Below are 144,179 nucleotides of genomic sequence, written 5' to 3'. Positions count from 1 at the left end.
GAGAATTCTCATTTCAGACAAACTCAGACCTACTGACTTGTGAGATTTGAGGAAAACAAAGATAATGTAGCGGAGATTTGCAGAGGTACCTAAAGCAAGTTCAGCAAGTGTCTTATTACTTTAGAAAAAGAAATGCCACGTTCTTGGGAAATCCAATTTGTTCAATAACAAATCATCCCAGAAAAATGACAACTCATGCTTAAAATGTCACAAGACTTGTACAATATTCCGGTGTTGAATCATTTATTCAGTAATATTGACTGTCACCTAGAGGTTATAGCCCAAAGGAAAATATCAAATTATGCGAGATTTTATCTGTAGTGCATATGTCAAGCTCAAAAGGAAATCATATTAAAGTAAAACCAAAAGCCTTTGAATGTCTTTCTGGACACTTGGAAATGGCAAACTGCTTCTTATATTCAGATTATCATTCCCAGGTGATGTCTTTTAGGTTGATTTCCAGGTTAATGTCAGAGATGATACCACAATCCCTCCATTCAAAGACTTGCCCAGTCTTGGATTGGAAGAAGGATTTATAGTTTCCAATGCCAGGTGTGAATGAAAAATGTTATGTCATGTTAAAGTCTCTAGTCAAGTAGAAACTACAATTAAGTTTGACCCCTGCCGTCCACCAAAGGAGTAAGAACTCTACTGATAGATAAAGAATCTGGCACAGGGAGTGAAAATAATTTAGTGGAGCCCAAACCCATATCAGAAATACTATTAAATAGTCATTTGTATGTAGCCCAAGGGTGAGATTAGAAAGGCCCAGAGGTGCATTTTTATACCTCTGTCCTCATTTCTTCCAATGGCATAAAAGTCAAACATGAAATGAAGTGATAAGAGTTAACATTAACATTAATGTAATTAACATTAAATGTTAACATTTTCATGTTAAGAGTTTTTTCAATCATACACTCTCTTTAGGACATAGCAGGGCAGGAGGCATGGAGGTGGGAGTGGGGTGGAAGGGTGAACTAACCTATTGAATAGAATTCCTAAAAAAATTACAGGCAAATTGGCTTCATCTCTACACACTGACAACTAACAATGTGACCACCTAGAGGGGTGGGATAGGGAGGGTGGGAGGGAGGGAGATGCAAGAGGGAAGAGATATGGGAACATATGTATATGTATAACTGATTCACTTTGTTATAAAGCAGAAAGTAACACACCATTGTAAAGCAATTATACTCCAATAAAGATGTTAAAAAAAAACAGTTCTATTTACAATAGCATTAAAAAAATACTTAGGAATGAACTTAACCAAGAAGGCAGAAGGCTTGTACACTGAAAAATATAAAACATTGGCAAAAGAAATTAAAGAAGACACAAATAAATGGAAAGACATCCTGCATTCATGGACTGGAAAACTTAATATTTTTAAGATGTTAATACTACCCAAAGTGATCTACAGATTCAATGCAATCCCTATCAAAATCTCCCAATGATTTTTTTTGCAGAAATAGAAAAGTTCATCCTAAAATTTATATGAAACCTCAGGGGACTCTGAATAGGCCAATCTTGAACAAAGTTGGAATTCTCATACTTCCTAATTTCAAAACTTACTACAAAGCTACCATAATAAAAACAGTGTGGTCCTGGCATAAAGACAGACATATAGACCATTGAAATAGATTAGAGAGCCAAGAACTAAATCCCCACATATATGGTCAAATGATTTTCAACACAGGTGTCAAGAACATTCAATGGGGAAAAGAATCTTTTCAACAAATGTTGACAAAACTGGATATCCATATGTAAAGGAACAAAGTTGGACTCTTACCTTATACCACATGCAAAAATTAACTCAGAATGGATTAAAGACCTAAAAGTAAGAGCTGAAACTATAACACTCTTAGAATAAGACATAGGGGAAAGACACATGTCATTGGATTTGGCAATTAATTCTTGGATATGACATCAAAGCACTGGCAGCGAAAGGAAAACTAGATAAATGGGATTTCATCAAAATTAAAAACTTTTGTGCATCAAAGGATACTATCAACAGAGGTAAAAAGCAACTCACAGAATGGGAGAAAATGTTTGCAAATCACATTTCTGATGAGGGTTTAATATCCACAATCTGTAAAGAACTCCAACTCGACAACAAATAAAACAAACGACCTGATAACGGGGTAAGGACTTGAAAAGAAATTTCTCTAAAGGCATGCAAATAGCCAATAAGCACATGAGAAGATGTTTAATATCATTTATATTTAGGGAAATGCAAATCAAAACTACAAGATACCACTTCACACCTATTAGGATGACTGTTATTAAAACAACAACAACAACCCCTGAGCCAGAAAATAACAAGTATGGGTGAGGAATTGGTGAAACTGGAACTCTTGTGCACTGTTGGTGGGAATGTAAAATGGTATAGCCACTATGGAAAACAGCATCTGATCCAGCACTTCTACTTCTGGGTATATACTCAAAAGAACTGAAAGCAGGCTCCCAAAGATATATTTGGATAACCATGTTCATAACAGCATTATTCACAATAGCCAAAAGGTGGAAATAACCCAAGTGTACAACAGATGAATGGATAAACAAAATGTGGTGTAATGGAATATTATTCAGTCTTTAAAAAGAAGCAAATTTTAACACCTGCTACAACATGGATAAACTTTAAAGTCATTATGGTAAGTGAAATAAACCAGTCACAAAAGGACAAATACTGTGTGATTCCAGTTATATGAAGTACCTAGAATAGTCAAATTCATAGAGACAGAAAGTAGAATGTTGTTTGCCGGGGGCTGGCGGGAGGGAGGCTGGGGAATTATTGTTTCATGGGTACAGAGTTTCTGTTTGGGATGATAAAAAAGTTCCAGAGACGGATGGTGGTGATGGTTGCATACTATGTAAATGTATTTAATGCCACTGAATTTCACACTTAAAAATGGTTAAAATGGGGCTTCCCTGATGGCGCAGTGGTTGAGAGTCCGCCTGCCGATGCAGGGGACGCAGGTTCGTGTCCCTATCCGGGAAGATCCCACATGCCGCAGAGCGGCTGGGCCCGTAAGCCATGACCGCTGAGCCTGCGCGTCTGGAGCCTGTACTCCGCAACGGGAGAGGCCACAGCAGTGAGAGGCCCGCGTACCGCAAAAAAAAAAAAAAAAAAAAAGGTTAAAATGGTAAATTTTATGTTACATATATTTACCACACATACAAAAAAACTGCAGGCAACCCTATAAGGAGGGTTTAGGGTATAATCATTTAAAGATGATAACTTGTGCATTCTCTCTGATAAGGTAACACAAAATGTCCTCTGTAAGTCATGAATCATATTTCCCTTGGAGGTAAAAGTATTTTATTATCTAAACATGTTCTGATTTCTAAATTTTAACCAAAGGAATAATAGCAGAAAGTTAAAAATTATTGGCTTATTGTTGATTCCCATAATTATGTTGTGAAAGCATTAGAAGCATGAATGCAAAACGTCAAGAATTAAACATATTTCCAGAATAATCGGTAGCTAAAAGAAAATGTAGCAACAGGAAGAAGTAGATTTGTTTCTGGAGAGAAGACTCAGATTTCTGAGCCTCAGGTTGTATTGAAATATCTCTGGGAATGTTGCCTTTAAATATTTATTCAGAAATGCTTCTGGGCCATTGAGGAAATGTGTTCAGGGACAGGAAAGACAGAAAAATAATTGATCAATAAAACGTTTAATTTTTTAATGTAACACAGTTTCTTCATAGCAATATTTACAATTTTTATGTTTTGTTTAGTCTCTCCTGTACCAGAATACAAGCTCCATGAAGATAGAGTTCTTATCTGCCTAAATCACAGGTGCCACTCTGTATACAACAAAATCTAGCATGTAGAGAACATTTATTATATACTTGCTGTATGAAGGAATAAATGACTCTTTATTTCTAACACTACCTAACACAGTGCCTTATGCGTGAAAGATAATAGATAATAAATAGTCGTTGACCTGGTTATATACACAAAAAGAAGACTGATGTTAGTTGAGTTACAAGTTGACGATGGCACACTAAGGCTTTTACTAGGATCTCAAGGAATAGGTATTGTATTTTACTTAAGGCTCCATTGATTGAAAGATGAACAATTACTTTAGGAAAGTTTAAGAAAGAAAAAAAAATTGCTGATTAAGCCATGACCAAACATCAATTGTAATTGTAAAATCTCTCCCATCTTGATTGCAGAGATTTTAAGAATACAAAGAATGCGCATCTTAGGATCTAAGAGATATAGCATATAACATAGAATTTCCCCTAAGACCTATTGCAATATGTCTCTCTTTTCATGGAAACCTTGGACTGAAAAGAACCCTGCAAAGGGCGTTAGTCTAAATTTTCGTACGGTCCTAAGGCAAACATTTGTTCATAGAATGATGGGAATGAAATTTAGGTCCATATAAAGCTCAGTTATGTTTAAGCAGCATTTGAGATGTGGAAAAAGATGGAACTGAAATGCTTTCCCTCTTCAATCCTTACTACTTTATCAGATTCCAAGCACACATTCTTATGAGAAGAAAGAAGGAAGCAGCAGCAGAAACAAGTATGAAGGGAGTCTGGCGGGAATCTTCTAAAGACCACCTTGTACCAATGACAGGTGAGAACCCAAAGAAGATGCAGGGAGACCAGCTAGGAGGCTCCCCAGTAAGTGATGCTGGTAGCTTGCACTAGGGTGGTGGAAGTGGGGATGCAGATTCAAGAGACAGTGTAGAGGTAACATGGACAAGATTTGGTGGTGCATTACATTGTTTTTGCTTCCCCACCCCAATCATGTTTTTTAATTGTTTGGCAAGGACTTGTAGTGATAAATGCCTTTATTTCTAAGTTTAATTTTATTTATTTATTTATTTATTTTTGGCTGTGTTTGGTCTTCGTTTCTGTGCGAGGGCTTTCTCTAGTTGTGGCAAGCGGGGGCCACTCTTCATCGCGGTGCGCGGGCCTCTCACTATCGTGGCCTCTCTTGTTGCGGAGCACAGGCTCCAGACGCACAGGCTCAGTAGTTGTGGCTCACGGGCCTAGGTGCTCCGCGGCATGTGGGATCTTCCCAGACCAGGGCTCGAACCCTTGTCCCCTGCATTAGCAGGCAGATTCTCAATCACTGCGTCACCAGGGAAGCCCCCCGATTCTAAGTTTAAACAGCAGCACACACTAGGAAACATTCCATTATTTTAAAAAATGTATATTTGACTTAAAGTTTCTTTTAGTAGCAGAAATAACAAGATTCCCATATTTCTGAGGATATTTTTCATTTAATTAGTTTATTTTTATTTATTTATACTTTTAAATAAAATTTTTAAATTAATTATTTTTGGCTGCATTGGGTCTTTGTTGCTGTGCGTGGGCTTTCTTTAGCTGCGACAATCAGGGGCTACTCTTCGCTGTGGTGCGCGGGCTTCTCATTGCGGTGGCTTCTCTTGTTGCGGAGCACAGGCTCTAGGCATGCGGGCTTCAGTAGTTGTGGCATGCAGGCTTAGTAGCTGTGGCTCGCGGGCTCTAGAGCGCAGGCTCAGTAGTTGTGGCGCACAGGCTTAGTTGCTCCGCGGCATGTGGGATCTTCCCAGACCAGGGCTCGAACCCGTGTCCCCTGCATTGGCAGGTGGACTCTCAACTACTGCGCCACCAGGGAAGCCCCCAGTTTATTTTTAAATACTAAAATTTTAAAGACAGAAAGAGTTCCCAGGGTCCGACTGGCATAGAATGATAAAGGTGTGCTGTTTCTTAAAGGGCCTGGCTTCAGGGAGTATTTAGAAATTAGGGGCTTGTACCCCTAAAAACTGTCGTTTGTGCTCACCACACTGCTGTGGTCACGACCAAGTTGAAGTACCTTCTGTATGGATCCATGCAGTAAATTCTCATTGTGCTCACTGTGAATTATCTATCCACCTACTGATAATCTCTAAAGTGCTAACAAAGAAGAAATAACATAAAATTCCAAGTCTAGGGGTTCTTTGCACAATTACTATAAAAGGTAGAGGTAACTGTAAGGTCGGGACCTCCATCACCACCTGTGTCCACCTTTGTTCCTTTCCACACACTCTATTGTATTCTGACCTAGATTATGAACAGATTGAAAGATCAATTGTAAACTACAGTAAACAAAATTACATTTGTGTGTGTGTGAGATTTAAGAGTAAGACTTTCAAGAAGGAGAAGATTGAGTAGCATAGCTCCTACTAAATTAAAATGATATAGCAAGTTAAAAACAAGGGCAAATTTATATTTTTTAATAATCCTGTGTATATAATACAGCACTTACATAGGAAGTAGAAAATGCTGGAAGCCATTCATTCCACTCTATTTCCACTGCCTCTAACTTCAGTGACATCTGACAGAGTGGGGTGGACTTTTAAAGACACAGTAGAACCAAGATCTGTAACTGGACAGAGAAAAAGCTAGCATTGAATCCTCAGCTCTAGCTAGAGGCTTATGCGTGAAGAGGCTTTATAGAGATCCATATCATTGGGACCGTCAACAATTGGATTTTTTACTTTCTCCCTAATTATACTCTAGCTTTAAGATTTAGGATTCTGGCTTCTACCTCATTCCACTTTATTTTCCCTCCCTTAATTTTTAATCTTGACTTAAAAAGAAAGACTTTAAATATATTCAAACACTGAATTCTACTTGGGCCACAGCAGGTGTGTTATTTTGAAGAAGATGAAGCTCTTTGCTCTATAAACATCTGTTATGGAGTGAATTGTGTCCTAGGACGCTGAAGTCCTAACCACCAGTACCTGGGTAGGGGAAGTAAGGTCCTGCCAACACCTTAATTTCAGGCTTCTATTCTCCATAACTGTGAGATAATATTGATACATTTCTGTTGTTTGAAGTAACCCAGTTTGTGGTCCTTGTTAAGGCAGCCCTGGGAAACAGATAAACCCCTCATCTATCCATCTATTTATCCTTATGCCCATCTCCTCATTCATTCATCCGTTCATTCAAATAATATTTATTTAGCACTTGCTGTGTACCAGGCAAAGTGCTAAATATTTCCAAGGAGGCAAAGAAGAGAAAGAAATTATCTCTGGCCCTAAGACCTTTTGATCTCAGGAGACAAGAGACTTTGGGACACAAGGAAGAGGGACTGACTCTTCCTGGCATGTGGAGATGGGGATGGGTGTTGATCGTGGAATATGTAACAGAAAAGAAACTTAAAGAGTGGCCTTAAGACGGTGATGGTGGAGAAAACTTGCATTTCAGATATAAGAATTTAAGATGCAGTGAAGGGAATTTACAGTTTAATTTTTTTAGCTCTAAATAAAGGAGACAGATGCCCTTACAGCCTGTGATTGGCCCAGCATCACACAGCTAGTGGTGGAGCCAGGATGAAAATTACTGAGAAGAAAAGCTTCTATGTGCTACCCACAGTACAGGGGCTGTACCTGCACCATCTTCCTTAGCCCTCACCTCAGTCCTCCTTTTCAAAGAAGGAATCTTAAGGTCCAGAGAAGTGATGTGATTTGTCCAAGTAAACTGAATTGTCTATTAAATGGCAGAGTCCAGGTCAGAGCTGCCTTCAAACTCTTAGGGCCCTGCATTATACAACATACCCCAGGTTTTAGAAATTCCAGATCTACTTTTCTGTCCACTCTCCCACACCTCCTTACAACAATTTATAAAAGATCACATTAAAATGAGACAGTTCCTTGTAAAGTCAATTAAAACTCCTGGAAAGAAACTAGAATTAAACATGTAATTGTGCCTTTAGCCCTCACATTCTTTTAGCCTCAACGGAATGTACTATTCATAAATCATGTGAGTGGTACAAGCATATTCATGTATTCATATAAATATTGAAATTAAATTACCATTCCTATTGTCATTGCAATCGTCACAGACAATAGATAAGATTTATTTCTCTTTCAAATTTCAGAGGGAGAAAAATATAATGAAAACTATTGTTCTACATTGATGTCCAGAGTGGTTCTGATACTAAGATGATTTAGTCCCAAGAATATTTCCAAACTGATTACAGATGCATACCGATGGTCTTAGAGTTCGTATATATGTACAATTTATATGGATAGAGAATAACTCTGAATTATTCAACAAATATTGTCATACTAGGGTAAGGGGGTATCCCTTGAAACTTGAAGCTAACTGAGGACTAATAAAAGTAATTCAAACTTTACAGAGCAATAATCAATTTACAGGTGCATTGTCCTAGGAGGTAAAGACAGTATAAACAAATTATAATGGTGTCATCATGTCCTGGGACTTTTCACGTTCTGGTCCATGGGGTCCAGGGGTAGGGCTGCCATGTTTACCAAAGGCTTGGGAAAATACATGGGAAGGAGCCACACAGAACTTTTGATCCTTAAGTATCTGTCTCAGTGAATCTCTGTAAATCTTCCTTCTGCATCTTCAGTTGGTGGCTTAGTACTCAGACCCTCTCAGTTCTGTTAAATGAGGCCATCTTAGCATCTACCAAACATGGGTCACTTCAAGGACACCTACATTATTGGAATCTGTAGCCAAAGGAAGAAAACCTCAAAAAAAGAAAACGAGTTCCTTTTCTGACCTCCTTGGAGCCTCCCATTCTAGACTTCATTTCCTGAAGATTAACTTCTTTCAGGGAACCTCATCCCTGATCTAGGAAATGACCACACCTTCTAGGGCAAATGAAGACTTCCGCACAGGGCTATGGGATTTTTCTAAGAGGCATCCACGGGCATTCATTATATTCTACAGGGATACAAGGCAACGCCCCCACATTAACATAGAAGAGCCACACAGCCAGGACTGCCTACGGCGGGGGTGTGGCTTTCACTGCTACGAGGGTCGGATTTTTTCACAGCTGTCATTTGTTCAAGTGAATCAGAAACTAGAGAAAAATCAATGTGGCTCTCCTTAAGCATCATTTAAGAGTCTCAGGTCATAGAATTGATCCTACCTATGTATTTCTTCACTGAACTGTCACAGAAAGTGTAAGTATGTTATTTGGCTACAAAACACATAACTGATTTTCATTCCTGGCTTATAGAAATCAACCTTTTTACTTTACAGTGTACCCTATAATGAGCCAGTTCTCCTACCTGAGTTAAAAATGATTTTCCTGCTCTCTCCCTGGTCTAGTGACTTTGTTTATGGTATCTTCTCAACAAAGGTTTTACATATTCTACAGTCTTTTTTCAAAAATAGCTTCTGGGTTTCCAGCCGTGAATAATAAGGTCTTCCTTGCTGTTTGGTTAGATAAAGTTTCATAGCATTTCTTATAAGTATTTTAATTATTTTATTAACACCAGTTACATCCATTGTGCATCTGGCATGAATTTTTGTCTATGCCTAAGTTGGAGGCCGTCTTTTATTTTCTTCTAGAAAGATAGCTCTTTTTACACCAGCACGTTTATTAGACAAACCGTTTCTCCCACTGGGTTAAATGTTTTTCGTGTAGTAATTCTCACTTACCGCCGTTGTTTGTTTCTCCTTATTCTGTCCCATTGACCTGTCTCCGTTCTGACACCAGCACCATGTTGTTCTGATGGCGGGGGCTTTACTCTGGGTGTTACTCCATGGCCTGGCGCAGCCCCACGTGAACGCTCAGATCTCCTGCAGGGGGAACTCAGCAGCTTAGCTGAGAGGAGTTAAGCGAGCAGCTGGGGTGCAGTGTTGGGGCCTGGCAGCCCCCAGCGAATGACTGAGCTGATGTGGCAGAAGCACAAAGCACGCCTGGGTAGGGCAAAAGAAAAAAGAAAAAACAGAGACAAAAGAATAGGGAAGGGACCTGCACCAGTGGGAGGGAGCTGTGAAGGAGGAAAGGTTTCCACACACTAGGAAGCCCCTTCGCGGGCAGAGACCGCGGGTGGCGGAGGGGGAAGCTTCGGTGCCACGTTGGAGAGCGCAGCAACAGGGGTGCGGAGGGCAAAGCGGGGAGATTCCCGCACAGAGGATCGGTGCCGACCGGCACTCAGCAGCCCCAGAGGCTTGTCTGCTCACTCACCGGGGCGGGCGGGGCTGGGAGCTGACAATCGGGCTTCGGAGGTCAGATCCAAGGGAGAGGACTGGGGTTGGCGGCGTGAACAGAGCCTGCAGGGCTTAGTGTACCACGGCTACCCGGGAGGGAGTCCGGGAAAAAGTCTGGACCTGCCGAAGAGGCAAGAGACTTTTTCTTGCCTCTTTGTTTCCTGGTGCGCGAGGAGAGGGTTTAAGAGTGCTGCTTAAAGGAGCTCCAGAGACGGGCGCGAGCCGCGGCTAACAGCGCAGACCCCAGAGACAGGCATGAGACGCTAAGGCTGCTGCTTCCGCCACCAAGAAGCCTGTGTGCGAGCACAGGTCACTATCCACACCCCCCTTCCAGGGAGCCTGTGCAGCCCGCCACTGCCAGGGTCCCGGGATCCAGGGACAACTCCCCCGGGAGAACGCACGGCGCGCCTCAGGCTTGTGCAGTGTCACGCCGGCCTCTGCCGCCGCAGGCCCGCCCCGCACTCCGTGCCCCTCCCTCCCCCAGGCCTGAGTGAGCCAAAGCCCCCGAATCAGCGGCTCCTTTAACCCCGTCCTGTCTGAGCGAAGAACAGACGCCCTCCAGCGACCTACACTCAAAGGCGGGGCCAAATTCAAAGCTGAAACCCTGGCAGCTGTGAGAACAAAGAAGAGAAAGGGAAATCTCTCCCAGCAGCCTCGGAAGCAGCGGATTAAAGCTCCACAATCAACTTGATGTACCTGCATCTGTGGAATACATGAACAGACAACAAATCATACCAAATTGAGGAGGTGGGCTTTGAGAGCAAGATTTATGATTTTTCCCCCTTTTCCTCTTTTTGTTAGTGTGTATGTGTATGCTTCTGTGTCAGATTTTGTCTGTATAGCTTTGCTTCCACCACTTGTCCTAGGGTTCTATCCGTCCATTTTTTTGTTTCTTTGTTTTTGTTTTTCTTTAAAAATTTTTTTCTTTCTTAATATTTTTTATTTTAATAACTTTATTTTATTTTATCTTCTTTCTTTCTTTCCTTCCTTCCCTCCTTCCTCCCTCGCTCCCTCCCTCCTTTCTTTCTTTCATTCTTTCTTCTTTTTCTCCCGTTTATTCTGAGCCGTGTGGATGAAAGCCTCTTGGTGCTGCAGCCAGGAGTCAGTGCTGTGCCTCTGAGGTGGGAGAACCAACGTCAGGACACTGGTCCACAAGAGACCTCCCAGCTCCACATAACGTCAAAGGGCGAAAATCTCCCAGAGATCTCCATCTCAACACCAGCACCCAGCTTCACTCAACGACCAGTAAGCTACAATGCTGGACACCCTATGCCAAACAACTAGCAAGACAGGAACACAAGCCCACCCATTAGCAGACAGGCTGCCTAAAGTCATAATAAGTCCACAGACACCCCAAAACACACCACCAGATGTGGACCTGCCCACCAGAAAAACAAGATCCAGCCTCATCCACCAGAACACAGGCACTAGTCCCCTCCACCAGGAAGCCTACACAACCCACTGACCCAACCTTAGCCACTGGGGACAGACACCAAAAACAACGGGAACTACGAACCTGCAGCCTGCAAAAAGGAGACCCCAAACACAGTAAGATAAGCAAAATGAGAAGACAGAAAAACACACAGCAGATGAAGGAGCAAGATAAAAACCCACCAGACCTAACAAATGAAGAGGAAATAGGCAGTCTACCTGAAAAATAATTCAGAATAGTGAGAGTAAAGATGATCCAAAATCCTGGAAATAGAATAGACAAGATGCAAGAAACATTTAACAAGGACCTAGAAGAACTAAAGATGAAACAAGCAATGATGAACAACACAATAAATAAAATTAAAAATACTCTGGATGGGGGCTTCCCTGGTAGCGCAGTGGTTGCGAGTCCACCTGCCGATGCAGGGGACACGGGTTCGTGACCCGGTCTGGAAAGATCCCACATGCTGCAGAGCGGCTAGGCTTGTGAGCCATGGCCGCTTAGCCTGCGCATCCAGAGCCTGTGCTCCACAATGGGAGAGGCCACAACAGTGAGAGGCCCGTGTACCACAAAAAAACCCCAAAAAACCAAAAAACTTTAGATGGGATCAATAGCAGAATAACTGAGGCAGAAGAATGGATAAATGACCTGGAAGATAAAATAGTGGAAGTAACTACTGCAGAGCAGAATAAAGAATGAAAAGAACTGAGGACAGTCTCAGAGACCTCTGGGACAACATTAAACGCACCAACATTCGAATTATAGGGGCTCCAGAAGAAGAAGAGAAAAAGAAAGGGACTGAGAAAATATTTGAAGAGATTATAGTAGAAAACTTCCCTAATATGGGAAAGGAAATAGTTAATCAAGTCCAGGAAGAATAGAGAGTCCCATACAGGATAAATCCCAGGAGAAATATGCCAAGACACATATTAATCAAACTGTCAAAAATTAAATACAAAGAAAACATATTAAAAGCAGCAAGGGAAAAACAACAAATAACACACAAGGGAATCCCCATAAGGTTAACAGCTGATCTTTCAGCAGAAAGTCTGAAAGCCAGGAGGGACTGGCAGGACATATTTAAAGTGAAGAAGGAGAAAAACCTGCAACCAAGATTATTCTACCCAGCAAGGATCTCATTCAGATTTGATGGAGAAATTAAAACCTTTACAGACAAGCAAAAGCTGAGAGAGTTCAGCACCACCAAACCAGCTTTACAACAAATGCTAAAGGCACTTCTCTAGCCAAGAAACACAAGAGAAGGAAAAGAGCTACAATAACGAACCCAAAACAAGTAAGAAAATGGGAATAGGAACATACATATCGATAATTACCTTAAATGTAAATGGACTAAATGCTCCCACCAAAAGACACAGATTGGCTGAATGGATACAAAAACAACACCCATATATTTGCTGTCTACAAGAGACCCACTTCAGACCTAGAGACACATACAGACTGAAAGTAAGGGGATGGAAAAAGATATTCCATGCAAATGGAAACCCAAAGAAAGCTGGAGTAGCAATTCTCATATCAGACAAAATAGACTTTAAAATAAAGACTATTACAAGAGACAAAGAAGGTCACTACATAATGCTCAAGGGGTCGATCCAAGAAGAAGATATAACAATTCTAAATATTTATGCACCCAACATAGGAGCACCTCAATACATAAGGCAAATACTAACAGCCATAAAAGGGGAAATCGACAGTAACACATTCATAGTAGGGGACTTTAACACCCCACTTTCACCAATGGACAGATCATCCAAAATGAAAATCAATAAGGAAACACAAGCTTTAAATGATACATTAAACAAGATGGACTTCATTGATATTTATAGGACATTCCATCCAAAAACAACAGAATACACAATTTTCTCAAGTGCTCATGGAACATTCTCCAGGATAGATCATATCTTGGGTCACAAATCAAGCCTTGGTAAATTTAAGAAAATTGAAATTGTATCAAGTATCTTTTCTGACCACAATGCTATGAGACTAGATATCAATTACAGGAAAAGATGTGTAAAAAATACAAACACATGGAGGCTAAACAATACACTACTAAATAACGAAGTGATCACTGAAGAAATCAAGGAGGAAATAAAAAAATACCTAGAAACAAATGACAATGGAGACACGACGACCCAAAACCTATGGGATGCAGCAAAAGCAGTTCTAAGAGGGAATTTTATAGCAATACAATCCTACCTCAAGAAACAGGAAACATGTTGAATAAACAACCTAACCTTACACCTAAAGCAATTAGAGAAAGAAGAACAAAAAAACCCCAAAGTTAGCAGAAGGAAATAAATCATAAAAATCAGAGCAGAAATAAATGAAAAAGAAATGAAGGAAATGATAGCAACGATCAATAAAACTAAAAGCTGATTCTTTGAGAAGATAAACAAAATTGATAAAACATTAGCCAGACTCATCAAGAAAATAAGGGAGAAGACTCAAATCAATAGAATTAGAAATGAAAAAGGAGAAGTAACAACTGACACGAAATATCATGAGAGACTACTACAAGCAACTCTATGCCAGTAAAATGGACAACGTGGAAGAAATTGACAAATTCTTAGAAATGCACAACCTGCCGAGGCTGAATCAGGAAGAAATAGAAAATATGAAACAATCACAAGCCCTGAAATTGAAACTGTGATGACAAATCTTCCAACAAACAAAAGCCCAGGACCAGATGCCTTCACAGGTGAATTCTATCAAACATTTAGAGAAGAGCTAACACCAATCCTTCTCAGACTCTTCCAAAATACAGCAGAGGGAGGAACACTCCCAAACTCATTCTACGAGGCCACCATCACCTTGATACCCAAACCAGACAAGGATGTCACAAAGAAAGAAAACTACAGGCCAATATCACTGATGAACATGGATGCAAAAATCCTCAACAAAATACTAGCAAACAGAATCCAACAGCACATTTAAAGGATCATACACCATGATCAAGTGGGGTTTATTCCAGGAATGCAAGGATTCTTCAATATATGCAAATCAATCAACGTGATACACCATATTAACAAATTGAAGGAGAAAAACCATATGATCATCTCAATAGATGCAGAGAAAGCTTTCGACAAAATTCAACACCCATGTATGATAAAAACCCTGCAGAAAGTAGGCATAGAGGGAACTTCCCTCAACATAATAAAGGCCATATATGACAAACCCACAGCTAACATTGTCCTCAATGGTGAAAAACTGAAAGCAATTCCACTAAGATCAGGAACAAGACAAGGTTGCCCACTCTCACCACTCTTATTCAACATAGTTTTGGAAGTTTTAGCCACAGCAATCAGAGAAGAAAAGGAAATAAAAGGAATCCAAATCGGAAAAGAAGTAAAGCTGTCACTGTTTGCAGATGACATGATACTATACATAGAGAATCCTAAAGATGCTACCAGAAAACTACTAGAGTTAATCAATGAATTTGGTAAAGTAGCAGGATACAAAATTAATGCACAGAAATCTCTGGCATTCCTATACACTAATGATGAAAAATCTGAAAGTGAAATCAGGAAAACACTCCCATTTACCATTGCAACAAAAAGAATAAAGTATCTAGGAATAAACCTACCTAAGGAGACAAAAGACCTGTATGCAGAAAATTATAAGACACTGATGAAGAAAATTAAAGATGATACAAACAGATGAAGAGATATACCATGTTCTTGGGTTGGAAGAATCAACATTGTGAAAATGACTCTACTACCCAAAGCAATCTACAGATTCAATGCAATCCCTATCAAACTACCACCGGCATTTTTCACAGAACTAGAACAAAATTTTTCACAATTTGTATGGAAACACAAAAGACCCCAAATATCCAAAGCAATCTTGAGAACGAAAAACGGAGGTGGAGGAATCAGGCTCCCTGACTTCAGACTATACTACAAAGCTACAGTAATCAGGACAGTATGGTACTGGCACAAAAACAGAAAGATAGATCAATGGAACAGGATAGAAAGCCCAGAGATAAACCCACGCACATATGGTCACCTTATCTTTGATAAAGGTAGCAGAAATGTACAGTGGAGAAAGGACAGCCACTTCAATAAGTGGTGCTGGGAAACCTGGACAGGTACATGTAAAAGTATGAGATTAGATCACTCCCTAACACCATACACGAAAATAAGCTCAAAATGGATTAAAGACCTAAATGTAAGGCCAGAAACTGTCAAAGTCTTAGAGGAAAACATAGGCAGAACACTCTATGACATAAATCACAGCAAGATCCTTTTTGACCCACCTCCTAGAGAAATGGAAATGAAAACAAAAATAAACAAATGGGACCTAATGAAACTTCAAAGCTTTTGCACAGCAAAGGAAACCATAAACAAGACCAAAAGACAACCCTCAGAATGGGAGAAAATATTTGCAAATGAAGCAACTGACAAAGGATTAATCTCCAAAATTTATAAGCAGCTCATGCAGCTCAATAAGAAAAAAACAAACAACCCAATCCAAAAATGGGCAGAAGACCTAAATAGACATTTCTCCAAAGAAGATATACAGACTGCCAACAAACACATGAAAGAATGCTCAACGTCATTAATCATTAGAGAAATGCAAATCAAAACTACAATGAGATATCATCTCACACCAGTCAGAATGGCCATCATCAAAAAATCTAGAAACAATAAATGCTGGAGACGGTGTGGAGAAAAGGGAACACTCTTGCACTGCTGGTGGGAATGTGAATTGGTACAGCCACTATGGAGAACAGTATGGAGGTTCCTTAAAAAACTACAAATAGAACTCCCATATGACCCAGCAATCCCACTACTGGGCATATACCCTGAGAAAACCATAATTCAAAAAGAGTCATGTACCAAAATGTTCATTGCAGCTCTATTTACAATAGCCCAGAGATGGAAACAACCTAAGTGCCCATCATCGGATGAATGGATAAAGAAGATGTGGCACATATATATAATGGAATATTACTCAGTCATAAAAAGAAACGATATTGAGATATTTGTAATGAGGTGGATGGACCTAGAGTCTGTCATACAGAGTGAAGTAAGTCAGAAAGAGAAAGACAAATACTGTATGCTAACACATATATATGGAATTTAAGAAAAAAAATGTCATGAAGAACCTAGGGGTAAGACAGGAATAAAGATACAGACCTACTAGAGAATGGACTTGAGGATATGGGGAGGGGGAAGGGTAAGCTGTGACCAAGCGAGAGAGTGGCAAGGACATATATACACTACCAAATGTAAAATAGATAGCTAGTGGGAAGCAGCTGCATAGCACAGGGAGATCAGCTTGGTGTTTTGTGACCACGTAGAGGGGTGGGAGGGAGGGAGATGCAAGAGGGAAGAGATATGGGAACTTATGTATATGTATAACTGATTCACTCTGTTATAAAGCAGAAACTAACACACCATTGTAAAGCAATTATACTCCAATAAAGATGTTAAAAAAAAAGAGGTTCCCACTTCAATGAAAAATACTTCAACTGAAATTATTTTTGCTAATAATGCAAGTCAAGCTTTCAAGTGAAAATGAGAATGGAAAACTTGTCTTTGCCATTGTAAGCTTTTCAGCTCTCTAACCCTTGAAGATTTTAAGTATTGTGACATTAGTGGTTATACAAATGAAGGAGATTTTTTGGTATTGTATAATGAAATATGTCAGTGCTTAAAAGATCTGCGTAACCCAGTGAACGGTATTTTCCGAATGACCAATGCATAATGTTACAATCATCACTTAAATCATAAGTGCAAGATACAAGTCAATGTACAATAATGTGATAGAGTGTGAGAGGTATGTTGATACGGCTTCAGAGTCCCCACATATCACATGTGCAGTTTTGGTGTCATATTAAAGAATGCACAAAATTTTGTGAAAAATATTCTTTCCTTTTCCAAGTATTTCTGTGTGAGACTTGATTTTCTTCATATACTTCAACCAAATTAATGTATTGTAACAGATTGAATGCAAAAGCAGATATTAAAACTCATCTACCTTTCTATTATTCCAGACATTAAAGAGCTTTTTGAAAATGTAAAACAATGCCAGTGTTTTCATCTTTCGGCTTTGGAAAATAGACCTATTTTTAATAAAAATATGCTGTGTATGCTAACGTAAAGTGGATTTATTATTTAAAAATAGATGCATATTTTTAACATTTCTCCCTTTAAATTTCTAACAACATAAATATTAGTAGATATAACTGACATAAAACACCTCTCCTTGGGTCCTCAATTATTTTTAAGAGTGTGAAGAGGTCCTGAAACCAAAACATTCGAGAACCACTGGCTTGGGACTTACTCTGCACTTTATAAAACAGAACACCATGGACAGCTCCTACAGCTACTTCAACAGCACAGGAAATACCTAAGGTCTAGCACATAATAAAAAATGATAGAATTCCACGTGTTCACTCTATCAATCTTAAACATTGCAGGCCAGGACAAACTTTTCAGGGAGTTTTAGAAAAATATTTCAGAACTGAACTTAGGGAATATTTATTGCTACTGATCTGTTCCTTAAGTGGACATTAAATTTATTTTTATTTAAAATATCTCACTAAATGATCTAAAACTGCCAGAATGACACGTTAGGTGATAGCATGCTATATTGTTCATAAATATGAATAAAACGTAAATCGTGTTTAAAAGGCATAGTCATCTGGAGAAACAGTCTTATTTTTTAAAATGTACTGGAATTATATAAACAGATGCACTAATTGCTCTTTAGTTACTATGCAAATGTTTCTAGGGTAAATTTTCTTGTTATATAAACTTTTCTACTACTTGTAGCAGGTGCTTATTTTTTAAAAATTTAAAGCCCTCATCAGTGTGTAAGAATGTGGAATGAAACAACATGCACCGTGATTCGATAGGACAGTTGTTAGTTGTAAAGTCAGGCACACTAATAAAAGCATCTAAAAATAACTACACCAGTGCGCTTCCTTCCAAACTCTTCAAGCTGCTAAGAGTTTGCTGTTATCTCTAGATTAGAAATGGCTGTGATCATTCTGGTTTTTAAAAAAGGCAACAATATCCCATTTCAGAAAATTCACTGTATAATATTTTATCTTAAGCATTTCCCCCAAATCATTAGATAAGACGTATATGAGAAATTTCCAAATGTTGTTAGATAATTACCTCCAAAAAATTGCATCTAGTTCACTTTTTTGAATTACTAAGCTGATCTTCTGTGACCAAAACAAGTGAAATAAAAAAAATAAAATATGGATAATATTAAGCAATTTTATTATACATGACCTTTCCAAATGTTGATCTCTTTGTTGACTTCTGGGGGTTGTAATAACCATCAAATTATATTTACATGTGAGTGAATAGAATGACATGGAGTGTATAAATATCTAAATATTGGCTTTTATGACAATTCTAACATTGAAGCTTCAAAGATACACAGGCTTTGGAAAAGAGGAACCAAATATACTGAGGTCATTTCCTTTTGGAATTACTCTGTTATCGTTGTGGGTTTCCCTTTAGTCACTGGAAAGACATGCATGTAATACTGAATAAAGGTTTTCATAATGAGATCTCATTTTTTAAACCAAATTTCATCCAAAGAATCAAATCTAATCTTGAATGTTTACTAAACAATGTTCAAAATCGCTCCCTGAAGCAGAGAAACTTAACTCTTCCTACTTAATAGAAAGAAAACTAGAGATCATGAGACAATTGACAAGTACTTGCATTACGGTGTGTGCTCATTGCCATGCTAGGTAGGTATTGCTAGGTTAACCCCTATATCGAATATATTCAATATTCATACATTGAATACATGATCCCAACCTGCATGAAACTTACATCTAGTTGAGCAGTAGATGAAAGACATAGAATAGAGACAACTTCCATCCTAAGTCTGATTAAGAACACAGACAAGGAGGCAATCAATTTGGATTACTTTACACAGCTGAATCCGAGTTCTGCAAGCATGTATTAAGTGGGGCACGACATGGGAATTTAAAAGTAGACGGGATATCCACTCTGACCACTGAAACCTTAGAGTCTGGTGGGAAAGACAAAGCAATGCCTTCAATAGAATATTCTACAACTAACAGCAGACGAATGCAAAGGGGCCAGTTTGGGGTGTTGCCCATGATGCCTGGGTCGAGCCCTGAAGAATGAGTAAAAGTTAACCCATTAGAGAAAATGGGACAGAGGCTCCAGGCAGAGGGAGCAGTGTGGATAAAGTCGCAGAGGGGTGAGATGGGACTTAGTATGTAGAGAACAAGAAATTATTTACTTTAGAATAAACGCAAGCAAAGGCTGATGCCACATCTACATCTGGCTGTGCAGGTAGTGGGCAGCGGGTCAATGAGGAATGGGGGTCAAGCTGGAGATGAATTTGGGTCAGGGCTGGGAGGACCAAGCCTTTGGAGGGTGACAGGGGACTCCTGGTGTCCTGAGCTCTCTTTGACCCAGTCACACCCTGCACTCACATCTACATAATATTCTCATTATTTCAGGATCTCGGTTGAGAAAACCTGAGACTAGATGTTCTTGCTGGTAGGAATGGGGGGACCACACAAAGGAGGACCCAGGAGCCACTTCTCCGGGTGGGACAAGTGCAAAGGCGGGGGTGCAGAGGCAGCTGCCTCAGTCTGAGCTTCCCTAGGGATGAGGATACAGCCTGATGCTGTCCCTTGTACGTGAGAATAAGCAGAGCGAGCTTATTCGTGGGATGCTGGGATGCAAGAAAAATCATCTCATTTCAATAATGTCGAAGCTCAAGAATCCTGGTGTGAGGGTTCAAACTTGGGTGCTTTGATTCGGGGTCTCTGGACTCCCGGGAAATTAAAACCTGAAACAGTTAAGGTCCCTCTGGGCCTGCTTCGGCTTAGTCTCTGGATGCTTCAGAGCAGAACTTCCTGACTGGTACACGGGAGCAGGTGTGTTGTGAAATGCTGATTCTCCAATAGTCTCTCGTCTTCGGCCTGGACTATTGTGAAGGCCTCCTAATGTTCTTTCTGCTGCAATCCATGCCCCTTTGTAATCTGTGATGGTTCATTTTATGTGTCAGCTTCACGGGCCGAAGGGAGGCCCAGGTAGCTGGTAAAACATTTCTGGGTGAGGATGTTTCTGGAAGAGATTAGCATTTGATTCAGTAGGCTGGGTAAAGAGATGTGCCCTCACCAATGTGGTGGGCATCACCTAAGCCACGTGGGGCCTAAAGAGAAATCAAGGTGAAGGGAGAGCGAATTTTCTCTCTCTGGAGCTGGAACGTCCATCTTCTTTTGCCCTCGGACACCAGAGCTCCTGCTTCTAAGGCCTTTGGTTTCTGGGGCTTAATACCAGCAGCCCTCTGGTTCTCTGGCCTTGGAACTTAGAGAATTACACACTGGCTCTCCTGGTTCTCCAGTTTGCAGACGGCAGGATGTGGGGCTTCCTGGCCTCCATAACTGCATGAGCCGGTTCCTGTAGTAATAAATGTCCTCTTCTACATACCCCTGTATGTCCATCGGTTCTGTTTTTCTGGAGAGCCTTGAGTAATACATGCTCTATCTTCAACCAGCAGAGAAAGTCATCCTTTAAATATATATATGTTTTATCCCCCCTTCGCTAATGCCCTGCATCAGCTTCTCACCCAGTTTAGAGGAAGTCCTCACAGTGGCCTACAGAGCTCTCTGTGGTCCGACCTCCGTTATGTCTCAGGTTTCATGTCATACTATTGCCTGCCATGGTTATTCGGCTCAATCTATGACTGTCATCAGTGTGTTTCTGGACCAAGCTGGACACACTCTTGTCTCACACTTTGCATGTGCTCCTTATGTTGGCCTGGAACGCTCCTCCCACACAGCCTCATCTTTCCTGAGTCTTTGTCCAAATATCACCTTCTTGGTGAGGTCTTCCTTGACCATCCTATTCAAAATTGGCCAGCACCACCATTGCTAAATATCCCCCATTTTTATTTTTCTCTGTATCATTTACTACCATATAAACATACTAAATATTTATTTTGTTTATTGTTTGTCTCCCCTGACTAGGATGTAAACTCCATGAGGGCAGGAATTTTTCATTATTGTTGTTCAGCACTGACTCACTGGTATCTAGAACCTGACAAAGAATAAAAGATCAATAACTTTTTTTATATGAATAAGTAAATCTAACCTAATTGATATAAAAAGTTTAACTGGATTAAAAAATCCATTAACCTTATCACAAGAACTTAAAAATTACACTTGTCAGGCTTCCCTGGTGGTGCAGTGGTTGAGAGTCCGCCTGCCGATGCAGGGGACACGGGTTCGTGCCCCAGTCCGGGAGGATCCCACATGCCGCGGAGCGGTTGGGCCCGTGAGCCATGGCCGCTGAGCCTGCGCGTCCGGAGCCTGTGCTCCGCAACGGGAGAGGCCGTGGCAGTGAGAGGCCCGCGTACCGCAAAAAAAAAAAAAAAAAATTACACTTGTCAATAGGAGAGCTGTTGCGATATTTAAATATAATATCCTTATAATATAAATTACATAAATTTAAATATAATAGCTTTATAAATTAAAAAAGAAATTTCACTGTGGCTTTATTTATTTTCAAAGTTTATTTATTTTTTTGGGCCACATGGCTTGTGGGATCTTAGTTCCCCAACCAGGGATTGAAACCGCACCCTCGGCAGTAAAAGCACTGAGTCCCAACCACCGGACTGCCAGGGAATTCCTGCCTTATAAATTTTGAATGATTGTAAAACCAATGGCTGATACATTTTTCTTACCTATTGATTTAAAAAAAGGTTCTCATCAAGGGAGACTATCGGAATTTGAAGAAATCATCAATAAAATTTCTTGTTCAGGAATAACACGGAAACATTTCAAGCATACAGATATTAAAAAATACATTCATAGAAATATGAAACCATGTAGTTTATCACTAACACTGAAAATATTTAAAAATATTATTTAAAAATCAGAATTATTTCCCCTAATATACTGTCTTTACATTTTATCATGATTCTGTAAATAAAAAATATTTTTTTCACAACGCTCCACAGACATCCTCAAATCCTTCCATCTTACCCCATTTGCCATGCAAAATTATGATATGTGATGATGTGTGCTATTACGTAAATAAGGTAGGGACGCACTAACATAAAGGGCTCACCATCAATCAATGTCCTGATGTGTGAATATAGGCTTGAGAGATGGGGACCCAATGTGTCTACACTCTAGGTCATGGGGTAGGCTGGGAAGTCTGTGGTGTTGAAGCTGAGAAGGTGGGTAGGTTCTGACTGTGTGTGGCCTTGAAGGCCACGATGAACAGTTCGGACTTTATTTTATGGGGGTAGAGCAAGTGGTGGCAAATGATGTTCATAAAATATTAGACCATGTCTACAGCATTCCAAAGGCCAAATGATCTATCGACATCCTCACAGTGGTCATTATTTGCATAGAACATGATTTTCATTTCATTGAGACCATTTCATTGGTCTCACCCTTTCGGATTCAAGCCCAAATCCACTCCCTGCCCCTAGTCTATACCGTACCACTGCCTGCACGAAAATCAACCCAATAGAGACAGCTGTCTTCTACATTTGTCAATTAGCCTTGACCACAGCCTGTTTAAACTTGGAGGGCCATGTACACAGAAAGCCAAAGCTGCTTGTTCTTCTTGATAAAAGTATGAGAAGGTTCTCTTTGGGGAGGAAGGTGCTCCCATAAATTCTGCTGTGATTATCCAAGTATGGGAGATTTTGCTTCAGGAAAGAAGTGGCCCTTTCAAGTGGAGTCCAGGCCTCCACGACCAGGACATTAGCAGCTATTCCAAGAAAGGAGGCTAAAAGAGGTAGCTGCCAACCTCAGAAGCCCGGACGGCATCCTGCAGTTCCCTACACTGTAGCCGACCTGAGTTACCACCCCTGAAGGCAAGGAGTCTGTAAGCGTGGCCCTGTTAGGAATTAGAGGAAAGCGTTAGATTTCAGGTACTATAGAGGATGGCTAGGAATGCTGTCCCTTCCAAAAGACTGGAAAAGTTTCTAGGAAAAAGTAAGAGCTGGTGATGTCCAGGCTGAGCAGTCCTGATGAAAGACAACGCACCTGGTGGAGGAGATGGGCCATCACGGGATTGAGCTGATTGATGGCAAGCTGGCCAGCTGCAACTCTGAATCATCTAGGGTGGTCTCAGCGCATATATGAAATCAGAGTCAAAATGCCAATCTAGACAAATAGCAATGTGATGATCTTGACATTGGGCCTCAAGATTCAGGGGCTGGATCATGTTGAAAGACTTGGGAGAACGGTGACGGCCCCATGGGTCCTCCCAGGTGTAAAGCTGCTTGGATTCTCTCCAGAATGCCTCCGTGCCCTTGATTCAACTCAGGTGGGCCGTCCTTCCTGTCTGGGAATCAGGATCAGATCTCATCAACTTCAGTGATCACTTCAATGGTTCAATAAACATACGTATGTCAGGCATTGCCTTTGCTGCTGTGAATGCAAAACATAACGTAGTGTGTGTCCTCTCAAAAATGGACTGCCTGGTGGGATTTTAGACCGCTGACTGAAGACCAGTGACTGATCCTGCTAGGGACATTTGAGCGGGAGGGGGGGTGGTGAGCCCCGGGAGGGAATTTGCTCCATGTTCACTTTAAAGAGAGGTATTTTGAGCAGGATCTTGGCCACCTCCATGTGGGTGAACTTGCCAACTTGTGGATTTGAGGCTTTCCTACACCTGGGGAGCCGTGGTGACTGTACATAATCCAGACTTAGGGTCTAAAGGTGAACCCTGGTGATTAGAATCTTGAGATTCGTTGATAAATAGCTTCTTTCCATTTATGCTTTTCAAAAAACCCTCAGAGTTGAGCCACACTTCTTGAGTAGCAGTTCAGAGCTAACTTTTAACACCTTATCAACCAGAAATGTACCCAAACGTTGGCCAGAGACATTTCAATATTCACTTACATAACAAATCGTCAGCCACAGGCGTTAGTTTCTGCAAAAATCCCCCAGTCAATGGTTAAGAATTTGCCTTCCAATGCAGGGGACGCAGGTTCGATCCCTGGTTGGGGAACTGAGATCCCACATGCCACAGAGCAACTAAGCCCACATGCTGCAAACTACAGAGCCCATGCGCTCTGGAGCCCGCGCGCTGCAACTAGAGAGACTCCCTCGCGCCGCAACGAAGAGGCTGAGCACGGCAACTAAGACCTGATGCAGCCAAAAAAAAACAGCCCAATACCTGAGGCTAATGAAAGAAACACCTTGAAGTCATCACGCGGTACTAAGTCTGAGCTTTATGAAAGGCCAGACTCAGGATAGCAGTTAGGCAGGATCCCCACACTGAGTCAGGAGGCAGCCAGCTAAGGGTCCTTCTGGTCCCAAAATACCTTGTTATCATTTGGCTGCTCAATACTGGATGACAGCTTTTCTGAAACCAAACTAGGTAGCATTCCCCAAATAAATTCAAGCCTCCTGACAAAACTGTTGAAAGCAGAGCAAAACGATCCCTGAAATATAGCAATGTCTTGCAACATTGCTGCAAATACACTGGAAAGTGAAATGTTATATGAATCTGACAACATTTAAATTTAGAATGCATGTGACATGTGCGTGGGCTAAACCTCCATCAGGCAGAAGATGCCTAGGGAGACTCTAAAATCTGGTACTGGTATTTTCTCTTCTTTGAGTTAGGAAAAGGAATTACACCACTGTTTGAATTACCTTGCATATGCAAAATTATATACTCTTAAAATACATGAGTACGCTAAGTTTGCATTTAAGATATCGTTTGGAAATGCACACAAACTTTCTCTGTGTAAAAAGGAATCAAATTTATAAATATACAATGACCTAACTGAATGCAAAATGAAAACGTTGATGGGGGGACGAATTTTCATAGGCAAAAAAGAAGAAAAGGTAATTGGGTGAGTTGATTTATCAGGCCCTATCTCATTCCCAGAACCAGTTGGATAAGTCCATGAGTTATGTTTGTTGAATTCAGTCTGAATTATGTTTGCTGTTAACCTCTTCCTTCCACTCACCCTATACCCATAGTATAGGTGGGGTGGGTGGGTTTTCCATCTCTTAGCAACAGTGCAGAAAAAGTGTTTCCACTTTAAACTAATTAAGATGCTCCATCAATCCTGGGCTTCTCTTGTTAGGAGTTCATCCCTAATGTATCAATATTTTGCTGATGTGAGAAGGAAGCCATTGATCCTTCCAACAGCGGGACCCCTGAAGGATGCCCAGCCTGCAGAGTGTACGTGGCTGGAAACTGTTTCTTTGACAACAGACTTAACAAAAGTAAGGGAAGGTTTGGCCTCATTAGTACCATTCTTTTGTTTTTTTTTTAAAGGCAAATAAAAAAGGCACCATCTCCTTTGCCTCCTTTGTCCTTCAGCATTTTATTTCAGAAGTTCAAAAGGGTATGGAGGTGTTTTACCTTTAACTTGTCTTAATTCTTCAAAGTTACAGGTCTGCTTCAGTTCTTTAATATTTCATTTTCATAAACATGTTCTCAATTTAATTCAAAGGTGAAGGGAACTAGAACCTGGCTGGGACCTAGTATTGAGGTGCAGGATTCAGAAAGTTTATGACAAGCCTAGACAGTAAAGAGGGGCCTCAGAGAGGTTCTGATGGTATTTAGAAGTGACAGCTTACATAGGAAGCACAGAGTAGGAAGAACTAAGCTGCAAAGAACTAGGACAGTCGGTGGAGGTACAGGTACACATGTATGATTTAACTTATTTGGAGTATTCCTATCCATGGAAAATTATCCCCCCAACACACCCCTGGACAACTTAAGCTATGCGCTAATTTTGTGTGGGTCACATTCAGCTCATCAGATAGCTCAACATCCCCACCCCTTAAGCCCTGCAGGTTACATTTAATTTGTAAGAAGTATGAAATCCAGAACACGAGTTCCAAAAAACCAAAATGACGCAAAGGTTCTTGAACTTACAGGCCAGCGCACAGAACTCCACTTACGGGGGTAACTGCAGTGGAGTCAAGTATTAATGTTACTAAACCAGGTTCGTTTTGCCCAAAGCCCAGCGAGCCAAACACTGAGATGCTGAGCTTCGCAGCAGTGAGAGGGTTTATACACAAGGCAGCTGAGCACAGACACGATAAAACAAAGTCTCATACCTGCCTCCCGGAAGTAACGGCCTGGGGTGTTTATGGGATGAGCTGGCGTCTCAAGCTCGGGGAGCGTGGGGAGCGTGGGGAGAGCGGGGAAAGGTGATGGGAAACAGGTGCGTCATCCTCGTTCTACGCAGGCAGGCGCAGCTCAGCCACAGCCTCTGCGTGTTCAAAAACCGAGGCGCTTGGCTCCATCGGAGGGTGGTTTTGAGCCCTCTGACGCCAAAAGGTCATCGAGCGGACATTCGCGCATGCCCAGATGGAGGGTCAGGGGTCCTATCCAGTTTTAACCAACTCAGCTCCAACTAGACACAGCTGATCCAAGTCCCTGGAAGACAACTTGGGCAAACGTCTCGTTGTTTAAGCTCCGTGCATATCGAGGACAAGCAGGTCTTTTCCAGCAACCATTAAAAGGACCTTGATTAGTGAAGGCAGGTTACAGGTAAAATGGATTGAACTGGTGATTACCCACGATTTCATCACCGTGATGTAACCGTCAGGCAGAACACTTCTATGAAAACATTCTGTTGCGAGATGCCAGGAGCACACTGCCCGCCACAATGGGAGTGGGGGGGCCCCTTGCACTAGACCAGTGGGTGGTGGGCATGGAAATCCCTGGAGGGCCAGGCCAGAAGAACAGGGCCATGGGGTTGAAAAGCAGTGCCTCCTCCCTTCCTAGGGTTTGAATTTGCCTCTGGGCTCGGTTGGAAAGCCCTGCAGTACCTGAGCGGTGTCTGCCTGGGATGGGGCAGGAGGCAGCAGCACAGACTTGCTGCCGTTGGGCGGAGACATCGTTGATAGCAGCCGAGCATCATAACTAGAAAGGCACTGCTTACAGCGTGGAGGGCACTATTTGAATCGTTTTACATTGAAGCCATTCTCACAGCATATGACATTGCCATTTCTATAGGTCAGAGTGGGTCACACACTGTCATTTGACATTGTTCAGACGAGCACTTTACTGACTCCACCTGAAGATGTGAAGGGAAGATCTTAAATAACTGCCCAGCATCACAGAGCTACTAGGTGGCTGCACAGATCAAGTGTTCTTGCAGGGACAAATGGCACCCTCAGAAGAATATGACGGAGACATTAAGGAAAGACTGCTTACAGATGGGGTTAAGTGAACTCAACAAGAATGGGGAAGCTTCTGGAAAAGCCATCCTAGAGGGGTGTGGTGGGCACCAGCAGATGGCTGGAGCTATAAGCAAAGGGCTGAGGTGTGTGTGTGTGTGTGTGTACGTACAGGAGGGGCGACTTATAAGTCACCTCTCATTGTGCATGGCCTTATAAATAGTGCTAACATTTTTCTTGTTTCATGTCAAAAAGGGCTGAAGTCAGGTGTTTATTCTTTATAACATATAGCACCTGTCAAAAAATTCTGTAGGAGCCATTCTGGGCACAGCAGGGCCATCTCATGGACCACGGCAAGGGAATGACAGCTAGATATTAGTCATGGGTTCTTAAATAACACCCACTTATCATCAACCCTTTATTAATGGGTACCCAACTGCCCGGCACACTCAGCTAGACTTCTGCCTCCCCTTGGTCTCCTGCTCCTGCCAGATCACGTGTAGGAGGAAGGGGGATGACAAGCAAACACGCCGACACCAGAATTTTCAAAAGCTGTCTGCACACAGAGCAGCCAGTCCTTGGTAGGTTTTTGGACTCTGCCCATAAAGCCCGACTTCCCTCTCAACCTTCCTACTTTACACCCTCTCTTGCCAACCCTCCTGCCGCTCTGACTTGCTGTGTTCGTGTGCTCTTACCTGTGACTGTCACCTGGCCCCGGGCTTGCAGCATCCTCTGATTCCTGCCAGGTAACTCCAAGCGCAGACCCAGGCTGTGCTGGCTGGTCCCTCTGGTCCCGGTACCCACCTTCCAACATGCTCCCTTCCTCCACCGACTCCCATCCACTAACCCTGATGGATGGAAAAAGTTCACTTTCTCAGAAATGACTAGAAGAAACCTGAGAAATGATTCCTACACTAGGAAGCCAAGCTGCCCCACCCTGAATGTTTGAGGATGTCATCAATCCTAAGGGTAATTTCACCTGCTTTAGAATCTAACCGAACATCCCAGCCAATACCAATGAGACCCAAAGCTGGCTAGATTTCCCCAGATGCTCCTGGTAATAGAGTTCTCTCCAAACAGTAGGGGGAATGTCATGCTTCAAATGGATCACCCCTGTATCTTTTTGTAGGAAACTCCCCTTCACCTTAAATTCAAGTTTTTAAAAATTCAAAGCACCTAATGTTTGCACTTTTCAGAAAGTCACGTAACAAACAGGCTGTTACAAGGAATTTATTCCAAAAAGTAACTTTCAGGCTCTGAGGTCAGTGACGGCCATCTCCTTCACCTCCTGTCTCCACGACACTGTGTAGTGAGCAGAAATAATATATGAAGACTCTGATACATGGAAAAATCCTTAAAGAGGGCTTTGAATTCTCAAAAGAGAAATTATTCACAGTATTATTGGCATTAAGTACGTTACACAGTATTGTCAGCCTTTAAACATTGTTAAGTCATGTATCAAAGATATGGCAAAAACTAATCAGGCTGTCTGTCCCACCTATTTCTGGTAATTGAGAGGTTTTATACAAAAAAATTCCACTGAATTCTTAGTTCTCTCTTTTCAAAGAGTTCCGATAATTCTCCTTGTACTTGAAGAACATGCTCTTCTGTTTTTAAACTTTCCTTACATGGAAAGTTACCACTTCTATAGATCTAGAATTATAAAGCTGGAAGAACTACTGGATAAGAAATCCAATCCAGCTCCAAGCTTCTTGCAGATATATCCTAAGCCAGTCCCCAGAGCTGACATCTTTTGTATGTTTTGCTTTTCCTCACCATCTCTAGAGAGGAGATTCCCCACGACCTCCAGCAACTGCTCCAAGTTATAAAAACCCTTTCTTCGCCCCCACCTTTCTCTTTACAGCCCTGACTTTGGACTTCAGCTGTGGCTCCTTCTGGGGGTGCGCATTGCAATCAGTAGCCCTTTGGTGACTCTCGGTCACTTGTACTGGCATTGTCACTCTGGGGGCATTTCCCTTAGACCTCTGATGGTATCCATTGTCATTTAGGTTAACGTTTCCGCAGTTACCAGAGCAGAGGACAGAACTGGTAACAGACGGCTATCTGGAATCATGAAATGCCAGCCCAAGGAACCATTCCTGCATGAGAAGCTTCTAGCATTTCCTGTGTCCAGGTCCTCACCTTCCCACCACCTCCTTCGTCTGGTGTCCGGTGGATGCTCCACATCCTTTAAGGGTCGATGCCAATGTTGCATCTCCTATCCCACCCTGGAGAGGCTCTTTCTCCTTTGGGCTAATTGTCACTCGCCACTATTACCCCTCCCATCACATCTACTGCATACTGATTTTTCTGTCTGCTTGCTCACCTCTTTACGAGCATCCTTCTGAGTGGCCAGGATTGGTTCTTCTCTAGTGTAGTTTATTTCAAGGCTTTCTGAGCCTATAGACCTGTCTTGGGTGATTATAACAATCTAATGCTGAAACACTTTGCGGTGGGGGGGGGCATCACTGCAATATTTTAAAAATCATTTTTGGTGCCTCTTTGGAAACTTCCTACTTTTCTGTCACTTTGGTTATTCTTCTTTTTTTTTTTTTTTGCGGTACGTGGGCCTCTCACTGTTGTGGCCTCTCCCTTTGCGGAATACAGGCTCCGGACGCGCAGGCTCAGCGGCCATGGCTCACGGGCCCAGCCACTCCACGGCATGTGGGATCTCCCCGGACCGGGGCACGAACCCATGTCCCCTGCATCGGCAGGCAGACTCTCAACCACTGCACCACCAGGGAAGCTCACTTTGGTTATTCTTATCAATGTTTACAAGGCAATTCCTGATGCCCCTTAAACTTGCAATTTCTTCGGCCGGAGTCGTTATTTCCAGCCTAACTACAGGTGGTACTAGCGATGCCTTCATGACGTTACCATCGTGCTTCTCTTAGGGGTTCCTGGGGGCCCCTCTGTATCTCTCAAGCTCCCAATACGTGGGGGAGATAATAGTATTGCCTTAGGCTTTTTCAGCACTAGAAACATTCCTTATGTGACTCTGAGAATACTGTCTCAATAAATCTTCACAGTAATTTGTATGTGGATAAGTTAATTTCCTTTTCCAGAAGATGAATCACAACAGGTCAAGAAACTTGCCACCCAGCTGTTCTCCTAAATCAGTGCTCTTTCCACCAGGCCAGTAGTTGTCAAAGTGCCATCTCCAGATCCCTGGCATCACCAGCACCTGAGAACTTTCTAGAAACGCTCATTCTCAGGCCTTGCCCCAGACCTACTGAATCACTGGGGGGCGTCCATGTATTCCGACGTACGCTTGGGTCTCAGGGCCCCTTCACGAGGCCAGTGAGTCTCCACGCTGGCCGACCGTGGCATTTGTCTGCAATCTCTCACAAAGTAGTAATGCTGGGTCCCACCTCCAGACCAATGAACTCAGACTCTCCGGAAGCTCAGACTTCAGCATCTTAGTCCTTGGGAAGCCTCCCCAGGAAAGGTGTCGGACGCGACCCAACTCAAGCACACAAATGTTCTGCTACCACTTATCAACTCTCTCTCTATTCATACAAAAAGGGCCCATGCAAATATACAATCCCTCTACAGAAAATTAATATAGTTAACCCACTAATATGTGCACGCCCTTACACACACACACCTTACCTGAAAAGCCACGCAAGAATCTTACGAACGTGCATGTGTAGGTTTTGGATTCATGCTGAATGTTGCGAGGCATTGTGCTGGCTGCCTCGTGGGCATGGTTTCATTGACAATATCAGCTGAATTCTCACCATAGGAAAGCATGAGGTCATCATAAACACGTGTTTCTTTCTTTCTTTTTTTTTTTTTTTGCGGTACGCGGGCCTCTCACTGTTGTGGCCTCTTCCGTTGTGGAGCACAGGCTCCGGACGCGCAGACTCAGCGGCCATGGCTCACGGGCCCAGCCGCCTCGCGGCATGTGGGATCTTCCCGGACCGGGGCTCGAACCCGGGTCCCCTGCATCGGCAGGCGGACTCTCAACCACTGCGCCACCAGGGAAGCCCAACACGCGTTTCTTTTTTGCCCCCTCTGAACAAAGTGAACATTGACCTGGATACAGGGAAGGATCCTAGCTAGGGTCACTCCCATTGCTTGAATCCTAACAAGAAAAAGATTTTTGCAGCTTCTGAATTCTCCCCAAGCAGAGGGCTATTTTTTTCTCAAGCAGAGGCAGTTTGCTCTTCCTGAGATAAACTAGTTTGGATTCTCACATACAGAACAAGGGATGCACAGCGTGGAGGGGAGAGGGGGACAAATCAAGTCATTACATCAAACTGCCGTTTTCTATTTTACAAAGAACTTGCTTGTGCGTTCCTATTTGGTAAGGTACTTGGTCAAAGAACCGAAGGGTTTTCACCGTAACAACCCCGGTAGTTGGCTACGGTTCTCTTTTTGAGTCAACCGAGGCTCAAATGCTTAAGGCGCTGCCTTAAGGTGACAAAACTCACTAAGTGGCAGTGACTGCTGAGTCCAGAGTTTATGGGTTTCGTTTTCGTTTTCGGCCATGCTTGCTTAAAGAAGACAGCGCTGGTGAGAGACAGCTTTACGGAGGGAGAAGTAAAAGTTAAGCAGACTCAGAGAAGCACTACCTTTCAATTATACTGTGGTAACACTTAAAAATTACTTGCATGGTATACTAAATTACTACCCTTAAAAAGCAAACGCACAGCTTAAACGAGTAATGTGCAAATCCAAGGCAAAGCTTATTCATTCGGAAAGCTCTCACACAGAGTGTTACTATAAATAACTTTAATATCTGTAATAGAAACTCATCTATCACCATTCTAATTAGAATGTGACTAAAGAAATCAGTATTGAACAAAGGCGTTTGTAACATTTGGGGCGGGTAATAATGGCTTTGAAGTTCCAGGAAAAAGTCAGTTTTCCAAATTTCTCCTCATTTACATCTCACTCGGTTCCCAAATAAACTGTTTTTAAAAATATGTATAATAATGGTGACAGACACTTGAAGAAACTGGAAAAGTAGAATCGCACAAAGAAGAAAACAAAAATCATGACATATTTTCCCCTCAGAGAGAGAAAATCACTGCTACCATTTTGGTAGATGTCTCTGCATTTTCTGTGTCCAGATAAGCAATTTTGCCTACTTAGCACCATAATGTATAAACTGCTTTTCCCACTTTTACACTTATTAGAATTATTTCCTCTATCATGTTGGTATTCTACAATTTTGGGGGCTTGCACAGTATACTATCTTATGTAAATACCATTATTTATAAATTTTCCACTGTGCTGAATATTTAAACACTTTTTTATGAGCAACACTGCGTTCAACAGCCTTATACGTTAATTTCTGTAAAGCTCTGTGCCTTATTTAGGAAAAATTCCCAGAAGCGGATTTGCTAGGTCAAAAGGTTTGTGAAATATTTAAGAATATATATCTTAACTGATTCTACCGCAGACAAATTACCAACCTACAATCCTACCACAAGTGGCTTTTGCTTTACATCCTCCCAAAGCTTAGAATTACAATGTTTTGGCCAACTGATGGTTGGAAAATCATACTGCATTAAGCTCTGCATTTCTTTATCATTGCTTGTCTTCGGGGATCATTTAGATTTCTTTTTTTTTTTTAACATCTTTATTAGAGTATAATTGCTTTACATTGTTGTCTTAGTTGCGGCTGTATAACAAAGTGAATCAGCTATAAGTATACATATATCCCCATATCTCCTCCCTCTTGAGCCTCCCTCCCACCCTCCCTATCCCACCCCTCCAGGCGGTCACAAAGCACCGAGCTGATCTCCCTGTGCTATGCGGCTGCTTCCCACTAGCTATCTATTTTACATTTGGTAGTGTATATATGTCCATGCCACTCTCTCACTTCATCCCAGCTTACCCTTCCCCCTCCCTGCGTCCTCAAGTCCATTCTCTACGTCTGCATCTTTATTCCTGTCCTGCCCCTAGGTTCTTCAGAACCATTTTTTTTTTAAGGTTCCATATATATGTGTTAGCATACGGTATTTGTTTTTCTCTTTCTGACTTACTTCACTCTGTATGACAGTCTCTAGGTCCATCCACCTCACTACAAATAACTCAATTTCATTTCTTTTTATGGCTGAGTAATATTCCATTGTATATATGTGCCACATCTTCTTTATCCATTCATCTGTTTACAGACACTTAGGTTGCTTCCATGTCCTGGCTATTGTAAATACTGCTGCGATGAACATTGCAGTACATGTCTCTTTTTGAATTATGGCTTTCTCAGGGTATATGCCCAGTAGTGGGATTGCTGGGTCATATGGTAGTTCTATTTGTAGTTTTTTAAGGAAACTCCATACCGTTCTCTGTAGTGGCTGTATCAATTTACATTCCCACCAACAGTGCAAGAGGGTTCCCTTTTCTTCACACCCTCTCCAGCATTTACTGTTTGTAGACTTTTTGATGATGGCCATTCTGACCGGTGTGAGGCGATACCTCATTGTAGTTTTGATTTGCATTTCTCTAATGATTAGTGATGTTCAGCATCCTTTCATGTGTTAGTTGGCAATCTGTACGTCTTCTTTGGAGAAATGTCTACTTAGGTCTTCTGCCCATTTTTGGATTGGGTTGTTTGTTTTTTGATATTGAGCTGCCTGAGCTGCTTGTATATTTTGGAGATTAATCCTTTGTCAGCAAATATTTTCTCCCATTCTGAGGGTTGTCTTTTCCTCTTGTTTATGGCTTCCTTTACTGTGCAAAAGCTTTTTCATTTCATTAGGTACCATTTGTTAATTTTTGCTTTTATTTCCATTTCTCTGGGAGGTGGGTCAAAAAGGATCGTGCTGTGATTTATGTCACAGAGTATTCTGCCTATGTATTCTTCTAAGAGTTTTATAGTGTCTGGCCTACATTTAGGTCTTTAATCCATTTTGAGTTTATTTTTGTGTACGGTGTTAGGGAGTGTTCTAATTTCATTTTTTTTCATGTAGCTGTCCAGTTTTCCCAGTACCACTTACAGAAAAGGCTGTCTTTTCTCCATTGTATATTCTGGCCTCCTTTATCAAAGATAAGGTGACCATATGTGCGTGGGTTTACCTCTGGGCTTTCTTTCCTGTTCCATTGATCTATATTTCTGTTTTTGTGCCAGTACCATACTGTCCTGATTACCGTAGCTTTGTAGTATACTCTGAAGTCAGGGAGCTTGATTCCTTCTGCTCTGTTTTTCTCTCTCAAGATTGCTTTGGCTATTGGGGGCCTTTTGTGTTTCCATACAAATTGTGAGCATTTTTGTTCTAGTTCTGTGAAAAATGTCATTGTTAGTTTGATAGGGATTGCGTTGTATCTGTAGATTGCTATGGGTAGTATAGTCATTTTCACAATGTTGATTCTTCCAATCCAAGAACATGGTATATCTCTCCATCTGTTTGTATCCTCTTTAATTTCTTTCATCAGTGTCTTACAGTTTTCTGCATACAGGTCTTTTGTTTCCTTAGGTAGGTTTATTCCTAGGTACTTTATTCTTTTTGTTGCCATGGTAATTGGGAGTGTTTCCTTCTCTTTCAGATTTTTCATCATTACTGTATAGGAATGCAAGAGATTTCTGTGCATCAATTTTGTACCTTGCTACTTTACCAAATTCACTGATTAGCTCTAGTAGTTTTTTCTGGTAGCATCTTTAGGATGGTCTATGTATAGTATCATGTCATCTGCAAACAATGACAGTTTTACTTCTTCTCCGATTTGGATTCCTTTTATTTTTCTTCTCCTACTGCTGTGGCTAAAACTTCTAAAACTATGTTGAATAATGGTGGCGAGAGTGGGCAAGATTGTCTTGATTCCTGATTTTACTGGAAATGGTTTCAGTTTTTCACCATTGAGAATGATGTTGGCTGTGGGTTTGTCATATATGGCCTTTATTATGTTGACATACATTCTCTCTATGCCTACTTCTTGGAGAGTTTTTAATCATAAATGGGTGTTGAATTTTGTCAAAAGCCTTTTCTGCATCTATTGAGATTATCATATGGTTTTTATCCTTCAATTTGTTAATATGGTGTATCACATTGATTGATTCTTGTATATTGAAGAATCCTTGCATTCCTGAGCTAAACCCCACTTGATCATGCTGTATGATCCTTTTGATGTGCTGCTGGATTCTGTTTGCTAGTGTTTTGTTGAGGATTTTTGCATCTATGTTCATCAGTGATATTGGTCTGTAGTTTTCTTTTTTTGTGACATCCTTGTCTGGTTTTGGTATCAGGGTGATGGTGGTCTTGTAGAATGAGTTTGGGAGTGTTCCTCCCTCTGCTATATTTTGGAAGAGTTTGAGAAGAATAGGGGTTAGCTCTTCTCTAAATGTTTGATAGAATTTGCCTCTGAAGCCATTTGGTACTGGACTTTTGTTTGTTGGAAGATTTTTAATCACAGTTTCAATTTCAGTGCTTGTGATTGGTCTGTTCATATTTTCTATTTTTTCGTAGTTCAGTTTTGGAAGGTTGTGCATTTCTAAGAATTTGTCCATTTCTTCCAGGTTGTCCATTTCATTGGCATATAGTTGCTTGTAGTAATCTCTTGGGATCCTTTGTATTTCTGCAGTGTCAGTTGTTACTTCTCCTTTTTCATTTCTAATTCTGTTGATTTGTGTCTTCCTCTTTTTCTTGATGAGTCCGGCTAATGGTTTATCAATTTTGTTTATCTTCTCAAAGAACCAGCGTTTAGTTTTATTGATCTTTGCTATCGTTTCCTTCATTTCTTTTCCATTTATTTCTGATCTGATCTTTATGATTTCTTTCCTTCTGCTAACTTCGGGGTTTTTTGTTGTTGTTGTTGTTGTTCTTTCTCTAATTGCTTTAGGTGTAAGGTTAGGTTGTCTGAGATTTTTCTTGTTTCTTGAGGTAGGATTGTATTGCTATAAACTTCCCTCTTAGAACTGCTTTTGTTGCACCCCATAGAATTTGGGTCATCGTGTTTTCATTGTCATTTGTTTCTAGGTGTTTTTTGATTTCCTCTTTGACTTCTTCAGTGATCTCTTGATTATTTAGTAGTGTACTGTATAGCCTCCTTGTGTTTCTATTTTTTGCAATTTTTTTCCTATAATTGATATCTAGTCTCATAGTATTGTGTCTGGAAAAGATACCTGATACGATTTCAATTTTCTTAAATTTACCAACGCTTGATTTGTGACCCAAGATATGATCTATCAGGCTTCCCTGGTGGCGCAGTGGTTGAAAGTCTGCCTGCCGATGCAGGGGACACGGGTTCGTGCCCCGGTCTGGGAAGATCCCACATGCCACGGAGTGGCTGGGCCCGTAAGCCATGGCCGCTGAGCCTGCATGTCCGGAGCCTGTGCTCTGCAACAGGAGAGGCCACAACAGTGAGAGGCCCGTGTACAGAAAAAAAAAAAAAAAAAAAAAAAAGATATGATCTATCATGGAGAATGTTCTATGAGCACTTGAGAAGAAAGTGTATTCTGTTGTTTTTGGATGGAATGTCCTATAAATATCAATTAAATCCATCTTGTTTAATGTGTCATTTAAAGGTTGTGTTTCCTTATTTATTTTGATTTTGGATGATCTGTCCATGGGTGAAAGTGGGGTGTTAAAGTCCCCTACTATTATTGTGTTACTGACAATTTCCCCTTTTATGGCTGTTAGCATTTGCTTTATGTATTGGGGTGCACCTATGTTGGGTGCATAAATATTTACAATTGTTATATCTTCTTCTTGGGTTGATCCCTTGATCATTACGTAGTGTCCTTCTTTGTCTCTTGTAATACTCTTTATTTTGTCTGACATGAGAATTGCTACTCCAGTTTGCTTTTGATTTCCATTTGCATGGAATATCTTTTTCCATCCCCTCACTTTCAGTGTTTACGTGTCCCTATGTCTGAAGTGGGTCTCTTGTAGGCAGCATATATATGGGTCTTATTTTTGTATCCGTTCAGCCAGTGTACGTCTTTTGGTTGGAGCATTTAATCCATTTACATTTAAGGCAGTTATCGATATGTATGTTCCTATTATCATTTTCTTAATTGTTTTGGGTTTGTTATTGTAGGTCTTTTCCTTCTCTTGTGTTTCTTTTAGCATTTGTTGTAGAGCTTGTTTGGTGGTGCTGAATTCTCTTAGCTTTTGCTTATCTGTAAACGTTTTAATTTCTCCATCGCATCTGAATGAGATCTTTGCTGGATAGAGTAATCTTGGTTGTAGGTTTTTCCCTTTCATCACTTTAAATATGTCCTGCCACTCCCTTCTGGCTTGCAGAGTTTCTGCTGAAAGATCAGCTGTTAACCTTATGGGGTTCCCTTGTATATTATTTTTTGCTTTTCCCTTGCTGCTTTTAATATTTTTTCTTTGTATTTAATTTTTGATAGTTTGATTAATATGTGTCTTGGCATGTTTCTCCTTGGATTTATCCTGTATGGGACTCTGCTCTTCCTGGAGTTGATTGACTATTTCCTTTCCCATATTAGGGAAGTTTTCAACTATAATCTCTTCAAATATTTTCTCAGTCCCTTTCTTTTTCTCTTCTTCTTCTGGGACCCCTATAATTCGAATGTTGTTGCATTTAATGTTGTCCCAGAGGTCTCTGAGACTGTCCTCAATTCTTTTCATTCTTTTTTCTTTATTCTGCTCTGTGGTAATTATTTCCACCATTTTATCTTCCAGGTCTCTTATCCGTTCTTCTGCCTCAGTTATTCTGCTATTGATTCCTCCTAGAGAATTTTTAATTTCATTTATTGTGTTGTTCATCATTGTTTGCTCTTTAGTTCTTCTAGGTTCTTGTTAAACGTTTCTTGTATTTTCTCCATTCTAGTTCCAGGATTTTGGATCATCTTTACTATCATTACCCTGAATCTTTTTCAGGTAGACTGCCTGTTTCCTCTTCATTTGTTTGGTGGTGGGTTTTTACCTTGCTCCTTCATCTGCTGCGTATTTTTCTGTCTTCTCATTTTGCTTAACTTACTGTGTTTGAGGTCTCCTTTTCGCAGGCTGCAGGTTCATAGTTCCGGTTGTTTTTGGTGTCTGCCCCCAGAGGGTAAGGTTGGTTCAGTGGGTTGTGTAGGCTTCCTGGTGGAGGGAACTGGTGCCTGTGTTCTGGTGGAGGAGGCTATATCTTCTCTTTCTGGTGGGCAGGACCGCATCCGGTGGTGTGTTTTGGGGTGTCTGTGAACTTATTATGATTTTAGGTAGGCTCTTTGCTAATGGGTGGGGTTGTGCTCCTGTCTTGCTAGCTGTTTGGCATGGGGTGTCCGGCACTGTAGCTTGCTCGTCTTTGAGTGGATCTGGGTCTTAGCATTGAGACGGAGACCTCTGGGAGAGCTCTCACCAACTGATATTACGTGGGGCTTGGCGGTCTCTCGTGATCCAATGTCCTGAACTCGGCTCTCCCACCTCAGAGGCTCAGGCCTGATACCCGGCCAGAGTACCAAGACCCTGTCAGCCGAACGGCTTTGGAGACTGGTATCATGAACACTTACTGCTTCATCCTTGGGTTCAATAGTCAAACATGAGGTGACTTGACTTAGCAAATGTCTTCTAAATTGCATGTTTTCAGTGTTGCTTGAGACATGACATTCTATCTATCTATCTATCTCCCAAGCCTCCAGTAAAGAGTCATAAGATGTATGGTAAATCCTTTTAATTAGTCAGTTTTCCTACCACATGCATGTCATGGCAAGGTGACTTAGATTTCAGTATTACTCAAAGAGAGTGTGTAAGCCGGAAATTCAGCCCCCAAATACTGTGGTTCCTCCTTGTTGCATGGGGTGCTGTGAAAATCCCCATATTATCTTGGCTGATAAGCTCTTCCTTGAGCTTGCAATACAAGAACCTGTCCAATCTCTTAAAAGATTACATTTATCTCAAAGAAACGTGAGAGGCTATTGTGAGTGTGCAGGCGTGTGTGTAACCACACTCGTGGGGAAGCATTAACTCCGACACTCTTCCTCAGAGTTAATCAGCTCTGATAAGAAGTGATTTGTCAAAATGAAATGTCATTTCTGAGAATACAATTTTACATGCACCAATGTCCTGCCACAAAAATGTATTTATAAAAATACGGAATAACCCAGTTTTACTTAATGAGTAAATGCTCATTCAAACATGAGGCCACCTCTATGGCAAGTCACAGCAGACACTTCTGACACAGGTTAATTTACTGTAGTGAGAAAGATAAAAGAGCATTTGTGGAGGTACAGCTAACCCTCATTGGTAAGTTAGAGCAATTTTAGATCCCTGTTCTAGACTCCATGTTGATTTTTTGAAAATAGCTAGGATTGATCCTGACTTAGAAAATAACATAATAGATGTGCTAGAAGGAATGAAGGAAATGGGTTAGAGTAATTGTTAAAAAAAAAATGGACTGAACAATTCTATAAGGTGCATGATCTAACTCACTGTGTCCAGCAGGAGGGACATGGTGGTTCTGGGAAATCTGAAAGGAACAGGGAAGAGAGAATGGGAAAATTCTTCTGGGAGAGTGAAACTGCATGAAATCTCCACATTATTAGCGCTGCCCTCATTTCTCTCGCTGGGGCAGTGATGTCTCAGCATCAGTGTAGCTCCATCCATTAATCGCAATACTGAGGAAGGAGCAGAAGTGTCCACACAGGCTGCGGCCTCACTACTAGGTTGAGCTCCATGCTGGCCGCAGTGGACAGAAAGCATGCAAGGAGGGCTATTCTCTCGACTTGATAATTCACTCTATGACTCCAGAGAAAACATCATGAAGATTTTGAGGGCTTGGCAACTCCACAACGAATGTTTCTGCAGATCCCTGTGTGATTATCATGGAACTGCAGGTTACCAGTAGGCTGGACCACAAAGCCTTTAGGTTTGTGCTTGTTTTTCTGCTCATTTGAGAGACCCACAAATTCCTGTTTTCTTATGACTCTAGAGCTGAATCTTAGAGCAAACTAAGAAGCAAACATTTCTTTTCTGGGAGGCAAAGAGCTAACTGTAGTAGAAATCTTCAGTTTCTGCAAGTGTAGTAACTAGGGTATTTTATACACCTCACACAATGCAACAGTTTTCTGTATTAGCAGTAATGGCTAAAAACAAATGTTCTGAGATTACCTAAGAGTTTAGCAATAAGCACAAGCCGGTTTTATACATTAGTGGGATCTAGCTTTAAAACTGCTGGATTAGGGAATGTGAGATAGTGACTGATTAATCTCCAAATCTGAATTTCAAATTTGTTGGTGCTGTGAGCAGAACCGGTGACTTGCTTGTGATCAACAGAACATGGCAAAGGTAATGGGAAGCCCCTCCCTTGATTACGTTATGTTGTATAATACTCTGTGTTTTGCTAGCAGACTCACTCTAGGGTGTCCTCCTCCATTTCTGGCTTCAAAGAAGCAAGTGTCCAAGGGTCCTACACAACCACAAGAAGATGAATTCTGCAAACAACCAAAGAGAACTTAGAAGTGGATTGTTTGGGGCTTCCCTGGTGGCACAGTGGTTGGGAGTCCGCCTGCCGATGCAGGGGATGTGGGTTCGTGCCCCGGTCCGGGAGGATCCCACATGCCGCGGAGCGGCTGGGCTGCTGGGCCGTGGCCGCTGGGCCTACGCGTCCGGGGCCTGTGCTCCTCAGCGGGAGAGGCCACAACAGTGAGAGGCCCACATACTGCAAAAAAAAAAAAAAAAGGAGTGGATTCTTGGGACTTCCCTGGTGGTGTGGTGGTTAAGAATCTTCCTGCTAATGCAGAGGACATGGGTTTGATCCCTGGTCCGGAAAGGTTCCACATGCCGCAGAGCAACTAAGCCTGTGCGCCACAACTACTGAGCCTGCACTCTAGAGCCCGTGAGCCACAACTACTGAAGCCTGTGCGCCTAGAGCCTGTGCTCTGCAACAAGAGAACCCACTGCAATGAGAAGCCTGTGCGTCGCAATGAAGAGTAGCCCCTGTTCTCTGCAACTAAAGCCCATGCACAGCAACGAACACCCAATGCAGCCAAAAATAAATTAAAAAAAAAAAAAAAGTGGATTCTTCCCCAGTCAAGCCTCCAGATGATACCCCAGGCCCAGCTGACACCTTGATGGTAGCCTTATAGAGAGGACCCAGTAAAACCATGCCTGGACTCCTGACCCACAGAAACTGTGAGATAATATAGGCATGCTGTTTTGTGCTGTTAATTTGTTATTAAAGCAGTGAAAAGAAGATACAGATTTTGGTTCTAGAAATAGGGCACTGCTGTCACAAACACCCAAGTATGTGGGAGTGGTTTGGAAAAATTCTGAGGAGCATAATAGAAGGAAAAGAAAGCTGAAAATGTGTAACTCCCTTGATAATGTAGAATTTTATAAAAATGAATGGGACTTCCCTGGTGGCACAGTGGTTGAGAATCCGCCTGCCAATGCAAGGGACACGGGTTTCAGCCCTGGTCCAGGAAGATCTCACATGCCACGGAGCAACTAAGCCCGTGCGCCACAACTACTGAGTCTGTGCTCTAGAGCCCATGAGCCACAAATACTGAGCCTACATGCCACAACTACTGAAGCTCACATGCCTAGAGCCCATGCTCTGCAACAAGAGAAGCCACCCCAATGAGAAGCCTGCGCACCACAACGAAGAGTAGCCCCTGCTCACCACAACTAGAGAAAGCCCATGCGTGGCAACGAAGAGCCACCGCAGCCAAAAATAAATAAATAAAAATAAATAAATTTTTTAAAAAATTGTAAAAAAAAAAAAACCCAAGAAAGAATGAGCCCTCACTGCTGAGGACAGAGAAACCTGAAAACACTAGGTTTGGTAAACACGGCAAACGTGGACAGCATGGTGACTATAATTAATAATAGAAATAAATATATAGTATTATATATTTAAAACTTGCTGAGAGTAAACCTTAGGAGTTCTCATCACAAGAAAAAAAACTGTGACTATGTATGGCGACCGTGGTACCCAGCTTTATTGTGGTGATCATTTCAGAATATATACACAATATCAAATCATTATGTTGTACCGAGAAAATAATATATGTCAATTATACCTCAATAAAAATTGTAGAAAAACAAAAGAGTGAACTCTTTGGACACAAAGTAAGCATGTCAGATGCAGGCACATCAATAAAGGGTTAATTTTCATATCAAAAAAGTGTTCATTTTTCTCAACACGTTTCTTTGGATTGGCTTTAAACACAATGAAAATGATGCTTCAGTTCCTAAAATGAATACTTAGTACTGACAGTAAGGACAAACTGAGAACTCCTTCAGAGATAAATGATAAGACTGACTCCCCTCAGTAAAACTAAGCTCTGTGGTCAAATCTAGTAATTTTCTGAGGAAGAATAAAACATTCTCTTTTAGAGATTTTGAAAAGTCCAGAAGCGAGGTAAGAAATGCCAGCGACTGCATTTAGGCGTTAGGTGGGCGGTTGGTAACAGAAAGGCTGATTCTTAGTCCCCGGCATGCGAGCAGCTGGACGTCAATGAGCTGCAGGAACACTCACCGCCCTGCAGACCCAGCTGCTAACCTGCTCGTCTCTGGAGAGGATGTGAGGCAGAGGTGTCTCTCTGGTAATTAAAAACCCCCAGAAACACTGGGATTAGAGCACAGCCTCTCTTCTAACAGAAAAATGAAAACTTTGAAAATGAGATTCTGTGATACTAGTTGTACTTTTCAAGGCCTGCAGAGGCAACCAACCATATATCTACACGTATTTTGTTCCCCATCTGTCTACACTTTTTATCCTGGAAAAAGACAGGCTTTCTCTACCCTGAAGATGAATGAGGCCTTTGATGTCATGCAAATGTTAGCTCTGGGCCAAACACGTACAATCCTGAAAGTAGTACACTTAGAGAATAAGAGGTTTAAATGCATTTACCATTTTTATTTTGCTATGCGGAAACATACATTCACCACGGCTGTGCGATGCGGCTGACAGTGAAATGGAGAATATAACTTTTTGAAGGCTATTTATAACTAAACACTAAATAGTTTTATTACAGTGGAAATTCTGTACAGTTTAAGGCTTGGCTCTGAACTAGACTGCAAATATGGACCAGACTTGGAAATAAAACACTTTTTTTCAAGTAAAAGAAGAAAAATCCATTAAAAAAAATACAAGGACGAAGAAATGAAGAAAACAAAGCAACAGGAGCCCAACGGGTTTTCCCGGAGTGAAATTTCATCATACGGTGAACTAACAAAAATACAGGTATTCTTTCCAAAATAATGACAATTTACATATTTAGGACTTGTTAGGGAACTCTGGGAGGCTTTCCAGACTGAACGCAGACCAAAGTGGACGACGGGGAAGAAATCACATTGACACGCTAAAGTCAGTACTACTTTCTAACGGTTTAAATTAGATGACACAAAGCAGGATTGTGAGCGCTAAATATTTCCAGAGGATTGGGGAGTCGTTACTGCTGACAGGTGAGAGTAATAAACCAGAGGAAACAAGTACAAGATTCAAGTTATTTAATGAATAAACTCGGTTATTGGCACATCTAATCTGGGAAAAACCTGACACACGGGACTAGACAGCTTCTAGCAGTTTAGGGTAATCTTTGTTGATCTGTAAACAAAAGATCTGTCACCTAAGAAACTGCAATTTTGTTTAGGCTTTAATAATAATCAGCTATGAAAGGCATGGATTGTTTTATGTGTTACATGAGATCACGGTTTCTATTGTTGGTTATGAACGTGCAGGTGTAGCTGAGAACTCAGACGCTGTGTGAAACGTAAAAATGCTGCTTGTTTTGTAATTGTATCGTTGCTTCATGCAATGTCAGTTTAGTGAGGCTGACTCAGATTGCTTTATTACGGGAAGGTCTCTGCCAGTGTCTTTATTAAATGGTCAAGGTCAGTTCTTCTGGATTGAAATTGTCCATGGGCAGATGCAAATCAGTGGGTTAGAAGAGGAAACTCCACATAGACTCTGGGTTTTCTAATGGTTTGCATGACTGGCTTCAGGTGCAGCCTAGGTTATTCCTGCAGAAGAGAGATTTGATCAGTTACTCGTCTGAAAACACCTGAGAGTTTCCCTCAGATCGAGGTCATGGGAGAAGTATCTTGTACGGTTATGAAATGCTCTTTTTGACAAGATACTGTAAAATACCAGTGTACGCCACTGACAGGCTTTCTCTGAAATAACCACATCGTCACCCAAGTGGCTCAACTCGCTGAAGAGAACCTTCTTTTGGTTTTTTTTTTTTTTTTTTGCTTTCTATCTTCCAAATTACCTTCTTAATTTGAATATAATGAGTGATGTTTATATTTTTTCCCTTTGAGAGAAGCCACTCATCAATCAACATTAACCAACGTTAGAGAACGTACTTATCTCATTTATACATGTAAAGCATTTAAGAGACTTTTATCACATAACCAAGTGTGCAAGGAGCTGCATTCAGCATTCAAAGCCTTCCAGGGATGCTCAGGGCCCCTCGAGTTCTCGAGGGGCGGGTTAGTATGCATGACAAGTCTGTGCACACACAGAAGATGCTGTCTGCTCATGATGTCGGCCAAACAGTGGCTGGAAAGGCACGCGCTTTCTGGAGGAAAGCAGGACCACAAGACTGCATTTTTGCTTCCTCCTGAGACACGATACTACACTCGGGAAAAAAATCATCCCAAAGAATACAGGAAATAGATGACATCCACAATGAGAATGAGTGCTCTGGTCTCAAATTGTAAAACAAAGCAAAAACAGAAACATAAACAGGCTAGCACCAAACACGGTGGAAGAGAAAGCTTACAATGGGATAATGCAGCCAACAGAAGGAGAACAGGCTATATTTTATTTCCCTAGTATTTGGAACACACAGATTGCACCTCTCAGAACAAAACCGTCTTAGCTCTGATTAGGCTACGTGGCAAGTGAAACCAGATCCGACCTTTCAAATGTGGATAACGGGAGGAGCACAGAGCATGCATTAAGAGGGAACATGCGCAGGACCAGGCAAGCGGACTCTGCTTTCTCTTTATCCTCTAACTGGCAGGGGGAGGTAAAAAGTCCACAGTATGGAGCCTCCAAATATGAAACAAAGCAGCAGCCGCAAACCAATTTTCCATCCTCTTGATACCCAGAGCCCTGCAAACGCCAGTGAGAGAAAAAGGAGAGGGAAGAGGCAGGGGGAGGGAGAGAGGGAAGCCCTGGGCCACATGCCAGCCGAGGCCAAGCCTAGAGAACCAGCGCCACCTCTTACCTGGGCTCAATCCTCTCCATCTTCAGGGGTGATCTCGGTCTCTTTATGGACCACTACTTTGGTCACTGACATGTCAGGGTGCTGCTCTTTGGCCTCTTTAATTGCCTGAGCCAGTGCCTATCCCCAGGAAATCACAGAAAGGCAAAGACAAAAAGGAGGCGGGACGTGCAAGATCAGAGCCAGGTGGAGACTCGTGAGCAAGATCTATATACACAATTTACAAATGGGATACAATGACTGCAAAGGGGGTCATACGCTGCATACTGCAAAGTTAATTCAGAAAACTGTTTAGACTACAGGCTGGACTAGAAGCACAGCTCTGGGAAGAGTACGACCAGCTAGTGTTTCTCTGCCTCCCTGCCGGGGTATCTACCCTCTCTCACACGCTACCTGGTCATGGTCAATGTCCGCGTCTCCCGTGATGACGATTCGCTTCTCGATTCTCGTCTCTGAAATGCCTCCTTTCACAGTCTGAAAGCAACACATAAGCATTATGAATTTACCGTCACTGTTGACCGGGGGAAACGGCGGAAAATGCTGACACAGCTTTAAGCTGCATCATTCATTCTTTAAGAATTGAAACAGAATCCTATGGCAGTTATTCACAACGGTTCATTTCAGAAGTGAAGCCAGAATAGAGTCCTTCGGGTTTTGGCTGGCTGGTGTTTCTGGGACATCTACCATATGCTATGCACTGGAGTTAAGGGTTATGCAAAGGGCATCAGAATGCATATTCTTAAACGGAACCTGGCATGTGAGGACAGATGCACCACAAATACAGCAGCCGTGAGAGCTCCAATGCAGCTGCCTGGCATCCTGGCATTCACCTATCTGCTGGTGCGGCCCAACCCAGAAGCTCTGAACGGATACCTTCCTGTATCCGTTCCCACTCCACTTACTTTGGTGATGTGGGTGGTGGTCGTGGTGCTAGTGGTTTCAGATGTGATCGTCTGTGCGCTCATGAGCACACCTGGCTCCAAATCAGCACCAAGATCAACCTAAGCAAGCAAAGGGGGAGACGCCACACTTGAATATTGATGTCACCTCTCCAGACGTCTGCTATCTTGGTTTAGGGCATGACGATGAGTTAATTATCTGCACAATCACTGTGCTGTTCCATCAGCATCTGGGAGCTGCCACAGACTATGGACTGAATCAAACTTGGCCATTGTTAACCCTCATTAAAAAGTTGGGACTTCAGAAATGTGAGCAGGGGCTGGTTGAGCTAGTAGTGTTCTTCCTTATCTATGGCTAGGGAGATAGATTTCTGAGCCTCTTTCTCCATTTCAAGTTACGTGAAGACCTGCTTAAGTCACCTGCTCTTCCTTGAGCGGTAATAAAATTACAATTACTGTGCCATTCTTGATAGAGACAGTTGGGTCCTCTGAGTCTCACAAATTAAATATCATGTAGTGACACTTAAATGCATGAAGCCATTCAAGGGGTAAAACAGGTGCCAGGGCTCTGGCCTTCATAGACTGTCTTACCTGTGATGATTCATATGTTATGGTTTTTGTTTCTGTGTGAACTACAGGCACTTCCTTGGTAGAAATTTCTAGCTTTACTCCTCCTGGTGAAACACTGTCAAAGCTGATGGTTTCTGTCTTCACAGTAGATGGCTATACCAATGGGAAGCAGGCAGAGTGGCTATTAAATTTTGCAAACACATACCTTTGTTTTTTTCCCTCCCCTCTTGGTGGATATAGATTAAGCACAGGTTGGTATGAAATAAATGTTTACATTTTACATGGGGGGCAGTTGGGGAATGAGGCACACAACAGATACATGTCAGTCTCCCAGAATTCATACGGAATGTTCCGGGTACAAGAAAATATTTCGAAGGAAATTGAAAAAACCCCACTTTTTTACATTCCCTCTCCTCTATCTCATAAACTAATTTTAATAGATTAAAAAATCATAAATTAGCCTTTTATTGAAAAACTTCTTAGACAGAAGGAACAAGTAATAAGACATTGAACCACCACCCCTCACCCCGCCCCCATGTACTTCAGGAATTTCAATAAAAGAGAATAAAGAATAAATTCTAGCACTTGGTGCCTGGGCAAGCCTGGTTTTGGTTCTTTTGGATAAGTACACTGATCAGAAATAAATTTATCAAGTTTTCTAATATCTTGGCAGGCTATGCATCTCCCAGGTTTATGGCCAGTTACGGTAATTGCAAAGAGAGTGGAAACCATTTCCTGGAACTTTAGATTGTGAATAATCATTATATATGTTTGCATGGGACCCCAGGCCAGCATGGAGACCCCATAATTGCCATGCAAGAAGGCAACAAGAGGAGAAACAAACTGCTCTTGGAAAAGGAAGAAAATTAAACCTAGCCCTGCCTTTATGCTTAACTAAATTTCAGGGACTTACTTCAGCACTAAAAGTAACATTAACCGCTAGTTACCTCAAAATGAGGTTTTTGTTCCGAAGCTTCAGAAACGTGGATGGCTGCACTCTGCTCCTCCTCTGGCTCTTGGGAAGCAGCTGCCATCTCTCCCTGCTCGAGGACAGCTTTGTCGGCCACCTCCCCTTTTTCCTCCTTCGCTCCCTCAGTCAGAGCAGAGACCTCCTTCCCTTTCACATCAGATACATCAGCAGATGCTGCCTGGGTCACAGCATCCATGTCATCTCCAGCTGCGTAAGAAGCATCCCCACTCGTATGCACATTCATCACATGTCTTTCCTCCACCAATGCCGTTTCCTGCACAACCTTCTGGGTGCTAAGTGGCTGGGGGTGCTGGGTTGTTTCCGTCTCCATTTTGCCAGACTCCGTCTTGGTTTCCATTTTCTGCATGGAAAAAAAATTGTGGTGTCAGTGTGACTTTCCACAAAGCAAAGATCAGAAAGCAAAAAAAAAAAAAAAAAACAACAAAAGCAGCCACTCACCAGGGTACCTAAAGCCAGTACCAGTGCTTATAACCAGCAACGCTTAGAGAAAATATAAATTAGCTTTCATTCCCCCCACCAGAGTCTTTGATGCCTGCCCTCTGCCTGACACATAGCCTCGAACCTGTGCTGCTTCTTCGGATGTTGCAAAAGAAACAAGAGTGCAGTACAAAACGCAATTAAAAAACCAAAACAAAATGAAAGCATTGGAGCACATGCATATTGGTTTTGGCTGCTTCCTTAGACCTAACAGGTGACATAAAATGCTTTAAGAAATTAAATGCTGTTAAAACGTCTCAGCACGATTGCTTTCTGAACATCTGAAGTGTGTTCTTGTAATGGAACTAAAGACGTGATGCAAACGTGGGACAGGCACAGAGGGGTGTAAGTGAAGACCCCTCTCAGGTGTTTAAAGCAAAGCCACTTGGATGCAACACACACACACCCCGAAAAGGCACAAAGAAAAGGCAAAGAGGCAGAGACAGAGACACCGAGGATGGAAGCAGATGGCCACCTGCACCCAGCTTTGAGAAGTGGAAGTAACCCCTCCTATGAATTCTGTCGGCTTTCTCGCAGACTCTAATAAGCTGAAGATTTCAGAGCCATCCATGAGCTTTTCTCCAGAAGACTGTTTAGTCTGAGTGAACAGAGAAATGGAGAGTCAAGCACAGAGGTCGGGACACAGGAGGGCAGGTACTCATTCACAGCTGGTTAGACAGAACTGTAGGCACGGGACCCAGGGCGAGGGATGGAGGGATCTACAGACAGATTTGGAAACACATAGGGATGGGAAATCAACAGCAAATCGGGGTGAGCAGGGGCTCTGGTTTGGTAAAGCGGAGAGAGTTCCTGGGGTTAGGGCGGTGCTGGGTGAAGCGGATCCTTTCACCCGGCACCGGCACCTCAAGCCCCGGCAGCACCACCCCACCTCGGGGACAAGAGCTGGAAATAAAACGGCAGGTATCTCAATGCTCACGTCAGACCGCGGTAGTGACTTAACCATGAAAACAACAAAAAAGCTTGGGTTGGCGGCTCTCAACATAAGCCAAACAGCAAGAGAAATGGAAAGGCTTGGGGTGGAAGGGCTGCCTTGGCAAACGTCATGCTGGAATCGGAAACGGCGGCCCAAAGGCAGCACCAGTTACCACGACTTGGGACGTGGCCGACTCTGTGACAACGTATTGGGTGGTGGCGACGGTGATGGCCGGTTCCTGGGAGTATCTCCACTTGGACAGGCTCTTCCTGCGGGGACTGAAGGGCCCCACCTTCAAGGTCTCGGCCTCGGCCTCGGGCTCCGCTCTGCCCAGCCGCTCGCCCTCCAGACTGGCATCCCTCCCGGGCACGTGGCTTTTCTCAAGAGCATCATCCTCGGGGCTCTGCAGCCGGGACTCGGCTTCCTTGATGGGGGCCAGCGACTCCGACAGCCTCCGCTTTGGAGTGTGGACCTCAGGCCCCCTCCTGGTCCTGTCCTCGGTGAGGACTCCCAGGACCTCGAACTCTGCCAGGACACGGGGGCTCTTCATGGGCTCGGCCAGCCCTGGCTCAAGAGGGGAGGGGGACACCACCTTCTCCCCTTCTTTGACTTTTCCTGTCATAGTGACAATTTTTCCAGACACGGTATCGTAGGACTTTCCGAGTGTGTATATTTTCTGTTTGTTCTCTTCCTTCAAGTGCATTTCTCGGGCCAAGTCTTCAAAGCTCTGCACTTCAGTGGCGCTAGATCCTAACGAGTCGGCGGGGATGTCATCAGTTCTAGTGCTCACGGTCACCACCTTGTACGTCACAATCTTTTTCGAATCACCATCAACTACCTCAGTGGGTATTTTGTCTACAATAACCCAGTCCTCTGTGCCCTATATTTGGAATATAAAAGCTAAATTAGAAGTTCTGATGGTATCTCATTTCTAAAATAAGAATCCTTTAAGGCAATCAGGGTGAGAGCTACACTCAGGCCTGGGAGGTGGCTGCACAGGGCTGGGGTTATTTTTATTAATTATGGCTGCAGTCTCTTCCCATCTGAAATTTATTAACTCTAACCTGCAACTTGGAATACGGTCTGCGTGTACACTCGCAATTTCAGATTTCTTGAAATACTTTGGTGGTAAATTTTGCAAAGACTATATTTGATCTTACGCTAAATGTCTGATCATTTTGTATGTCAAGATTAAACAACATTTTTGAAGTTGTTGTACAAGTTATTTAGCTTTACTTGCGTGGACATAGAAAAGACAGTTTTCCATGTGAAATAGAACACCGTACTTCATATCTGTTGTTCTCACAAAGAACGTGCCAGCATTTCCACAAATTTCCGTGAAAACCATTTTCCATGTTTGTGAATTATACTTCCTTATATGGGAGACGGAATCCACTCTAGCACTTATTATCCAATAAGTATTCAGTGCACCTGTGTTCCAGGCATTGTAATGAACTATTTCCCACTGTTAGGACACTGTCGGAGCCCCTTAGAAATAGGTCACAGTGGTCTGTACACTGTTCCGATTTTATTTACAACCGAAGTTCATCGTCTCAGGAGTTTCTTTGCCAGTTTCCTTAGTGTTAGTTCCAATAAGGCAGAAGAAATGCAAGTTATGAAACTTCTGTATTTGGGGAGCCTACCGGGACGTTAGCAGGTAACTAGTCTAACAGGTTACAGAGGGAAGGGAAACCAAGCCAGGAGCAAGGGAGCACCTTGGTTTACATTTTAAACTTGGACGTTTGCTACTTTCGTACTTATCCTAGCCTGAATCTAGAAACAGGTGGGCCTTAAGAAAAAGGATTACAGATCCATCTATAGGCTGGTGCCGGATTAAACAAAATGAATTGAAAAATAACCTCTAGGGTGGATGGGACAGTTTTCTGGAAAATGATTTGACGAGAGGTAACCACAGAGCCTCCTTCCTGAATTCTCTTTATCACACTCGGCTAGTGGGAAAACCAATAAAAGTTCAGAACTTTCAAAATCAGTCAAGGTCATCTAAATTAGCATCACTCTATGGGTGAAAGAGGTACTAAAAGGTCCAGTAATATCATTACAAAGTATAATCATAATGTTTCAATGACCACACACAGATATAATCACCTAGGAGCAAAAGCCACAAAGAAATGATAGCTAACGGATAACTAAATTAGTAACAAAATTCCCTACTTCCCTCCCCAGAATCTAAGCAAAAATGATATACCTACCTTAGGGGCAAACAAGGTAAATTTTAAAAAGAAAGGAAAAACTACAGACATTTTAATGACACTGAAATCTGAAGAGCAATTTCCTTCTGGAAAATTCCTTAATGCTTGTTTTTTACCTGAGACTCAAAGAATGGAGAGCTTCCTTGCTGCAAAAACAGAACCTTTTCAGAAATCTCTCTTTCTTCTTTGGTCTGTTTGAATAAAGGGGGTTGGGTTGGAGAAGAGGAAGCAGACAGTTTCCAAAAAGCCAAGTTAGGAAGAGAGTTCTTTTCTTGTGCTACACATATAATACTCATTCATTTTTTTTCCTGAAGAAGTAAATTAGTGCCTGTTAATTTGGAAAACGGTCTGAAGCCATCTCAACATTTAACAATTATTTCCAAAGAGTAACAGACTATGTTTTGAATCTCTGGTGTTTTTAGGATTCAAACATTTCTCATTTCTACAAACACAGAATATGCAAGAGTGGCATAAAGAGCTTTCTGGCATTTCAGTAAGTGTTCATATGTCAGTGATCTGCAATACTGTCAAAGTGAGTATTAAAATGAAAATGTTAAGATTTAAAAAAAATTAAGTTAGGAATAAATTCTCACTTCCACGTCTGACAAATTCTTGATCATATTCCCCACTGAAGTGCCGCCTGAGACAGAGAAAGGAAATACACATGGGTCACTGCATTAGCTACTAATCTGAAAAACCCAGTTATGCCTAGATTGATGGCTTTATTCCACAAATAAACATAAGGTTATAGCTTTATTTGAACTTTTATAACATGGCAAATAATCCTGAAAAGTCAACTTCAGAATATCTTGGTGAAGAATTAAGTATTTGAAGTCATACTTGTCTTTAACATATAAAATTTAAAAGGACATTAAGTATGTTATGTTAGAACAGTTTTTTTCCTTTCATCTTTTTATTGCTTCCTTTAGTATCAAATAGGCATAATTCAAGGGGCAATACGTTAGCTACCGAGCCTGTCTCTGTGTACAGCACACGACCGCATAGAATAGTGAACAAAAGGATATTTTGGTAAAGTCATCTAAGAATAATAATAGAAAAGTTCAAAGTTTCTAGACGAATGGAACTTTGAAAATAAACCCTCTTGTTGATGATAAGCAATATAATTTTATGAGAGGTATTTAAAATTCCTAGGTATGTATCTACAAAGCTATCAGTGCTATCTTTAATCGTTTGCCTGCAAGAGGTTGTAGAGGAGCATCTGGAATGTTATCTGGAATGACCTGCTGACAGATTTTGATAGCATCGTCCTCATATGCTCCTTTTAAATGAGGAACAAATAAGACATTTCAAAGGGGGAAAAAAAAAATCCCTGTCCTGTCCCATTTTGGAGAAAGATATTGCAAGAGACAAAATGTACCATGTGGAATCATTCAATGTGGATTTATTTTTTAAACTTTCAATCATAGCCTCTTTTTTAAACAGAAATAAGAAACAGGAAGTCAAAATTATAGACACTTTTCAGAATACCACGGCTAGGCCTCTAATTATAATCACTGAACTACATATTTTCCTACAATGAGAGCTTAAAAAAACAACAGCAGTGGTTTTCAGCATATCCTGTTATCTGACATCAAGTAATTTTAAAAACGTCTGTGTCTGTAAGTAAAAATGTCCACACTGTCTGCACCCAGAACTGTGCATGTCCCATAATAACGGAAAAGGGTAACATAAGGGGATAGATGTTATCATTAAATCCTGTATACTGTCAACCCCAATCCAGTGAGTTCTGCTAAAGTTAAGAGGTACTGATAAAGAAAAGCTGATGATCGAAACATTTACTAGGGGTTAAGACAGAGTCAGATGCACACCCTGACTATTTCATTTAGTTCCTTAAACGTTCATGCCTGTGTCATAATTGGGACACAAGGCCCTACAGTGGCATGCAAAATTCACAGAGGTGTTACTTGCTCAGGTGATTAAGGGTCTCCATGGAGCTGTGACTTTCATTTCTGCTCGGGCCAGGGGTTCTCAAATTGGGCTGTGAATTAGAATTATGTGGAGAGCTTTTAAATAAGAGTAATGTGTGGGGTGCACCTCTGACTAATTAAATCAGATTCTGATGTAGAACCCAGGCATGGGTATTTTAAAAATCTTGTAGGTGACTGTAATACGCATCTAGAGTTGCACCCCAGGGTCTGAATGGAAAGTCACAGAAGTCAGATTCACAGAGTGGAGATAATTCTCTCTATCCATGAATAGATGATCCATAGTGAATGCATATTTTGTCCAATGTAAGGCCCATCCAAGACCTGAATAGCAAAAGTAAAGCTGGACAAGAAAGCAGAAAAATGCGTAAAGAGAGTTGATGCTAGTTATCCATGGCAGGTGTGTTCTATAAAGTTGCTGTGAACACATTACTGAGTGCTGAACCATAGCTCCTATGGGAAAGACAGGGTCAGGTTCCTGGGAGCTTCTGGTCATGAAATTTTCGTCAACTGATCAATGCATAACCTTGTTTTATGTGTGTTTCTGTTTAAAGACCCCTTATTTAATATCTATTATTGATCCATTAACGTCAAACTCACAGCCAGCAGCACTATAACTTATCCTGAACAAAGCGTACATGACACACATATTTTCCTGTAAGGCACATCTCAGCCTTCCTGTACTTGGGAACACTAGGCAGCACTTCAGCACTATGGCTGGAGGTCATTTTAAAGAGCAAAATCACCAATAAAAAACACAAAAAAGCAAAAATGTGGCACTAAACAGGCTGTTGCCTGTTCACCTTACCTGGGAAGGTGCGCCTTGAGCAATTTTTTTTTTTTTAGGCCGTGACAGTGAGAGGCCCGCGCACCGCGATTTAGAGTGGCCCCCGCTTGCCACAACTAGAGAAAGCCCTCGCACAGAAACGAAGACGCAACACAGCAAAAATAAATAAATTAATTAATAAACTCCTACCCCCAACATCTTCTTTAAAAAAAAAAAAAAAAAAAAATCAGGAGTCATCACATTTTTTTCAAAACAACATTGTATCACTGAGATTTCCCCCAAAATCCAACTAAGTGTGGCCTCACTGAATCAGTTTCTTTACCCTTCTGACACAAGCAATATTACTTTGAGAAGTCACTTTAAAAAATTAAGTTACATATTTTCTTTTAGAAATAATTGGACCTCTTTCTAAACTGGCCAATTATTGTTTAATTAATTTAAAGTGGGTCATATTAAATAAAAGGATAACATCAAATGAGTAATTTACTTAGAAAAACACCTCCCCTCTAAAATGAAAATCTTTTGTTTAGGTGTTTTTAAACAAATATGCTTTGTGTATTATGCCTAGCTGGCTGGGAGGATAAAATTATCTTTTGTGCTTTTCACAAAACCAATAACAAAAGCCAATATTAAGTTTTAATATAGAAATGAACAAGAATTTGGAGCATTAAGAACGTGCCGGGCTGTCTCCAGGGCCCTCAAATGGAGGATAAACTGGGTGTCACCAAGGGCTCCGGGAGAAGGGTCAGATGGGAGCCCCAAGGCGAGGGAAGCGCGCATAGCCCTGACCTCCCAGAAGGGACCTCTCTTCCTCTGGGACTTGAAGCTCCTTGGAGCTGCTTTTTCAGAGCCCCTTTGATAACCAGGGTTATTAGCCAGCCTTGTTTTTAAGAAGCTCTTCTTTACATCTAGCAAGTCTCCCAACAATTTCCTCCCTTGCCGGTGGCAGTGGAGTCCTAAGGTACAGCTTCTGCTCACCACTCAGCAGACACTTGAAAGCAGTTACTAAGCCAGCTGCTGGTCTCCAGTCTGCGCAACCAAACCACTTTGTGCTTCTGCAGAGGACATCTTTCCTCCATCCTCTAATCCTTTTAAAACAATCCTTTCTTAGGTCTACTGCAGTCTCTCTGCACCAACAGGGATAAGGCATCCACATCGAGGGTAAGTTCAGCGTATTCAAAGCATCACCTCTTAAGTTATTAACATTCTTTGGGGTCATCACCGTTATTCTCTAAGAATTCGAGGGTTTAATAAGTGAAAAAAATTTCTTTTACTAGCCTAATGACCTAGACTTCGACAGTCCCTTGTTTATTATCACCACCTTTAACTTCTCCAAGCAACTACCCGAACTTCCATTCAAAGGGCTGCTACCTCGCGTGTCCCTGAGTGACAGCAGGGGAGGAGGGGCCTGACTTTTTCAGTGGCTATTTATTTTGTGTTTTTGTAACGTAATCCAGTATCTGCCATCTTCAGAGCCAGCACGTCCTTCCTTATTTCCAGCCCTCGTAGAAATAGGGTAAACCAAACTTGACCAGTTACAATAAAACTTATCTGACCATAACTCATAAGTGGCAGTCTTACTAATGCAGGAACTACACTATTTAAATCAATCAGGAAAATCTGAAATTTTTGTGTCTTGAAACTCAAACAATCTGAATGAAACCGATGTTTAATGGTACAGGAATACTCTGGTCACAGGACTTTTCATTTATTCTGCATAAAAAGGCCCTTTACAAAGTAATTCAAATGGTGATAGACCTTGTCATTTTTTTTTAAGTGGGATTGGAACTGTCATGAACATCATGATTGTGGTCACTTTAGATAAACAGCTTTCAAGGGAAGAAAGGAGTTAATATTATACTAGAAAGATGCCGTTTTAAAAAACTACTTCTTTTGAAAGACAGATAAAGTAAGATGATGTGTAACAGTTGACAGTAAGATTAGTACCACTGCCACTGTGGGTCCCACACGATGGGAGCCTTGAAGTAACACCAGCTGAATCCTCTATCTTACTGTACATTTAAAGAGCGATTTCCTACATGGAAGACTTGCTCAAAAAGACATTCTGGCCTTTACTTTCCCTATTAAAAACCAAATAAAAACTGATTATAAGTCATAATATAATATATATGTTTATATATATAAATCAGTTAAAATAACCAATTTAAAAAAAAATATATATATGCTATAAATAAAAATGAAATAAAAAACTGAGTATACCCGTAAAAACCTGGTGTAGTAGTCCCAGAGTAAAGTATGCCCTGAAATGTTATCAACTTCAGAACACTGTTTAGTCAAACATTAGACAATCTCAATAGGCATGCTCATCTTGCAACTGACGAGAAACAGTCATGAATTTTCAAGGCATTTCTTAAAGTAGCGGAAGTACATTCAGAAAAACTGTTGGTTCATTAATACAGTAGGTCAATGTCTCCCAGCTGTGAATCTAGAATAAGCAGATCTGAACCAGAGTTTCCTTGTTCGTTCCAAAGCACCACGGGATGCGATTACTCACTCCTTGGCCACCTAACATTGTACTGGCTATACACAGACAAGGGGTGGGATTCTCTACTCAGAATTCTGCCTGCCACATCCTTTCCCTGCAGACCCTGCAGAGGAGCGAGGCTAGTGAACAGAAGACAAGTGCAACCCAAAGCCTGAATACCGACCTCTTCAGGTACCAGCGGCTCGATCATGGGTGCCTCCTCCTGCCGGGCGGCTAGTCGCACGGGGGAGGTGGAAAGCCTCTTTTCCCATTCGTTCGTGATGGCAGTGTCTGTGGAGGTTTCTAAAAAGGTTCTTTTCAGCTCACTAATATTGGTCTGATGTTTCATCAGGTCATCTTGGGTTTTATCTAGCTCCTATATTCAGAACATAAAGAATCCAACAGTCAACATTTTACGTTTGTCTTCCTTTCTGCGTGCTCTCTCTCGTTTTAAAAGTTAGGTCATTATCTCATTAGTAGTCAAAATAAAAGAATTCTGATCAGGGCTCATGACACTACCACAAACACTCTGGTGAAAATGTGATATTTCCGAGGGAAAACAAAATCTAGTTCACGCAAGCATAAAAATCAAAAGTTTCAAAGGTCAACTGTTAAGAGTGTAATTCACATGTAACCAGAGAATTAAAATAAATACACACGGAGGAAAGGGGATCTACGTCTAGGAGAGAGGAAGGAATCAGAGGAAGCTGAGAAGTCAACCGCACGTATTCACAGGTGAGAACACACCCTTCATGCATCATGGTACGAGCCCACAGGTTAAGCCACTAAAGGAAAACCAACACACACAAGCATGCACTGGTATATACCAATACCAACCTCTAACATAAGATTACTATGTTTGACATACACATTTTCACCCTTTATTCGCTTAATCAGACTATTCTGAAAAAAGTGGAGAAGAAAGGAAGGTAAGGGACATGATAGTCACATGAACAAGTGTCATCCTCCACACTGCACCAGCACACAGTCACCACCACGGAGCATGCTGCAAGATCTGAACACCACAGACAATGACTTATCACACGCTGGTTTCTGCTTTTGTGTTTGATTTTGAATTTTCTACCTGTGCCTTGAGCTCTGCATCTTCCTCCTGGTCCGACTGCCAGCATCAAGAGAGAGTGGGAAATAAAGTCTTACCATGCCATCGACTCTAAGATGGAAGGATGGGTCTACATAAGCCAGCTACATGGGGGCACTAGTTTGCTCTTATGTGAGAAGACATTTCTTTCTTATATATAAACCATAACTTTCTCACACACAAATTGTGAATCTTAATAAGAAGACAGGAGCAAAAGATTCCTTGCCCCTTGGGTGTTTGACATTTTAACCTGGACACTTCCAAGCACGATGAGTCCACACGTGTGCTTGGGAGGACTTGGGAGGACAGCTAGGACTTGGCGGGCTGTCCTTAAAAGACGTTAGCGGCGGTTCAGGAAGTGGGGGAAGCCAACATCGAAATTAAAATTCACAAAAACGGCTATGAATATCCAATGATGAGAGCTCCCTTGGAGTGTAGGAGCCCTCACAATAATCCTATGAGGTTAGCTATTATGATCCCCAGTTTGTAGACCAGAGAACTGAGGCACAAAGAACTTAACACAGAGGCCAGAGAACTGAGGCACAAAGAACTTAACACAGAGGTTCCCACATTAAAAAATTTCTTGGATCTTTGAATTTCTTGAACCCACCTACTTAAAAACAAATTTGGGAGAGGAGAGGGCTGATACGGATGGGGTAAGTGAGGAAATTACATAGACTACCATCAACTACAAAAATCAACTATAAGACGCGGTCCAGAGTGAAATTATGGGTGACAAGTGGGTGATTCCAGAGCACATGGCCTTCAGCAAATGGATCACTTTGTCTGGGTCTCAATGGGGACCAGACTCTCTAACCTACACGCCCCACCCCGCACTGCTGTTACACTGGCTCCGGAAAAAAGAGAAGGGGGAGCGTTTATAAGAAGCGTTAGAGGGCTGGAGGCATGCTGATTCTACAGAGGTGGTGGGTTCATAGCCCTTCATTTTATTTTTAAGCTTCATAACCTACCTATGTTATACGTCTTCGTTTGCATGCTTCAAATGTTGTATAACAAAGTTTAAAACTGCTAGAGAAATTTATAGTATTTTATTTTCTCATAGCTGAGTCATTTGTTTTTAACATCTTTATTGGAGTATAATTGCTTTACAATGCTGTGTTAGCTTTTGCCGTACAACAAAGTGAATCAGCTATATGTGTACGTATATACCCTCCCTCTTGAGCCTCCCTCTCCCCCCCCCCCCGCCCCATCCCATCCCTCTAGGTCGTCACAGAGCACAAAGCACAAAGCTGATCTCCCTGTGCTATGTAGCAGCTTCCCATTAGCTACCTAGTTTACACATGGTAGTGTATATATGTTAATGCTACTCCCTCCAATACCGTATATTAACGCATACAGATGGAATCTAGAAAAATGGTACTGATGAACCTAGTGGCAGGGCAGGAATAGAGACGTAGAGAATGGACTTGTGGACACAGGGAGGGGGAGGGGAGGAGAGGCTGGGACGAATTAAGAGAAATTTAAAGTAGTAGTATTAAAATGTTTTTCATTTACAGCACACCTTAGGATTACAGTGAAATTTACTGAATGTATCGGCAGTTACATATAACTAATTCTTACAAAACGAAGATGCAACTGTTATATTTGGTGTAGAAAATGATTACCCTGTAATCGGTTTATATGTGATTGCTTAAAAGAACCAGTATGATAGTTTTACAGTATTATCTCTAAATTAAAACATGATGGCTTCCAAACTTTGAACTGAACTCTGGCATTTCCAAAGGAAGAAACAATTAAACTCCATTTGGAAATGTTTTTCTGAACATATTTTCAGTGAAGTGATGTATAGATACTACCTATAACATTTTTAGTTCTTCCTAAATACCCAACTAGAAAATATTGTTACGACTGGATAATGGAGAAAACAACCTAATGTTAAACACTATCACAAAGTAAAAAAAAAATTCTGTTATTAGCACTTTAGGAAATGAACATCTTGACTTCCATTACTATAGATAAATATTGTTTTTACAGAAATTTTAATTAGTTACTGGTAGAGAAGATTTAGAAAACGACGTAAGCCATACACATATTTAACGAACACTAAAGAATTAACAAAGGATAAATAAGAGCATAGTATCACTGGTCAATGTGATCATTTTTTTTCCAATAAAGTACTGACAGTAATTTGTTCATTTTCTTTTCCTTGGAAAATTCATTTCTTTTGAGTGACCCAGACTACATCCAGGCTATGAAAAATGAGTTAAGTAGTATAATCTTAACAAGCATTTTGACCATTTGGGATTTTAAAGTATATCTGTACCTAGTCAATAAGCTAATTACATAAATTGTACCACCCACCCCCAATTATGGCTATCATGCGTAAACATTTGGGATAAGGGAATACATTTTTAAAAAAATATACAGACTACTGCATATAAAATAGATAACTAATAAGGACCTACTGTATAGCAGAGGGAACTCCACTCAATACTCTGTAATAACCTATATGGGAAAAGAATCTAAAAAAGAGTGGATCTATGTGTATGTATAACTGGTTCACTTTGCTGTACACCTGAAGCTAACACAAGATTGTAAATCAACTCTACTCCAATAAAAATTTTTTAAAAAGTATTACCAATTTAGCCAAGGGTTCTCAAAATGTGACCCTGAAATGGATAGAGTCACTGTCACCTGGGAACTTGTTAGAAATGCAAATTCTCCAGTCCTACCCCAGACCTTCTTCTGAATGTGAAACAGGAGGATGGGAACCGCCAGATGACTCTGATGCAGGCCAGAGTTTGAGAACCACTGGTCTAGGCAGTAGAATATATTTAACTCCTACTGTTAAAAGTAGAATCTCTCTCCACCCTCAAAGGCAATATGCAAAGTTCCTAAAGGCAGAACCAGCATTTCTGTTAGGCAACGGGCGGCACCCCACAGAGACTGTACCAACCTCAGTGGCGGTGGTTTCCCCATCAGCCGCGGTGTCCGTGCGCTCACTGTCGGTCTGTGGATCACAGAGGTGATCAGGTTCCAGGAGGAAGGCAGGAAGAGAAAACAAACCATCTCGTCAAGCGGGCAAGCCTGGGGCCTACAGTTCAGTCCCTTTTTCTGTGATCTGTATCGCACTACCTTCCCAACAAGAATGCAGGTTCAAACAAAAGCCAAAGAAAGGCCAGAGCTAGGTTCCATCAGCAGAGACACTCAGAGGAAGACCAGAGGCACACGGCCTGCGTAACCACAGGACGTGTATTAGCCAAGCTGCCATGTCTGCTGCCGTGTCATTCTTTCCCCCAGTTTTAACTGAAACCCCTAGAAAGAGCTCCTAGAAATGTTTAATGCAAATAAAACTGCTGTTTATATATTTTTAAAAAAATTCTAGGAATAGGTCACATTTGAAAAGTAACTTAACATGTCAATTTAAATAAAAAAACTGCTATTAACAGTCACTGGACTTTCAGCCCCTCATTTACACCATTTTGGTAATTTGCATCCATCTAAGACCATCGGGCTGTCTGCATTACCTTTTAATTATAAAAAGCACATGCCAGTGACTCACAGGCATATGTTCTATATATGAAAAATGTAACTCAGTTCTCAAGTAGGATTGCTAACTAGATATTTTTTAAGACTATATGTTGTTTATTTCGTCCCACCCTCCAATAGAAAGAGGTATAGAGAAGTATGTAATTAAATATCTCGTTCCAAAATAAACATTCCAATGAAGCAAATAATAGTAATGAAAAATAAGGAGAGAAGGAGGGAGAGAGACATCTACTTGGACACAAATAAAACAAAGCACAGCATTTGACAGAGCCTAGGTTTTCAAGGGAGAATTACAATAGTAATTTCAAAACCGATTTTTAATCTGTTTTTATAGCGGTTTATGATTTACAACAAAAACTCTTTTTTTTCTGGAGGAGAGATGAGCCACAGCCATTGAAATTGGGACATCTCAACGTCCTATATAATATTACCTGACTTTCCCTTCTCAACTCTCAAACTAGTCATTATTAAAAGTCCTTCGAGCAAAGTTGTGCGATTAGTAATTTGCCAACAAAAATCCATACTGGGGGCTCTAAGGTTGTGAATCTGTCTCTTAAAATAATCTCTCATTGCAAAGACCACGGATTACCAGCGGGAGGGCTGGGACTGTGCTCTTTACGTCTACATGACTCTGGCTGGGTTGAATTCTTGATCCTCTCCCAAACTTTCATTTTCTATATTCCTAAAAGAAAAGGAGTTGGAACTCATATGCTTGGCCTGTGCACCTGAGGTCTCCATCCTGGCAATCTGCTCCTGTGTCTAAGGGAAATCCTTTTCAGTAGGTTGGTAAAGAAAGCATGCTGAGAGCTTTCATGACCCGACCACCTTGGCAACACCTGGAAGGGGGTGGCTATTAATTTTCTTATCGGGGTGATCACTGCTAGGGCATTAGCATGGCTTCACCAACTGACAGTCTAGGGCAAGGCCAGTTTGATTTAGGAAGAGAAGCAGGTCACTGTTCAAGGGTATGGGATAACCCGGGGAAACCTTAGGCTTTCAAGAACCGATAAGAACGACTTGGGCTCAGTGTGCTAACTATTTGTGTCAAAGGCCTCGAAAGTTCTTGAAAGTTTTTCTCCTCCTACTTTGATTATTTCCCTTATGGCTTTAGAATTCACTTCAGCAGCTTTCCAGGCATCTTGGCACTGGAATTACCGCCATGGTTAAGAGTGAGGGGGTCTCAGGACAGACTGACGTCAGCTCAAATCCTTTGCTATTTATTTAACTCTGTGGCACAGGGGGCAGGTTTCATATTTTAATCCCAATCTCCTTCTTGGAAAATGGGGAAAATCATAGCCCTAACTGTATCAGGTAACAGATAATTAAGTCTTTATGCGATGCCTGACACATACACACAGCTAAAAATGCCTATAAAAATCATAAATATTGATATCAAAATAGTATTTCCTAAGTATTGCTATTATTTTTCCTGGCTATACACAAATAAATAGCAGCTTAGGCCATATCTAAACTCCCTCAATCCCCTACTCAGCACCTGGTCAGTCAGTCATTCAACAAACATAGTGCCTGATCAATATACAGTTAATGACTGAAGTATTAAAGTCTGAAAAAGCAGCTTTTATAGCAACTTTTATTTATATAATATCCTATGTCTAAGAAAAACTGCAAAATGTACGGCATGCCATGGACTATCATATAATGTGTTTACACCATCTAAAATGTTAAATCAAGTGATCAATCTTTTCCTCTAGACTTCATCCACCTCCTTTCTTGGTATTATCAAAAAATTCTTCACAGGTTGACACATAATTACGGTGAGCTAAATTCATCTTACGTCTCTGGACAGATGTAGATGATTTAGCGTTCGGCCCCTCCTTATCTGACCAAAATTCTAGAAGGACAAATGAAAAAAAAGAAAAGCTAACAGCTCTGTAGTTTGAAATGATTACAGCTCTCTGCACTGGGTTTCACTCTTGAGAAGGGCTAGGACTAATTAAGCCACTACCACACGTGACAGATGTAAGCAGTGATGATAAAATATTTAAAAAGAACCAGAGTCATTAGTGATTTTGCAAAACCAAAGTGACGGAGCTGAACCGTATGTTACAAAGTCACCCGGTTTAGCTGCCAAAGCACTTGAGGCCCAGGGAGTAAAACAGGCCGTGTTAACAAATGGCGAGTGTTTTTTGTTTTTGTTTTTTTACCTGAATGACCTACATCTGAGTTCTCTAGCTCAGCTTGAACCAGAGCTCACAGCTCTTAACACTTGGGGTTGAGACGACATTGAACAGATGGCCAAATACAAAGTCATGTGGCAGGACAGCCGTCACGGGTGACCGAGGCTGGAGCGGAGGACAAGAAAGGCCGCCTCGGCCAGAGCTGGTTCACGGTCTCAGAGGAGGGTTTGCATGTGGGGAACACCAGCCACGCGGCCTCCAGCTTGCGAGGAGTAACTGCTGTGATTTGTTTTGCTGATGTAATGCAGACATGCCCAAGTTGAACGTTAATTTTCATGCACTGATTACAACAAGATGTACACCCTGGATTAGGCACAAGATCTGTGTGGTTTGCTACATAAAAGTTCGGTTATTTAAAATGCAGAAAAACATAAAATGGCAATCTTTTCACCTTCTGTTAGCTTGATGACTAGCTCCACTGCTAAAGGAACAAAGATGAGCAGGTTGGAAACCAGCTAATATTATAAACAGTTTTTGTAGATAATACTGCGTTCGTCATAACTGTAGCTTTGGACCTACGTTATTTGATTACGTTGCTACTATGAGAAATGGTGATATTCAAACCTAGGATTTAGAGTGGTTTTTCTCTTAAAATATTTTCCACGTACGAAAATAGTTACACACAGATAGATCTGGAGCTAAGTCACAGAGGATCCAAGAACCTTGCAAAGGGCTCTTAGGCAACATCAAATTGAAAAGCCTAAACTTTTCTTGGGAACGTCTTGGAGACCATTCCCACTTTTTTCCTGCTGCTGCAAAGAAACAGTCATAATACCACTAAATATAGATACGTACCTCACAATGCTATCTACTCACAGGTGCAGCTCGGATTACCATTTCTAGCTGAGCATAGAACTGAATAGACTTTCCTTTCTTAGCGTTGCTTTGACTTTGCGATTTTCTTTTTTAATGCTAGGTGTATTGGGTTTGGCTCCTGACACAAAACCCTCCAGAACTGCTGGAGGAGCCGGGGGCAGGCGTAGGTAGGAGGGTGGGTTTCAGCCAGGGGCCTGTTGGCACTTCTGTTCTTTTCCCCTGCGTTCTATTTAAAGGCTGCACAGAGGGAAACCGCTGGGCTGTTCACAGGGCAATGGAGTGGAGGGAAAGGGGAGCAATTAAGAGGAAACACTACCTGCTAGGATGTCACCTCCCCCAATGGCTCGGATGAGGGACGGGGGACTGACAGGCAGCCTGCTTTCACGGATGGAGGCTGAAGGCTCAAGTCCTTTCCTGGTCGCTAGCCGCAGAGGCCCCTCCAACTTCCCCAGCCTCACGCCGGAACTGAGAGAATGGGTGCCACTCAACACATGCCTTGGCATTGCTCGTGTTCATGAAATCTCAGCCCATTTTTACAGCGTATGGAAACCTAACAGGAGTCTTTCCTGATTGTGTTTGGAAACTGCTGTTTTCAACTGCCGCTCTTTCTGGTCCTGTTTCTGGCCCTGCCGATGACCAATGTCACGGAGCGTTTTAAACCGCTCAAGCCCCTCTTTCTGACCCAACACACCCACGGGGTCGGGCTCCCCTCATGGAGTAACAATGACGGTCTGGCAATGACAATCAAAGAGCAGCGGGGGCATTTCAGAATCTCCAGGGAGGAGAGGGAGGCATTTACAGTCTTGGAGAGCTGCCCCGAGGGTGGTGATGCACCTCGACGGCGGCGGTGCTCTCTCCTGCCGCGCCCTGAGCATCCTTTACCTGGTGTGTATCACCACTGTGCATCATTACAGCAGGGTACATTTTGGTAACTTGCCGCCAATCTAGTTGAAAATTACTCATCCGTCTTCTGTGTCATTCCCTTTATTGAATGAGAACTGAACAGAGCCTTTAAGTCGACCCTGAGCTCTTACGTAGCTAACGGGTTATTTATTTACAATTGGCTCACGGCTGAGTCCTTCCCCACTCGCTGGAGTCGGTGGGGGTTGGCAGTGCGGTTCCGGGCCGGGCTCAGCCTGCTGCATCCACATGGTGTTGTGCCTAACCCCGGGGCCGGGTCGCACCCCCTGCACACAAAACCTCTGCACAGATTGGCACAGACGATAAATGAGGCTCTGAAAGCAGGACCGCTATCGCAGCAGCCGTCTGAGACTGTTTCGGACCGCGGCCCCGAGCACGACAGGGACGTGTGTTCTATACCGCGGTACACACCTCTTCCTCTGAACTGTCACTCGGGTCATTGTCTAGTGAGGCACTCAAGGAGGCCGCCTTGGGCTCCAGGCAGCAGAGGCACAGAGCCAGAGGGAAGGAGAGAGTGAGGGCGTATGGCACTGAGAAGGAGGCGGAGAGCAGGAAGAAGAAGATGAAGAGCACGCAGGGCACCAGAGAGGGCGAGCGGATGGGGAGGTAATGCCGCAAGCTCTGGGGCAGGAGGTGGCTCTCGGAAAGGTTGGGGAAGGACAGGTAGCCATCGTCATCCAGGAGAGAGGGGAAAGACTCGGGGAGTTGCAAGGAGAAGGAAAACAGCGTGGCCCCTCTGCCCGGCCGCTGTTTGCAGCTAAAAGCCACATCGTGGTCCCCCAGGCACGGCTTCCCTCGGCCATCAGAGTCCGAGGTGGGCTCCCTGTGCAGGTGCCCGGGGTCTCTGGCCGGCTCGACCCCCGACGGGGGGTGCCCGTTCTCCTTACACCTCCTGCGGAGCCCTGTGGGAGATGCAGGGGGAGAGCGGGCTGATGGGGGGGAGGGGGGACATGAGTCAGTGCCAAGCCCGGGTGACTGATGTGAGAGAGACAGCGAGAGAGACAGAAAGCAGCGAACAGAGGTGCAAAAGGACAAAAAGAAAACTGCAATTAGTTAATTTTCTTATGGGTACCGAGAAAAAAATCGTCAAACAAGAATTTCAGCACTAGGGTTGTTGGTGAATTTTAAAGTATTCAAGCGGCATGCCAACACTGCCACGAATGGCCATCGTCTTCCCATTAGACCCTCAAGTCAAACATAGGGTGGGCTTGAAAAAAGAATCAGAACCGAAGATATCTGTGGGTAATCTCAATGACTACGTTTCATATGATCCAAAACTTCTGTTTAGACCAACAACTCCAGAAATTTTTAGGATGCTGAGAGCAAATGTAACTCTCTGATAACTTAAAACCAAGACTTTCAATAACTTCTCCTAATCTCCAGCTGCCAGATCTGTTACTAGGGTTCAGTTAGATTAAAATGACAATGAATCCAATTTTTGATTATTAAAAACAAAATCTCTAGCGTTACTTTTCCTTGGTTAGTCAGTTATAGCCAAAGCAGGTGGGTTTCCAAATCACGAAGTTTCTGACCCCACTCCTACCCATAAGCAGCTCCAATTAGGTAATTCCACAGTGAACACCGTAGGAACCTTACCTCTCCATAAAGCACCGAGGCTCTTTTGAAAACTACTATTTTGGCCCCTTACCCATAATGTACACGGGGGAGCTTAAAGAAGTGGTTTCAAACAAGCTAACTAGCAAAAAAGAATGTGTTTTCTTGTGATGTGGTTTATCAGCACTTACTTTGTATTACTTGTGGTCCATAAATAATAGGAAGATACAATTTCCCCACCTTCCGGTTTTTCTTAGAGGAGCCGTAGGCTTAAGCCGCCTGGTTTGAGTCCTTAAGGGGACGATCAAGGCAGGCAACCCCACAATAGTGCTCCTGGGGAGAGGCATGCAGGCTTGTGCAGGGCAAGTAAGGTTCTTTACACCCTTCCTGGTCCCCGCAGTCTCCGTGACCACAGCCAGCTTTCTCTGCAGGTGGTGGAGGGGTGCTGAGCGAGAGGGGTGGGAGAGACAAGCAAATGCCAAACAGGACCCAGGGCCAGCGTGGAAGCTGCTATAGCCGAGTTCAAGACAAGGTCACCTGGAGCCTGAAGATGACTGAACTTCTGCTCGTGTGTGTCTGTGTGTGTACTCACATGCGTGTTTCTGCCTAGTGTCCTGAGAGCATGGACATTATCTGGTCTGCTTTGTGATGGTAATCCAACCCTGACTTGGTAAATATAGAGACAGAGGGTAAGAAAATGCACAAATAAAATTATATCATGGATCTAGTAGAATGTAGAAGTGTCTCTTTTTCGGTATCAGACAAGTATGTCTTTTCCTAATACTCACATCTGACATTAAACACTGTGTCTTAAACAAGACGCTGCACAAATCTCACTGAGCTGAGAATAATGTACAAGTTACAAGCCGCCTTCTGCCCGTGGAGGCTGCCCCGTCAGCTGGGGTGATTGTTAGTGGGGAAACACACCTCCTCTCAAAGGAATCTAGGGACCAGTCGCTTAAGAACTACTTTCAGTAATACATTTTCGTCTTGGTTAAAAAATAAGCGCCCTCTACGTTACTTTTTGAAGACAGAGAAGAATGACATGACGGCTTCATCGTCCATGTTGCTGATTAGAGTGCTTTTTAGAGCGGCTTTTTTTAAAAAAATTAATTTTATTTATTTATTTTTTGGCTGTGTTGGGTCTTCGTTGTTACGCCAGGCTTTCTCTAGTAGTGGTGCGCGGGCTTCTCATTGCGGTGGCTTCTCTTGTTGCACAGCACGGGCTCTAGGCACGCAGGCTCAGTAGTTGTAGCTCGCGGGCTTAGTTGCTCCGCGGCATGTGGGATCTTCCCGGACCAGGGCTTGACCCTGCGTCCCCTGCATTGGCAGGCAGATTCTTAACCACTGTGCCACCAGGGAAGCCCTAGAGTGGTTTTTAAAGACAGCTTTGCAGCGGGGGAGATGCAGACAGCCCTTCAGCTCCTTCAGCACAAGGCCTCAGCCACGGCCTCTCAGAAGGCATCAGGGTCACAGTGCTGGCTTCTCAGAGGCTCCGACTGTAAGAGAACAGTCTTCTTGGTCTTTCTAATCTCCCACGGCATAAAAGGCACCCAGTGATGCTGGCTTAGGGCTCCATCTCATGTAAACAAATCGCTGATCTTTTAAAATCAAACAAAGTGGGAGTGGATCGTTTATGGAGCAAACGACAAGTCATTTACTTTTATGGGGCACTTAATCATATTTACACATCCCTCAGAATGGAGTGTTGGCCTGGGCGACTTTCAGAAATCATGGGACACATTGGCTTTTCAAGTATATCATCTTCTGATCGTGACCTAGTTAGAACCCGCCTTAAACGAAAAGAGTGTAAAAACAAAATTCAGAACAAAGCACATTTTAACAGCAAAAGTGATCCAAATATCCTTCCATTATGTCCTATCCTGTTTTTATTTTTGTGTTTGGCAAATAAATAATCTTACCCTAAAAAAGGATGATGGACTGGGTCATTGGGATAGTCTAACATAAACAGAATGATGATACGTTTGCCAATCTGCCCATTTAGAGGTCACTGTTAAATTCTTATCCAAAGGAGCATTTTTCTACAGAGTCCCAGCTGATTCTCTGCCCCGTACTCTGCATTTGAAGAGCCCACGTGCAAAAGAGCACTTTTGAATCAAATTTACCTAAGTTTTAGCATAACCTCTAAGTTATACGGCATTTTTATTCTGCTGTTTCCTTTCACTCTGTACTCTGTACATTCCAAGACCCACTCTTGTTTTTCCATTATTATTATGTATAAACCTCCCGGCATGTTCTTTGACTTTTAGGGAGCTGCTCTGCGACATACAAAACCCCGAACCAGAAGCAGGTTGTCTACATGTTTTTTGACTTTCATTTTCCTGAAAAGTTGCGTTATAGTGATGGACCTCCAGAAATAAACATAATATTTAAAAATAAATTGACTTTTGGATGAAATGAAGTGACCAAGTTCAATGAATAAAACACCCTGGAAAAATTACTGCCAAGTTCGCCCTCCGTCTTCCCTTGCAAACTTCGGCCTTAATATCCCTTTTCCAAAACACATCCACTGGCTACTCTGATGGTTAGGTTAAGATGATAAGACTGAGAGAGAGAAACAGTGGAAACAGTGTACAAGTATGCAGGCTGTGGTCACTCAGCTACCAGCGGTCAGAAGAAGGGCAAAGCAATTACTGTGCATCTAGACAAATACACAGCCCTGGGTAGGAGGATGGGGCCAGAAACAAAGAAAACAGCTTTAGTGACAGTTCTGAATTGTGAGCCCAAACAGAAAAGTGTAATTCACTACCAAACGTATTTTTAAGATCTACAGACAGGACAGCTGTCCTGAAAGTCTCACGTAGCACCTCAGTTGTTCAATAAGAATTTCCCGAAAGTTAGAAAGGGCTTTTGCAGAGGAAAAGTGTTGACAGAGGACATACTAATTTAAAAGTTGACAACATGAAGGTGACTAATGCTGAGATACGAATTAGCCTAAGTCTTATTCACATTCCTGGCTTACGTCCTCAGTCTTATTCAGGAGTTCTTTAGAGAGTGCACAGGTCGGGGAGACAGCGGGGAGATGTACCTTTCCCTCGGGCCGTACGGCAGCGACGGGTGTGGCTTCCTCGGCCTTTTGCCGTCTGTCGTCTTCCTCGCCCCGCTCCTCCTCTGCCTTTTTCTCCGGAGTCACAGTGGTGATCAAGTTGGTCTGAGAGATGCCCTTTGTTGTTATGTACTGGCCAGTACCAACCTCTGCAGCAGACACAGAATCCTTCATGTATATTTCATGGTTTTCATTCACTGATGCTAAAAGCAAATACAATTGGAGAAATAAAGACCAAAACAGTTAAGTCAGAAGACAGACGGACACCACCGATTGCTCCCGTTACAGCAAAAATCTCCCCATAAAATACCAGGTTTCTCTTCAAAAGACAGGTCAGCCCTGCAGGTACTCTCATCTAAGCAACGCCACAGATTCATCCTTCTGTTGTCACCCATAACTGCGTTTAAGCGTGATTTCAATGCTCATCTCTCAAAGCCACCAGAATAATTTCCATCCACTTCTCAGGCTCTCTGGTGAGGATGTGTGTGAGGGTGGAGGTGAGTGGAAGGATGCGGGGCTGAGTGGCCACCGAGGCTGTTACCCACAGAGTAACTGGCGGGGCACCAGCACCAGACACTCGGGGCAAGTTCCACAACTAACAGTAGACAGACAACTGCCCTAGCGCACTTGACTTTAAACAGAGCTTTGCAAGTGCCACTCATTAAGGAGCACTGAAATGTTTTTTTATTATTATTACTATTACTACTACTATTAGTGCTTGGAAAGTCTATCACTTCTACAATATAAAAGCTACATAAGTAATAATGAAAAGTAACCATTTACTGGGCAGAGATTATAGAATTCAGATGGTAACTCTGTTCAACTGAAGTGCAGAAATGTTTTAATTTCTACTGTGCTTTAAAAAGACTACCACGATATGCATACATTCATTCATCTCTAGTATTTTGGGAAAACAAGACAAATGTTGCTAATGAAATTCATGCAAGTGCAAAGCACGCAAATGTAAGAGAGAACACCCAGCCTTTCGTCCCAGCTAAAATGTCTCAGTGAAAGAGACGCTTAATTTAGTTAGACTTTTGAAATTTGGTACTCATTCTTTTAGGTTTTAGGTACCATAAAATTTACTGAAATTTAGAAAGGCTGCTTTTCAAATCGTAGGCAAAATTTAATCTGCTTTCATATTTTAGGAAGTTTAAAACATAAATGTAAGAAAAAGCTCTGAAATCCTTTGAATAGTAAACCGTTTTACTAAAATACCTTCACTAAGATATTTTACATCTCTTACTGATGATGAAAAAGCTCATATGAGACACAGTTTCCTAAAAGGCTTGTTAGGCTGTTCTAACAGACGATGCAACCTTGCAAATAGCAGTTTCTATTCCAACATGCAGCCATGGCCCCCCCGAGCAGCAGCTCAGAAAACATACGAGAATTGGCAGGACCCCAAAGGGTGAGAGACAACACATACTAACATCACTTTTGGGCAGGGAGAAAGAGACAGCACGGAATTAGTACATTGATTTCACAATTGTCTTCTGTCTTCTCAGCAATCATTATCACACAGAAGGTCACAAGGAAAACAACATTCACAACAAATGTGTCCCCTTGGGTTCACATCGCAGGACAGAGTGGATGACATTCGGGGAAAAAAGCTGTGATTCTACACAAGTTCCTCCAGCACTGACTTAGAGAACACCCACTAGTTTACACAGACTCTTCAAGGAAGAGGAGATGAGGCGCCGCCAAAAGAAGTGTCATTGTCAATGTGAATTTTTCAGTATCTTAATCTGACTCAAAACGGTCCTAATAAACAGTTTTTCCCAAAAGTTTGGCTCTCAGAGATTCTAAAAACGGGACATTGTTATAGAAGGCAGAGAATGGTAAGACTGACTTCCTAGGCCAGCTCACAAAAGCCTAAAGAATGATTATCAATATACCTACTGAGATCATTATGATTACATCTGTAACAAGACTGCTCTCACCTACGTCTTATTCACTCTTCGCAACAACCTGTCAGAGGTGGCCTTGATCCCACCTTACAGACGACGACTAAAGCTGGGACCTGCAGACAGTACTTCATCCACCCACCGCTGTACAGACAGACAGTCTGGACATCGGTCTGAACTTATCTATGCTAGGCGAGCATTCTTCCTACTTCGCTAATATAATTTATAACAACGATACAGCACTAATAACACAATTTTTACTTCCTCTAAGTGTCCCTTTGGGACAGTAAAGTCTTCTAAATCTGGCGATCCAGGGAGTTCGCTTCCCTACAAGCCACATCGGGGTTTGGCGAAATGGAAGGAAGAACTGAGACTCCATGGTGAGCGGGCAGCAAAAAAGGCCAGGAGGGAGGTGATACCAGGCACCTGTAACTTTTATTTGTTTCTATCTATGCTTTTGCTTATTATTAAAATTGTACGCACATGCTAGAAACTTCTCTTTTTATGTGCCCAGGATAAGTCTCCTACAAAACATCTCACCCCCAAGGAGCTCTGGATTAGGAGGCAGAGGTCTGGCCACAGTCATGCCCTGGTGTCTGGGGGGAATGGTTCTGGGGCCCCCGTGGATAACCAAAATCCACGGATGCTCAAGTCCCTTACACAAAATGGTGCACGTAGTACAAAGAATACAGTTGGCCCTCGGTGTCTGTGGGTTTCACATCTACGGATATAGAGGTTCCAACTTTCCTACAGCTGCCATGTCTTGGAGCAGAAAGTACATCTGCATGTACCTCTGGACAGCCACAGAAGACTGCTCCACAAAACAAAAGCCTGCAAAAGACTCATTATTATGCCTTAAAAATGCTACTTCAGTGATGCAGTGACTCTCCCTGTGGTACTCACACATCTGACTTCACGGTACAGAATATTTACACAGCAACGCTCTCCCAGTCCAGCTGGTGTAGTAATTAATATTAACCAGGACAATTTCCTTAGAGCCCTTTGCTCTGTTATTTGAATGTCATCCTTTCTATCAGCCATTATTCACTGACTGATAAAAGTCACGTTTTATTCATAACATTTTTAAAGAAACAGAGATAAATCTAATGCACAGTTTTCTTTCGGAAACAAATCATCTAAAACCAACCTGATAATCATTTACCATCTGCTGAAAAGAGAAACAAATTATTTATAAGTATGTGATTACTATATTTAGAATGAGAGCACCCTTCTCCAAATTCAGGGTGCCAGCTTATGAAAGCTACTTCATTCCCCAAGCACCATTCTTTTGTGTGATTTTATATAAACCCACCAAGAACAGACATTAGACTCACACAGGCACCTTTTCTGGGGGGTTGGTTAAAATGTGCCACTCAGCTGAAGACCAACAAGTGCTCTTCCTTTCATGCTATCGCAGAGCACCTGTGTCCATTAAAGGCTCACGATGGTTTCTCGCTGCTCGGTAGCCACTAGCAATCGTTAAGGGGAGCAGTGCCTACCTCCGTCCAAGCTGCGAGACATGGTATAACGTTTGCTGGACGAACGCTCGAAGTAAGGGGCTGGGCGGTCTATCAATGCACTAGCTCTCCTGGTTTGGGCTTGTGTTCTGCCACTGTAACGAAACTTGGACCCCAAGGTAAGGAACTTCTTTGGAGGTGCTTCTGGTAACAACAGTCTGGAGATATTAAAGGAAAAACATCAGCAAGACTATTAAGCCACATACTAAGAATGCTAACTTATTACTCTGTTCTGAAAGGTAAAGTGCTTTGTGTACTCAAGGTTGAACCCCCAACCTGCCATTCAGTGAACCTGGTTTTATAAGGAAAAAAAATCACTTCACACAGTGTATATCAACTAGGGATGTTGTAGAGAGGCTAGAAGCACAACAGGGGTGGAGCTGGACTAGATGAATTTGAACATCCTATGGAACTGGAGAGTCTGTGGTTCTACAAACCCAGAGAGCAATTAAGTAGGGGATGTTAGTGAAGAACAGTGATCATTTATTACTTTGTAGACACAAATCTGAGGGCTTTAGTACTTACTGGATGTGGGCAAAGGGGTGCATGGTATTGAAAAGCTACTGAAAGAGTAAGGAAGGGATTGGACATCTGAAGTGGATGTTCTAGAAAAATAATGAAAAACCTCTCAAGATAATGAAGGGGAGATGAGACAGATAAGTATCCAACAAATTAAGGAAAATCCTTCAAATTTAGTCAGAAGTTCTTTTAGGATTTATCAAGAAATCTGGCGGCAACAAGCTTGAAGGAATAGAAAGGATCTTGTGGCCACATTCTTCTTTCCAACAACCTTTTATCAGTGTAGGTGATTCCAATCATTCTAATTCTTCCTTAGGAAAGACCAAAATGATCTCTACCCACCTGAAAAATGTATGGTGTTCCACACACACTTTCCACAAACGCTTGGCCGCTCTATGGTTGGGCAGCTTAAACCCGATGGTGCTTTCAAATTGTTCAAACTAAATTTAAAAGACATATTGAAGAGTAGAGTGAAGTTTGGAATCATAAATAACATGAAAGCAAATAATATACAAAGTCAAAATACCACCCACAAATTTTTTCTTTACTCCCTAAATCAATTGCTATACACAGATTTCATGCTATACACATTCACTCATTAAAAAAAATCTCATATCTATCTCCTTAAAATGCTGCAGGTACAGACAACCACATTATGCATGTAGTAAAAGTTTCATGTACAAGGATGAATCTTATGAAAACTAAATGCAAAAAAAGAAGAATATCTGTATTCCTTCCAGAGACCAGTTTGTCCTGATCTGATTTCTAAGCCTAATCGTCATAGTTTCTCTCTGACATCATGGCTTCAGCTGGAACGCAAAGAAATGAATAAAACAGCATTCTCAGGATGACATTTTCTCCTTGTATCTGGTCTGGAAATATGCGCATATCCTAGGTATTTGATGACTTGGTATCAGATACTGCTGATTTTATTTGCGCATTCTAATATGGATTATCATGTTAAATGCTAACGTCTCTCAATATTATACAGTCGTCCCTCAGTATCCAAAGGGGATTGGTTCCAGGACCCCTGTGGATACCAAAACCTGTGAATGCTCAAATCCCTTACATAAAATAGCATACTATACATGCATATAACTTATGCAGCCCTCCCATATACTTTAAATCATCTCTAGACTACTTATAATGCCTAACACAATGTAAATGCCAGGTAAACAGTTGAAATACAACGTGAATGCTACGGAAACAGCTGCCTGCATGCAGCAAATTCAAGGTTTGCTGTCTGGTACTCTCTAGAAGTTTTTTCCCGAATATTTTCAATCCACAGTTGGTTGCATCCACAGATGCAGAACCCTGGGATACGGAGGGCCGACTGTATAAGGTCAGGGATTGGGAGAACACATTTTCATATTTTTCAGCATGTAGAGTTCAGATCATACTCCATCAGCCATCTGCTTTTTCAGGGTGAGATAGCTAACTTCCTGAGTAATATATTTTAATATTACTATGGCAGATACTCAAAAAAATTTTTGTATTTTCTGAAGACAGGATACATCAGGCCACCAGAGGGCAATCATCTTAAACAGTAAAAGCCTTCCCCAAAGAGCTCAAACCCCCGAGACTACTGGTATAATCGATAGCAAAAGTAATTTATGTGGCAAAGAACCAAGGGGAGGGGTCCTGTGCGAGGTATGTGAACTTTAGCTATTCCGGACCTCTGTTTCTTGTTCACTGAGTGGGACTGGCCAGGGGGAGAAGGGGAAATACATCACGGGTGGCTCTAAATGCAGTCGCCTTCCCCATTTTCTCCCTCTCTCTGACGTTCCTGTCCAGGGACGGTCATGAAACTCACCCCCGTCAAATGGACCCAGTCAACTGACAAGCCAGAGGAAGGGACCTTGACTAAACCATCCTCCATTTATTCATCCTGCATCTCACATGGACGACACGCCATGCTAAGGCCAGGGGTTTTACAGAAGAGTCAGCTAGCTCTTCCCGGAAGAAGCAGGAAGCCGGGAAGTTTCTCTTACTGCTCTGTCCTGCTCAGCACAAAGATGAGAGAGATCCCAGAACTTTCTGAACGTCTCTCTCTCTCTCTCTCTGTGCTCTGTATCCACTTCTTCCGACCGCTTCAGAGCCTTCGTGCCACCAGTAATTCCTTCTCACTCATTCTTCTCAGCCTATGAATATGGTTGTGAAAAAGGGGGGGAAAACGACTTTCTCTGAGCGTGTTTCTGCGGAACCAGAATCACTGCTAAGTGTCAGGAAGGGAAGCCGCTGCTACTTCACTCCTCACCTTGCTGCTACCTGCCGGGTGCTCTAGCTCTTTCCTGAACCCTTACTGCCGCGACAAGACCTGATCGTCAAGTTCAACACACTTTCCTTAGTTCTCATCCGAGCACCTCCTCTGTCCCGTCTGGCACTGCTGGTGAACCAGGCTCCCTGAATCTCATCTTCCTTATTTATCATCCATGACTGTTTCTGGCCCTTCTTCTCCTCTCTGGCTGTTTTTCCTCATCTGCCTCTGGTGCTTTTCTGCCTACCCCTCCCTCAAAAAGTGGTATTATCCAGAGTTTTTGTTTTAGAGTTTTTTCCCCTCTAACTTCCTTGTTCTTGGTAATTTCTTCCAGACCTAAGGCTTTGAATAAAATGTATTATACAGCTGATGACACTGTTTAAATCTTATATTTCTTACTATGCAAGGATCACCCCCCACCAAAATCTGTCCCAAAAGGAACTTCAATCTTTTTTTCTGAAATTCTCCCTTTTTCTCTCTAGTAATATCATCACCATTGACTTCGCTCATGCAAACCCAAAACCCTCTGACTATCCTGGACTCTCTTCTTTCCTCTTTTTTTTTGCGGTACGCGGGCCTCTCACTGTTGTGGCCTCTCCTGTTGCGGAGCACAGGCTCCGGACGCGCAGGTTCAGCGGCCATGGCTCACGGGCCCAGCCGCTCCGCGGCATGTGGGATCTTCCCGGACCGGGGCACGAACCCGCATCCCCTGCATCGGCAGGCGGACTCTCAACCACTGCGCCACCAGGAAAGCCCTCTTCTTTCCTCTTTTGATCTTTCCCCCATCCTGTCTCCAGGACCTACTGGTTCTGCCTCTGAAACCTCTCTCTCAAATGTGCTTCTTCCATTCTATTCCCACAGCCTCTGCCCTAGTTTAGGTCCTATCACATCACATTACTAAGTTGCTGAATTTCATCCCAAAATATCCACCGAGTATGTCACATCCCAGTTTAAAGTTCCCATGGCTCACTATGGTCTCATGATGCACTGCTCCAACTTCCCCTTCTGGCCCCTCACGACACCTACGCTCATTTCACGTCTATGGAATATTATCACACTTGCATCGTGATGCTGTAATTGCAAGTGTGTGAGTCTTCTCTGCTGAACACAAACTCCCTATAGGACTGGAACAAGGTCGTATTTATCTTTCTATTCTCAATGCCCAGCACAGTGCTTGGCAATATATAGATGCTCACTTAATGTTTCATAAATCAAACATATCTTGGTTGTAAGACATGCAATCTTTAGGAAATATTAAAAAATGACTTTAATTTCAGATAGCTCGTAGAATATTTCAGTCTTCATAGACAAGTTTGATTTTATATTTACATTAAACACGATTGCTTGCTTTATAGTCGTATTCTTTAAACTTTTTTTGTACTGAGATATAACTGACACATAGCATTATGTTAGTTTCGGATGTACAACATAATGCTTTGATATTTGTATATTTTGTGAAATGACCACCACAATGAGGCTAGTTAATATCTATTACCACGCAAAGTTACAAATTCTTTTTCTTACGATGAGAACTTTTAAGATCCACTCTCTCAGCGACTTCAAATACACAATACAGCGTTATGAACTACAGTCACCATGCTGTACATTATATTCCATACAGTGATTTTTAAATTGCGTTTTCCACCAGTGGTGAGGTTAATTCTGAAGACAGGAGATAATTCTCTATTGTACCAGAAAATGCTCAGAAGCTAAGTGAGCTGCAGTCTTAGAGCCTCAACTGCCTCCATTATATTAACTATACTGATCAGAACTTGGACATATTCATTATCTACTATGAGAAATCAGCAGCTATTTACTATATATTATGTCAAGCCACTGAGGGGGACCTAAGGTGACCATGGGTGGATGCTCCTGCCTAAGGAGCACGGATTAATTAACAATTTTGATTCTTTCATTAGCCTCTCTGATTGAAAAACAAAGGGGAGAAATACATTAGGCTACAGAACTTGCATAATTTATACCCGGTGTCACTTGTTCTAATCTTTCTTATACTTTGATGCATGTTACCTCTAAGCTAGTCCCTTTAGGGTACTATCAGATTTGGAGGACAGGAGAGGGGACACGGAGACACATCAACAGGACCGATGGGAAGAAATCTATTCTCCATTCACAAAGAGGTTTAGCAACTAAGAGTTTCTTTGATACCGCAGCTTGAAAAATACAAAACATTATTCATGAACCTTGATTTTCCACTGAAATATGTAAAAAGGAAAGCCTTTCAATTAATGTATGCAGTGGGGAAAACCTAGAACAACACAATAAAAAAGAAGAGAAGATCTTATGTATTACTGTTTATTGGACAAACCTACAATAAGTTCTCTTAGGCATTTAGCTATAACTCATTACGTCCTGCCATGTTCAGAACGTGTGAGCAGGTAATTTACATTTTTGTTTGCTCTTTGGTAACTTTCTTCCCGACGTACATGCAAATTGGGGTCTACTTACCTCTCCCGGCCGGATCTTAATGTAAAAGTTGCTCCGTTTGTATGAAATCTTTAGAACCTTTGGCCAGGCAAACCTGTTGATGCGTAGTCGGTCACGATATATCAACAAACCACTTGCACACACTCCTAACATGATTTCAACTCCCTCAGAATCCTGGAAAATGGCAGCAAGAAACGCTGGATGAGCATCTCACCTATTTCCATTTGTGGCGGGTACACTATTTAAGCCTCCAGGTCAGAACCTATAATTAGCTACCTGCAGCTCTCATCTAAATATGCAAAGTACTGTAGCACTTTAAAAAATATTACCACTAAATAATAGCCTTTGAATGAAGATATTTATCACTACGGAGATTTGTTAGTGTAAACTCTGTTCACCCAGGTATCTTGGACTTACACAGCATGTCAACACTGCACACAGAGAAGGTCACCCAGGTGAAGGTGTGTTAGTAACAGTAACGATCAGAGCCTCAGTTCTTATTACTGAGTGCCAGGCACGGCTCTGACGACTTTACGTACATTGTTCATCTTCACTAGGAGATAGCTAGTGAAGATTCTGAGACAGCTGCTATTATGACTCCCACTTTACAGGCAAGAAAACTGAGGCACAGAAAGGTTAAGTGTCCATTCCAGTTGAATATGGGCAGCCTGCTTCCAGGGGCAGGGCTTTTAACTAATACGTACACTAATAGAGAGACCCCCATCATTTCCGATGAGTGTTTTGGGGTTTGTTCCTTTAAAAAGTCTTGATTCTCTGGGGGTTTCCCTGGTGGCGCAGTGGTTGAGAGTCCGCCTGCCGATGCAGGGGACACGGGTTCGTGCCCCGGTCCGGGAAGATCCCACATGCCGCGGAGCGGCTAGGCCCGTGAGCCATGGCCGCTGAGCCTGCGCGTCTGGAGCCTGTGCTCCGCGACGGGAGAGGCCACAACAGTGAGAGGTCCGCGTTTTTTTTTTTTTTAACTTAATTTTTATTATTTATTTAATTATTGGTTGTGTTGGGTCTTCGTTGCTGCGTGTGGGCTTTCTCTAGTTTCAGCGAGTGGGGGCTACTCTTCGATGTGGTGTGCAGGTTTCTCATTGTGGTGGCTTCTCTTGTTGTGGAGCACGGGCTCTAGGCGCGCGGGCTTCAGTACTTGTGGCTGGCGGGCTCTAGAGTACAGGCTCAGTAGTTGTGGCACACGGGCTTAGTCGCTCCGTGGCATGTGGGATCTTCCCAGACCAGGGCTCAAACCCGTGCCCCCTGCCTTGGCAGGCGGATTCTTCACCACTGGGCCACCAGGGAAGCCCTTGATTCTCTTTTTGTATACCATTACTGTCAGAGTAAAATTTGAACATAAAATAGTCTTTTTAAAGTACAAGCGTACTCCCCAACAGGACCCCAACACACACTCACCGCCCAGTGGTGCTCACTTAACCACTTGGCTCACATACATAAATACAGATGCATTTAATATATGCATATAGATTTCTTTTCAAACAAAAGTGGGATCATGCTATATCTGCAACTTTCTTTTGCTGCTCGCACAGTCCATCTTTGGGTCATCTCCTTGGGATGTGCAATGAGGGGTCCCAGAGGTCATCAGAGATGTTATATAAAGCTCAGGGGATACCCCACGAGCAGTCTATGCCCCCTCAATATTGTGTCCCAGTGAAATTTGGGTAAAGTGAACATCTGTGGTGGTCTTGAGTGGGGTGAGAACAAAGGACAGAAGGTGGTGCTGTGTGTGATGTGCGGTCCCCACCCCCCGTGTCTCACTGGTCGTTGGAAGCAGGGTGTTGTGGAGGCGAAGCTGAGGTCTGAGACACAATCATCGGCGGGGCTGTCCCACTTTGAGTCACTGCAGTGCCAGCAAACACGGGGAGGGAGACATGAAAGAATCCAAAAGGGGGCTTCTGACTCATCTGTACGGGAGTGGGAGGGACTGACTTCCTAAATCCCGCCAGTGCAAAGCACAAGATGAATATTTCCAGAATCAGAAATACATATTTTGGTCCCTCTCTGGGAACTGTGAGGTTACACACACAATTTAACTGATTTAAAATGAAATATTTTTCCTTGGAAACGTATCACTCCACTAGACACGAAAATCACTCTATGGAAGTGGAAGGACTTGACAGCAGGATATTACAACATAATCAGATTTGAGGGGAATTCAAAGGCTCCGCCACCATTTATCAAGGGCTTTAACCTGAAAGAGCAATTTACAGAGCTATGACCTGATGCCGGAAGTAGGGCAGTGGGTGGGGGGCACGATGGACCCTGAGATCTAGCCGACCTGCTCCCAGGACCACACAGGAGACCCCCCAGGTCCTGAGCAGAAATGTCTGCGCGAGCAGGGCTGCTGGAGTAACGGCTCCTTGAGTCACTTTCTTTGTGATGAAGAACATAAGTGTAGCAAGCAGTCTGGGCATTCACAACCTCTTCCATTATTATCTACTTTAAATCACTCCTTAGTATCTTTGAATCACAAGAAAGTGGAATCCGTTTGTGGGGAAGATGGGAGGCTCCTGCGATGCATCCTCCCTTACCGTCTCCCACACACACTTCGCTGGGTCCCCACAGCATTAATATCGTCAGCACAGCCCGAGCCAGCGGTGCTGCCACTAACCCCATTCCTCTTCCTTCTCCAGACCCAGGCTGGTGGAGAGCAGCCTCTGTTTATCCTGCTGACCTGGCCACTTGGTCAGCACAGCGCCTGCCTAGCATGTGTTAAGCCACTACGTGTTTGCCGGAAGAAAAGGCAAACGAAGAAAGAAAATGGCAGGAATAAGTGGAGCTTAAAATTGATGATCGCTTCCATTTCATTCATGGCACAGCAACCAAAAAAAGGATACTTTTGATATCAAGGTTACTGCCGCAGCCCATAGCATTGAGGTAGTAGCTTGATAAATCTTCTGTATCAAAAGCTATAACCGGGGCTTCCCTGGTGGCGCAGTGGTTGAGAGTCTGCCTGCCGATGCTGGGGACACGGGTTCGTGCCCCGGTCCGGGAAGATCCCACATGCCGCGGAGCGGCTAGGCCCGTGAGCCATGGTCGCTGAGCCTGTGCGTCCGGAGCCGGTGCTCCACAGAGGGAGAGGCCACAACAGTGAGAGGCCCGCGTATGGCAAAAAAAAAAAAAAGCTATCATCGTGGTCTTTCTTGGGGACATGTGTTTCCCTATCAATAAACATATTTAATGCTCCCTTTAGCAGGGAGCATTGAAGGAAGCCCTGGACAGCCTCAGCCTATCCTAATTAAAATAAACGAAGGTACTATTCTCTTAACTTAAAATCGCTGTTCCAACTTTCCCATCCTTTATTATCTCCTGGTCCACGGGATACCCGATATGGATTTATAACTACATTTCAGAATCTTATATGAAACAAATGACTCTGACAGAGCCTATTCAGAGTGACGTTAAATGACAAACAAGCAGAGACAGTCTTCCTAAGAAAAAAACAAAGCATTTAGAACAGGTTTTCCAAACCAAGGGACCTTCACCTAATATGGATATTTATTCTTCATACAGAGCTGTGGAGTCCAAGATCACAGTTCAGAATTTCTAACTAGGTCCTAGAGCTCAGGGCCTTTCAACACTATCAACAGAAGAGAAGCATCTCACTTATAACTGGAAATTAGCTCTAATTTAACTCAGTAAACTTCCTTCTTGAAATGATGGAGGGCGTCTGCATGAGAAAATGAAGTCCATAACCAAATCATTTGTTATACTTAGTATTCACATGAAATCCTATCACAGGCTGCATTGGCACTTCCTTAATTCTCGCTCTTTTTTAATTGGTTTAATTGGCATAATTTCAAATCACATTATTGAATGACAAAGCAGCCATCTATTTTAATTCAGTCGCTATAGCCATGTTAAATGATTTCATTTTTCCTGATAGGAACACAGATACATGCTGAGTTGCCCTTCTCCTAAATGGAGGCCCTCACCTTTTATTTATTTATTTATTTATTTTCCCCTGGGCAGTAACTGAGTCGTCGTGTGTAATGTAACTCAAAAATAGCTTTCGAGTCACGCAAATTTCCAGGCTACCTTCATTTCTGTCTTGTTTCCTTATCTTTTAGCCACGTAGGGAAAAACTCTAAGAGAAACACAATCTTGGTGCGTGTCCTTATTTTCTTTTTAAATCCTCATCCTACCTTATATCTGGCATAAACTATAAAATGCTATGTTATCCGAGCACAAAGTAAGTGAAAACATGTAATAATTAACTGGCAAGTAAACAGAGCTACACCTGCTGTTGTAATTACACACACAAATGTCAACGAGCTTGGCTCTCCGGTGCCAGCATCCCTGGTGTGAGCCCTAGCCAATCCTCAGAGATTCTGCTCTTGTTGAGGCCTTCAGGCCTCAGAAGTGCTCACCCTGAGTGATGTACAAAATGATCCACAGACGCAACCAATTCGACCTGCGTTCATGTGATCCTCACCATCGTCTTGTCCAAACTCACTTTCAATCTGTCAGGTCCCCAAATGCAGCATCAACAGAATGTAGACATCACAGATTTTCCTCCTAGAGGTCCCCAGCGTTGTTGAGATGTTTGCCTAAACAAAGCCGGCTGAAACCCTCTTCATTTCTTGGCCCCAAACTTGACTGTGTAAGACACTCGCTCGGCTGGCAGCCTGTTAAGTGCCTGTTCTTGTGAGCCCCGGACTGTGCGATCATGACCACTCTGTCCACCCGAAGTAAAGCCACATCCCCACCCAGGAGCGACAGACATCCTTGTGTCAGCCCAAATCAGAAGCTGTCCCCGAACTTCAAGCACTGATCTTTTCAGTGCTGCTGAAGTACCAGAATCTATCCCTAAGAGCCTAACACATTTCCTATGTTTTGCTGATAGAAGTTTTTGGGAAACCTTGCCTCTGCTTCCACGGCACTTCTATTCACAGCTGTTCAGATAATAGGCTAACAGTCCATACGCTCACTCTCTCACTGTTGAAAGATACAGAGATTCTGGAAAAAGTGTGACATGAGTAAAAGCTGCTGATACATCCTCCCAACCTTAATCCAGCCCAATCCTGACTTCTCTCTTCGCAAGACTCTGGAACCAAGATACAGCCTCAACAACTCACCCATCGACTAGGCAATCTTTTCTTTTTTTTTTTTTTTTTTTTGCACAGGCAGAGAGGATTTATTTGTAGCAGAATTATTTATTACAGAGAATGTCCTGAAAATAAACTGACCAAACACTACAATTAATGTGCTGTATGTAAGGATGGAGAATCCGTTTTATTACACGCAGTGACTGAGAAAGTTCAAAACAAAACAAACCCCAAACTATAGTGCTTCTCCAGTTCTCTCTGCTCTCTTATCTTATCTCTTCCCTCTTTTTCTTTCTTTAAAAGACAAGTTAGGCAAAAAAAATAAAATAAAATGGTGACAGTGATGAGATGGAGAGCAGGGCTATTCTGGAACTCAGAGCTTTTATCGGCTCAGAAGATGGATCAAAGCTGTTCCCAGGAAAAGTCACAGAACCACTGTGATAGACTAGGCAATCTTAGCCTGGCTGGTTAATTTTAACTGAACTTCAAAATAACCATCTTATTTCAAAGCACTGATTATTTGTCACAGTATCTAAACTTTATAGAGAGTTTTTAAAATTTAACATGAATTTTCTGAGTGCCTGGTGGGCGTCACAATGGGGCATACACAGTACTTGGCATACAACGTTTGTGACAACTGGGTCCTGGACACTGTTAAATAAAATTAGATAGAAGGCCTGGAGTTTAAAATATGCATACCTTGGCATGATGTAAATCCACCCCATACATGGAGAGCTTTTTGGCATTTTCCAAGAAATACATCTCTGCTTCTGCGGGCGTCATGCCTCTGGTAAGAAAAAATGAGAGGTATTACAATGCTGGGTTTTTTTTGTTTTTTTTTTAACCTGGTGGAGCCATAATATTTTCCACTTAGCCCCCTTGCAAGTTCCCACAGAGGCACCAAAAGATTTGTACTCTGGGGGAGGCGGGGGGAGAATACCAGGAAAATGGCTTTTAGCAGAAACATCACAAGGACGTCCCGAGTAGGAGTGTGACTACCCAGAACTGTACCAGGTCCAGAACCTCACTCTGCTGAGTCCCACCCTTAAGGCACTGACTTCAGTCCCGGGAGAAGCAGGTGGTGCAGGGGATGCCCACCCACCGAGCACAGCTTAAACGGACGCTCTCGGGGTTCCTGCCGCTAACCTGTGGCTCTTGTGCAGCTCGATGACTTTGTCTTCTAGTTCTTTTGTGTGGTTTGGCGCGAAGCGGAACTCGCTGATGTAGTCACTGCCACACTCATCTGGGTCGTAGTCTCCCAGTTCTGACTGGACCGTGTACGAGCCCAACGTGGCAAGGGTGACAGAGGAGCAGGGCAGCCTGCCAGACACGATGTCATCGCGCAGCTGTAAGCAGAGGTAGTACCTTCCAGGAGCCAGAGGACAGGCAGAAAGCCAGCGTTAGGAGACTGTAAAGGAGACTGCCCAGTACAAAGTGGGCGGCAAGCAAGCTCTCCCTGCAGAATAATCCACTAGGACACATTGTCTAGCATCTGTATCTGGATCTATATACCAGGGGAAGATACTTAGCTACAAAATACAATATTTAAGGGCACATAGAGGCAAGTTCATAATAATACAGGGATTCATTGATGAGACACAGAATAAAAGAAACCTACAGACTCTCTCTCTAACATTAAGATAACGTTGAAAGTCAAACAAAATCTCTGGTGGGGGAAATTATAATATAAAAATGGTGCTCTTAAATATAATGATTAGGCCCCAACTACCTAAAGGAAGTCTCATTTTGCTATCCAGATGAAAGGTCCTGCCACACGACCAAGACAAACTGCAGGTAACTCAACGGCTGTGCCATCATGAACACTACCTGTCACTTCCCGCGTTCCTGATGAGGGGAGCTTTCTCCTGGGTCAAGGTCTCATTTTCTTCTTTAGATAACTTCCTAGAATTCAACCGTTACGAAGACTAACTCTGAAGAATTATTACCTTAAAATCTCGTCACTAAAAGCAAACAATTCTAAACTGGGGGACTGTGAAACGTTTTCCACATAATTTTGCCAATATCATGTGCAAATATCTCCGTTAATAGCTGACTTTTACCTTCCCTGTTATTCTGCTTCTAAGAGTGACAGATATACTAACAGTAGAAGACTCCAAGGTAAGTGGGAACATTGGTGAATTTTATTAAGTCTTCATGGCCCAGCATATGAGTATAAGAATAAAATATACCTTGTACCTTTCACACAAGAAACGAACCGTTAGTCTGCTGAAGCTGAGGACTGTATGATAAAGTGTTAAGGTCCCCTCTAAATACGGTTTTAAGCTGATGATGTAAGTAGATGCCATGTAATCCAGACACAAAAATTCCTACACATGTCATAGGCCCTACACACGACACAAATGGAAAGGAATCATGCACTAGATTCCAACTCAAAGTATATATACGCTCTCTAACCATAAATTAGCCACAATTAAATAGTCCCTCAACTACTAAAAAGTATCTTTATATAAGAAATTACAAATTGTTTTTTGATTTAATGAAAATATAAAAGAAATCTTCTGGAACTAGTTTTTCCCCATCTCCTAACATGTCTGCTGAAACGATTTTTCATCATAGCAAGTGACTAAAACTTTTTGAGTAATTTCTCTTTCCTGAAAAGCCTGCCAAAAAGGGTTGTAAGGCCACACTGCACAGCATCACTCTGACTGGCTATAAACTTACTACGAAACACAGTGAAAAAACCAAGGATTCCAAAGTAGAAAGCATTAGAAGAGGCCTAGAGGGACACACAGCAAACCCAGAATGGCTTCATAAAGAGATTCTTCCTTATACTCAAAGCTCAGTCACCAGGCCAGACTGTTAGATTCCTTTCTTGATGCCTTTTCTCTAAAATGAATGAAACATCTTCCTTGTATACAGAAGGTGTGGAAGGTACACTCTTAGGAGTGCACGTGTTTATGTGCATTTGTGCGTGTGTGTGCACGCCTGTGTGATTTTTTAAAACAGCCACCACGTGTCAGACTGGTTGTATAAAAAGGCATAAGCATCCGAAGACACACTTTTGCTCTAAGTTTTGAAGGAGGAGCACTAGGAACTGTCGTATCATTTAAGGCTGAACCCCGTCGAATTTGACTGTGGTGTGTAGATGACAGCAACTCAATTCTGTGTGTTTTCCCACCAGGGTCAAGCACAGGGAAGTATCAGCTTAGCACCAAAGATTCAACTGGGAACAGATATGATTTGGCAAATCTTCTCATCGGATGTTTGCTCTCATTCAGTTGTCTTCTGTTTGCCATTTCGGCGTGGATGACTGTAAGGTCACCAGATGTAAGCCTGCCCTCCGCCCGAGAATTTAACAGGAGCACAACTCCCAACATGCCTGCCTTTTTCACTGCCAACTTTCAAATACCTGGTGATATCTTCAGAGAGCTGGGAAGGGTCTGGTGGGTAAAATTTCACATTAAATGAAAAGTGCCAAGCACCACCTGCGGAGAGCAGAAAAAATCAGAATAAAGTCTTAGACAATCCCTTTGTACTTATTATACTAAGCGGTGGCTAGAACTGCCCTAACCCCAGTCACTAACACCCAGGCAACTTTTAATCATCAATGGAAAACAGGGAAGTCTCCTTTCAGTGAAATTCACAGGTAACTCTGAAACTTCCTCCAGCTTCTAATCTTCTGCCCCATCAAATCCTTTGCTGGGGTTTCTAACTAGCAAGGAAATTGACTAAACTTCCTCCCTTTCTCAGGGACAAAGGCCTTGGGAAGAGGGAAAAAAAGTAAACGAGACAGATAAGCCTCAATCAGACGAGTCTAGGGCTCACCGGACCTATTCTCTGAAGTTCTGGAGAGCTCACATACCAACATTACAGACAGAATCCCATTTCCTTTGTCCTTTCTGCTTTGTTATGACAGGTCAGATCCCATAGTAATACACGTCAAGGATGTATTTATTTTATGGGAAAGGTTTGCTGTCATATTAAGAGATGAGCTGCTCTGTGGGCCATTCGGAAAGTTCTTTTCTTACTTGGGGAAATTTCTGATGGAAGAGACAGTGGGGGTATGTACTGTGCATTACCAAACCCAGCCCTCCACCTCAGCCCCTGATCAGGACGGTCCTCACTGCACGCGGCCGCCCCTCCTCCTGTGGCATCTCCTACGGCCTCTCCAGAGGGGAAGGGGGTCACCCAGACGCCAGCTCATAGGCACCTGCTCCCCAGACCGTCCATATGTAAACGTGAGACATTACAAGCCTTCCTGAGTGCTCCGTTTTATCCATGCATTCTCTAGTTGTGTATACCTAACCATGTTTATCACCGTAAATGAGAATAAAACCCACCTTTTCTTCTTTTCGACATTTACTCTCTCTGTGATCACCCCTGTCACTTATTTTCACCTTGGTCTCTCTGTCTGGCCTTTTAATAAATGCGGTACATTACTGAAGCCTGGGGGCTCCTTCGCCGGGAACTGTTTCCATTTCTTCCCTCCACCCAGTAAGCACACTCCAAGGGCCCAGGCCCTGCTCGCTCTGAACGGCGGCTTGGAGGACCCTCCTGGTCTCCCAGCTTCGGTGCTAGAGGCCTTTCCTCCGAGCCGTGGTCTTCCTTTTGCTCTGTGATTCATGACCTCGTGGTCCAGCCCTCATGCTTCAAATGCCCTCCTAAGACTTCCAAACACCCCCTTCTCCCATTCAGTGACTCCTGGAAGCTCCATTCTCTCCCCAAGTCCTTCCCAAACATTCACAAGAAAGGGACAACATCCTAAGTACCTCCCGGCTCCTTCCTTTGAGCTGGTCTCTTGCTTGAGTAGCAAATACTTAGCTGCAGAGGTCACCTGTATTTCTGTCATCCATGGCATAGTCCGTTCACTAATTCTGGTTTACTCTGCACACCGCTATTCATCTTACACTTAGAGGTCCACCTGGCAGGAACACCATTTGAGTTGCCTTATAAAGGACTTGGTATAGGGACTGGGTATTACTGGGTGTTTTGTGTCATTTCTAAACCACTAAGAAAATATTCCCAAAACGTGGGCTGTAAGAATTACAAGCCATAAAATATCTGGCAATCAAACCTATTTCTAGCGATTATTCTTCCCACTGTTCTCAAAAACGTCCTCTTGTTATTCTAAAATTAACAAGTCTGATTTGGTTTTACTTTCCTATTGATTCCTATTCACCTCCTGCTAAAATGGAATGCTTGCCAGCCGTGAGGTTCATAATGAGAACTGGTTTCCCCGCAAGCAACTGGAATGAAAGCTAATGGATTCGTTATGGGAAATGGATTTATTGCTCTTTTATAATTTTTATCCACTTCAAAGTGAATCCAATGACTCGTTTAGCAATGCAATTAAACTCATAATAAATTCAGGGTAAACACTCGAAGTTGGAAACTAAGAGGGAATAAAAATAGAAGAAAGATATTTCAATGCAAAAATCCTCATTACAGGAAAGTGACTTTCAAATGATCGTGGGCCTAAGAAGCATCGGAGGGGCTTGTTAAAAACGCCAATCCCTAGGCTCTACTCAGAGGTTTTTATTCCAGAGATGTGCATTATGGCCCATGAACTTGTGGTTTTAATAAACACCCTAATGGTTCTAATACACTTGACCGTACTTTGAAAATCACTAATCCCAAGGAATCTACTTTCCTAAGGTTATAACCCAATCAAATATGAGGTTTTGCAGGACATTATTTTGAAACGGTGGGAAAGTTTATGGAAAACACAATCTACACCACAATCAAGGAAAAAAAAAATCCAGTGAAATGAGGTGTAACATTTGAAATTAATGAGAGAGGCAGATTAAAGCGGAAATACATATCCTTGTAAAGAATCCGGTGGAAACATATCACTGGGAGGCTATAGTTATGCCATAAATAGGTTTGTGAGCCTGTGTCTGATCAGATGACGGCTCTGGTTAGGGACGGAAATGCAAGAGCTTGAATGCATTAAAATGACATCTATAATGCTGATATAGGATTTTAAATTCCAAATTTATGATAATCAGAAAACTGTGAAACTGAAGAGAATTCATTCTTATGAAAAAATTCTAATTTTAGTCTTCTATGCCTGCCAAATCTTAAAATTTCTAAATATACTACAGTTATAGCATAAATCACTATATATCGTATATTCTATATCATGAAGTTACTATATCATAAATATACTCTATATCAGAATATATTTAGAAATTTTAGATCTGCTAGGCATAAAAGATGACTGGAATAAGAATTTTTTTCATAAGAAAAAACTCTTCAGGCTCAGGATTTTCTATTCCTCATAAATTCATAACTTAAAATCTTTTTCAGCTTGATTGCCATTTGCCATTCTCTTGAAGATCTCATTCTAGAGACCTACTGTGGACCTACAGCATAAAAATAATGGAAACATCCTTTTACTGTTGATATTTATGTTCAGAAAGAGGAGGTGATTGTACAATAATTACATTAGCTCTGATAATACTTTTCTACCTTGATAGAATGTCCCTTTTGTGGAAAGAAGGCATTTTGTGCATGGGAAACAATAAGGAATATAGATAAAAACACCAAATTCCATTCCTAAACATTTCCAATTTTTTCTTGTCTCCTCCTTTATCTGCATGATTGTCACTTGGTTTTATGTTGCTGTCACAAACACTACCTAATCTACATGAGGAAAATATCCTTTAAATCTCATGTTCCAGTTGTCCCCTAAACTTCATCTCTTAGAAAGGAAGGTCGGAGACAGTATAAATGGGAAATGAAGGAAAAAAAGAATTCCATTAACAGCAGAAAAGAAAATTAACTGTTTTTACAGCCTTTCTTGTAACAGTATAATGACTTATCCTTGAACATGTAATATATTTTCAAAGTGCTCTGTAATTATAAAATCAACCAAGTACGAAACAGCGTTTTATTAATTAGGTGAATATAGAGGACTTAAAGCACATGAAATGTTAAGATATTCAGCCCATCTGCTTTTAATAACTCCATAAAAAGATCCTTAGAACATGCTCATCATCTTAAAGTTTTTACTAGGACTCTGAAATTTTCACCTTCTTATCACAACTGTAGCTGTCCCTGGTTTTAATCCCCATTTAGTTCTATCAAACTACTTCACTATCAAGTTGCTGATTAGTGACCACACCAAATTCCTCTCAAAAATATGGTAAAGATGTTTTCGTTGTATAAAGAATCATCAGACTCTCTAGTATCTAGAAGCATAGTGATTTTTTTGCTTCTTTTGAGATATTATCTACTATTAAGCCATTTCAAACTGCTCGCCACTAATTACTTTTTATTAGCATGTAGGGTATTTTGAGACCTCAGAACATTCAAAGGCACTAGAAAGATTTGCTCTCTCTTTTAATAGTAACTTTGATGGGAGTGCTGTTCTTATTAATAAATTGGTCTTAAATTTAATCTTCAAACAGAATCAGTTGTTCTGGAAAATTAAGCTAGATTTTATCGATAAAAAATGAATTGCTTGAAAAAAATTAACTAGTTGAAATTATAAAGTATATCCATGTTTTACCATTTATCCATAGTAAAAAGCAACAGCTACAGAAAAGGCTTAAAAATAAAAATGAAAAAATTCCTCTTTCTCAACCCCCTACCCTGCAGTGCCACTTCTGGAGGTATAGGTATTTCCACATACCTATATATGCATAACTCATTTTAAACAAATATGAATTATTTCTCTAGGGTCTCACTAATGAGAGCTAAAACATATTTATTCTACCTCATTCTATTTAACAGCTACCTAGTATTTCAAGGTATGGCTATTTCATGATCGATTTTATCATTTCTTTATAAATGGATATTTAAGTTGCTTTGAGTCTTCTTCTATTGCCAATGGTATGATAATGAACTTTCCTACATGGACACATATGTACACACTCCTCTCTTAAGCAGACACTGGATACATTTCTACAAGTAAAATCAGGGGTCAAAGAATAAGCACATTTTAAATTTTAATAAAATCTGACACAAAGTGCCTTCTTAAAGGGTTATATTTCTACCAACTGTGTACAGAATTGCCAGTGTAGGGCATCATTAAACTTTTAAAATCTTTGCTAATCTGAATAGGTGAAAAATGTCACATTTTAATTTGCATTTAATTATTACTAAGACTTAGCACCTTTTCTAATACTTATTAGCTACCTGTATTTAAATTTTCTGAGTGGCTCATGTAACTGATTCGTGCGCTAGGAAATGTCCATTTCTTAAATTGCCTTTAGGGCTAAGAAAAGAAGATGTCATCAGAGAGTAAACTTCAGTCTGACTTGTTACCCCATTTCTAAGCTATTAAATGACTATTACTTTTACTGCTTGCCTTGCATACTTTGGTGGCAGTTAGGCTTAATACAACATTAATAATTAAGCTTGAAACTTTGAGATGATTGTCAATGGGGTCATCACTTGATTAAATCATATCTCACATCTCTGAACAGGCAAGGGAATAGGTCAAGTGTCATGTCATTTTATTCCCGGGTCGCGATAATTACTAATGGGTATCTGAGCTAGACCAACCTGCCAAAGATAAAATCTGAGATCTTAATCTGTTTTTCAAAATACCGTATTCACACCAGCCATGTGGATATGAGCTACCATTTCAGATAACCCCACTCTTTGAAAATCTTCCTATTTCTACACATAATAATCCAAAAGAACTTACTTCGAATCTGTTTTTTAATTTCCTTAGCAGGGTCCAACCAATTCTGAAAAAGAAGTGAGAGTCTGAATATGAATCAGAGAAGAATGGAGATGACTTAGTGTTGACTGGGTAGAGATGAACTAAACGTATTTGAGAAGGAGTGGCTGCCGGGAGACTCCCCAGGCTGGGTCCTTCCCCTACATCTGGTGCCCCTTCGCTAGTCCTGCGAGGGCCCAGGCTCTGGTCTAATGAGAAGATGTGTGTGCACACAATTCAGGCTTGACAAAGTTCTTTTCTTTTACAACAAGTGCCTTCAGCAATTCAAGCTAGCACAGAAACAGAGGAGAAAAAATGGTGGATTCTATGTTCAAACAAGTTACAAGCATGAGCTAAAGATACAGTCATCTTTCGGTAACCTCAGGGGATTGGTTCCAGAACCCCAGGTAACACCAAAATCTGAGGATGCTCAAGTCCCTTATATAAAAAGGCACAGTATTTGTATATAACCTATGCAACGCCCCCATATACTTGAAATCATTTCTAGATTATTTATAATACCTAATTCAATGGACATGCTATGTAAATACTTGCTGGTGCACTGGCAAATTCAAATTTTGCTTTTTGGAACTTTCTGGAATTAAAAAAAAATATTTTTGATCTGCTGTTGGTTGAATCTGCAGATGCAGAGCCCAAGAACACAGAGAGTTGACTCTGCATGTAACTTGACCACTGATGTCCTAGCCGTTCAGTCCCATGCAGCAACTTCTGTGATTATAGATTTTAAGGCACCTTCTTAGAATGCTTTCCTAACAAACGAACACTTGACACTTACGATTTCCCTCATCAGAACACTCAGGTGTTTAATAATGAAGTTAGACATCATCCACAAAATTCAGTAAAGATAAAGTATGATTCACTAACGAACGACAACAGAACAAGTGACATTTAATGAGCACAACTGCTGTGGCTCAGTTTCCAGCATTAAGGAAACAATTTCTTCCTCCTTATCTTTCAGGCAGTTGGGGGGAATAAGTGAGATAAAGGCCTGAAGCAGGTACAAGAGTCTACAGAGGTTTTACGTGTATCATTAAACGTGGACTGAATACATTAACTGCTTGCCTTGTACATCAGGTCTGTACATGATTCATCTCACATTGTGATTCAGCAAGAATATGAAAGTGTAGTAAGATGAATTAATAAGATGGCATCCAGTGAACATGTTTTCTGTATAATTATCAATGTATGTGATTCCCATTGGCTCAAATCCATGGAAATATATCATCCCCCCAAAGCACCATATAAAATGCTTTTCTGGAACCATAAAGAACTCAAGCATGAAAAGCAGAAACACTGACTGACTGTTTCCAAAAGACTCAAGATTAAAGGAAGTTGTCAATAATTTCCTTCATGAAGAAGTAAGGTGATTAACAGCATTTAGGGCCTTGGATGATGAAGGTGAAGGCGTGGGAGTACGAGGGGAGGTGGAGAAAACGATTTACCAATTCAGTTTCAGTTCACTTTCTTGCAGTGAAGCGCAGTTGAAGCCGCAATACTTTGTATTGCTTTCAACCACTCACCTTCTGGCTTTCAGCATCTCGATATGTAAGCCCAAAATAGTCTTTTTCTAGCAAATTCAGATGTTCACATACTTTATCAAACAGCACTTGGCCTCTGGAGCGTTTCTGTGGAGAACAAAACAGAAAAACAAGTCAACACACACCAAAAAAGTTCTCTCAATTGCCACGAACAAATATGGGTAAAACTTAAAATATTGCTCATTGTAACTGTTCAGTAAATAACAAGCAGGTTTGATCACCTTACCATCTCCTTTTTAACTAGAAAAAAGGCTCAATAAAGTGGACCTAATCCTACAAGAGGCAGCTCCTACAGAACAAGCAAATAAATAAAAAAATAACTCCTGTCAGTGAGTAAGCACAGGCGACCTGCGGACAATTTCGAAACGGAAGTAGTTGGGGAAATGAAGTGGTGCTTGAAGCCTCAAATATATTGTGAAACACAAAAATCCTGACGGTGAGAGCATTAAAGGGCCAACCACAGCTGTGTTTCAGAATACCCATGCTCGCTCCCCCACGTGATCAGGTTCTGAGCCTGAGAAGAATTAACCCCATTCCTTGTCTTAGGCAGAAGTCCCCTTCAAACTTTCTATCCCAGTCCTTACTGAGAAATTCTAGCTATGGATCACTTTCTGAAGCCCGTTAAACTTTATTAGTTTTTGTTTACAGTCACAAATTTCAATTTTGTATCACAGAGTTGAACTTTCTCTGAATTTTTTTTTTTAGAGAAAATCCTTTCTATTAAACATAACAAACATGTTCATTAAGTTTAAAGATTTAAATTACCATTTATAAATGTAAGATGTAGACATATGTGCTGTATTTTTGGCCATAAAGCAGTCAATTGGAGAAAGAAAAAAGGCAGTCATCCGGGGAAAAAAATCCATCAGCTTAATTTATGGTGATATACAGTATCATATTTTCATCAAAGGTCTTTTAAACTTGGCCTTGGAGTCTGAGATGGATTAACTGGAAGCAATTAAGCTAAAGTACATTTTGTTTGTGCAGTACCAACATTTCACATCTCGTACCTTAAGTGTATTTGTCTTTAAGATTTAATGTAGTAAGAGAAAAATAAGAAAATTGATAAACAATGGGCATACCAAAGAGTAAGTATCCAGAAGATGTGTAAGTGGTATGTATTACTGTGCAACCGCAAATATACTGGAAATTACTTAGTCCCCTCAAGCATGACTATTTAGGAGAAAAGATAAATGTAGGATAGAAAACTGAAGACTGAATTGTAACCAGCTGAATAATCAATGTTGTATTTGAAAAAAGTTTAATAATGTATGAAAATAAATTACATGTTATCTAAACTGTGTAACATTGTTCAATGGATATAAATAAATGGTATGACAATGAAATGCTGCTCGCTGGTTTAAATCCTTTATTTGTAAATAACAGCATATTGCTTCTGAATAACGCTTAACAAATTATAAAGTTTGCACCAAAAAAACCTGGTTCTTCTGATGCTTCCATTGGTATGATGTCCAGTTTAGAGATAAGAACACAGAGGTCCAGAGGAGTTACATGGGAGAGGCAGTCTTAGTGCTGCCTAGACGGTGGCTTTAACAGGTAAACCTGGCTTTGAGTCTTCCTTATGTCCCTTGCAGCTGTGCGGACCTCGAAGCTTTCCCTCTGTAAAACGGTTATGATACCATCTACTTCTTTGTAATGGTTGATATTAAAATGAAACAAAGTATTCCAACTTGGTCCAGTGATAACATGTCAAGCATCCCACAAACGTCAGCCATTGATATTATCAGCCTACGTGATTGATAAATGGCAGAATACGTAATACAGAACTCACTAGGCATTTCTGTGGTAGGAGCACATATACAGCTCCTTGTGGTACCAATAAGCATCCTTAGTATTAATATGTCCTGCTCTTTCTTCAGGTATCAATTATCTGCTTACTGTCTAACTGCTTTAACTACAACACACACACACACACACACACACACACACACACACACACACACACACACAAATACATACCAGCGTCTGGCCAAGTACTTTCTCAATGAGTAAAAACAAACCAAAACAAACCAAATACAATAAACCTTCCTCTACAGAGCCTCCTACATCCTCTGAGCCAGCAGCAGACCACAGCCAGGCCCTCAGTGGAGGAATTAATCTGGTCATGCTGCAGGCGGCCTTGGGCATTGTTTTATTAGCTGTCTTCTGGCTGCTGTCTTCTTCCTTTTGTCTAACAGGTGGAGTGATTAGCTCAAGCACGGACCACTGTACTAACTGGTTCTTAATTTTCTGGCTTCTCACCATTTGATTGCTAATTAATGAACCACAGCTCTCTCTTGAACAGACCAGATTTTTTCTTACTATTTTAAACATATTTGAACACTATAAACAGTCCTTAAGACAATGACATAGTGGTCCATTCTTCACTCTGAAGGGTTTTTGGGTTTGTTTCTGTTTGTTTTGTTTTGGCCCTAAGAACTAAGATGGGTTGTCTAGAATCCGCTATAGATGGTTATATGTAAACAATGAAATTCCTATCTGTCAAACGTCACCACGGCCGCCAGCCAGCTGGATGACGCTGGAAAGGTCTCTCACGTTATGTGGGCCTTCACCTTCTCATCCTTGAGTGAGGATATATGACTCCATGGAGCCAGGTGATCACGGGCTTGAGGCTGTAACTGGGCACCTGTGCTCATGGCCAACATCACTAATGACCACAGCTCACTCCCCCGTGCAGCCCAAATGCGGCTTCAGAGCCCTACCGCACACGTGATGAGAAAGGCCCTGGCGATGGATGGAGTTGGCACAGGACACCAAATGGGACTATTCTGCAGCCCCAGACAGGATCCCCTCTGCAATCACTCCCAACTCCCCCAGATTCCTGATTCTTCTTACTCAGGTAATTTTTTTCTAGGGCATTATCTAACTTTTTAAGTCAATTATTTCTACATGTTGACATTGCGTGCATCTTTAGGTAGTAACATCTAAAATATGACTAAAGCTCAACCGTCACTGGGCCTTTTAGAGAATTTATGTTAAATATTCGGGTCCCAAAGATAGGATGTTCATTAAGTCATCAAATCTAGGCACCTTACTTTCATTGGGTATGTTTATAACAGCTATAATGAGTCAAGAATTCAGCAGAAGCTAGTGCGAAGCAGTCGCATAGCACAGGAAGATCAGCTCGGTGCTTTGTGACCACCTAGAGGGGTGGGATAGGGAGGGTGGGAGGGAGGGGGATGCAAAGAGGGAAGAGATATGGGGACATATGTATAACTGATTCACTTTGTTATAAAGCAGAAACTAACACACCACTGTAAAGCAATTATATTCCAATAAAAATGTAAAAAAAAAAGAATTCAGTAGATTAAAAAGCATTTTTTGGACAGAGGTATTCTAAAATCAATGGGTAATTTACTTAACTGGAGACGATGAACAGCTTTTAGTCTCATTTGCTGTTTCCTGTGAGTTGTTAAGTCATGTCTCTGACTCAGATGCATTCGCAGTCTACATAACCATTGACTTTTAACACCTGGACATTAAGGAAAGTGGATTTTGCTTTCCTGGAGTAACAAACGAATGGTGGACTGCCCTCTCTCTACCCTCTTTTTCCACTTAAAATTGGGTTTCTGTTTCAAATAAAGGAGACAAGGATACATCCATCATCACCACTCAAACACAGCAGATGAAATAAGCTTTTCTGCAGCATTAATGAAACTTCCTGCAAGTCCAAGATAATTCAAGATTTTTACAATGTTGGTAAAACACTGGTTCTCAAGGTCTTATCAACCAGCATCACCTGAAAGTTTACATTAAAATTTTTATTTGTACTTTTATTTGTCTAACAACTTTAAAAAATTAATTTCAGAATGTTTTAGGATGGGACAATTTCAAACATTTCCCAAAGTAGAGAGAACAGCATCATGAAAGCCTGCATGCTCATCACCCAGTTTTAACAAATGCCTCTGAAGACAACTTTGGTTCCTCTGGAGTTGTGCTCCACTCATCCTCTCCCTGGGTACTCTGAAGCATCTCAGCAAATAATTTTGTCTCTATTTATCTTAGTATGTAACTCTGCTCTTTTAAGAAATGTAATCTCAATAACTTCATCACATCTAAACAAAAGTAGCGATCAGTTCATAATATCACCAAATATCTAGTCAGGACTTTAACTTCCCCAATTATTTCAAAGATTTTTTTTTCTTTTTCATTTTCTTTGGTTAGCCCATACACTGCAATCGGCTGGCATATCTCTCTGAATCTGCAAGTTCTCCATTTATGTTGGTTATTAACTTGTCTAGGAGACCAGGTCATTTGCCTGTAGAGTTCGCTCAGTCTAGACTTGCTGTTTGCATCTCCATGGTGTAATTTAACATGTTCTTTTGTCTTCTGTATTTCCTGTAAACTGACAGTGAAATCTAGAAGCTTGACCAGATTCTTGTTCGACTGGTTTCCATAAATGATGCTGTGCAATTTCACCACGAGGCATAAAGTTAACTCTTGCCTTTTTGTGACATTAGCAGTCACTAACGATCGTTGCCCTAGACCCATTAATTTGAGGTGGCAAGATGGGGATATTCGAATCCGAACCTTGGTCCCACATTTATTAGTTGGAGTATGTCTATGAAGAGACACTTCTCTTTGTCAGAATTATTTATCCAGTGACATAGTCTGATGACGGAAGCCAGGATCAACGCTCACACCTTTTCCTTTATCCAACTTCAAGATAACGAGTTCGCTTTCTAGCACCATCCAGAAGTTACCAATTAGGATTTTTGTTTTATATCATCACTATGAACTCACGGGCTAAATCAGGCTTGACGTGTTTCAGTCCATTACAGGTGTTACCCATACTGATGCTCTAAATGTCCCCAAGTGCTCTGCCTTACATTTTGCCTGTCAACTCTCATCCTTCACAATGCTTCTCCAGTGTCACCTCTTTACAGCATTTCCTGTCCTCTCAGCCAAATGTGACTTCTCTCACCTTTGGACATTAGAGCACTTTATGGTACCAAGAGGGCACTTTCCATATTCTGCCTTATATCACAGCTGTCTCTCTGTGCACTCGCCTTATATCCCAACTGACTATAAAGACACTCCTGGTGGCAATGTGCCTCCTATATTTATTTTTTATGGAGCCTCATTTTGGTCAAATACCATTAAGAGAATAAAAAGGTAATGGGATGAAACTTAAAATTTTTCTCACTAGCATATCATAACCAATGTTTCCAAAGCAAAATTTTAAACTAGTGGTTTTTCAACTGTGGATCCTGGGAACATCTAAAATATGCCAATATCCAGGAACCCACCTCAGGTGAAATAAATCAGAATTTCTGAAGGTGGGCACAAGGCCTTGTATGTTTTCAAGATCTCATTTGCAGGCATGGTTGAAAGGTACACTTAAGTTTACAACTTAAATATTCTTATATGGAGGACTCTAAAGCAATTTTTCTTTTTTTTTTGAGGAAATGTGTAACTTCTTCAGATTTAGATCCACACCAGTTTCTTTCAGGCCTTCTTGTACCAACACTGATAGCTGCATTATGATCAACTTTATTTACACACACACACAGCCTTAAAATCTTAAGACACCCTTTCCAACAAATTTTCTTAAGAAACGTTAAGTTCTCAAGAAATGAAAAACGAGCCACACGCTTAAATAAAATGATACAAATGAGCAATGATAAACCACCAAACTATAAAACCAACCAATAAACCAGCCATTTAAAGCTATGAATGAAATACACAAAATAGAAATGTTTTTGAGTTTGAATTTTTTTTTTTTTTTAGCTCTCCCTTGGTAGAGCTAAAACATACAGACTTTAACTCAAGAACCTGCTACCTTACTAAAAAATGACCCAGGTAGGTTAACAAATGTCTTGATTTCCTCTTTTGTGAACAAGTAAAAGAATTCACATCTTCCCCAGCAGGTTAGGGAGGTGATGGAGAGGAACAAACACTGGGCACTGAACCCAGGGGAGGATGGAGGGAGGAGCTGCTCTTGATTGACAGCTGACCAGGAGACGGCACACCTGTGGACGCATACTCCGAAATGAGCGCCGCCTTGATCCTCAAGTCCCTGGAAATCGTGTCTTGATCTGTGCTCAAGTCATGAGCGCACAAGCAGGCAGCACAAATTGTGCTAAACCGCAGCACAAGACTTCAACAGAATCTGTCTTTTCTTTCCGTCTCACAAAGCTATGAATCAGCCTGGGGACAGGCTAAAAGCCGAAATTAGAGAAATTTGTAAAGTCAAGTATAATCTTCTCGCCTTAGAAAGACGGGCTGCAGTTCTTATTTATCTGAAGCTGCACAATCACAAAGAAAATGAGGCAGAGCACGTCGTTCTGCCTGAGAACTGGAGCTAATCAATGGTCCCTACTTCTTGCGGGGGGGGGGGGGGGCGGGAATGCGGAGGGGCGGGGGAACCAAAGCCATCAGCACCAGGGCGTGTGGATATATCCTTGAGGCTCCGTGGGATCTATGTGTGCATTTCTTTAAACCGTCACTGAAAAAAAAGCCTCTTGTTACATTGGCTCAGGCTTATACCACGTGCGTTAATACAAGGAAACATATAATATTGAGACCTTTCAGGGAAATTGACACTTCCGTACCCTTATTTCAGCTGCTTTGAAATTTGAGGGAGCGCCAGCCTGTAAGCACTTTATTCTTTCCATCATACATCTTCTTCAACTGGACTGCTGATTTTCTTCTGAAATTATAACTTTCTGTGTATTGTTGCACTTTGTGAACTTGTATTTCTGCTCCCTGAGGACAGGAAACTGTGCAACATTTTTAATGCCCCCGACAGAGTGTCCTAAACACAGAAGACATTCAACATATGTGCCTAATAAGCACTCCGGGCATGAATCTGAAGGAGGAATTTCTCCTCACATTATCTTCGATTAATCTCGATGAAAAATGCCATCATTTTTTTTTCATGCTTCCTTCCCTAATTGCATATTTCCACACTGAATGCTTTTCCATTCTCCTCACTTCTCAAGGTCAACTGGAATTCTCTTCATTTCTAAACGATGGCAACACAATTTGCCTGGTGTTAGAGGAGCACGTGGAGAGCTCAGCAAACTAGCTAAGCTTAAACTTGAGCCTAAATCGGACACCTGGACTCTGTGTAGGTCATTTTTTCCTGGGTCTTCTTTTTGCTCTGTCAGATAGAAAAACGTTCTAACACAGTCTGCCCTGAAATTTCGGTGGATTAAAAAAAAAAAATCTACACTTAGAAAATACCAAGAGGAATAAAAGATGATGATGGTGTCTGGTCTGTGACAACAGTCCATAAACACTTGAGATCTGAGGCCAGGAAGGTCTAAGAAGCAATATATGGCCCCAGCTGCCCTGTGTGCATCTACTTCCATTTGGGGCTTTCTGTCTCAAGTGTACTTTCAATGCCAAGTTTAATAAGCACAGTAGGAAGTCCATTATCCCCATCACTACTGCCAGGATCCATGCCCAGAGGGGCAGGACCTAGTCTATGTACTAAATCCCAAGTGTGATCCAGGCAGTGAATTCAGAGGGCTGATGTGAAAAGCAGAGGTGATTTTTTTCTGCCTAGATGTTACATATCTTGCTAGCTCTTTCTTTAAATTCACAAGCAATCAGCTTTTCAGAAAACCATAATAGTTCTTTTCACATTATTAATAAGTCAATCAATGATTATTCTGCCACTTTCTTAAACTCAGTTCAGTTAGGAATAAAGATCTGAAGTGGCCTGTTAAAATATGAACCTGGGACCACTTCCTGGTCTTGCTAAGTTTCTAAACACAACAGTGTTTTTTTTTTTTTTTTTTTTTTGCGGTACGCAGGCCTCTCACTATTGTGGCCTCTCCCGCTGCGGAGCACAGGCTCCGGACGCGCAGGCTCAGCGGCCATGGCTCACGGGCCCAGCCGCTCCGCGGCATGTGGGATCTTCCCGGACCGGGGCACGAACCCGTGTCCCCTGCATCGGCAGGCGGACTCTCAACCACTGCGCCACCAGGGAAGCCCCACAACAGTGATTTATTTCCATGTCGCAACTGTCTAGAAACTGAGAATTCATCTAGCATTATTTAAATATCTTCAAAATGTAATTTTAAAGATATTATTCCTATCCAGTTCAAGTCGGTTTTCCCACCATTCTATTCTAAGTGAGGCACATCAGACAACCCCAATGCTGGACCCTGGCTCTACAACTAGCTGGCTGTGAGGTGAGACGGTCACCGAACCTTTCTGAACTTCACTGCCTTCATTAAAAAATGGAAATAATATTGGTCCTTACCCATAGGATTGTTGCATTAAATAAAACACAGGAAAGCATACGTATTGCCTAGCCCATGGGAAACGATAACCAATAAATGCTGGTGATTGTTAGTAGGCCCTTTTCATAAGAAGCCCAATACATTTAGGTTTTCTAATGCTGAAATTTGGTATAGAGATTGACATACCACTGATGCCTATTTCATCTGCAGTGAAATCATCCCATGTCTCTTGTGAAAAATAAATCTCACTGTACAGGTAAAAGGGAGAAATGGTTGAAAATACTGTTATTATCAGTAAACCAAGGGTACATTCTATTATCCTTTGCAAACACATCCAAAATGGTTTTCAACAGGCACTGGGTATACTGGCACATTTTGGTACATCCTAGGCCAAAACATGATAGTTACATATTATCGTAGACATGGCGTGCAGCACAACCAAAACAAGAAGGTAGAGTTCAAACGCAGTAGAGTCGACCTAGGTTTGACAGAGATTCTCTGAAAAAATACTTTTAGCACATACACGGCAAAAGTCCATCTGTGCACGTGAAGCCCCTCCACCTTTTTTTAGAAAGATGCCTTTTTCTTTCAGCCACAATCTGTTTCTGTCTTCATTTGTTGTCGCCATTTCAGCCTCTGTTTGAAATCAGACTTTTGTGCTCAGAGCCATGTACCGTGGTAGATGATAGCTTTTCAGTGAAGCGTGCTTCTTCCTGGCAAAAACATTGGGCTCGCTTTTTCACAAAGAGTTTCACATCACACATATGAGATGTTGGCAGCGAGCAGTCAGACAACATTTCCTGCTGTTAATCTGCTAAGGATTCAGGTCACTAAGCCAATGTGTGCCAAACGAATGCAGAAAAGGAAGCCCTCGGGAAGAGGGATGTTTGAAAGAGACAGACTTAAACCTGAATCTGGTAAAAGAACCACAGGGCCTAATTCAGAATGATGCGGGACTTTGTGAAATTCTTCCTGGGAGAGGAAGTACTTATTTCTCCTTTCCAAGACAATTCTCAAAAGAAAAAAATCAAACAAAACCCAAATTGTGGTTTATAACTCATTTGGTCAAATAAAGCACTGTAGGCAATGCAACTGTTGACAGCGAAAACACAACTTTTAATGATATACATTTAACGAGTATGAATTTGTAGAACGGCCACTTTTCAGTCCTATAAGGCACTGAAGATCAAAACCATACAGTAACAGTCAGTGCTTTAAACAAGTAAGTGTTCAGCGAACCAGTGCCCATCAACGGTTTCCTCTTATTAACAGGACCAGGTTGTGAGTAAGCACACAGAGGAAGGATTTCAGGGTTATTACGTAAACTACTCACGTAATTTAACAAATGTAATTATATCATTTCGCTAGTTAAAATAGAGGTTTTAAATTAAAATAACTGTAAAACCTATGAAAGACCTATAATGAGAACATAAATAAATAGCAAAAAATAGGACAGGTGATGACACTTTCAATGATACTTAGGGTCGGTCTGGCCTTCACTGAAAGCATATCATATTTGGGATTAGTATTTAAAATCCAGTAGCTGGGGGGAAAAAGCCTATGTAATCATCTAACTTGCTGATTTTACTTACATGTTTTCCAGCTTTGTCAGACACGTGCAATAGCCCGTGTGGACCACCTGGGGTACCAGCAGGTCTACACGTCCAAGGTTGGGATTGCTTTTGGACCTCGCTGTCTCTATCGGGGGCATCCTGAGCTCCTGAGCTCGCAATCCTGAAAAGCCAGCATTAATCCTCTCGGCCCAGCAGTTCCCACACCTGGGAGTGGGGGTGGGAGGAGCCCGCTCCGCCCTGTAAAGAAGCGAGGCCCAGGCCTCATTCCAGAACCAGAGCAGACTCGTCCCCGCGGGTCAGCACGAGGTCCCCTCGCTGCAGCCGTCCCAAGAGCTCATGTAACCTCGAGAGAATGTTGGTCTCTGCTGACTCCTGAATTTCAGATGGTGATTTCTTTGAGCTTTGTGGTTACTTACTTTTAAAGCACGAATTGCATTAGCAAATGGCAGTAAATAACAATCACAGAAAAACTGAAATGGTTAGGCAAACTGAATCCAGAAGACAAAGGGCTTTCAAAGTAGGTACAGCCCTTTGCCCTAACAAACAGCTGTAACGTTCTTTCACTGACAGGAAAACTTCAAACCATTCTGTTCAAGCAAAAAGTAAAGTACTACACACTCAGATTATTCTGATTTTTCTTGGGCTCACAAGAATGCCACTGTCTTTCCTGGACCTTATCGGTGTTCAGAGCTGAACTGGGAGGTTCAGGGCTGAGGGACTTTGGGGAGTTCTTCGGGACCTGAGTGATGCTCCCCCTTCTCTGAAGGCTGAGCCTCTAAGCCAGTCCTGCCAGCTCCCTCCTGGCTTAACAAGGACTGAGGGCAGCAAGACGCCTGTGATCTTGGGGGCTCAGGAGGATGTCAAGTGAAATTCAAAGGAGATGACCCCGAGATTCTATCAAATGTACTTTCACTTCTGTCTTTACATTCAAAAACTCTTTGTGAGAATATACCCATGTGGGAAGACCAGAAGTTGGCTATCAGACTCAGCAGTGAGAGCACAGACGGCCAGACTGAGGATGCAGTCAGACCCCATCATCACGGTGGGGGAGGTCCCGCCTGCCTCTTTGGCTCCCCCCGCGGTGCCCCCTGGCCTGCCCTGACCCCCTACTCCATCACACAGCCTTCCTCCAGCCCCTCTCCCTAGGCTTCCTCCTGCCAAAGTCTGCACAAGCCACCTTCACACCCTGGACCCTTCCACCCGCCCAGCCTTCAGATCTCTCCTCAAGCACCCCTTCCTCAGGACTCCACCCCCCCGGCCTCCAGGACCAGGTCTCAGAGAACGCGTTTTTATATCTTCTGCATCGCACTTGTCAGGGTGCAATTTCACGCTGCTCTGTGTTGCAATTTGAGTAATGGTAATGCCAGCCTCTCAGGTAAGCAGTTTCTACCTGCAAATGGTCTCCCAACACATACCCCTGACCCTGGCAGAGAGCAAAATTAATATTTTTTGAAACAGGAAAGAAAATCAAGCGAAATAAGTGCATCTGGGGTTTATTTCCTGTTTCACAGCTCTTCAAAAACTGCTATGTTCTTTGAAATTTATTCAGGATCAGTTTATTTATATTTTTCTACCACGTGGGTATAATCTGCTCTGGCCAGATCTAGAGTGTTGGATTTTTTCCTAATTTCTGCAAGAAGACAATATTTCATCCCCGCAGGTGGTAGACCTATTAGCTTTTTTATTTTTTTAACATCTTTATTGGAGTATAATTGCTTTACAATGTTGTGTTAGTTTCTGCTGTATAACAAAGTGAATCAGCTATATGCGTAGGTATATCCCCATAACCCCGCCCTCTTGCGTCTCCCTCCCACCCTCCTTATCCCACCCCTCTAGGTGGTCGCAAAGCATCGAGCTGACCTTCCTGTGCTATGCAGCTGCTTCCCACTAGCTATCTATTTTTCATCTGGTAGTGTATATATGTCAATGTTACTCTCTCACCTTGTCCCAGCTTACCCTTCCCCCTCCCCGTGTCCTCAAGTCCATTCTCTACGTCTGTGTCTTTATTCCTGTCCTGTCCCTACGTTCTTCAGAACCTTTTTTTTTTTTTAGATTCCATATGTATGCGTTAGCATACGGTATTTGTTTTTCTCTTTCTGACTTACTTCACTCTGTATGACAGACTCTAGGTCCATCCACCTCGCTACAAATAACTTAATTTCGTTTCTTTTTATGTCTGAGTAATATTCCATTGTATATATGTGCCACATGTTTATCCATTCATCTGTTGACAGACACTTAGGTTGCTTCCATGTCCTGGCTATTGTAAATACTGCTGCAATGACCATTGTGGTACATGACTCTTTTTGAATTATGGTTTTCTCAGGGTATATGCCCAGTAGTGGGATTGCTGGGTCGTATGGTAGTTCTATTTGTAGTTTTTTAAGGAACCTCCATACTGTTCTCCACAGTGGCTGTATCAATTTACATTCCCACCAACAGTGCAAGAGTGTTCCCTTTTCTCCACACCCTCTCCAGCATTTATTGTTTCTAGATTTTTTGATGATGGCCATTCTGACTGATGTGAAATGATATCTCATTGTAGTTTTGATTTGCATTTCTCTAATGATTAGTGATGTTGAGTATCCTTTCATGTGTTTGTTGGCAATCTGTATGTCTTCTTTGGAGAAATGTTTATTCAGGTCTTCTGCCCATTTTTGGATTGGGTTGTTTGTTTTATTAATATTGAGCTGCATGAGCTGTTTATATATTTTGGAGATTAATCCTTTGTCAGTTGCTTCATTTGCAAATATTTTCTCCCATTCTGAGGGTTGTCTTTTCCTCTTGTTTATGGTTTCCTTTGCTGTGCAAAAGCTTTTAAGCTTCATTAGGTCCCATTTGTTTATTTTTGGTTTTATTTCCATTTCTCTAGGAGGTGGGTCAAAAAGGATCTTGCTTTATGTCTTGATTTATGTCATAGAGTGTTCTGCCTATGTTTTCCTCTAAGAGTTTTATAGTGTCTGGCCTTACATTTAAGACCTATTAGCTTTTAAAATTCCACCTCAAATGTTGCAGGTTAACTTCCTGATAAATTTCTCAATTTCTCCTGAAGGGCGAATGGTCCTGAGCTGGGGCTTCACTCCATTACTTTCATTTGATACACGCTCTACCCCTCACGCTGAAATAGAAAAACCCAAGGTGGGTTATGGTTTCTAAGGACCTTCCATGACTAAACTGCATGAGATCAGCCTGAACTCCCAGGTATCAGTAGTCCTGCACCTGCTCAGTAAGTCTGTCTGATGAACGTGGAGAGCAGTTCCATGCATAGGACAGGGATGCGTCCTGGATTCTCCTTTAAAAATTCTTTTTAAAATGCCTGGTTAAGTAGCAGATTGGAGAGTTAACTACTAAGCGTGCAATTGGTCCTGCCACCTAAAAACTTTTCTAAAACTGAAGTCAATATTTTTGTAGGAGTCACAATATTTAACGGGCTTACAGTTAATCATCCTATAAGGGGAATGGACTCATTCACACACCTAGGCACAGATTTTCCTGTGAGGTTACCTTGAAGAGTACAGAGGAACTTATACTGCTCGAGCTTTAAAGTTTTTCTGAGCTGAAATCATTGAAGTCCTGCTCTGTCCACAGTGTCAGGGTCCTGGGCATCCTTTGTCTCCACGCTGGCCTAGGTCCAAATGTTTGAGGTGTGTCTTAACCTCACCCTCAGGCATTTTTGTGGCCACGTCCTTGGAGAAGGTGGGTGACGGTCTTTCTGCGAACTCGCTCGTCAAGCCCTCACCTCTTCTGAGATGTCAGTAGCATCCCTAGCTCTGCTGTTAAAAAACATAGTTCTCCACTGAGCCGGCAACTTAGAAAGCTGCACATCTCGGATACTTAAAGAGAAGCATCATCTCAAACCAGCAAATCGCTACTTAGCGCTTCTTTTTTTAAATTTTATTTATTTATTTATTTTTGGCTGTGTTGGGTCTTCGTTTCTGTACATGGGCTTTCTCTAGTTGTGGCGAGCGGGGGCCACTCTTCATCGTGGTGCGCGGGCCTCTCACTGTCGTGGCCTCTCTTGTTGTGGAGCACAGGCTCCAGACACGCAGGCTCAGTAGTTGTGGCTCACGGGCCTAGTTGTTCCGCGGCATGTGGGATCTTCCCGGACCAGGGCTCGAACCCGTGTCCCCTGCATTGGCAGGCGGATTCTCAACCGCTGCGCCACCAGGGAAGCCCACTTAGCGCTTCTTAAAGGTTTGACTGAGAGAATCGACCACCACTGAGACTTTCCTGACGGCTATTCATAATCTCCCAGAAGAAGCTGACAGAGAGCTTCTCTCAAACGGCGGGACCCGGAGTGAAAATTCTAGCCAGCAAGTGGAGTGCTTTTACTGTGTGGACGCTGTGAGGTGAGTGCTCTGAACACACGTTCTACGGGTTCATCTCTTTCTGGCTTCTTCCTCTCATTTTCTCTTGGCCCTGCTTTCTGCTTATTTATTTTCTTCTCATTATATTATGTGTATTTCTGTAAAACACCTTAAATCCTCGTGAGAACATGGCTGGGTATACATTGTAGAAGCCCCAAGTTAAAACAAAATGTTATTTCTGAAACGAAGTGCCTTTACAATTTGGATGGGGTTTTTTCCCCTATGAGGACGACTTCTTGACTATTAAGGAAGCTCAGCAAAACCTGATATTCCCGACGGTGCCTTTTTTTTTTTTTTAAAAGGAATAACTGGAGATATGAACTGAAGCATTTTGCTTGGGGTAATCCTTGAAAACCATCCCGTGTGCTTTACAAGTTCAGTATAGGGGCATTTCCCTAAAGAACGTGGTGGCTCTTTCAGTGACTTTATTCGCCATCACCATGGCATTCCATAAGAAATAACAGGTCTCTTTATTCCTTCCAGTTTCCCAAACACCATCCTAAGAACCAATTCTTGTGCCGGCTGTACGTCCACATACCATCGCTCATGCCTACACAGAGCCGCGGGGCGAATGAGGTGCATTTCGAAGTGTAAATATGACTTCGAGATCAGAATTTCTTTCACCCGTATTAGAAAATGACCCCAAATGTGCATACCGGCTAAACACAGCTGTCTGTCACATGTCCGACACAGCCGAGATGTCTTGTTTGTCAACGAGAAGAAACCCCCACTGATCAAAGCCTTTCATGAATTAATACCTAACCCGGCCATTTAAAATTGCCATTTGTAGAGACATCCTGGACCCGAACTGCAGAAAACAGTCACTAGGCAACACCAACAAAACAGATTGGTCTTGGCAGGAGAAACAAACGGAAGACCCAAATTCCATTTATCTAGAAATAAAATACCCACAATAGTCATCTGACAAGGGAAATCGCACCAGGTTATATATAGGAAGCTAACGTTCTCGATGGAAGTGTGATGTGTTCCAACAAAAAGATCCCATAACTTAGAATCTGTGACCTCTTCTAGAAGAAACAAAAACTTGAAAGTGTTCTGGCTGGTCAATACAACCCACAAAATTGAAGAGAAAAAGAGACCTTGGCTTTTCGGCCGTCGAGAGAGGGAACCCGGGGCTCAGCACTAGATGCCCCTCGGCCCCGGACCCGAAGGAGGCGGAGGGTGGGGAAGGGGGTGGTATTTCCTGAATGAACAGCAGGGCGTGACCACAGCCCCCGAACTGGAAAACTGCGGGCGGCTATGTATGGGGGTGGGGGGGTGCGTATTGTTTTCTAATTTGAGATTAAAACGTTCAAGAAAACTTTCCGGATACACCACCCCTTCACAGTTACTTAAAGATCACGATGACACAGCATGCTAATGAAAAATTAGTCCTAACGGCCTTCTTACATTGTTCCAAGAAACAGGGATCAGTCGTTCCTTACAGGAAATATTAATGTTACGGTTCTTAACACTTTGTATAACTGAAATTCTAATGTACAAAAGACAGCAAAAAGCCCGACTAAAGAAATAAAAGGGTGGCACGAGAATCCATCACAATGAACGACGCTAAATTATTTCTCGGTGGACAGCACCTGCAGCAATCCCTGGCCTCCTGTTTTCTACATTCAATAGTGCCACGCCTTGATGGCAGTTAGAAAATGATACTGGGAACGCTGGCCTGTGTAGATTGTCTCTTGGATCTGTTTGAAGGAGACCCACTCGACCATAATCACTGCTGTAATGTCCCCATGGGGTCAGGCACGCCCGGTTCCTAAGCTGGGGTGCACTCCCCACCCCAACTCTAAGCATGAGTGTTGCCCAGAGCTCTGCTGTTAATGCTCTTTGCACTCATTCACTGGCCGTCTGCACGATCTCATTCACTCGTGCATGTGAATCAGTGTGAGAGATACTGGCTCCCACAGAGCCTACCAGCCTGACTTCTCTTCCAAAGGCCAAACAATGTATCCAATTGCAAAAGCAGATTGCTACTTTCATATTCCAAGCACCCTAAGTTCAATAGGTTTAAATTAGATTCCCTATCTTCCCCCACAAACTTTTCTTCTTATACTGTATTCTATAAATGTGGACGCCATTATCAGTTACTGTCTCTTCCACTACCAGCATCCCTGCTCACCCATCCAATTAATCAAGTTTGCTCATTTTCAGGACAGTTCTTTAAAATCCATTCTCTTCCCTCTGTCCCACTTTAGTAGAAGTACATTTTCAAAACACAAATGGCCAAATAGCTCCCCTCAGAAGCACCCCATCACCTATTGTGATTTCTCCTCTCCCTGGTGTACACACCCCACATGATCCCTGGGACTACGGATAGAGTGGATCTTACTTTAATCTAATGATTAGGTTACATTAGCTGGCACAGCTGACCTTATGATAGGGACATTATCCAGGTAGTCCTGACCTAATCAGGCCTGAGCCCTTAAAAGTGGAGAGTTTTCTCCAGCTCATAGCAGAAGTGGGGTTGGCAGAGAGATCTGACGTAGAGGGCTCTAAGGTGAGTGAGGTTCTCTGTTGCCAAGATGGAGGGAGACTCACAGACTGGACAGCCAACTCAGGAGCCCCACGTGGTCCCCAGCTGACAGCCACCAAGACAGTGGGGACCTCAGTCCTACAACCAGGAGGAAATACATTCTACCAACAGCATCAAAAAGCATGAAAATGCATCTTTCCCTAGACCAGCCTCCAGACGAAGATGTAACCAGTGCACAACATGATTTCTGCTCTATAAGACCCTGGGCAGAGGACTAGCCAAAAAATGTGAGATGATAAATACGTGTTGTTTTACGCCTCTAAGTTTATGGTAATTTGTCACACAGCAGTAGGAAACCAACATATACAAACGATACCCAACTTTGTTAGCAAGTCAAGCCCATCCTCCCTCATGGGCCCTTGGTCTTCCTTTCCAGCCTCAGCTGCTCCTGACATTTCAAATTCTCCCTGTGTGCTTTTCACATCTCCTTATCTGCCCAAATTCTAAAGAGAATTATGTAAATATCCTGAGTGTAATTAGAATTATTCTGGAAATATAAAAATAAGTAAATAAGGGAATGCCGCTTGACTTAAATATCACTGCAGGGAAAGTCAGCCAACATATTCTAATAATAAATATCTATCTGCCAAAAAGTGATTGGACACGTACTCACCATTTTTAACAGCATGAACCACTGTTGAGGAATCTTTGCTTGTAAGGAAGTATTTACAGACAGCTAAAGCTCTGGAGTCATGCTTTTTATACATCAGCCCTATTTCAAAACCTAGATCCTAAAAAAGAAAGAAGAATCCAAGAAACGTGCCTCAAACAGCCACTCCCAATTTCTTCAGGCAAGAAAGCTCTCTACAATAGCAGAGGATCCGTCCCAGCATGAAATGGAAGTGAGCTGAGTAGATTTCCAACTCTTTCCTTTTTCTGAGTGGCTCCTATTGTGTCCCTAGTTATTTTATTAAAACCCAGCACATCACAAAACTCCTAATAGGGTAAGAGTCAAAGACTCCCCTATTCTCTACTTGCTACACAAGGGCAAATATAGGATGACCTGCACTTTGTAAGACACTTAAAACCGAATAGTAAAGAAGCCTCTTCGAATACACTACTCAGAGTTGCTATGAAAGAAACTGGAAAATACAAAGAATCAAGGCTTAGTGGAACTAGAAAGACCATTAAGGGACTTCTGAAGGGAACGAGCGTGAAGGAAAAGCAGTGTGACCTCGTCAGACCCCTCCTCTAATACTTTCCTACACACCTCGAGGAGTTCATCACCGAAGCCAAGGACCACTGCCTCCTCACTCATCATGAAGTGGGAGTCTGCTCAGGAAAAGAAGCTAGCACTGAAAGCCAGAAATGGGGTGTGTATAATTATTTTCAGTATATATTCAGGCTTGTTAAACACCTACTGCTTCTGACACAACAGCAACAGACCCTTAGCTGCATCTTCTGTCTGATCTCAGCAGGTGTAAGCCGGACAGTGTGAGAAAAGCAAATTTCCTGTTTTCTAGCTCAGTGTCTTAGTCCTAGCAAGCTTCTAGGTAAATGGGTGTTAAATCTTAAACACAAGCACAGTTACCTCCTGTTCCTATTTAATACGATCATTCAGCATTTCCCGAACTGTCAGATGAATGATTAGCTGATATGGAAGTACTGATAATATTCTTTCCAGGTTGGGGAAAAAACTCTAGAAAGGGAGAGTCAAGATGAAATTCACTTTCTTGCGTTTAAGAAATACTTTCCAGTGTCTAATATACTATTAGGTGATAAGAGGAAGTCTCTAAACAGTGTGGAGGCTACGATCCTGTGGTTTTGCTGTTGTTGTTGAAAAGACTTAACATTTTTAGAGCAGTTTTAGGTTTGCAGCAAAACTGAGGGGAAGGTACAGCAATTTCCCACATACCCCCGGCTCACATATACACCTGTGCCCAGCCTCCCCCATCATCAACGTCCCCCACCAGGTACATTTATTACCATTAATGAACTTACACTGACACATAACACACCCTAAGCTCCTAGTCTGCATTACAGTTCACCCTTGGTGTTGTACATTCTATGGGCATGGACAAATGTATAATAACAGCATTGTATCGACAGTATCCTACAGAGAATCTGCACTGCCTGAAACATCCTGTGCTCAACCAATCCATCCCTCCCTCCTCCGACCCAAGCCCTGGCAACCACTCATCTTTTTACTGTCTCCATAGTTTTGCCTTTTCCAGAATGTCCCAGAGTAGATGGCATCGGCATCATACAGTATGCAGCCTTTCTCAGATTGGCTTCTTACACTTAGCAACATGCATTTAAGGTTCCTCCGCATCTTTTCATGGCTTCACAGCTCATTTCTTTATAGTGCTGAATACTATTCCATTGTCTGGGTCCTAACACAGTTTATTTATCCATTTACCTATTGAAGGATAAAAGCAAACCTCTAAAATGTATGAAGCTATGACTCTGTTTCTATGTTAAAAACCTACCACTCTCTATACAGAGTCTTTTATATTTATATTCTTAGAGACAAGGCCCAGAAGGATCTGCCTTATGCTTTATAGCGTGAAAGTTCCATAAGGTTAGCGAGCCTTTCAAATTAGCCAGTCACTGTAGGTCCACCAGGGACCTACATTACAAACAAATGGCAAGCCAAGATGCCACCCAGGCTGGTGCTACTATCACATACCGCCTCCCACAGTTTAATATCCTTAGGCTCAAAAGTCAATTCTTGGGCTTCCCTGGTGGCGCAGTGGTTAAGAACCCGCCTGCCAATGCAGGAGACACGGGTTCGAGCCCTGGTCCGGGAGGATCCCACATGCCGCAGAGCAGCTAAGCCTGTGCGCCACAACTACTGAGCCTGCTCTCTAGAGCCCGCAAGCCACAACTACTGAGCCCACGTGACACAACTACTGAAGCCCGCGCGCCTAGAGCCCATGCTCCGCAACAAGAGAAGCCACCACAGTGAGAAGCCTGTGCACCTCAATGAAGAGTAGGCCCCGCTCGCTGCAACTAGAGAAAGCCCACGCGCAGCAATGAAGACCCAACACAGCCAAAAAGAAATAAATAAAAGAAATAAATTTAAAAAAAATTTTTTTAATTCACTTTTTTAGAGAGTCAACTGAGAAAACGTATTCTACTGTACAACAACTCTCTGGTCTGCCTTGATTCGTGATACCTTGATATATATTCAATTATTAAGACACCTGTACATTATGAGTTTCATAAACACATTTGTAAAAGCCTGGGTGTGAGTGATCCTTTTTACTAAAACACTACATGCCGGTTCCACTGCTGGATGAAGGGATTAAAACTAAAATTAGAGTTCAACATTTCCACTATTCTTTCATGGACATATTTCGAGCAGTGCAGCATATTTCGAGCACTGCAGCATAAAAACTGACAGGGCAAGGACCTACTGTATAGCACAGCGAACTACATTCAATATGTTGTAATAATCTATAATGGAAAAGAATCTAAAAAAGAATATATATACATATATATCAATATATGTATAAGTGAATCACTTTGTTGTATGCCTGAAACTAACACATTATAAAGCAACAATATTTCAATAAAAATTTAAAAAGAAACTGACAGAACAAGTGTCTTAGCAGAAGTCCCCAGCTATTTAAGAAAGTTAAAAATTTGACACAGCTGTATCCAATTTTAAATTAATTTTAATTTTTAAATGGCCCTCTGTTTACTGGAGCAACTATAGATGATCTGAGCATGTCTGTCTGGTACAGAAACCTTGAGAGAATCAGTAAATAGAAGGAAAATATAAAACCTTGGCAAGAATGATTAATAATACCTTTTCCATGTATCGATATCCCCAAAGGAAGCTTGCATTTAAAGCTAATACACTATTAGCCTCGAAATAAGTGCCCAGACTGGTCAAGGTAATTTATTAGTTTATGGCCAATAAATGTCAGTCATGGCATATGTGTTACTAACAAAAAAGCAGGGAAGGAAGCTCTTCAGTTTCACTAGGTAACATTTTAGCAGAGCTTTTCCCTCTCCGTATTTCCTCATTGACTTCCCCATCTCCTGTTATTTATTTGCCATATCCAAACAGCAGGAAGACTGGGCTGAAATATCACTAGGATGGATATTCCCTACTTCCTTTGCTATAGACATTAACATGATCATAGGAATACCACAAAAGGTATTCATGAGTGCAGTTTAATATCTCCTTTTAAGTCACAACATTTTTCAAACTAAGAAGTCCGTATTCACCACCTTTCTTGTGCCAATGAGACACTGGACCATAAGGCGTCGGTGGCAGCTAAATCCTGACGCTAACTGCTGCCTGTGTGCGCTTCCCTTTTAGACCAGATCAGCTGGTGCGTGGATGCCAGTAAGTATGTGCAAGCTGGTTCTCTGTAACTATTTCACCGTGTCCCTACAACAGGGCCTCAACATCACACTGTCCTCCAGGCTTCCTGAAACTACCTCTGTATTTTGTTGGAATGTGTGTGTACACACACACCATGTACATATTTTGCAGGACTGAACTAGAGTTCACGCCCTCCTCTGACCCTAAGAACCTGTGATTCTACAAGACTTCAGCTCTGTAGTCAAAGAGGTCATGGGCGCTGTTCGTAGGCGGCGGAATTTTGAGACAAGGTCAAAGACACCCGCCTCTGAAATTGAAGGTAACAACAATAAAAAAGGTAATATCAAATTCAAGAGATGATCCACCATGTAGAGATCTTCTCAGGTTATTAACTAACTTTGAAATGATTTTCCCATCTTGTAGCCGATACCAGTGGTCTTCTTCCTAAACTTCCTGCAGAGCCAAGACATCGTCTGTGAAAAGAAAGGCATCTATTTAAATGCTAACTAAAGGGAGATGCTATTATCTTGAAAATTACAACCTGTCTTTTACGGGGGAAATGCTGTAATTATGAAATGAAGTGGCAATTGATCAGGAAAATTAGAAAAAAAATCACTGGTGAAAACTGTTTCTCTCCAGAAGGCATGGAGACTATGGCCCCAGTTCAGGCTTGCCTTTCCACTTTGAGCAGGATGGTGTAACAGCCGTACAACTTGCTTCAAGTCATCCTGTGTTAAGGCAGGGAGGGGAGTCAAGCCTGGAACTCTGTTCCCTTCCCCACTTTGAAGAGCTTCTGCATCATACCTCCCCAGCTGTTTTCCCCTTCTTACTCAAAATATTATTGTTTTTCTACTCTTCATAGAGTATCTTTTCTTTTTTTTTAATTGAAGTATAGCTGATTTACAGTGTTGTGTTAGTTTCTGGTGTACAGCAAAGTGATTCAGTTACGTGTATACACACACACACACACACACACACACACATATATAAACATATATATTTTTTTCCAGGTTCTTTTCCGTTACAGATTATTACAAGATATTGAATATAGTTCATCGTGCTAAACAGTAGGTCCTTGTTGGTTATCTATTTTATATACAGCAGTGTGTATATTTTAATCCCAAACTCCTAATTTATCCCTCCCCCCTTTCCCCTTTGGTAACCATGTTTGTTTTCTATGTCTGTGATTCTCTCTCTGCTTTGTAAATGTTCATTTGTATCATTTTTTTTTAGATTCCACAAATAAGTGATATTATACGATATTTGTCTTTGTCTGGCTTACTTCACTTAGTATGATCATCTCTAGGTCCATCCATGTTGCTGCAAATGGCATCATTTCATTTTTTTTTATGGCTGAGTAAGTATTCCTTTGTATATAAATACCACATCTTCTTTATCCATTCATCTGTCAATGGACACACTTAGGTTGTTTCCATGTCTTGGCTGCTATAAACAGTACTTCTATGAACATAAGGGTGCATGCACCTCACAGAGTATCTTATTTCATGATAGTACAGCCGAAAGCAAAGCCTTGGCAATCTTTTTGTGAAATTAGGTTTAAGAAGTCTTGAGAAGGTAACATTGTTTCCACTGACTCAATCTGTCTCCTGGATAAGATCTGCCCGTAACCTCAGGGCCCTTTTGTTTCCAGGGAGGAGGCCTAATTACACCACTTCAGGCCAGAGTCAAGTTGCACCATTTATTAAAAGGAGAGCCCCTTTAGCGTGTCTGCTTCCTGCTGCCAGCAGAGGGGAGGGGAGGAGAGAGAAGGATGTAGGGGTGAAGGTGGGGAGAAGGAAAGGAGATGAGAAAGTGAACAGAGGAGGAAGCCCAGTGTGGCCTCACTTCCTTCTCCTTACCCCCAAACTACATGCATTAACTAATATAAAAACATAAGTAGAACTTGAAAGTTTCATCACAAAATTTAGAAAAACTGGTCCATTTGATGTCAAATGCTCACAGAATTAACACTAAAGTAGATAGTTAAATACATTATTAAATAATTTGAAAAGCAGATCTTTCTCCTTCTATTTCTCTTTGTGTCCTACTATTTCACAAGTCCATGCTGGCAGTAAATACTGTATTTCGGTTTGTTCTGTCTGCTGCTACAGACTTTGTATGTTTTGATGCCCCCAGTAAAGAGCGTTCTGGAGCAGAGGGTAGGAGATGTGGGTTCTAGCCCTTCTCGGCCCTTTCTGGGCTGTGTGTCCGCTGGCACACCATGAACTGCTCTGGGCCTATTTCTTCTTCAGTGAAATGAGGTAGGAGACAAAGTTATCTCCAATGTCCCTTCCAGATCTAAGACTGTGGACCCTATGAGTAAGACAATGCCCTATCTAAGCCTGAAGTCTTTGTCTCTCTTGGTTTTCAGTGCCTGGCACATAACAGGCCCTCAAGAAATACTTTATATCAAAGCCTCTGCAAAATTAGTAAAACTCCTTGGCATCTTTTGCACACTGTGTGATGTTAGTTCTAGGGACTGGAACTGTTGTAAACAAGAAAAAAGAAGGTTCATTAAGACAAATCATAATTAAAACTTGAATGATGCGCTCCCTTGTTAAAAACTATTTCGGTGCCTGCCACGTACAAATTGATCAACGTCCTCAAGAAAATACAGAGATCTGAATGAGGTGCCTGGTGGAGACAACACCTTAAGAGATTTTTGGAAGCTGTAATAAAGGTCCAGTTCTAGGAAGGAGGCTGAAGAAGCTCACTGGTGGCAGAGACTCCTGTCCGGCTTGGCCCTGTGTGAATGCGAGGCTGTGGTCGCTATATGAGGGATCGGCTGCCGTCCAACAAGCTGGGGAATGAGAAATGCCTTGGACTAAAGCAGGGAAGAACTTCCCTTGCTTCTGGGGCTATGGCTGAGTTAGAGTGGACACGAGCTGGCACCTGGCATGTGAAGCAGAATGGTGCCAGGCAGGGTGACGCTGATTAGGAACTCAGGAGCAGGGTTTCAGTCCTTCGCACCTAAGAATAGCACTTGGAGTAACAACGTATTCTTTTTTTTCCCCCAAAGATCAGGAACAAAACAAGGGTGCCTACTCTTGCCACGTTTATTCAACATAGTTTTGGAAGTCCTAGCCACAGAAATGAGAGAAGAAAAAGAAATAAAAGGAATCCAAATTGGAAAAGAAGAAATAAAACTGTCACTGAGTGCAGATGACATGATGCTACAGACAGAAAATCCTAAAGATGCCACCAGACAACTACTAAAGTTCATCAGTGAATTTGGTCAAGTTGCTGGACACAAAACTAATATATGGAAATCTGTTACATTTCCACACACTAACAGGTAATTCTGTCTTTTATATGCTCTTTCCCCAAACCTCAAGTTAAGCCTGAACCCAAGTGTGCTAAGGGGACATATTTCTGGAGAAGCAGCCACGAGAGCGCAGGACCCTCCTCCGCTGAGCCCAGGGGAAGGTGTCAGTGGCTGATCCATCGTCGCCTAAGGCCACAAACAGAGTAAAGGAAGTTAAAAGATTTTTTTCTAGAGCACATGTGAAAACTCTCAGAGGGGGAAGATGCTGAAGGAGGCAAATTTTAAGCAAGTCAACTAGATATAAAAATATCAAGTAAAACCTCAAAGTTAAATCACACGATGGTGAGAACTAGAAAACTTGGATTAGTCTTAAACCTGGAAGATTGCTTTCTTCACCAAATAGGTAATGAATACCTACTCCGTGAAAGTCAACCACCATGTTATACGAAGGACAAAGATAAATAAGACACTGCACACTGGAACAGGTAAAACTATCCATGCACATTTCGCTTATGAAGCCCCTCTGCCTGAATGCAGAGCACGGAAGTTCATTTCATCAAATCAGCAACACAAAGTAGTTGGAAAATACAACGAGAAAGTCAAGAGTTAAGGGAACAGTGGAGTGAAAAAGCAAACCTGGGGTTTCGGCACTGCACGTCAGAAATCTTAACACCTGGAAAACAAATCTCCCATCGGGCCTTCACTCCATTTGACAACTGAGAGTGAAGTCAAAAAGAACTCCCCAGGGATTATTACCTTTGGTAAACAATCACCCCAGTGCGCACTCAGGTTCAAATTCACTCAGCTTCCAAAACATAACCCACGGTATGTGATATGCCTCAGGGTTTTACTAGTTTTATTTCTCGACAAATATACTTGTGGGTTTTTTTGCGGTACGTGGGCCTCTCACTGTTGTGGCCTCTCCCATTGCGAAGCACAGGCTCCGGACGCGCAGGCTCAGCGGCCATGGCTCACGGGCCCAGCCGCTCCGCGGCACATGGGATCCTCCCGGACCGGGGCACGAACCCATGTCCCCTGCATTGGCAGGCGGACTCTCAACCACTGCGCCACCAGGGAAGCCGGTTATACTTGTTTTTAACCTTCATACTATGTAGGGTGTTTACTAGACCATGCCTGCACTCATGAGGGATTATCAGTCTGTTACTTTTTGAAAATGAAAACCAGGAGAAAAGTTTTAACAATTTTAGTAAAAGGGTTTGTTTTTCTTAATCAAACCTTCACGAGGTCATATCTGAACACCTTGGGAAGGCTGAACATTGACTATGTCAGGTAAATAAGCAGGTGCCTTTTAACTGTCCTTGTGTGTAACTCTTCCTATGGTTGCACCAAAGAGTCATCACACAAGGGAACCGAGTTAATTAAAGCCCTGCCATGGTCGGGAGTCCCCGGGGGGCACTGATCTTCAGGCAGGAAAGCTGCTGCTGCAGGACTGGGCCACTCGGTTACAGCACGTGGCAGATGGTCTGATGTAGTAAAGACATAAAGTTGAGCACAGACCCACTGAGAGGTTAAATCGTAATTTATACAATTACACAGAATCAAAACCTCCGACTTATGTAGTTGTTGAAAGAACAATACTTGCAATAACAAAAATTCTTATTGTGAATTTTTTACAATTACTATTTCTTATAATCCATGAAAGGCAACAGGTGTTCTATTCAACTTTCTGGATTATGGCAATTCTATCTGCTGTCTAGTCAAGAACTTCTAAAGGGATCGTAAGGCATTTTAATCATGTAACCTAGAGAAGCTGGAACACTCAGACACTGATTTCGTTTTTCCAACCAAATCCCAGTTAGTGGAATACAAGAAACAGAAGTATGACTTGAAACGCTAATTGCATCACGGGCAAGGCAGAGCATTTAGAGATTTTTTAAACAGTCCCTCCCTGACCAGTAGTCAAAAGGTGACACAAGCACATTTAGGGGACGGAGTGCCATAAATTCCCTTCTCTCTGGCCCCTTGGAAGCATCTCTAGGTGGTATCAAGAAGTGCTTTTTGGAGTGAACGCCACCGTTTCTCCGATTCCGGCAGGATCTGAATGGTACTCAGTCATGGAGCCCATCAACCAGCAGGCCTCTGGACACAGCCAAACCTGAGGGAGGGGGTGGGACAGGCTTTTAAGGTTTTACTGCTGCACTTGAGTAGCTTTTAGATTTGCCCCAATCTGGATGCAAGGGTCTCTCCAGCGTGGCTGAGTCACTGGCACTTCCCCTGGAGTTCCAGGCCCACGTGGGGTTACCTGGGGCTCAGAAGCACTGAGTCTCGCTCACTACTAAAACGGCAATGTGCGGGGCTCAGGAGAGACAGCCCAGGTCCCCGCACACAGAGAAACAGGGTGGAACCTTGTGAGAAACACCTGGTCCACCTTCCGTCTCTTTTGCAGTTATGCTCAAGCCTCCTCCACTGGTTAGGTTTCTTGTGGAGAACAAACCAAACGACACCCAAAAATGGCTTAAGATGTTTCTATGTGCAGCAGCACACCTATATTAGGAAATATGGACTCGGATTTCAAATCCTGTCTGACTTATTTTCCTAAAACCATATCAGACTAGATAGGAATGAAACATTTCTAACTGGATGGTCATCAGGAAATTCATCATACTCTAATCAGACTCAGATGAGTCCAGGAACCCAGAAGTAACGGGATTGAAATAAACGTGAAATAAACATGGTAAGCACTGCTTCCACTGCTGCTGTGAAGGGGTACTTTTATTTTCTCTTTTGAAATTCATGTTCAAGAAATAAACAGCAACGATGATGACAAACTGGCCATAGGAAGTAGCCTGCATTTTCTAATGGTCCAGTAAAAATGACAAGGGAACAGCAGTATTAGCGATTATGCTGGCGGATGTGACAATCCGGTAGCTGCAAACATTGCCCAAACGTGTATATCAAATTACTTATTGTTAAGACCCTTTCTTGTATTTTACTCATAGTTAGATCTTTTTTCTTTTTTAATTAGTTTATTTATTTTATTTATTTTTGGCTGCGTTGGGTCTTCATTGCTGTGCACGGGCTTTCTCTAAGTTGAGGCGAGTAGGGGCTGCTCTTTGTTGTGGTGTGCGGGCTTCTCTCATTGCGGTGGCTTCTCTTGTTGCGGAGTATGGGCTCTAGGCTCAAGGGCTTCAGTAGTTGTGGCACGTGGGTTTCAGTAGTTGTGGCTCGTGGGATCTAGGGCGCAGGCTCAGTAGTTGTGGCGCACGGGCTTAGGTGCTCTGAGGCATGTGGGATCTTCCTGGACCAGGGCTCGAACCCGTGTCCCCTGCACTGGCAGGCGGATTCTTAACCACTGTGTCACCAGGAAAGTCCTGCAAGATCTTTTTATATTTTAGATAATCAAGACTGAGAGTTTGAAAAAAAATTACTGAGGAAAAACATCTCTCAAATGGAAAAACACTGAATGCCACAATGATCTAAGCCTATTGCTAGAGGGAAATTCGAAAACTCCAGGACAATCGGTAAGGTCCTCCCATCAGAACACCGGGGGCAGGAATTGCAGACTTAATCAGTGTCCAGTCACTGCTCTCAGAAAGCAACTGCTTCTTGTGTCTTGCTTTTCAGGGTCCTGGCTTTCTACCGCTGTAGCACTTCTGGGCAAGGGGAAATGCTACCTTGTGCTTTCAAAAGAAAAGAGAACTATAATGAAGGCATAAAATAAGCCACAGGGGAATAACAGCTAGGCATAGAGAGTTCATTAAAATAAAATGCCTTTTTTGATGCCTTATTCAATGCAACAAACGTTATGCCTGTTATTGTCTCCCGCATCCTGTTCCTAATTCACAACCACACATGTTGGGGGCAGGGGTCGTGGAGGCCATCCTGCTTCTTCCTTCAGAGCTTGGTGCCTCTTCTCTCCGGGATCTTAGAGCAGGAAGGGGTATGAGACGCCACTGGGTCTGAGATTACACCCAGGAGCTGCTGGTTACCAGAGATGCACCTGTGCTTTCTGCTGGAATCCCAACAGCAGAGCACACATCATCACGAGGTTGACAATGACCACTTTAAAACATTCTTTCTCTGCTTATTGAAAATCTGACTTCCTGTAACTTCTTCCTAAGTTTTACTTCCTATACGTTAAAAAATGTTATGACGTTCAATGACAACCCTTCCAAGTAACTGGAAGTAGCTATCCTGTCTCCTCCTAACCTTTTTTCCATCTTCAACACATTCTTTCTCGAATCATTTCGCATGGGAAGGTTTCAAACTACTCACCATCCTGTAATTCTCTGCTGAATAAGCTTAAGTTGGAGTTCACTGCTATTATCGTTGTTAAACTGATACCATTTATCAAGAATCTGCTACATCCCAGAGAGTGTAAATCAGTTATCTGCTTTCATCTTCCCAACAATGCCTTATTTCACCCCTATTTTCCTGGTGAGGAAAATGAGGTTCAGAAGATTTAAGAAGTTCCTTGAAATCACTCCCCAGTCTGGTGGCTCTGGAGCATGTGTATCACGTGTGAATTACACAAATGGGACCTCCCAGCAGGGGAACGGGGACTACTCACTGCCTTCCACAAACTAGACACTACACTCCCGGGAAGCAGCCTGTGATTTCCAGAACATTCCTGACAGCCACACTGCACTGCTGGTTCCTGCTGGGTTTGTAATCACCTTAAACCCAAAGCTGAGTTTCACCCGAACTGTTACTAAGTCTGCCTGGCCCTTCCTCCAAACCTATTTCTGTTTTGCACTTGATCTTTAAAAACGGAGAGAAGTTTTACCTCCCCTCCTGCGAAATGTTATCTTGCTACTTTGCTTCAGTGTCCACACCATCCATTTAAGAAACCTGGGTTCTGACACATGGGCTGTTCCTTGCTTCCAAAGCCCTTATCACTTAAAAAAGTTGTCGAGCTGTTTTTGCGTGTGTGCTGTGCCTTCACCCAAGATTCAGTTAACAGCTCAGTTTTGAGGAGAGTAAAGGCTGAAGGACACCTTCTCTAGGACAATGTTTTTCAACCTCTGTTTACCTGCTAGACCCCGTGTACCTCGCCAGCAAAGCTTTACTTTTCATAGTTTGTATCTAAAAGCAGAGGCATTTTGTTTTTGTTTTGTTTTTTTTTGGTGCGTTGGGTCTTCTTTGCTGCGTGCGGGTTTTCTCTAGTTGCAGAGAGCGGGGGCTACTCTTCGTTGCGGTGTGCGGGCTTCTCCTTGCAGTGGCTTCTCTGGTTGCAGAGCACGGGCCCTAGGCGCACGGGCTTCAGTAGTTGTGGCACGTGGGCTCAACAGTTGTGGCTCGTGGGCTCTAGAGCGCAGGCTCAGTAGTTGTGGCGCACAGGCTTAGTTGCTCCACGGCATGTGGGATCTTCCCAGCCCAGGGATTGAACCCATGTCCCCTGAATTGGCAGGCGGATTCTTAACCACTGTGCCACCAGGGAAGTCCAGCATTTTGAATCTGCTTTTTCAACTAGCATCTCATTGCCACCTTGAGAACCACGTCACCGATTCACGACCCATTTTTCTTATCCAGCTAGTAGGTGACAGACAAACCCATTTCACTTTAGCATCTCCATGTTTCTCCATCTTCTCCATGGCTGTCAGGATGTCAGTAGCGGCCACACCTTCTTCTGCTGTGACACTGAGAATATTCTGCTGACAAGGATTTGTGTGTCCCAGAAAAAAAGTTACTCTTAAGAATCTGTCCAATTCATAAAAATACCTTATTATAAAAGAAAATAGCTGACCAACATTGCCATGCCACTCACAGTCTTCACAGTGACATTAAAAGTAACACTGAATGGTACCCAGAGTTAATTACAAACCAAAAACGCTGTACTGAAAAACACAGATTAGCTGGAATGAATCTGAAGCACGGGATATAAAATAAATTTAGCAAAAGGATCAGCATGACGTGCACTGGGGTCAGCCCTGAGGCATTTATTCTCCCTACAGGAAACACTATCAACTTTCTTCTAGACTGTTCTTTAGAAAACTCTGGTAGTCGTGACTAGAGGACTGCCAGGGAACCCTATTTATCCCATTACATAAATACAATCGGTAGAAAGACTTGCCTCCAAGTTAAGGAAAAAAGCTCCTCTTGACTTCGATGAATTTTTCCGGAAGGGAGATCCACACTGGAAAAATGCAACCTCGCTAAAGGTTACAGAAGTGCTTTAAGCTTCATAGTAAAACCCAGGTAAAAGTATATTATTGGATCTTCTCATTTCCAGAATAAACATCTAAATCAATAATCGAACACCTTGGGCTAAGAAATTAGCCAAAATCAGAGCCAGCGAAATGCAAGAAATGGACCTGTGCACTGCAAACCTTAGAACGCATATTTTATTCCCTGTAGTAACCCACTAATATGTCAGGTTATAGGATAACAAAAATTCTCTAAATTAATATATGGTAGACTGAATCTCTTTTGATCTAAGAGTTTATCTAAAACTTTTTTTCTACGTCCCTGCAATCTGTAATAATTTGATAACCCACCCCCCACCCTAAATGACGTTATCAACATGAAATGACTTTAAATCTTCTGTTCCAAGAAAAGCACTGGTGCATGAGTGCATTATGCAAACTATAAGGAATGAAACGGGGGCTGTAGGCAGAGAAAGAGGAGACAAATGAACGTGGACCATGGGGGATCAGGTGGGCTTGCTGCTGGCTGTGCCTTGAGAAAAGAGAAACAGAAATGCATGACCACACACAGATGTACGCTGGCTGCGGAGCCAGCAGACTCTCAGCACCCCGGGGCAGAAGAGGGGACCACTGGAGGCATGTGGTGGGCGGGGCTGGCACAGAGGGATGTGCGATGCCCATGTAGGACCAAGGGCAAGGGGATGGAGGCAGGAGAGTAGCTCTCTGAATGAAAATATTCAATCTGAAATGGAATCAACTTGCAAAAAGAGCAAGCTGCTCCCTCCCAGCTGGGGGAAAAAGACGCGGTAGGTGGTGGACAGGGCAGACCTGATTCTCCGGCCAGAGTTCACGCCCAGCCTGTGTCCCCGTGATACCCGGGAGCTCAACAACCATCCATTGCCGCCACTCTCAACAGCCTGTGTCGCTGTCACTTGTTAGCTTGGTCTGGCCAAACATCTCTGACAAAAGTTACTCACCTGCCCCTTCTCTCAGAAGAATTTTTGTTTTCTTTACAAGAAAACACAGAGGAGCACACCCCTTTACACTCGAGCTGCAATGCCCACCACCACGTGCATTTTAAAAACTACCCATTCTCCAAGCAAGAAAAGGACATTCACAGTTCAAATCCTCCTACCGCTCCTGTATACAGAAATCTCCAAGTTTCTACCAATTAACAACTTGGCCGTAAGTTACGCAAACAGAAAAGGTAAAATTCATTTCAATGTTAGCTCATAGTCAGGATATTAAAGAACACTTGATTTCTAAGGCCTCCAAAATGTTTTTCCTACCATGGAAAGTATTAGAGATTTCTTCTTCTTCTTTTTTTTAAAGACCATATTTTTCTCTCGATTGTAACATTTTGGGGACTTTATAAGTATTTTCAGTAATTTGATCCTCTGTGAGAGACTTTGGAAATAATTTTGTGTTTAGAAACTGGGTCTGAGTAATTTTCCAGAGTTCTGGAAAAACAAAGAGGCGTCTTGTATGCTTTACAGCAATATTTCCCAGCTCTCAATATCTGGGACAAAAAAAAGTTTTAAAATATACATTTACCTCTACATCACAGGTATATTCTGATCCATCCAGAAGTATCACTTTGCACTGCATGCTTTTAGGCTTTTTGACAATCTTTAATGGAGATCGAGATAGTTTGCTGCTAGATGATTTCTGGGAAAGTTTATCGTCTTCAAATTGCTGATATTCGGGCTGTTTGGCAGGTCCGGCGGCAAACTCCTGGTCCTTGTCAGTGACCTGCGAAGAGCAAACAATGGACAGTTTTCACTGCAAGACAGGAAATAAATATTGCATTGCTCAGGCAATAACAGAACCCTTTAGAAACAGGCTTTCCTATTTCCTAAAGGATGAGGGATGTCTGAATTAGGATATTAGGAATGGATATACATATACAAATACTTATAACGCTAACAGTTACACTTAAGTAACTTCTGCAGTTTAAATGTACCCATAGGGCCTTATTTCAGTTTGACTCAAGGATTTACATTAGCAGTGCTAAGCTCTTAGCAAATGCCATCAAGATTCCACTAAGCAAAGGAGGGTACAAAAGTGGGCTCCTGACTTTTTAAAAGGCATCGGCTTTCACAGACACAGTGAGAGGACTTATGGTTACTGGAGGGGAAAGGGTGGTAGAAGGATAGATTAGGAGTTTGGGATTAACGAAGATACACTACTATATATAAAACAGATAAACAAGGACCTACTGTATAGCACAGGGAACTATATCATCTATAGCAACCTATAATGGAAAAGAATCGGAAAAGGAATATGTATATACATGTATAAGTGAATCACTTTGCTGTACACCTGAAACTAACACAGCATTTATACTTCAGTTGGGGAAAAAAAAGGCACTGGGTAGTATAAGCCTTAAAAACAAATAAAGCATCTAAGATTTAACCTAATATATTCTGCTTCTTTCATTCACTGGATCCTCCTTTATTCCATGACCCATAACTGTCCCATAAACATACCAGGTATCTTCTAAATTGTAAGGCCTACATAGATTCAAGTATTAATCTTCTCAGTAATTTCACAACTGTTAAAATATTTGATTTAGCTCTAACTCAATTCAATGAAGCCAGCAGCACTGAAATTCACTACAAAGTAATCCCTTAAGTCTGCTTCCCCCTTCACTGTAATGAGCTAGTAGAAGAACAGATCAAATCTGTCCAAAAGCTTTAATCTGCTTTCAAATCACAACAGTCCAGTCCAAGCTAGACTCAGAACTGCAGAGGACATCCTATGAACAATAAAGTCCTCCCCTCAGTCAGTCCCCTTGGCAGCCTCCCTGTGCACTCCCCTCCAACAACTCTTTTTCTGCCCTTTTTCTATGTATTAAATGACCATCAACGCACATTCAACCCAAGGGCCAGACCACAGCTTCCATGCTTCCATGGTCTGCAAATACACTCTGAAAGTCCAAAGGAAGATATGTTTTGAAACTCAGTTTGGGCCCCTTACATAAGCACGAAATTTCCTCTCTCATGAATATACCACCACCCTGGTGGCTAAAGTTCACGGGCTGGAGAGTAAGACCATATTGAGAGTTGCAGCTTTCTCAAGGTCACCAAACTAGTCAACTGGAATCCAGATCCAGCCAAAGCCCACGCTTTAATCACCACGAGATACCAAAGCACACTTCATTCTACCTCGAACATAACTGGGCACCCGGTGTGAATGAGAGAATCTGAGAGTGGAAGAATCTTAGAAAATGATCTTTTCTGATCTCTTCGTTCTGTAAATGAGTAAGCTGAGGTCCAGAGGACTCAAAAGAGTTCTGAGACCACTGAGATAACCAGGGGGGAGGCAGGGCTAAAGTCTCGTGACTCTGCTGCCAGTCACCTTTCCCTCCAGTGGCTTCGAGTCACTCCTCTTTAGTTTCAAACGTCTGACTACAGAAAGTCAATCCATTTATTAAATACACATGTCTAATCATATCTGGGTATGGAAACTCTTCCTTCTCTCCAATTTCCCCCACTTTCACGTTTATTTCATTTCAGAGTTAAGAGGAAAGAAGAGAGAAAAATCCAGTCTAGTAACTTTAAATTTCTGAAGATCTGAAAATTAACAAACAAAACACTACCACCACCACATCTCCATAAAAAGAAAAGATAAAGGAAAACCATAATGACAGCACCTGTCCCTTTGATTCTGTTTGACAGGTTGAAGGACAACCCCCAGCTCCCTGCACAAAATGTCTGAGATCAGACAGAGCATCTATTTACAGAGCATGAAAATAAACATTACTCTTTATGCCATTTAAAAGCGGAACTTAAATACCATGGGAAAAGAAATAAAATAATCAGGCTGTAAACACATAGTAGCTTAAGGCTAAACCAATGTGTTGTGTTTTCCAAAGACATGCCACTTCCTTCATGTCTCTTAACATCTTCTAGAATTTCTGGCTTGACACAAATACTTCCAACCTGTAAGAGGTCAACCATGTGTAGGGACTCCCAGATTTCCTTAACCCATGAGTCGGGACCCTAAAACATGCTGATTCCAGGTTTGAAGTTTCAAGCCAAAGAAATTTAAACACGGATTCATTCAAGGCCCAGGTATAAATCGTGCTTTATATTTTGTAGGAAAGCTTTTAAAAGGAATAATCACATATCCATGACAACTTAAACATGTTTAGGTAACAGAGTTGAAAATAGACATGTCCTCGGGAGGGGGAAAGAGGCATGAACACCCACTATGAGTAGCTGGCAACCTTAGGGTCAGAGTGGCCCCAGGGAAAAATCACAAGAGCTCTGAACCCAAGGCTTAAATAAACAACCGGTCGCATAATTAGAGCCGCCAGAGCAGTGTCTAGCCTCCCTGTAAACCCAGACAAAAACCACTGACCTGCAGTCCAGGTTTCAGTGTGAGTTCAAATGCTTTCATCAAAGGAAGGCGTCACCAAGCAAGGCTGTGGAATGTCATTCACTGAAAGCCTTAAAATAGCCTAACTTTCCATCTGCCCAGGACCAGAAGGGGCCAAGCAGATGACCCCTGGTGGTTCCCTCTAGTGCTAAGAGGCCAAGGTCAGAGCAAAGCCTGGAAAAGCTCAGCAAACATTCTTTCATGGGTTCTGGGGGGGTGGGGGGGATGCTCGCAAGTGCGGGGTGGTCCAGGCTCACCTCCTTCCTCACGGGCGTGCTGTGCGCTGCCGCCTCCTCCAACTGCTCCAGTGCCCGGGGCTGCTCTTCAGTGCCCGGCTCGGCTCCTGGCTGCGCCCCCAGCTGTGCCCCCGCGTGACCCTCCTGGGGCTCGGCCTCCTGCTCCGGCTTCGATTCCAAGTCTGATCCCGATTCGGTTGTCATGGTCGATTGTTCTGCAAGCAGAAAACGGGAAGGGCCCATCACTCGGTGCCGTGACCTCCCCCAGGCAGGCAATAAAGACGGGAGGTTACAGTGAACGGCTGAAGGAAACCAGCACAGGAATGATGGAGAAACGCTAAGAACCAAAACACGATCCCACCACACATACCTAACAACAGCCTTGTCCAATTCACCACAAGGACGGGTGCCCGTCGACGTCTCAAAAGGAACATTTAGTAGTAAATGCTAACTTGGAACGATCACAGGCTTTATCTCTATTAGATTTTTGCCACAGATGACTGTGAAATGACATTACCATCATAATAATTACCTAACTTAGATACGTTTAATTTCAGAAAAATGAATTTTCTGAATCAGCTGGAGATACATTTTAATCTCTGGCAATGATGATCTAGTAATGGAAGCGGATGCTCTTTCTCATTCCCTTTCCCCTTCCCAGGGGCCCTGCTCTGCCCTGCCACACCCGTGAATCCATCCATTCTTCTGCGAACAAACACCCTCCCCCTCTGTGATTTTCCCGTAACTGTTATTCCCTTTTCTTCTTAAATAAATATATTTATTTATTTATTTTTGGCTGCGTTGGGTCTTTGTTGCTGCACGCGGCTTTCTCTACTTGCAGCGAGCGGGGGCTATCCTTCGTTGCGGTGCGCGGGCTTCTCATTGCGGTGGCTTCTCTTGTTGCGCAGCACGGGCTCTAGGCGTGTGGGCTTCAGTAGCTGTGGCTCTTGGGCTCTAGAGCACAGGCTCAGTAGTTGTGGCGCACGGGCTTAGTTGCTCTGTGGCACGTGGGATCTTCCCAGACCAGGGCTTGTACCCGTGTCCCCTGCATTGGCAGGTGGATTCTTAACCACGGCGCCACCAGGGAAGTCCCTGTTATTCCCTTTTGAACGAGTAACCACAGTACATCAGCGGCTTCTTCGGTGTTGAGGAACCTGTCCCGCACTGGACCACCCCTGGCCACGGTGGAGGGAAGCCGGGTAGCATCACCTCTCCCGCTCATCACAAGTTCACTCTCAAAGGCTTCTTCCTGGTTCCCTCCTATTTCCCGTGAGTGTTGAAGAAGCTTGTCCATCTCATATCCCATCAGGAACTCAAACAACAGATCCTGACATAGAATAATCTGCTCTTACATCCTAAAAAGGATGCCCTAAAATATAGCTGCCATCTCCTTATAACTTCCTTGTCAAGACATAAGTATTTTGTGCCTCAGTTTCCACATCTGCCAAATGAGATGTGATCTCATGTGAACATCATCACATCTAAAGAACCTATTTCTTTTTTCTTTCTTTTTTTTTTTTTGTGGTATGCGGGCCTCTCACTGTTGTGGCCTCTCCCGTTGTGGAGCACAGGCTCCGGACGCGCAGGTTCAACAGCCATGGCTCACGGGCCCAGCCGCTCCGCGGCATGTGGGATCTTCCCGGACTGGGACACGAACCCGCGTCCCCTGCATCGGCAGGCGGACTCCCAACCACTGCGCCACCAGGGAAGCCCAAGAACCTATTTCTTGCTGTTACCTCTTCCTACTACTAATAGACATGCTGCTATAATTAAAGCCATTTTTTGCTCTAAGCAGCAAGAGAGCTGCTATACCAGTGGTCACCATGTCATTTTAAGTAATTTCTCATCTTAGCTATGTGGTGAATATCTCAAAAATGAATATCTCAGATAATCACATAATTTGCCTTCCTAATTCTAATTTTATGGTAAAAATACCATGGGCAAAGGGCTAGTGTAATACTTTAAGCCAATGATACACCCGTTAGTATGAGTAGAATTTTTATGAAAAATAAAACTCCACAGTAAAACTACCAGTTAGTTCCTATTTTCACAATACACATTGGAAGATGCTTAATAATTTGAAGAGGGAAACATTACAAATACCAGTCTATCTTATAAACTAAATGTGGTATCTGTGCTTTCTGTTTAAGGTTACTTTTTACAATCACCAGCTATTCTGTCTGTTGAATAAAAAACCTGTCAACCTGGCATGTGCTCAGTTACCCAATGTAAATGTAAATATCAAGTCCAAATGCAAAGCCAGATAGGGATCTACATAAAACTAAAACATCTTCTCTTTCATTCTTACATTTTCAAGCAAATCTTGAAGGCAAATATGATATTCGCATTTTTATGCTTATACCGCAAAGTGTCAAGTCTACAGAAAAAACAGTGGAGGGGGAGGCAGAGGTGGTGATAGTGTAATTCAGAGCCTATGGTTGAATTTTACCATTTAGGAGGGGGAGGATTAATTTTAATAATCAGTTCAACTCACCCAACCCTTATTGAGTACCAAATATAAGTCAAGCACTGCTCCTGGTTTAGAGGCAGAGATAAATATGTTGTAACCCCCTACACCCTACCTACCTTCAAGGAGCCCAGAGTCTGTGGCTGAAACAGACTCTCTCCAGAATCTATTTTTTCCATCTTTCTTTTAGTAATCAAACTTTCAGTTTCAGCTGGCACGCCTCCACCCAGTTGGAGACCACAGTGAGTTGGGGCCATGTGATTAAGTCTGGACCCATGATACAATGGAGAAAATGTATTCAATATTTAGGCCATCTTCATAAGAAGAAAGCCACTTGCCCTAGATTTCCCTTTCCCATTGTCTGGAAAATACTGACTGATGTCATTACTACAGACCTGATCATGGAAGCCCCAAGGTGACGAAGATGCCAGAGCCGCCCCCCTCAGCTGGGGTCCCAGGATGACCTCATGGAGGGCAGCCCACCTGCTCCGGAGGGTCACACAAGGCAGAATCCTTCTGTCTTGTTTGCACCTCAGTAAACCAGCCCACACTGAATCCAATTCACATTCTACAGATTAAAATTCTACCCAAACACAGACTTGAGTGGCTCCCATCTCACTACAACAAAGTAGCCTCCTCTTGATCTCACATCCTCTGGCAGCTACTACCATACTTCCCTGCTCTCTACTCGTAACTTCTCAGAAGTCTTGTCGACCCTGTCTCACTTCCTCATTTCCTCTTTCTCTGCCACCACTCCAGCCTGATTCCATCGGGGCTGCTCTTGTGGCCACTACAGAGGATAATCCGCTCTTGCCTGTCCTTGTCTCACCTGACCTCGTAGCAGCCCCAACTCAGGTGATGAGACCTGCCTTGTCAACGTGATTCAGAACACCCCACACTCTCCTGCTTTCCTCCTATCTCTCTGGCGACTCCTTTGCATTCACTGTTACAGGTTACTCCTTATCCAACCTCTAAATGTGGGAATGTCCCAGAAAACTCACTCCTAGGCCCTCTTCTCTTCTCTGTATTTTTTTTCCCAGAGCTTTAAATACTTCCCACATGCCAACGGCTCGCATATTCACATCTCTGGTCCAAACCTCTGTCCTGAGCTTTCAGACTAGTGTCCAGCTGTGCACTGGACACTCCTCACTGACACCTCACAGGCACCTGTTGATTTCTCTCCCCTCCTCAATTTCCCCACCTCAATAAGTGGCAATGCCATTCCTTCAAGCCAGAATTGCAGAAGTCACCCCTGACATTTTCCTTTCCCTTGTCTTCCTTATTAATATACAACAGAAAGTTTTGCATCCTTCCATAACTCCCTTTTCACTGCCTCGATTCCTATCCACCTCTATTCTGTTGACCTTCATAAAACATAAATCCAGTCACGTCACTCACCACAGAAAATCCTTTAATAACTTCCCAATGTGCTTGAAGTTAACATCAAAACTCTTAATTCCCATGGCCTTCATGGCTAAGCTGAGGCCTCAACACCCTATCGACACCCAGTGGCATGCCCATCCGGCCGTCCACCTGAGATCCAGCCACGTGGTCTCCTTCCAGTGTGTAAACCACATCAGGGCTTTGCTCTGCTTCAGGGTTTTCTGGACACGCTGTTCTGTTTGCTGAGAACATTTTTTTCCTCTGCTCTTCAAGTGCCTGACTCCTCATTCCTCAAGTGTTGGCTGAGAGAGGCTTTCCCTTGTTGCACAGTTATCCTAATTGTGCCTCATTGTTTCCTTCCCATAATGCATCAAATTTTATTATTATTCAGCCATCTCTCAACCTCCTCCCCATATACTCAAGGGGGGAAATCATGTTTGTTTATATCTGAAAACTAGAACATAGTGGGTATTTCAATAATAATTTAATGAATGACTAAATAAAATCAACCCCATTTATTATATAACTATGCATTTAAAAGTGTAATAACTATTCCTTATAGTTTTTAACCACTGTAAGATCTCTCTTAAGTGGGTGGGTAAAGAGTAGATATTTCTACTCTTTAGAAATAGAAAACGGAACTCAGTTACAACTCTCAAAATCAAATCTCTCAAGGTAATAGACACTATTGTTCTGTTCACAGTCTAATGCTTTTATCAGTAGTTGTAAAGGTCTTCCAGAAACACAAAAAAGAAAATGTTCAGGTGGTCTAGAGAATCTCTATAAAAGAGTAACCTAAAAGCCACTAGGTCATGAATTTACAAAGTAAAACATAAATGACTATTAGAAAAAGCATATTTTAAGAAGATGCTTAGTTTTTCCTAGACAGGACAGTTCTAGCATATAAATCATATTATTGAAGAAATTTGAATACCTTCAATATTTTCTATCTTCTATGAATATCCTACTTAGTGTTCTGTGTTCTTATTATCTGTGTTTCAGCAGATAATGGCTATAACTTAGTAATTAGATGTCAAAAGTGTCAGAGAAGCAGAAAACCAGAATCATATCTCAAAATTAAAAAGTCACTTTAAAATCTATGTATAATCTCTATAGATACAATACAAGAAAATAATCAGCAGCAAATAAGTTGCCATGTATGGTCTTGGGTGACTAATTTTTTTTTTACTCTCCCACTTCCCCTTCCATAAAACAAGGGGTTCGGACTAGAAATCAGTGATGACTAAGTGAGGTGGGGGTAGGGGACGGGCTGGGGGTGGTGCAGGGGACAGTGAAAGGCCGGAAACTTGAGATCTTCTTTCTGGTTAAGCTGACAAACCTGTTGCCTCTTTCACCATCTTCTCTCAATTTCCTTACTACTTTTTAAACCTAAGGACTTTTTTCACAAAAGTCATTGTGGTATTATACATCTCACATCAGTGCACTCTAAACTTGAAAATGTGGTTACATACTTGTTAAAATAAAAATCTTTCTAAACATGACATTAGCCCCAGGATTCACTACATATGAAATAGAAGAGCAAAATCAGTAAAGGAATAATCCCAGTTTTGACTTTCACTATGAAACCATTCAGTACCTGGCTTTTGTCTTTAATTCTATATGTCGTCCCGAAGGCAGGGAGCCAGCTCTACAAAAGCTGAATAAAAATGCAAAATGGACATAGCCCAGGAACCACCTATCAACTACTTAAACAGTAAAATAACCTACCATTATTTTCTACCTATGAATACACCGTATAAAACCTTACCTGTCACACATCACATAAATCACAGAGCCTCAAACCTCAAATAAAATCCTATGCCCTTGTCAAATATCTCCTAGGTGTATCGTTTCCCCCAGCACTATGTGCATAATACAAGGAATAAAAATCATTGCTGTTTTTTTGACTAACTGTAATAAAATAAAACTTCCCTTGATGTTGAGAGAGAGTAAAGTAAGAAACCTTAAAACTGTAAGGCTTTTGAATTCTGGAATCTCACTAGAATCAATATTTAATTCCACATATCTGAAAGGGCATAAGTTTACCTATGAGTAAACAGTATCGACAGCCTCAATCGGTAAATTCAATTTCAAAACTTTTTTTTAAATAATCTTCCTCCCTACCCACATGCCAATATAAGCAAGCAATAAACTGATTTTTAAATGGCACACAATGAATATCATAAGCATCTAAATACAGTCCTTACTTTAACTCATTACTTTAATAATTCTACAGTGTACACCTCCAATCTTATACCCAAATGCCAAAACATGTTTTAAAATCAGATTTTCATATTTACATTGCTTTGGGTTTTTTTTTTTTCCTAAGATACTCATTCCCTGCTTTCTTGGATGACCCTTGCCACTTGAAATTGCACATTTTCCTTTCCGACTCACTACAGATGACTATTTTCCAATGTTCCCTTCTCTTCTGATAGATTCACTCTGGACTACCTATAACTGTCAGTCATTTGTTACTGGAAGTAACACCATCACCTGCAATCACAAACGGAAAGTGATACAAAATGCTTATGCTTAGCTTTGGCTTAAACTGTGCCCTTTCTTTATATTAAACTTACTTGTTAATTGTGTTTTGCTTCAGCTTAGAAAGGTCTGGAATCCCAGGAACTCCAAACCCTAAAAGCTGGCGTAAGGACATTTACTACGTGTACTGGGATAATGGCGACAGGGTTCCTTTATCTTTTCAAGAAACATAAATTGTATTTCATTATGCCTCTCCTCAGGGATGTATTTATTAAATGACTACCAAAAGAAATGGTAGTCAGCTTAAAAGGCGGCATTGTGCAGGTGTGAATGAAATCATTCCCAATTCCCAATTCATTTCACCTATAAAAAATGGTCATTGGCATGCGTTTCAGGCTTTGTTCCTTTTCAGCTCTAATTTTTTACTCTGCAGAAGAAAAAAGTCAGTTTATCCTCATCTTTTCCACTTTTAGAAGTAGCATCTCTAAATTTAACACCTCCTAAAAAATGACTGCTAAATTAGCTTCTGCATTCAAATTTACGTATCTACCTCTCTTGCAGATAAGAAAATCCAGTGACACAGAAAATTCTATTAAAAGACACAGACCTAGGACTTTAGTGCAGGAAAATGCTCCATAAAAATCTCTGTCCTTTACATATAAAACAGGATTCCTACAGAATAACAAAGCACTTCATAAAGAAAAACCCTTCACACCAGTTACCTGCCTAGAGGACTGTAAGACTAACAGACGATTCTTTTTTTAAAAAAACACAAGCTTTTCCCCCCCTTTTGTATTTCAAACATAAATGTACAGAAGAGAGGCTAGTAGACCTTTATATACTCAGCTTAAGTATTTGTGACTCCTGGATACCATCCACTGATCCACCAAAACCACCAACATCAAGCAAGTAAAAAGACAGTAATATCCCCTGACCCCTCTACTGGATTCTATCTGCATTAAAAAAAAGCCCCAGTATCATCCATTAAATACACACACACACACACACACACACACTCACACACTCACCCCAAACAACTGCTCTTGACCTTGCCTTCTACCCTCCTACAACCCCCACTTCCACCCCTCCAGGATGGCCCTACTTCTCTCCTCTTCCTCACAGCCATACTTCTGGAAGGAATTTCCTCCCTGTGCTGTCACCACGCCCTCCCTCCCACTCACCGTTCAGAGTATTCCCCATTATTCTAGTAAATCTTACTAAGGTTACCAGCCACCTCCCTATACGGCAATAAATCCATGTGACGTCCCTTCCCATCTCTGAATTCTCCGTGTTTCTGACACACTCTTGATGTTCCTCCTCCTTCTGCCTCACTTCCATTTGCTCTTCACACCCACCTTCTCATCCTGTTTCTAAACTCTGCAGGACTTTAGAATCAGAGCTCCTTCACTCGGTTTCAAATACAACGGCACATCCAAGATACAGGTTCCTCACTCTGACCTCTCTGAGCTTCAGATCCACAGATATGACTCCACTGCTCTCCTCGCTTCCTTGGGTATTTCAGAGGCACCTAACACTGAACACTTCTCCATCCAAAGCACTGATCCCCACCCCCGCCCCCGCCCTCCCAGCCCCCCATCTGCTCCACTTCTGTCTTCTCCATGTCAGTAGGTGTCCATCTGTCCAAGCACAGGCCAACAATGAAATCTGAGTTTCTGCCTCTGATAACAGAGCTCTTTCTTCCACGCAAGTTCTGCGCTTCGGTAATAGCAATAAAACCTACTCTTAACCTCCTGTTCTTATTTCAGAAGTAGACAGCTTTTCAAAATCACTGTCTTATGTGATCATCTATAATTCACGATGCTGATACGCTACCTTATTCTTTTATTCAATGTAAATCAAACATGGGTAAATTTAAACTTCTGTAACATTATATTTTGTTTTACACACTATTTTCCCTACTACTTACTTTTCTTTATGCACTTATCTTTACTACTTAATCTATCTATCTATATCTATATATAAATACAAAACATCACAATTCTAGTTTCTAATCTAGTGCAAGCCCTTGAGATTCTATAGCAGGTTGCCAGCTAGTTTCTGGAAAACAAACAAAATGATCATTGTTGCTTCTAGAGAAAATACAAATGGTACCTACCCTGCTTCTAGAGTCTCAACAATTATAACTTTCCACTGATGGTGGCTTTAAGCCTCAAATGGATGTCTAGATTTTTACCAGCTCCAACTTTAAAAGCGTTGTTTGTGGAGGGCCTCAAATAGACAAGACGCCATCGACATACGTTTCAAGTTATAACTGTCCGACTCCGTTGTTTAAAATTTTCAAGAATTCAATGGCTAAAATTAAAAGAGGAGAGAAAAGGAGATGATGTGTTTCTTCTGTACTGCTGGCCAATTCTATCTCTGGCGAAGAACTTATTAGCAAAAATATATCTTTGGCACCTTAATGCAGGAGCATATTTCTCTATTACCCAGCACGTGACTCTGCATCTGTGAGAAATGAGGTGTGAACCAGAGAGAGTGAATAAATTAAAACAGAGTCAGACCCTGTGCTGTCGTCCACCACCGACAAGAGCTGCCTGGCTCTTTCTGAAATGGGTCTCTCTCCCACAGAACCATTCATTTTCAAAATAGGGGCAAGGTTATGGCCAAAACCCCCAACCTTTGCACCTTAGTGAGGGGCAGCATCCCCTCTGGTATCTGGGGGTACCTGGTCGAGAAGCCAGGGTTCAGGCTTCTCTAGAGGTTAGGGTTGAGGACAGCTGGGACAAAAAGGGCTTGTCTCAAACGACCCGAGAACAAAACCTGTGCTCTGATCGCCTGTCTATCCAGGAAAATGCTTACAACCAGATGTTGAGAAAATGAACGAACGAACGAACAGTATGTGTTTCTGAGCCTCGTGAATACAAGGCTGGTCTTCCTTTCACCTAAGTGCCCCGAACATTCAGATGAGCAACAGAATGCAGATCTGGCGGACTCATTTTCTCAAACTGCACGCATGTCTCAAGGCTTTTATCTCTGTGGTTAGTTCCTAATGGCAAGCTTCATGCAGGCACCAGAGGGAATAGTCACCAGAGGGACATGTGGTGAGAATGAGAAGGGAAACCAAGGGGAAAGTAGACGCTGTTAAGGACCTGGAAGGTAAGCTGCCTGTAAATATTTGTATCTTGCCTTTTAAAGGAGCCTGGGTGGTAGGGATTTGAAGACTCACAGGGCACAAATAATGTCTGATCGAATCAATAAAGGCATAAGGAGAAAAAAAGGCATTTCCATTGCTGAGAAAAGGAAATCAAACATATGGGAAAATTCCCGGCAAGCCACTATTGTTTCCATTTAATACTTACAAAATCATACAAAGTAACCATTATTGTCAGCCCCGTGGTCATTAAATACAGGCAGACCTCACTGTATTGCTTCTCTTTGTTGGGCTTTGTAGAAAATGTGTTTTTTTACAAATTGAATGTTTGTGGCAACGGTACATCAAGCAAGTCTGTTGGCGCCATTTTTCCAACAGCAACTGTTCACTTCATGTCTCTGTGTCACATTTTGGTAATTCTCACCGTATTTCAGACTTTTTCATCATTATTATATTTGTAGGGTGATCTGCTGAAAGCAGCCCTTTACCCCGTTTCCTGTTTGCCCATTTCTATTCCCCTCTAACCTTGAAAGAACCTAATTAACCTGTTGATTCTTTTCCTATATAAAAAGATGAATGAAGAACTCAGGAGTTCAAGAATCACTAGCTCTCTTCCCCCAACAGCCCACTAAGCAATCTGCAGGTAGATCACATGGCTAAGACAACATCTGAAGAGAGGGTCAGCCAGCCTGCGCGCAATGGAGAATGATGCAGACCCCAACCTCTTGCCTGGATGATTCACTGAGATTCTTCCACTCCCCGCCCCACCATTTTTTAAAAACTGTCATGGCTGAGTAGAATCTTGGGAGTTGGTCTCTGGACACGAGACTACCTTCTCCCCAGAGGGCCGGCTTTTCTGATTAAAGCACGTTTCCTTTCTATTGACACTTGCCTCTTGAATTATTGACTTTTGAGCAGCAAACAGCCCAGCCTCAGTTCAGTAACGCTGTGATCTGTGATCTTTAATGTTACTATTATGACTCACTGAAGGCTCAGGTGATGGTTAGCACTTATTAACAATAAAGTATTTTTAATTAAGTTTTATACATATTTTTATTTTTTATTATTATTATTTTTTTTTTGCGGTACGCGGGCCTCTCACTGTTGTGGCCTCTCCCGTTGCGGAGCACAGGCTCCGGACGCGCAGGCTCAGCGGCCATGGCTCACGGGCCCAGCCGCTCCACGGCATGTGGGATCCTCCCGGACCGGGGCACAAACCCGTGTGCCCTGCATCGGCAGGCGGACTCTCAACCACTGCGCCACCAGGGAAGCCCTATACATATTTTTAAAGACATAATACCGCTGCACACTTAACAGACTACAGTACAGTATAAACATAACTTTTATCGGCACTGGGAAACCAAAACACTTGTGTGATGGTGCTCCATTGCGGTGGTCTGGAACCAAACCTGCAATATCTCCGAGGAATGCCTGTATATGAATGAATAACTGAATACATCAGCCTCATTTAACATACATGTCCCCTAAGTCACGTGTCCACAAATAATGTCTTGGGAACTCAGATCCAATTGAGTCCGACTCCTAAACCCCTGGGCTCTTCTGTGGTTTACTGCAATGTACAGGAACGAATACAGGTTAAAAGCTCTCAACTCTTCCCCGCATAGAATATGCTAAATTCGATCAGTTTCCCTTTTAATGCTCACATTTTCTGGGACATATATGTATTCCAAAGCCAAATTAATAGAATTCGGTTTTCACCACAGCTCCATGTCATGGAGTCTCTGCCACCGCACAATTAACTAAATGTTCCCAACTCTTACAGTGAGGAGGAAATGGGTGCTCCTCTGGCATTCCGGATCCTTCTGCACTTTGGGATCTGATAGGCTGTTGAGTTTTTTCATCCTTCAATACAAATGTGAGGCCAGGTATTTAATTATTCCGTTTTTACCGTAAGGCATCAGCTTTTATCTCCATGCTAGCAATGGATGAAGATTACAAAGAACGTTCTTAAAAGATCTCCCTGGCACACAAATGAGCTGCTTGGAGACAGTGCCTGGTCCAGTTTTCTGAAGGTGCTGATAAAGAGGATTCTCTTTACTCCAGGGCTGTTCCCTGGGTGCCTGTAGCACTGAAAGGGTTCTCCATCTGCACCACAAATCCTGTGTAATTAAAGCTTTAGGAGACTGGCTCAGCCACCGCCTTCCCCTCCTGCACACATCCCCCACCTCCCCGCTCCAGGTGACTCAGTAGATAAAAACGCAGCCTGCTGGAGCCGCCTTCCAATCAGATATTCCGACTGGGGGGTTGAATTTCCCACCCAATGTACTAAAAATGACTGAATGCCTACAGGGGTGATGTTCCATTCATATTCTTTTTCTCTAACGGGGAAGTAAGCCAACAAATAGCTCTTTCAATTTTTAAATCCACACATTTCCAGTTCAGTGGGGATTAACTTAAAACCTTACAGACAAAAATAAATTTGAAGAAAAACAGAAAGGCTGAAATGAAGTTCATCTTTAAAAATTTTCGTACATTCTTTACGGTCTAGGTTTTCAGAAAAGGTTTAATCACGGCAGAACCTGCTTCACTTCAAACACTGATAATTTTTTTAAATTACTGCACTTTTCACAATGAAATTACTTTTAAATCCTTTAACCTGTCTGTTTAAAATGAAAGCAAAATAAATCTCTCTAGCTGGCAGCTTTATATGCAGTTAAAGAAGCCACAGGAAGTCCTTACTTTAAGACTCAAATAGGCTGGGAAAGGGTGTTTTCTCCCTCAAAGTAGACTCTGCCAGGGTCCGGCTGTGAAGATGATAAAGGTCTCAAGCCAGGGTACCAAAGCAAAATGGACCAATAAGAAGAGAGGATGACGTTGGTTCTAACACGTTTACCAGGAAGCTCTATCTTTACTGGAAAGAGTCACACAAGTTCGGAACGGAATGAGAGCTTTCCGGCCTCCCAGTGATGTTTCTGATCTACAGTAGGAAAAATGAAGGGACAGAGGAAGACAGATTGAAGTATTCTCTGAGATCGGAGAGGTCACAATGCTTTCTGATGGAAGGAGCGGGCGAGCCATGGAGCCCAGACAGCTGGGGAGGGTAGCGGTAATGACTAGCCCTGGTAAGGCTATGGATTAAGCCTGGGGTTTTCAACATCCAGACTCACCAAGACATATTTAAGTGATAACCAAAATGTTAGGAGAGGTCATTTCTACATGGGTGACTCTGTCTTTTTCCGTTTTTATACAACAGTATTATTTTTATAACCAGAAGAAAACAAATCAACAAAATATTGCTTCTTAAAGAGATGTTTATGACATCTTTAAAATACTCTTTTATCTAGGTGACTATCCTAATATCTTTAGTTTTTTTATTTTACAAAAATGGATTCGTTCTAATATAATTTTGTTTCAACACTTCGGAAATATGCCTATTTATCCGTCACTAATATAACCTGGTGCCACCATTCAGTGGCGAGAGCAAACCACTGAAGGCTTAAGGTTTGCACAGGATGGTACTCAGACCACTTGGATCAGCATCACCTGGGGCTCTGGTAAATCTCCGTAGTCCTCAGAATTAACCACAGGTACAGAGAATCTTCCTCACACAGATGCCTGGGTTCTACGCCCCCCCCCACCCGCGTTCAACCAGAATCCCTGATGGCAGGTCTTAAAACCTCGTTAATTTTTAAAAACTACCCTGGGATTCTAAAATGCAGACTGGATTGAGAAGAGTGAGATTAGCATTTCTGCACTTTTAAGAAGCACCCAGGTGATTCTTGCACTGAAGTTTGCTAATCAATGGCCCATCAGGAAATTCACAGCCCGAAAGTTATTGAGCGACTGCATTTGGAGACAGAAATGACCAGTAGATCACAATAGCTCCTTGGCCCTGGTCAAGGTCATCAGCTTCTGCTTACTTTGATTACGGTCACAGAATCGGCCCAGCAACCTTACTGTGTTTTGCGTCTCACGTATGTATAAGCCATTTTGGTTTTGCTGGTTTACTCAAAAGGTATATGCAGACTATATGCTTTTGAATGTTAAGATCTCCACTTCGATAATAAAGCAAGGCTCATTCCAAGCTCTATTTCACAACAGTTATGTTCTTCTGTCTCAGTCACACGCAGTCTTCTTCCTAACAGACTATTAAGCAGTAACTGATGGAACGAGTATTATCCACCTGTATTAGCGATGACGATTATCCACCTGTATTAGCGATGACGATTATCCACCTGTATTAGCGATGACGATTATCCACCTGTATTAGCGATGACGATTATCCACCTGTATTAGCGATGACGATTATCCACCTGTATTAGCGATGACGATTATCCACCTGTATTAGCGATGACGATTATCCACCTGTATTAGCGATGACGATTACTGAAACAGGTTGAGAACATCTGACTTGCTTATTAACGTTGAGTAAATCTTATTTCCTCTTCTTTCCAAAGAAGCACCTCCCTTAACTTGAAATGGGCTCCCAGTGAGGAAAGGATGAACGAGGAGTGGACAGAAAAGGGAGGAAGGAAAACCCTGCTCATTAAAATTCAGAGGCCTCCTTCAGTTTCCGCCGTAGTGAAATCTGGACACCTACCAGCCTTCAGCCCGTGTTTTCAATTCAATTCCACATAAATTGCTGAGCACTTACCCCTGAGTCAGGGTCTTGGTCATCTAATAGAAGAGGTAACAGATACATCAGGGTCTTTTTTTTAAAAAAAAAGCCCCCACAACCAAAAACCTTTTATTTACCCAAGCCTGAATGTCAAGAAAACCAGACATGGGCTGGGATTATAGCTCGAGCCCCTGTGAATTGTGTGTGCTTGGGCTGCATGACCGCCCGAATCTCAGGTTCTTCATCTTTAAATGAGCAGACATCCACCTTATGAGGTTGTGCAACACCTGGCGTGCAGCCAATCCTCCGTACATTATAGCTATTGTTGTTGTTGTTTTTCTTACTAATTTCTCAGAATGTTCTTAGGAAATTACCCACTGTGGACTACTCCTTAATAGAACAGGGGGTGGGACAAAAGTCTAGATTTAAAAGAAGCTTTGGTCCAGTGTGAGAGAAAAATATATCTGGGTCCTTAGCCAGAAAAAGCACGGTCACTGTTATCTCTAGTGGCGACACCTTGGAAATTGGAGGAGCGGAGCCGGTTCCTCCAGACATGTCGCAGAATCACAGACGTTTCCTCGACTGGCATGGGTTCCTTCTTTAGGGGCCCTCTGGACCAGGCCTGAGAGACAGCATGAGGGTCTCCAGAACTGAGACACTCACCCTCCTCAATTCCATCTCTGAGGATGGTCCCCAAATGCCTGGAGGCTGCAGGGCAGTCTGGATACCAGGGTTGAAGGAGGCCAGACCACTGGACAACCCAGGGAGTAGCTGGAATTGAAAGCACAGTTGACCCCTGAACAACGTGGGTTGAACAACAACCCCACACATAACCACAGTCAGCCCTCCGTATACCTGGTTCCCCGTGCATCCACAGTCCTGCATCCCTGGATTCAGCAAACCTCGGCTGAAAGAGTAGTATGTACCACTGAAAAAAGTCTATATGTAAGTGGACTCCGCGTACTTCCAACCCACGCTGTTCAGGGTCGAAGTGTCCTTGTACACTAACCATGACCCCTATCTCATGCAGGACGTACCACCTGCTCCACATTTATCTAAAGAGGAATACTCCTTTCTGTGTAAAATCAAGAAGGCAAAAATGTCTATGATATCCAGAAAAATGCTATAAAGAGTGACCCATCCATCCCACGTCCTGACCCAGTTTCGGTTATGACACAGGCAGATCACTCCTGGTCCAAACT

The 144,179-nt window shown here is 42.2% G+C and overlaps 1 protein-coding gene across 2 annotated transcripts; it reads right to left on the bottom strand.

Annotated features, from left to right (window-relative positions):
- Positions 1–44,848: 44,848 nt before the first annotated feature.
- On the bottom strand, positions 44,849–129,455 carry EPB41L3 (erythrocyte membrane protein band 4.1 like 3). Of its 2 annotated transcripts, XM_089894945.1 has the most exons (25): positions 128,974–129,455; positions 125,888–126,085; positions 93,957–94,061; positions 92,401–92,443; positions 87,154–87,229; positions 84,930–85,148; positions 84,483–84,570; positions 78,739–78,891; positions 74,358–74,455; positions 73,479–73,654; positions 70,055–70,275; positions 65,863–66,426; positions 60,924–60,977; positions 57,992–58,027; positions 57,745–57,810; positions 57,092–57,283; positions 51,806–51,880; positions 51,339–51,428; positions 49,652–50,359; positions 49,021–49,143; positions 48,025–48,408; positions 47,099–47,230; positions 46,511–46,609; positions 46,002–46,082; positions 44,849–45,728 (listed from the first exon to the last, which is right to left on the bottom strand). In XM_089894945.1, the coding sequence occupies exons 1-25, from the start codon at positions 129,193–129,195 to the stop codon at positions 45,618–45,620; spliced, it is 4,314 nt and encodes a 1,437-aa protein (XP_089751071.1). In that variant the 5' UTR covers positions 129,196–129,455; the 3' UTR covers positions 44,849–45,617. The 2 variants fall into 2 exon arrangements, with proteins under 2 accessions (XP_089751071.1, XP_089751070.1); XM_089894944.1 differs by lacking the exons at positions 51,339–51,428; positions 51,806–51,880; positions 57,992–58,027.
- Between the last annotated feature and the right edge of the window lie 14,724 nt (positions 129,456–144,179).

Source organism: Delphinapterus leucas, chromosome 14 (assembly GCF_059928025.1).
Source record: "Delphinapterus leucas isolate spDelLeu-1000000601 "Yukka" chromosome 14, BTC_Dleu_Yukka2, whole genome shotgun sequence".
NCBI classification, from domain to species: domain Eukaryota; kingdom Metazoa; phylum Chordata; class Mammalia; order Artiodactyla; family Monodontidae; genus Delphinapterus; species Delphinapterus leucas.
Note: the sequence above shows the minus strand (reverse complement) of the source record. Positions and strands in the feature narration are given on the sequence as shown.

Bases quoted from the DNA above. Each gene is read 5' to 3' on its own strand.
- EPB41L3 (XM_089894945.1), bottom strand. From the start codon at position 129,195: ATGGGCCCTTCCCGTTTTCTGCTTGCAGAACAATCGACCATGACAACC. The intron at 73,655-74,357 runs GTGGGTAGAGAT...TAATATCTCCAG, and splicing joins GAACACCATACATTTTTCAG to ACTGTTGTTACCAGAAGCAC. The intron at 60,978-65,862 runs GTGTGTACCGCG...TGTGATCCACAG, and splicing joins GTGACAGTTCAGAGGAAGAG to ACCGACAGTGAGCGCACGGA.